We start from the raw sequence: 144179 nt of genomic DNA, 5'->3' as shown, positions 1-144179 counted from the left end.
AAGGTGGCAGGATATAAAATTAATACTCAAAAATCAGAGGCATTTTTATACACCAACAATGAACTGTCAGAAAGAGAAATTAAGAAAAAAAATCCCCTTCACTTTTGCAACAAAAGAAAATAAAGCACCTAGGAGTAAATTTAACCAAGGAGATTAAAGATTTGTTCTCAGAAAATTATAAAACATTGATAAAAGAAATCAAGGAAGATACAAACAAGTGGAAGCATATACCATGTTCATGGATAGGAAGAATAAACATCGTTATAATTCTATATTACCCAAAGCAATTTATAAATTTAATGCAAAACCAATTAAAATACCAAAAACATTCTTCAAAGATATAGAACACATATTCCAAAAATTTATGTGGAAACAAAAAGAACAGAAATAGCCTCAGCAATCTTGAAAAGGAAGAATAAAATGGAAGGTATCAAACTTTCTGATATCAAGTTATACTACAAGGCCATTATACTTAAAATAGCTTGGTACTGGCATAAGAACAGGCATATAGATCAATGGAACAGAACAGAGAACCCAGAAATAACCCCATATCTTTATGGACAACTGATATTTGACAAAGGAGGTAAGAACATACAATGGAGTAAAGACAGCCTCTTCAACAAATGATGCTGGGAAAATTGGACAGCTACTTGCAAAAGAAATAAAACTAGACCACCAATTTACACCATTCACAAAAATAAACTCAAAATGGATAAGAGACTTAAATGTAAGCCATGAAACCATAAGCATCTTAGAAGAAAACATAAGCAGTAAGCTCTCCGACATCTCTGGCAACAATATATTTGCTGATTTATCTCCACGGGCAAGTGAAATAAAAGACAAGATAAACAAATGAGACTATATCAAACTAAAAAGGTTTTGCACAGGTAAAGACAATAAGAACAGAATAAAAAGACAAACTACACAATGGGAGAACATACTCGACAATACATCTGATAAAGGGTTAATAACCAAAATTTATAAAGAACTTGTAAAACTCAACACCAGGAAGACAAACAATCCAATCAAAAAATGGGCAAAAGAAATGAATAGACACTTCTCCAAAGAAGATATACAGATGGCCAATAGGCATATGAAAAAATGCCCAACATCACTAATCACTAGAGAAATGCAAATTAAAACCACAATGAGATATCACCTTACACCAGTCAGAATGGCACTCATCAACAAAACAACACAGAATAAGTGCTGGCGAGGATGTGGAGAAAAGGGAACCCTCCTGCACTGCTGGTGGAAACGTAGACTGTTGCAGCCACTGTGGAAAACAGTATGAAGATTCCTCAAAAAATTAAAAATCGAACTGCCTTTTGACCTAGACATCCCATTTTTAGGAATATACCCCAAGAACACCATATCACTGTTTCAAAAGGAGAAATGCACCCCCATGTTTATGGCAGCATTGTTCATAATAGCAAAGATCTGGAAACAGCCCTTATGTCTGTCAGTGGACTAGTGGGTTAATAAGCTGTGGTACATATATACAATGGAATACTATGGGGCCATAAAAAAGAAGGAAATCGCCTGACTGGCTGGTGGCGCAGCAGATAGAGCATTGGACTGTGATGCGGAAGACCCAGGTTCGAGACCCTGAGGTCACGAGCTTGAGCAAGGGCTCATCTGGTTTGAGCAAAAGCTCACCAGCTTGAGCCCAAGGTTGCTGGCTTGAGCAAGGGGTTACTCGGTCTGCTGAAGGCTGGCGGTCAAGGCACGTATGAGAAAGCAATCAATGAACAATTAAGGTGTTGCAATGCGCAACGAAAAACTAATGATTGATGCTTCTCGTCTCTCCGTTTCTGTCTGTCTGTCCCTGTCTATCCCTCTCTCTGTGGAAAAAAAAATTTAATTAAAAAAAAAAAGAAGGAAATCTTACATTTTGCAGCAACAAGGATGGACCTGGAAACTATTATGTTAAATGAAATAAGCCAGGCAGAGAAAGAAAAATACCATATGACCTCACTCATTTGAGGAATCCAATGAACAATGTGAACTGAGGAACAGAATTGAGACAGAGGAGGGATCCAAGGGACCAGAGGGAAAGAGGACAGAGGGAAAGGGGATGAGAAGAAGGGATAAACCTGAAGGGAAGTGGGGGAGGGTGCTATGAAAAGGGGGGCAAGGGAGATGTTGAGAGAAATATGGGGGAAAGGGGCATGCTTTCAGAGTGACACTAGAATCTATGTAAACACAATAAGTTAAAATTGATTTTATAAAAACACAAGATACCACTACAGTCCTGTTAGAATGGCCAAAATTTAGAACATTGACAACAGTTGGGATGTTGGTTGGGATGTAGAGCAACAAGAACTGTCATAAATTGCAGGGAGGTGGGGGGCGGAATGCAATGAATGAGAACAATTTGGAAAATAATTTGGCAGTTTTGTACAAAACTAAACATACTCTTATAATACAATCCAGAAATTGTGTTTTTTAGTATTCACTCAAAGGACTTAAAAACTTATGTCCACACAGAAACTTACACAAGGATATCTATGACAACTTTATTTATAATTGCCAAAACATGGAAGCAACTAAATTGTCCTTCAGTGGGTGAATGCTTGGATAAACTATGGTAAACATCCAAACAATGGAATATTAGTCAGCCTTTAAAATAAATCAGCTATCCAGCCATGAAGAGACATGGAGGAAACTCCAGTACATTTTATTAAGTGAAAGAAACCAATATGAACAGTCTTACAACTATATGACATTCTGGAAAAAGCAAATCTAAGGGGACAATAAATTGATCAGAGTTTTCTAGGGGTCCAGAGGGAAGGAAAGATAAACAGGCAGAGCACAGAGGATTTTTAGGGCAGGGAAACTATTCTGCATTATACTATAATAATGGATTCGTGTCATTATACATTTGTCAACACCCAGAGAACACACAACCTCAAGAATTAACCCTAATATGAACTATGGACTATGGGTGATAATGACATGTCAGTGTAGGTTCATCCATTGTGACAAGTCTACCAACCTGATGGCGGATGTCGACAGTGGACGAGACTGTGCAAGGTTAAAGGCAGGGTGTATATGGAAACTCTGCACTTTCTGCTCAATTTTCCTGTGAACTTAAAGATTCTTGAAAAAATGAGATCTATTCAAAGGGGAAGAAAGTTTTATATATACTATAATTGCGTTCACTGGAGCTATGTTTGCAATAAAGAAGAACAAAAAAGTACATATGTATGTATGTATAGATATGATCAATAAGTAGTTTGTTAAATATATAATATGTTATGGTAACTCTTTCAAATAATGTGAAAAAAAATGTTTTCCCAAGTTTTCATTCTTCTTTTTCTCTTGTTTGGCCATGAAAGTGTTCATAAGACAAAAGGCAGCTTTAAAGAGCTAATTATAGACTGACACCCGCCTGTCAGGTAAACATTCTGGGCTTCTCCCTGTAGCCACGCCTATCCCCACATCTGCCCTAGTGCCAGCAGCAGCCCAGGATTTGGGGGGAAGTACTTAGAGAATGGAGAGAGCAAAGCACACCTCCTTTTTCTCATAGTAGAGATATTCCCAACAGCTGTATACCAGCAAAAAAAGAAGAAAGTTAACTTTTTATTCAACTTTGACTTCACCGTTAGAAAACTAGAGACTAAAGTGTTAAAATCTGGTCATGGTGAGTAGGGATCTGTAGATGCATGCAGCTTTGAAGGGTTTGGTTTCATGTGCTTCAAAATGTTAGGTTATTCAATAGGTTGCAAATGGAAGGGTGGTGGTCTGAAACAGAAATGCGGAGACACCTGCTCCTTCCCTGTGGGAAGTGACAGGTGAGAGAGAAAATAGCCATTGGTTAAAAAGACTGGTGGGGGGGTGTGAAGAAAGGTCCTGGAAATGGATAGTAGAGGTGATTGCACACCAGTGTGAACATACTTAATGCCACTGAAGTGTATGGTTTAAAGTAATCAAAATGGTAATGTTATGTTTATTTCATCACAATGTTAAAAGACTTTAAAAAGAATGCTGAAGGGGAAGCAGAGGACAGCCAGTTTTCTGTTACAGCCAACAGGAGACTAAAGAGGCTTTCTAAAATGACAATTCAGAAAGGAGATGTGTGATCTTGGGGATTTTCTTGATTGCAGATTTTAAGTTACAGAGGACATAATGGGCAGGTTTGCCAGGAATGATGGGAATTTGGCTCTATGAGAGGGTATAGAGTGGAAAATACATGTGGTAAAAATAACTTGGGAGTTTGGGTTTTATGTGTTAAAAACAAGATGGAATGAGTTCTGATGGACTCCTTTAAAAGAATTTTATTTTTCAATTATAGTTTACATACAATATTATTTTGTTTCAGTTTCAGGTGTACAGATGAGTGGCTAGAATATTATATAATTTACAAAGTGATTGCCCCAATATTTCAAGTACCCACTTGGTACCATACACAGATATTACAATAGTATTGACTATATTAAAAGAAGGTAAATGATCAGTTCCAATTATAACCTCCTACTCGTCACTGGTGTCTTAGATATTTTGTAATGAGTATTAGGAAGAGAGGACATCATTTGCCAACAGTATTCAGAGTGCTGTTAGCCCCATTTCAGTTCTGTCAAGGACAGTGTCAAAGGTGAAAAAGATGTGGTGTTACCTCATCTTTTCGTTATACATGTGTTCAACTGAACATGGACTAATTAAGATGGTTTTAAAGATATATATGTGTGTGAATATAGGTATGAGTCCAGTTCATATGTAATTGGGGATTTCCTTCTTTCCTGTCAATGATAGCAAATCTTGTGACGTCTCCCACAGAGAAATATTTTTTTTACATATGATGATCTAGTAAAAAAAAAAAGAAAAAATCATATTGGAGTTCACAACTTTAAACCAGCAAAGGTTTCTATCCATATGATACAGGCTCTTATACATGTTGAGGGCATTCCAGGCAAAGATGAAAATTTCTCTCAAGGTATATGTTGTTTGCATAAAAGTTGGAGCCCCACTGAGGGCACCTAGAGTTAAGAAAATTCTTTACCTGCAGGTTATTTATGGTTTTGATTTCCTCAGAGAAAGAGAGAGGAATCACAGTTTTCTAAAAATAAAGAGATACATTGATTAAAACAAATTTGCCTTAGTAGAACATTTTGCTCAAATTCACCCATATTTCCAATATCTAATAAAATGACAAGCTAGGTCAAATTAAAATTATTTAAATTCCCCTACAAAAGGAAGTAATAAAAATTATGTTTAAAGCTTATGAAGTTTATAATTTCTTCATAAATAGTAGGAAAAATATTTCTCATACAGACTTTAATTTAGAGAAAAGAAATTACATGAACTGTTTAAGATAAACTGAGGCATATTAAAAAATTTGAAGAGTTTAATTGAGCAAAAATCGATTCAAATTCAGCTGCACCAAACCGGAAGACCGGAAGCAGTTAGGAGCATTTCACTGACAGGCATGAGGGGAGGGACTTTTATCCAGAAAAGGTGGGGGCCAAGCAAGGAAATTCTTGATTGGCTAAAGCTTACTACTTGCCTATTTCTGACTGGTTGTCCTTAAGTTTCATTTTTGTAATCTTGACTGCACAGCTCTGCCTGTTCTGACTCCCGCTGTCCTCCCCTATGGAAGGGAGGAGCTTTGAGACTCTTCTTTAAAAAAGTCACCCTTTCCTCTGGAAGTGAGAATAGATTACATTTATAATTTGTAAAATTGTTATGCTCAAGGCAAAAAAAAAAAATTTTAAATGCCAGGTGAGAATTTACTGATATAAAGAAATCAGTAGTGTCTCAGCTAATTCCAGGATCTTAATGCATTCTGGCTGCTGTAACAAAGCACCACAGACTGTGTGGCTGATAAACAGCAAGGTCACTTTCCACACTTCTGGAGGCTGAGAAGTCCACGGTCAGGAAGGATGCCAGCCTGGTCAGGTTGCGGTGGGCCCTCTCCGGGTTCCAGACTGCCCTCTTCTTCACCTGCTTGTTCTGTCTTCACAGGGGAAAATAAAGAAAAAAAAAGTTCTTCTCAGGTCTCTTTTATAATGGCACTAATCCCATTTATGAGGGCTTCACCCTCATGACCTAATTACTTCCCAAAAGGCTATACCACCTGATACCATACTCCCACCTCCAAATTCACACTCCCAGTATGAACTTGAGGAGACACAAATATTCAGTCCCTGGAGTCGAGGCTTATAAAGATTCTAACAGTTTACCATATTCACAGCACTGTGCTTGAATGTCCCCTATGCCCAAGCAGCTCCAAGTCTAACATGTGTGTAAGTGTGTGTGTGAGCATGAGTATGCATCTGTGTGTATATGCACACACATGTATGTGTGAGTGCACAGAATAGGGGTAGTGTGGGGAAATATTTATACTAATTAAAATATCAGGCAGAATGGCTTGAGAGCTAATATTTTTATTTTTAAAAGGAAACTGTTTTTGAATAAAATCAAAACACTGGGGAACAGTTTTTTTTTCACTTTCTGTTGCATGAGGTTTTAGAACTGTTTCGATATATTTCTACATCGCTGATTCCAACATCGCTGATTCCAAATCTGAAATCTGTTTTTTTGGTGCATGCTCTAGTTTTTATGCAATTTTAATTTCTTTTTGTTACAGTTAATGGCATGCATTGGTTTTTAAATTGGAGGTAAAGGGTAACGACTCTTAGAATAAACATAACCACAAGGCAATTAATGTTTCACAAACATCACTTTTACATAACTGCAGTTGTTTTTAAATGTAAAAAATTATTATCTGGGCTCTGGCCGGTTGGCTCAATGGTAGAGCGTCAGCCTGGCATGCAAGATTCCCGGGTTCGATTCCTGGCCAGGGCACACAGGAAAAGCACCCATCTGCTTCTCCATCCCTCCCCCTCTCCTTCCTCTCTGTCTCTCTCTTCCCCTCCCGCAGCCAAGGCTCCATTGGAGCAAAGTTTCCCCGGGCGCTGAGGATGGCTCTGGGTGCAACAAAGCGATGCCCCAGATAGACAGAGCATCGTCCCCTGGTGGACATGCCGGGTGGATCCCAGTTGGGCGCATGTGGCAGTCTGTCTGACTGCCTCCCCATTTCCAACTTCAGAAAAATACAAAAAAAAAATATATATATATATATATATATATATATATATATATATATATATAATCTGATAAAAACACCCTCTTATTTTGTTTTAAGATTGAATCATGGCTTTTTCGAGTAGGCGTAAATGTAAGAATAGTCCTGACACCTTCTGTTATGTTTGTGGCTGTTACACACTTCCATGTCTAAGGCGCAATATTTCATCATTTGTGACATGTGCATATATTGCCTATTTTCAAGTTCCCCTTGGCGATCATGACAAGAATTGGGCTCCTCATATTGTGTGTCATAATTGTGAGGAAATGCTTCATGACTGGACAAAAAAAAAAACGCAAAGGAATGCCTTTTGGTATTCCCATGGTTTGGTGTGAACCTAAGGACCAAAAGGCAAAGGAATGCCTTTTGGTATTCCCATGGTTTGGTGTGAACCTAAGGACCACAGCAGTGACTGTTATTTCTGTCTGATCCATACAAAGGGCATTGGCAAAAAAAAAAAACGGCATATGATCATATATCCTAATATTCCTTCAGCAGTATGACCTATCCCACACTCTGAGACAGTCCCGGTTCCAGTTTTCAGTGGTTTTATTTCTTCTAAGAATGAAGGAAGTGAACATGGTGATCAAGTGTATTTTGATTACATGCATGAGGAAATGATTGTAGAATCTGAAGGGTCTTCTTCTGATGCCAAGCAGTCATTAACCCCTCAGCAGTTTAGCCAACCCAAATTGAATGACTTAGTAAGAGATTTGGGCCTACCAAAAAAGCAGCTGAGTTATTAGCCTCCAGGCTTCAAGAAAAGAATGTACTTCACAGGTCAGCTAAAGTATCCCATTTCAGGAAGCGTGAACAAATTTTTGTGGACTTTTTTCCCAAAGACAAACACTTTGTTTACTGTCATGATATCAGTAGTCTTCTCAGCCAGCAGGGTGTTACCACTTACAGTCCAACAGAATGGTGGCTATTTCTTGACAGCTCTAAATGGAGTCTGAAATGTGTTCTCCTACACAATGGTAATGTTTATGCAGAGGTTCCAATTGGTTATTCAACTCATCTGCAAGAAGATTATAATGACATAAAGTTTGTCCTCGACTTTCTGAAGTATGAAGAGCATAACTGGAACATTTGTGTGGATCTTAAAATAGAAAATTTCCTGCCTGACCAGGCGGTGGTGCAGTGGATAGAGCATCGGACTGGGATGCAGAAGGACCCAGGTTCGAGACCCCGAGATTGCCAGCTTGAGTGTGGGCTTATCTGGCTTGAGAAAAAAAAAAGCTCACCAGCTTGGACCCAAGGTCACTGGCTCGAGCAAGGGGTTACTTGGTCTGCTGAATATCCATGGTCAAGATACGTATGAGAAAGCAATCAATGAACAACTAAGGTGTCACAATGAAAAACTGATAATTGATGCTTCTCATCTCTCTCTGTTCCTATCTGTCTGTCCCTATCTATCCCTTTCTCTGTCCCTGTAAAAAAAAAAAAAAAAAAAAGGTAAATTTCCTGCTAGGACATCATAGAGGTTTCACAAAGTACCCTTGCTTTCTGTGTTTGTGGAACAGCCGAGCTCAGGAGAAACACTGGACACCAAAGGAGTGGCCAAAACATGAAGCTCTGGAAGTAGGGATGCAAAATATTGTGAATGAACTTGTATTTAATTGAAACAGGATCATTTTACCCCCACTTCACATCAAACTTGGCTTACTGAAGCAGTTTGTTCAGGCTTTGAATAAAGACAGTGAATGCTTTCAACATATTATTTCTGCTTTTCCTGCCTTGTCTTTTGAGAAGCTAGAAGCAGGTGTACTCGATGGACCTCAAATTCGAACCCTCATACGTGATGAAGAATTTGCCAGGAAGATGAATAAGGAGGAGAAAGCAGCATGGCAGTCTTTTGTAGCAGTTACAAAGAATTTCCTTGGCAACAAAAAAGGAGAAAACTATGAACTTCTGGTTCAAAGGATGCTGTTGACTTTCTGCAACATTGGATGTAATATGAGCATTAAGATTCACTTCCTGTCATTTACAACAAAATGGTGGGATCTTGATAACATTATGCAGAGTGAAATAAGTAAATCAGAAAAAAACAAGATCTACATGATTCCATACATTGGTGGGACATAAAAACAAGACTAAGAGACATGGACAAGAGTATGGTGGTTCCTGGGGCGAGGGGAGGAGGGAGAGGGAGGAGCACAAACAAAACTAGATAGAAGGTGACGGAGGACAATCTGACTTTGGGTGATGGGTATGCAACATAATTGAATGACAAGATAACCTGGACATGTTTTCTTTGAATATATGTACCCTGATTCATTGATGTCACCCTATTAACATTAATAAAAATTTATTTATAAAAAAAAAGATTCACTTCCTGAACAGTCACCTTGATAAGTTTCTCGAAAATCTTAGTGATGAACAGACTACTGCTGGAGTATCAAACGAGATTGTCCTCAACAAGTACACAAACGCAAGAGCTACAAACACAAATTTTTGCCTGAATAGAATTTAAATAAGTTTTGTGCAAATTTTATGAGTAAAATAAGTGTTTTAATATGTTCTATTTTGAAATTGTAGACAAATTTTGATGCAATCGTATCTTTTAGTGTATTAGTGTATTTACTGCATTATATAAATTATTATATTTTCACAAAGATGATGCCCAAGAAGACATTCTACTTCATTGTGTTAAACTAAATGTTAAAGATTTTACAATAAAATGAAAACTTAAAATCCTGAATCACAAAAAAACTGTAGCTTACAGAGAAAAACTATTGTCAGATTTGAGATCAGCACACTCGAATTAGGAAAGAACAAATGTTTTCGTGGATGCAACAAAAATTTTGTTCTTCAGTGTAATCATTGCACTAAATACAGAAAAAAATAGAAAGAAAAATTAAAATTCATTGTGTAAAAAGTAATTTTTTTGTGCTGCACATAGGCACATGCAAATATATTAAAATATATTTTCTTTATATGTAAATCCGTTAGTGGCTGTCAAAGCAGAGTCTGCTCCACTAGAGGGCGCATCAGGCAGTCCAGATGCACAGGCTCTGTGATCTCCCAGTACAGCAGCTGCCTAGCATTGGAGAATATTCAGGGTCACTGCATGAGAAGTCCAGAGATATGTTCTGATTTTCACGGAGCCCAGAGAGAAAACGTGAATCTGCCTTGCAGATAGACTTCCAATTTGGAATATCTGTCATGTGAATTCAGACTCTCTGAAAGAGATCAGGCTGGATGAAAATTACTGGAGGGAGATACAATTTTTAAAAAGTGTATTATTCTTACAGGGTTGGAAGATTGAACTCCAACATCCAAAGATTGGTGGGAAGAGGTACTGGTATAAGGTGAGACTGGGCTTAACCATCTCCTGACCTCTCCACGGCAATTCCTTTCTAGAGCCTACATGCTCGGAACAGAAGAGAGCCACTGTGTAAAATAAAGCCCTGTGTTTCCTACTGCTCTGGAGACCCACGGCTCCCCTCATGGAACTGAGAGAAGTAGCAAGCTTTCCAGGATTGTGTTTAGTGGTCTAAAGTAGATTGTGGTAGTCACACAGAAAAGGGCTGGGACAAAACCTTTTAGCAAACTGCGACAATGGGTCACCAAGTAAAAAGCAGGGGACACTTGAGCCGAATAGAAGCAAAGTGCTGATTAAATGAGAATCTCCTCACTTCCTGGACTCGGCAAGGGAAGACTTGGAGAGGGCAATTAAGTCAAGAGGTTGGATTTCCTACTAATCACATAGGAGGGTCTCAGACCACAGCGGTTTCTAGTTTTGCTATACACGCTAAACATTTACCCTCAATGCTGGGTAAAGTCAGCAGCCATGTGCATATCCACACTCACCACACATTTCTTTAGAAAAACACTGTCATGTCACAGATGCCATTTGTTGTTGTTCTTGATTCACATCAGGTGGATGGTAGCTTGTGTGGCTAATCAACTCAGTTACTGAGCCAGAAAGCTATGTTTTCTTAACATTTATAGTAAAGTAGTAAGTGGGAGTAAACTGTGAACTCTAGTATAAGAATAAGACAGTTATATAATAACCTATACACTATAGGGCAGGTGTGGCCAACAGTTTTTGTCCCGGGCCTGATTAGAAAGAAAACTTTTTTCACGGGCAGGAAAAAGTATTAAAATTAAAAAATGTTAAATACAAAAATGATTTGTTGAAGTAAACAAAATTTACTTTATGTAATTTGTTTATGAATAAATGTGAGTGAAAAAAATTTAATATACAATATTATTTTAATAAAAATATATTTTAATAAAAATATAATTACATACTGTATAAATATCCAAACTGTATCGCAATCAATTGAAACAATATTTAATTAAAAGAATGAGCTTGAAGGGGTTATATCGCAAATAAAACAATTATTTTGTTTTACAAACAGCCTGGACATGTTTTCAGTTATCAACTGCAGCTATTGTCTACACTACAATGCCACTTGATTCAGCACACTTGACTACAAAAATGACAAATTGTTTGACCTTGGGTGCGCACTGGCAACTCTGCCTAAAAGAATGTGGGTTTCACATCACCACTAAACGTCAAACAGTTCATATCGGGTACAGATGAGTATAAAAGTTGTAAATCTTTATAATGGAATTTTTTTAAAAAATAAAGAAGTATTGTGAATCCATTCAACCCATTATTGGAAGTTAACCCTAGATTAGTCACATGTGGAATTCTTCTCCATGTATCACTATCTTCTTAAATATCTCGATTTCCAATAATCAAAGACACTTCTGCCTCTGAGTAGCTGAGATTTTAAAGTAGCGGAGAATATTAAAAATTTAATTGCGGGCTGCATAAACTCATTACGTGGGCCAGATCCACCTGTGGGTCATATGTTGGCCATGCCTACTATAGGGAGTAAAACTGGTTCAATAAGGTAGATATACCGGGCATGCCATGTGAGTTCAAAACATGAAGACATACCAATGTGGGTACGAAAATCTGACTAGGCATTGAGCTGGAGGGAATATTCAAGGCTTGATGTGGAAGCAGAATTTGAACAGGCTGAAATTGCAAAGGGATTCCCAATGGACCAGATGGCTACAGGGAAGGGAAGAGGAAGAAAGACAAAGGGCCTGTCCAAATGGTAACAGCATTGCTCTGTGAGGGGCAGGTATGTCAAGATGGAGATGCCTCACAGGCAGGTAGGGATGTTTCTAGAAGTTTAGAATTGGGAATCTTCTGTGTTGAGGGGACAGTTGACACAAAGGAGGAAAATACCTACAGAGATGTGATGAGATTTGAAGATAGAATTTTAAGGATCACTTCTAACTAAAGGAGAGACACTGTCCAATGGCAGAAAGAAAGAACAAAAGTCATGAGAGAACTGGGAGGACAGTCAGTGTACCTATAGACAAGGGGCCACAGCATTGACGGAAAGCGATGAGCTGCGGGAGACGAGAGCCAAGACAAGACAGCTTGCGGAGGTCATGAGAGGCCAATGGCTTTCCGTAGAGCAGCGTCAGAATGCAAAGGGGCTTCTGCGTAAATCAGCTCAGTGAAGGTAGCATTCAGTCTCTGGGCTCCAGTTGAGTTTCTGAGGCTTCCTGATCTCTCTCTCTCTAGAACTTCTTCACCAGACTGGAAGGAGGATTCTTTCTCAAGAAGGGATGCCGGAATGGTACAGGCCTGCCAACTTCAAATACTCAACTGAATTTTAACGAGGCATGGGTCTTGCTATATTTTGAATTCTGAAATCCTAGCAGGGCCCATTTCAGCAGATTTAAGAGGTAGGGGTAATGCTGGCTATTACAGTATTGTATAATTGTAGATGTTTCATAATCTAAAAGTATATTTTAAATGGCACTGCATCTGTTATGAGTATTTTTTAAAGCATCTTATTTTTTTCAAGCAGTTGAAAAACAAGCACTTGCTAATATTTAGTATCCTTTGTTTTTGTCCTTAAAATTAGAAAGATTTATAGGGTACTCAAGAGTAACATAAACTTCAGCTGTCCTCTTTTGTAGGGAAGTCTTTAAAAGAAGAAAAAATAAAACAAAAGCTTCTTAACTTGGGCTCTAAAATGTGGGTTAGATTTTAAAATTTAGATTAATAATAAATGTAAGTCAAGAATATATAAAACAGCTCCACCCCAGCAGCTAGGTTGGTTAGAGCATCGTCTCCTTACACAAAGGTTGCTGGTTCAATTCCTGGTCTGAGCACATACAGAAACAGATGGATCTTTCTCTCTCTCTCTCTCTTTCAAACCCCTCTAAAATCAATAAATATTTTTTTAAAAAGAATATACAAAATAAAGTAGATGCTACTTGATCTATTATCTAATTAATAGGTGCTAATAAAAGCATCACGTTAGTGGATGCAAAAAAGCAAAAGTTCAATGTAAATTAATTAAACAGAGGATTCTCAGAAACAAAGGTGATATGTAAAATCAGCAGAAAGCTCTCCTTTAAAAAGAAAATTCTACCTGAAAATTATGAAAGGACTTATGGTAGAGGGAGCTGCAGCAAAGAGCAGCATATGTTTAAATTTAATTTTCCAATGTCTATATGGACATTTAAAATTAGAATTATCAAGCAAGAAAAAAAAAGACTGTGTTACATAATATCAGACATTCCTGCAACTGGCATCTGGGGAAGCCTTTATTTTGTAAACACCAAGCGTTAACATTGGTTATTAGGTGCTCAGTTTCTTTTCCCAATCTAACCAATCAGCAGTCACTATTCCTCCCCTGCGGAAAGCCAGAGGAGGCGGAGACAAGGTAACTCCACCTTCCGTACTGTTCTGGAAATTCCTTCCCCTCAGAGACAACAAAATCATGGGGGGGGGGGGGGGATAAACTCTCCCATCATCTGTCTGTAGGGTGACCAGACATTCTCCTTTGCTGAGAACAGTCACAACTTCTTAGTAGTGCACCATTTAATGCTCAAACTTGTCCCAATTTGGATAATAAGTTATATGGACTCCTGACATCTTTAGCAATTGCCCTAGGTAGATTCAGGGAACGTATAATACCACATACATACATCTCAAAGACTGTATGTACTTGCAGGGATCATTGCTCTAGCTTGCTAGCAGAGCATCTTTTCTGAATGTGTAGCACACCAGAAGCCACCAGGGGACAGAGGCACAGTGTTCTCTCCTGAACCAGAAGCTAGTTCTCAGTGTTGCTGCTGCAACTGCCCTTTTCATTAGTGACGGACCTTGTCTGGCTTTGAGAGAACAAGAGGGACAGGACACCATCTGAGTCATAAAAAAATTCATAATAGTTCTTACCTAGCCTTCAAAATGGAGAAATATGAAATTTCAAAATGTACAGGGTAGGGCTAAAGTAAGTTTACAGATGTTCATGTGGATAATAACACTATAATTAATAAATAATAATACAAGAATGAACTTTGTTTCTCATACTCATAACTGGAAACCTCCTTTTGCCCACCCCTGTTTATATTATAAATCAAACATACAGTAAGATTGCTGATATTAAGTAGATATAATATATACTTTATTAACATTGTGGCTGAAAAAGGGACCACATACTAAACCTGAAACGTTCAGAAAAGGTAGACGTTGGCCTTACAAACTCAGAGACTGAAAGGAACCACATAGGACAATCTGAATATCAGAATTTCTAACTAAAAGCAGTCATGGTGGGTAGCCCTGTTACCTAAGCCTGTATCTTCCTTGACAAAAGTCAGTCTTTATACTTTATATGAACCTGTCTGTTGTCTCTTTGCCCCTAAGATAACATAGCTTTGAAACGTCAGAGTAATTCTCTTTTCTAGAACCCTCAGGGCACACATGTTGCACCAGAGCACAAGCCCAGAGCCCCTCGTTGTTTTCATGTTCCCCACACACCACCTCTGTGTGCTGGAAATGCTCATTCTTAACTATCCTGTACCCACTAGTGTAAATGAAGTATGTGTCTCTCCACTTTAGTCTTTATTCGGTCCCAGAGATTTTCTCCACTTTGCTTTCTCTCTAATCTACAACCAGTACATTTCTTGTGACCCCCCCTTACATCTCCTCTTTTGACTATAACATATAAAATAAGCTGTAAAACTGCATGGTGTGGGGCCTGACCTGTGGTGGCACAGTGGGATAAAGCATTGACCTGGAACACTGAGGTCACCGGTTCGAAACCTTGGGCTTGCCTGGTCAAGGCACATATGGGAGTTGATGCTTCCTGCTCCTCCCCTTCTCTCTCTCTCTCTCTCTTCTCTCTCTCTAAAAATCAATAAATAAAATATTTTAAAAAACTGCATGGTGTGGAGCATTTTCTCATTTCATTGAGATTTGCTTCCTGGCAATTGTCAGTTTGGCTGAAATAAACCCATAAAAATTCTCTACAGATTCCAACGTTTCTTACAGCAACTTTATTCTTTACCTATGAGAGTTCATTTAAACTCCTCTGAAATAGGAGTAAGTTTTTATCTTAAAATTTAACTGTAGACTTGTTAATCACCTTCAATAACCTAGTTTATACTTTTTTTCCTTTTCCTCCCCATTAGGGAAAAAGCTTTCTATAATCTTTTACTCAAGCTAGCCAATACACTAAAATATTTCATCTATGTTTGAAAAAATATTGAAGTCCATAGATAGAAAATTCCTTTTCTAGATTTATAATTTCCAACACTATGCTCACCCCACTCAATTCTACTTAAATTGAGAAAAAACAAGAGGTTTTAAATTTTTTAGTAGATATCATAGAATTATTTCAAGTACCTCAGTATGGAAACTAGAAATGAATAAGAAATAATATGAATAAATGCCTCAGTTCATCTTATCCTCATTGGCCAATAGGGTTAAGGAAGTGTGTGTTGAGTAAAGGAATATTAGTGAAGCCCATTGTTCAAGGAATTTACAATCTAGTAACTGAAATAAGGTTAAATATTATTATTGCATAATTATATTTCAAAATAACATCAAGATTCAAAATGGATGAATATTACACTAGAAAGAGTGGAAAATACAGAGAAGTACTTGCATTTTAATTAGTTCATAGCAGATAATAGACATATTTGACTTACAAGTAGCAAAAGAAAAGAAAGCTCTGTTTTTACTTTATAATAAATTTGTATACCAAAAAATGTATTCAGAAAAAATTCGCTTTAAAATTGAAGTCAGAGAAAAACCTAGTTGAAAATGTAAGACATTCATTTGTAGCAAAATCTGTCTTATAAAAAGAATGAAAACCATGGAGTCAAAGTAAATACATGAAAAATGATTCACAAAAAATGTTAACAGAGGGATTCATAATTGCCTTTGAAATATTTTAAATCCTAGAAAAATGAGCCTGCTGATAAAAGAGTTGGGAATTGAAAATATTCATTAAAAAGAAGCTATAAAAAAGAATTTTTCCCCCCTGTATTGCCTTTTAACAAGAAAATGGAAGAAAAAGTGCAATGGAAAAATAATGTCTTTACATAAGGCTGTGAGGGAAGACAGGACAGAACACGGAATGTGGATCACTCAGATGGAAAAAGCATCACTTTAAATGATATAAGGCATGGGTACCTCTTCCAGAGTCTCAGAGGGTGAGAAGGAGGGCAGAGTACCTCTCCACTCCCTGGGTTCCTCTCATTTAAAGAACACCCCGTTCTAGGTCAGAGCAAACACCCAGAGAGATGGATTCCCTTCAGTCTCACTTTCTTACTCCCTTCTTCTCCTAACTCCTCTTAGTTCAAAAAGGAGTGTGTGTCACTCCCCCCAACCCAGAGAGCCTGTCACAGCTAGAAGGGATGACAATTCTCCATCACTGAAGAACTGCTTAGCTGAGTCCTGCCGAGCTTACAACAGTCCTTATTACATTACAGTGTGTTGAATAACAGAAGTTGGCAAATTTGAACATGAAGACAAATACTCAAACCTACTGTTAAATTCCTTCAGAAGTTGGTGTCTCTAGGAAATGTAAGGGAGTAGCGCCACCTGCTGGGTGAGAATGAAAGGAAACTGTGAAGAATTGTTTCTTAAGAAATGTGGAATGGTAGGCATTTTTAAAAATTATTATTGTCGTAGATATGATCAAGTTTCCAAACAAAAGGTTTTGGAGAGCTTGGGAATGGATATCTGAGACATGAAAACCTTCTCAGAAAACAGACAAATAGTGTATGACTTTTCACATTACCATTGCGGACTGATGGCTGTTCACGTGAAACCCAGGTCAGTTAAAGCGACCTTTGGTAAAGATGAGAGGGCTGTTTACAACCTGAAACTATTATCATCAAAGAACTGACTGTCTTGGTAATTTGAGGAAGTTTACACATGCAAGGCCAAAGCTCTGATAGGCCTCCAATTCAATTGTACTTATTAGGAATCGGCCAGCAGGGGGCATTTCTACACACCTATTTATTGGCCAGTGTTGGCAAAACCTAAGAAACATCCAAACGTAGAGGTTTATGAGTTTATTTGAGCCAAACTGACAACGTATGTTGGGAAGCACAATCTCAACAGATTTTTTTAAGAACATTTTATTGATTGATTTAAAGAGAGAAGAGAGAGAGAAGGGGAGGAGGAGTAGGAAGCATCAATCACGGTTGCTTCCCATATGTCCTTTGACCAGGCAAGCCAGGGGTTTCGAACCTGTGACCTCAGCCTTCCAGATCGACTCTTTATCCACTGCATCACCACAGGTCAGGCTCAGAAGATTTTGAAAATGCTCCAGAGAATGGCAGTTTTACAGCTTATTTTACATGAAAATCAAAGGAGACTAAAGTAAGGTTGCATGTAATCCTTTGATGGTAGGTAATGGAGCCTGGAGAAAGCTTAACAGAAAAACCTCTGGGATTGGATAAAAGGCAGAATGGAGAAACACATACCTCTGCTACACTGGTGGGTACAGGGTGGTTAATAATTAACATTTAGGACACGCAGAGATGGTATACGAGGAACAAGATAACAATGAGGGTTCTGTGCTCTGGTGTACCTAATTGTGCCTTCGAGGGGTTGGAAAAACAGTACTTTGACATTTCAAAGCCATGTTATTCTAGATACATAGTAACAACAAACAGGGTTCATTTAAGGTAAAGACTGACCTTTTACTAAGAAAGGTTTAGCCGGAGACATTATTACCCACCATGGCCAACCCTATTAGGAATTCAATTGGACATCCCGTGTGGTCACTATTGGTCTGTGAGTTTCTCAAGCCTTGCCATGTGGCTCCCTGAGCTTGTCAGATTAGTCACATAGCCTCCTTTTCTTTCACACCAGTATCACAAATTAATGGCGAGATGTTTTGACAAAGGCAAGGAAAAGTGAAAGTTTTCTGCTTTTCAGCTTCCAAGTGTATGGGCCCTCTTCACTTAACTGACATGTTCTCAGAATCTGATCGCTTCCCTGAGGAATTAAGTCTGTAGTTCTCTTGGGTTGCTTTTGAAAGGTTAACTTGATGAAACGAAATATCCTACCCTGACATTTTTATCCCGGCTTTCCCTGTGATGGGCGGTAACCATGAGAGAATGACAGACCTAGAAGTTACAAGAACAGTCAAAGCAAGTAGATGCAAAAACCTCTCCCCACATGCTACCCACCCATTCATCACTGAGCCTCCTGCGGACAGGTTTCCCTAAGGGATTCTTTTCCCCTGACTTTTTTCCCTCTGGGTATCAAAACCATATATATTTTATATTGTTCTAGTCAGTAGGCTTTTGCAATCGAGAAAGATAACTTAGCCCAAGATTTGAGAGGCCAGACTTTGGAATCTGATTACTTGATTTTTTCTTTTTTTGAGACTCCATTACCTTCGAGTTATCTCCCCCTCCCTGCCATTCCCCATTCCTCTCAGCTTAAGCAACCGCTGTAGAAACCATTGTAAAAATGTTAGCTCGGCATAAAGATAAAATGTGTTTTATAGTCAACTGTGTAACAAACACATCAGATTGTTTTTAAGAAAAGAGGACCAAAAAATTATATTTACTGAGAGCTCATTGTGTGGCAGACACTAGTTACTTTAAGAAAGATTTTGGACCCGGTCAAGGCTGGAGCAGGACTTGGTGTCCTCTGTGTGCCCCGGAGAGCACAGCTTCCTGTTGCAGAATGTTCCACGGGCTTTGGAACTCTCACAGAATGCTCCGAAAGACCGCGGCAGACAGCAGACACATACCTTGTTTTGCATGAGCCCAGGAGAGCTATAGAAGAAACATGAGACCTAGTCCACATATTGGATTCAAGCATCCACAACTCATCTAGGCACTGAGAGCCCCTGAAGGAGGCTAGTTTGTAAAGGCACCTGAGGACCTATGAGAAGATGTGGAAGGTCAGGCCTGAGCTGGTTATTGATTATTGATGATTGGTTATTGCCTGCGTATTAGAGAGAGCAGTGGCAGCAGAAGGCTACACTTGAACTTCCCTGACATTGTCCCCTGCCCCCTAAGCTTGAGTGCTATGCAGGAGAGCACAGTGAGACCTAGTGGCAGATCTGTTTCTAGGGGCCTAACCAGTGATGGGATTCAGCCAGTTGACACTAGTTCAGCAGAACTGATACCTAATTTTTTGTTGAGTTCGGTGAACCAGTTGTTAAAATGGCACTTGTGATCAGGGTTCTCTCTAAGGTAGATGCCTGGGCAGCCGCCCAATGTGGAAATCACAAATTTACATTCCTGACTCTTTTTTAACGTTCATCTGTGCAACAGTGTATTCTAAGCGCCCCAGTCATGTTCATTTTGTCCATAGGTGAAAAAAATGCAAATGAGGACGCCAATCAAGAAGCAATATGGAAATACCTTAAATAACAGGGGGTTTTTTTTTGTCAGGTATTACTTAATATTTTTTTCATTACTATTTTAAAACTTTCTTATAACATAATCTAGTTTTGTCTACCTCTTTTATTGTTCTTATTTAAGTATTAACTGCATGAAATAATAAACTACCTTTCAGTATATCATTTTTTATACTTAAAATAGTCATTTGGGCAGAGAACCAGTTGTTACATTATTTGAATCCCATCACTGGGTGTATACCAGGGGTCGGAAACCTTTTTAGCTGAGAGAGTCATAAACACCACATATTTTAAAATGTAATTCTGTGAGAGCCATACAACCACCTGTGTATGTTAGGCATTATCCAATAAAAATTTGGTGTTGTCCCAGAGGACAGCTGTGATTGGCTCCAGCCACCCACAACCATGAACATGAGCAGTAGGAAATGAATGGATTGTAATACATGAGAATGTTTTATATTTTTAATGTTATTATTTTTTATTAAAGATTTGTCTGCGAGCCAGATGTAGCCATCAAAAGAGTCACACCTGGCTCACGAGCCATAGGTTCCCAACCCCTGGTGTATACACACACACACACACACACACACATCCTATTGGTTCTGGTTCAGTAGGCTGTTAAATATTAACCATAGGGAAGGGAGTGAACAGAACCAGATATCTGACTAAGCCTGATTAAGTTTACAGTTGCCCCAGGGAATTCACCGGACTAACAAGTAGAAGGAGAAAATGGTGCATGCACAGTAGAAGCCAAGATGGCTGGAGGATAACAGCATGCAGAGCAGAAGCAATTGAGAAGCAGAACCAGGAGGCATGCCCAGTGAAAGCCAAATAGGCAACATCAAGGGGGGAAGGACTAGCCTGGGAAAATCTGAGGACAATCAGATAAGACAAGAGCACAAACCCCCAGAAAATCCAGGAAAGAGATTGGATAGGAGAAGGGCACCAGTACAGGCTCAGAAAAAGCCAAGTCTTTCTCCAGACTGAGGAAACATTTAGCAGTTAAATAAAGGTCCATCTCTGGGAGCCAGGGTACCAGAGCAGAGTTCCAGTTGTGGCCTGGGCACCACGGATGGGGAAATGAGGCACAGAAGAGTTCAGTAACTTCCCCAAGGTCACACAGCTAAGAATTCTATTCCTGCTGGGAGCAGAGACTGAACTGGACTATGGGAGCCTCATGTGCCTGGGGTGATGACACTGCAGCTGTGAGCCCTGGGCCTCCTGGCGTGGTGGGCACAGCGCAGGCCCGCAGTGAGAAGGAGCTGAACCTCCTGCTTGTGAATGAGGTGTCGGGCACGGCGCACTCGAGGACAGTGAACACGCTGTACCAGCTGAAAACCAGGGAAGCACCTCGTTGGCGCGCAGCCTCTTCAAGGGCACCTGTGCCCTGCACACCCACCTTGGAGCACGCCCATGCATTTTTCTTGGGTCATACTTTTGCTTTTTTTCCTCTTAAACTCTAAGGGTCCCCATGAGATTGGAACCAGGGGAGCAGTTAGCTTTAAGGACTCCCCCTTTGCCTCTCTGGCTTCTTTCCTGAGTCTAGGCAGCCAGGCTCACTTTTGCTCTTGTTGCTGTGATCTGGCTTCTTTCTATCCTAAGCCCTTCCTTTGCATTCGCTCCAATAAATCTTACCACTGTCGCCTAAAATCCTGTGTGTGTCCCTGAAATTCCTTTCCTGCGACACAGCAAGAACCTATTTCCAGACCGCGCTGGGGAAGACCTGCCTCATCCAGGTCCTCGGGCAGCAGGTCTCTGTCTGTTGAAAAGTCTAAGACAATCGCTCTCTCTTGGGCGATAAAATATATTATGCTCACTTTCTTAAAGATGGCGCTGCCCACGTGGAAGCCTTTCACCCAGGTGATTGCTTGGGATGGGTGTGATTATGTTAATATGTGTTGGGGGAGGGCTTTCGAGCCAAAAGGTTCTAAAAGGAAGAGAGATCACGTTGTTCCAGGAGAAAGAGTGATTACATTCTAAGAGGAGCCCATGCTAGAGCAGAGCAGAGTAAGGCCACGTGGAGGAGAGGAGAGGCAGCCAAGATGGCAGAGTGCTGAGGGAGAAGCCAATTAATGCAGACTTTGAGCAGAGAGAAGGAGATGGGGAACAGAGGTGAATAAGGCTGGTGAGCTAGAAACTTTGATTCTAGGAAACTCGGATAAATCAGTAGCTCTGTGAATGCCGAATGAGTGGGTTTTGGAACCCAATGTGTGTTTTTACTTGCCTGCCGGGTGCAAGCTTGGATTAAAGATAATGGCCCACCAGTTTTGGGCTCCATTGTTTCTTTACCGACTGTCCGAATCAAATGTGAACCTGCATGGGCCAGGCGGCTATGATAGTGGCCGTGGCTACTGGCCCTACACTCTCCTGAATGGAGTACTGACTTTGACAAGAAAATGTGGAAAGCAATCAGAAGAACTTTAGAAAGTATAATTTACTCTCGCTTGACTAGACAGTGGCACAGTGAATAGAGTGTTGGACTGGGACGTGAAGGACCCAGTTTCGAAACCTCAAGATCACCCACTTGAGCGCGGGCTCATCTGGCTTGAGCATGGGCTCACCAGCTTGAGAGCCAGTCGTTGGTTTGAGCATGGGATCGTAGACATGACCTCATGGTCGCTGGCTTGAGGCCAAAGGTTGCTGACTTGAAGCCTAAGGTTGCTGGCTTGAGACCAAGGTTGCTGGCTTAAGCAAGGGGTCACTCGCTCTGTTTGAGGCCCCTGGTCAAAGAACATAGCAATCAATGAACAACAAAGGAAACTAAGGACACTAAGGAGCTTCAAGGAAGAATTGATGCTTCTCATGTCCCTCCTTTCTTCTCTCTCAGTTACAAAAAAAAAAAAAAAAGTATAATTTATTCTCAATGTATTTTCTGGTGGTCGTCTTTCTTTTAACAGGAAATTTCCTTGACTCGCCAGCTCCCTCACTTCTTCAGCTGAATGCTCTAAAACTGTTTTACACTTTCCTTCATAGAACTCATAATTTAAAAATACATGAGTATTTGTGTGACATTGAACAATTTTTGAATATTTATTAAGGAGCAAATAACAGAGCATGTTTTATAATAACATCTTCCATTATTCCAATGAAATATGCACACAATATATCCGAATAGGAGGTACAATAATAAAACAAAGTATGTTTGCTGCTCTTTGGGATCGCTGATCTGCCCTGTGTGGCCTGCGGGTGTGTCTTAGCTCAGGGCATTCCTTGTATTTGGAATGACTTCCCTCCCGGTCATTTTTTTCCCAGTGGGATGTGGCCCACTCACCATAGCCAAGCTTAATGACCCTTCTCAGCTGAAATGCCCGTTTCCTCCAGCTCGATGTGGTCACCACTTCTTTCAGCCCCGTTGCTCTCATGGTATTCATCAATTTCTGTCCTGAATTGCAGCTATGTGTCTGCTTTTGTTGTTTCCACCTCTAGAAATAACAATCTTCTTCAGGGTCGCAGTTACTGATAAATTACTGTTTTCATCAGAGCCTGTTTTATCTCCTTACCTACAATGACTTGATAAATCCATGGTGAATAAATAAACCCCTGTGGGTCATTTTGGTCCCTGGAATGTAAACTCTTCTTTCTAATTTGTGCTACAACAAGTGTTATCATAATTTTTATCAGAGTGACTGTATGTAATCTTTTATGTATGATAATGGCTTGCTGGTGAATATTTATTAGGTAGTGAAGCAATGATAACTAGCGGCATGAGGCTTTAGCTGCGAGCTCAAAAAATTGGCTCGAAATGACATTTTAAATGAGGGGATTTTAGGAACTGCGCCCCCATCAAATATTTCATTTTCAAAGATGTTCCTGTGCTCTCAGTGAACAGTGTGTGCTTTTCATCTAAATTCAGAACACTTCGCAATTCCACATTATGTGAACATACCCAGTAACACAAAGAGAGGATGACTTTCCAGGGGTAAACAGTGGAGCTGAAACCTATTTTAGATCCCAGAATTTTAAAATTCCCATTCAGCATGTTTGACAGTCAATATTTCTTGTACCTCTGGGGGGAAAATTCATCAAAATGGTATAGTTGGAGAACAGAGGTTTGTTGTTGAGATCTATTCAACTAATTTTACATTTTAGTGACTCCAAAAGTTCCCCAAACCAGAATTATTTTATAAGACAAGAATAATAATCTACAAAACACTTACTTAGTTCATTGAGTCAATATTTGTTGATTGAGAAGATCCATGAAGAAACCGTAGCTTCTACCTTCAAGAAGACCATTGTCTTTTTGAAAGGGGTGGACATAAGCACCAAGCCAACTGATAAATCTTGTCATATCATGTTAGTTTTAGGTTGCTCTGGTATCAATTCATCATAGTAAAATAAATAATCATCTTGCCTATCTTGCATGTAGAAAAGTTAGATCTAATCTCTCTTTAGATTGCAATTGTCGCCTGACCTATGGTGGCACAGTGGGATAAAGCATAGATTGCAATTGTCCTCCACACACACATACTCAATAAGCTCAGATAGCACCCTGCCAAAAGAGAGCAATCTGTTTGGGATTCAGCACACTGAGGAAGATTATACTGGATTACCTGGAAAGGAAATGGATAGAGGTTATCGTTTGGAATTGAAAAAGAGGGTAGCTGGGCCCTGGAGATGATTTCTTGATGTGGGTAGGAACTTGGGTCTATTCCAACTCAGATTCCCAGTAGGTGTCAGAACTTCTGATGAGGAATGCAGATAGGTGGCTGGTGGCTCAATCGCTATTGCTGTGCTTATGAGCCTTGGTCCAGGTCCCTGGAGCTGAGCTGAGCATGGAGGAAGGGTATGACACAATCAACTGGGTGGCCTACCTTTAAATAAGCCACATGGGCTCAAGCAATAGCTACAACAACTAGGCAACCAGATTCCAGTCAAGAATCCTCTCTTTCATGATATTATAGGATGAACTGTCTAATGTTCCCTGGGATTCATGAGCAACCCCAAGGAAAGGCTCTGCAGTAATCAGTACTCAACAGGTTGACAAAGGAGTTCAGAGTGAGGTTTATTTTGATTTTTTAAAAATAAGATACTAATGACTTTTGTTTCACCCAAGTCTCATGGGGCAAATTCATATCTTTTACTAGAGAATGTACCCATGTGTTCGAGATCCTAACAGGAGAAAGCAACTACCACATTTCCTATATTTTAAAACTTGCTTGAATACTTCAGTGTGTATCTATTGGAACATATCTTAAAATGAATGCATGTCTTTAAGATTCTATTTGATTTTCAAAAACAAAAGTAAATATCTTAAAATCAAGAAAATATGATAGTTCCCTGTAGAAAAGGAAAATGTCTCACAGAAGTCAACTTTTTAAATTAACTCAAAAGATATGTAGTAAACAATGTGGAGGAAAGGCACAATGTGTGTAGATGGACCTATGTTTAAAAAGCATAATAACATCAGAAAACTTGAGTGTCACCAGTGGCTCAGTAGATGGAGTGTTGGACTGGGATGCGGAGAACCCAGGTTTGAAACCCTGAGATCGCCGGCTTGAGCGCGGGCTCATCTGGTTTGAGCAAGGCTCACCAGCTTGAGCCCAAGGTCACTGGCTTGAGTAAGGGGTCAGTTGCTCTGCTGTAGCCCCCTGGGTCAAGGCACATATGAGAAAGCAATCAATGAACAACTAAGGAGCCACAACAAAGAATTGATGCTTCTTATTTCTCCCTTCCTGTCTGTCTGTCCCTATTCTGTCCCTTTCTCTGTCTCTCTCTCTCTGTCTTTGTCACACACAAGAAAAAGAAAGAAAACCTGACCATCATTGGTAGGCAAATAATTTGACACCTCTTTTAACCAGTATATACAAACTACTTGTCAAGCATTATGGAAAATTATATTAATAAAAAATTTTACATAGCAACAAATTTCTTTACTGATCTACCTCTACTGGTCAAATCATAGTCAATGTTCTGGGGCAGGGGGAAGGAAACCACTTTGTTGGACATATATTCACAGGTTAAAAATTTAAGTAAAAAAAGATAGATCATGTCCCCATTAAGCAGCATTGTGACCTGAATTTTGGACCTGGAGTTTGAGCTATTTGTAATTGTTTGTTTGCAAGAAAGCTCCATGTAGATAAGCTAATTCTATCAAGGAAAGTTTTTATTTTGTATTTTATTTCAGCTCGAGGGCTTGTTCCTTTTGGCAGAATTGACACTAAAAATGTATATTTTGCCAAGGACAACAGGTCAAAGCCTGCATTATCTGGTGTGGGGGAGTGGTGGGGAAGGGTGAGAAAACTTCCTCTATCCTTGTAGATTCTTTTGGCTGGTCTAATATCAAATAGACATAAGACGGATTAACAAGAGAAAATGACCAAATTTATTCACGTATATATGTACAGGAACCCCACATATACAAGAGAGTCAGAGACCTCACATCTGTGAGGGGTGCAGAGACAGAAAGCAAAGATGAGATGTCTACGGCGTTCTGAGCAATGCAGAGACAGGTGTCCTGGGGTTTGAAGGGGAGAAAGGTCATTCACAGGCGATCAGGACAGCAGCTGTTTAGTAATTGGATGGTTGCCCTGCCCGATAAGTGGATCATACAGAGATATTTATGGTGATAACTCTTATTATGGACAAGACCCAGTCTGCATTCTTTAAGGGAGAAGGAAAACTCTCTTGTGAACCCGTAGAGTCCTACTTGCCTTCAGCTCAAAATAATCCATATGCCAAAGTGGCACATCATGGGAAGTCCTCTTCTGAACCCCTTCATTGACACCATATTTTCAGTGCAATTTAGGGCTGTTCAGCACTTTCACAGGTCAGCACCTAGTTGGGGCTGTTCGTGTGGCTCACATCCTAATCTAGCTCTGAGTTCAAGGACCTTTGAGAAGGAAAACTGTGTTCGTGGGAGGGATGCGAAAGGAGGCAGTACAACAAAGGACTGTTTTAATGCAACATTTCAGCAGTTATGATGTTGGGCAGATAAAATGTATTATGCTCACTTTGTTGAGGATGGCGGTGCCCACGTGAGGCCGTCGCCAAGGTGATATTAATGTGTGTTGAGAATCCTTGTAGGCTGGGGCTTGGTTTTGGGATTAAGCCTTTCCCACCCTTTTTGATGTGGGGTGGTACAATCCAATCATGCCTCGGAGAAGTGACTTTGTATTGGAGACTTCCCTATTTTGTATATTGGATTAGAGGTTGTGAAGCTACAATATAAAACGGGGGCGGAATGAGAGTTTGCTCTCTTGGTTCCTGGGATTAGTGTTAGAGAGCAGAGCAGAGAAAGGCCACGTGGAGGAGGCCAGGGGAAGAAGCCAAGATGGCGGAGTGTTGAGTGAAAGGCCAGTTTGTGCAGAGTTTGTATCTGGGATAAGGAAGGAGATGGGGAACTGAGGAGAATAAGGCTGGTGAGCTAGAAACCTTTGATTCTAGGAAACTCGGATAAGTCAGTGGCTTTGTGAGCACTGAATGTGATTGGGTTTTGGAGCCCAGTGTGTGTTCTTAGTTGCCCACCGGGTGCAAGCTAGAATTAAAGACTATGGCCCACCAGTTTGTGGCTCCATTGTTTCTTTACCGACTGTCCGAATCCAATGCGAACCTGCATGAGCCAGGCGGCTGCCGTGATGATGGCCCTGGCCGTGGCTACTGGCTCTACATATGATCTCTCTGGATTCCCTCCTCATATGAAAGGTGTCATCACCCCCATATTAAAGATGACAGAAATGATGCGGGCATTTCGGGGTCCAGGGACCTGGCGGTTTGTGACCCACTGTGGAAAGCACTTGAATACATGCCAGCACAGAGTTTAAAGTGAAAGTGAATTTACTGGTTGTAAAGCCAGAAGGCAGGGCCAGGGCCACCATCACAGCCGTCTGGCCTATGCAGGTTCGCATTGGATTCAGACAGTCGGTAAAGAAACAACGGAGCCAAAAACTGGTGGGCCGCCATCTTTAATTCTAGCTTGCACCCGGCGGGCAAGTAAAAATACACACTGGGCTCCAAAACCCACTCACATTCAGTGCTCACAAAGCCACTGACTTATCCGAGTTTCCTAGAATCAAAGGTTTCTAGCTCACCAGCCTTATTCTCCTCAGTTCCCCATCTCCTTCCTTATCCCAGATACAAACTCTACACAAACTGGCATCTCACTCAGCACTCCGCCATCTTGGCTGCTTCTCCTGGCCTCCTCCACATGGCCTCCTTCTGCTGTCTGCTCTGCTCTCTTCTCTAATGATAATCTCAGGAGCCAAGAGTGCAAGCTCCCGCTCCGTCCCCATTTTATAGTGTAGAAATCCAAACTCTTAATCCAATATACAAAATAAGGAAGTCTCTAATACAAAGTCACTTCTCTGAGGCATGATTGGATTGTACCGCCCCACATCAAAAGGGTGGGAAAGGCTTAATCCCAAAACCAAGCCCCAGGCTACAATGATCCTGCCTGCCCCCAGCACACATTAATATCACCTGGGCAACGGCCTCACGTGAGCAACATTATCTTTTACAAAGTGAGCATAATACATTTTGTCTGCCCAACACTGGTGAAGCAGCAAGACACAGAGTTCACTACCTCTTGACAGAGCAGTCTCTTCTAGTGGGCTTTACTTCTTTCATTGAAGCTCATTTGATAGACAGGGAGGGCACTCAATTATGAGAAGGAATATTGAAGATTTTTCAGGCAAAGGGGTGAAGATTTCTCTGAAGAGCCCTGTTAGTCATTTTGTGTCCTTAGATGGGCTTCCCTTCTCCATCAATACAGTGCAGGGTGTGTCGTTTAGTATGCTAACATATTACAATGAGCTTATAATGAGGCTAGAGCTTACCATGAGGTGAAATTATTCACCATGTTGAATTGAGCTGGTTTCTGCCAGTTCTAAGCCATAAATCTTTTGGAAGGTGGTTGTAAAGCCAGTAGGGCCAGTAGCCACGGCCACCATCACAGCCGCCTGGCCCATGCAGGTTCGCATTGGATTTGGACAGTCGGTAAAGAAACAACGAAGCCAAGTAACCCAGCGGGCAAGTAAAAACACACACTGGGCTCCAAAACCCACTCATTCAGTGTTCACAAAGCTACTGACTTATCCGAGTTTCCTAGAATCAAAGGTTTCTATCTCACCAGCCTTATTCACCTCTGTTTTCCATCTCCTTCCTTCTCCCTGCACAAACTCTGCACAAACTGGCTTCTCCTTTAGCATTCCACCATCTTGGCTGCTTCTCCTGGCCTCCTCCACATGGCCTTTCTCTGCTCTCCAACCTGCTCTCTGCTCTAATGCTAATCTCAGGAACCGAGAACACAAGCTCCCGGTCTGCCCCACTTTATAGTGTAGATTCAAAACCTTTTAATCCAATATATGATACAAAATAGGGGAAGTCTCTAATACAAAGTCACTTATCTGGGGCATGATGGGATTGCACCACCCCACATCAAAAAGGGTGGGAAAGGCTTAGTCCTAAAACCAAGCCCCAGGCTACAAGGATCCTGCTTGCCCACAGCCTGCCCCCAACACACATTAATACAATCACGCACATCCCCAAGCAATCACCTGAGGAACAGGCTTCCACGTGGGCAGTGCCATCTTTAACAAAGTGAGCATAATATATTTTATCTGCCCAACAATGGTCTAACTACCTCCTTGACAGTCCTTGTGGCCTTTATTGGTTACAATCATTTTGCCACATACTCTCTATCTGTTGGGCAGATAAAATATATTATGCTCACTTTGTTAAATATGGTGCTGCCCATGTGGAAGCCCGTCGTGCAGGTGATAATACTATTTGCCCTTCTTGCTTGGGATGGGCATGATTATGTTAATATGTGTTGGGGGAGGGCTCTTGCGCCAAAAGGTTTTAAAAGGAAGAGAGACCATGTTGTTCCGGGGAAGAGTGATTATGTTCTAGGAGGAGCCCATGCTGGAGGAGAGCAGAGAAAGGCCACGTGGAGGAGAGGAGAGGCAGCTAAGATGGTGGAGTCCTGAGGGAGAAGGCAGTTTGTGTAGAGTTTGTGCAGAGAAAAGGAGATGGGGAACAGAGGTGAATAAGGCTGATGAGCTAGAAACCTTTGATTCTAGGAAACTCGGATGAGTCAGTGGCTTTGGAAGCCCTGAATGGAAAGGGAAGTGTTTTCCCACTGTGTGTATTTCTTGCCCGCCAGTGCAAGCTAGGATTAAAGCTAATGGCCCACCAGATCTTGGCTCCTTTGTTTCATTACCGTCTGTCCAAATCAAATGCAAACCTGCATGGGCCGGGTGGCTATGTTGGTGGCCGTGGCTACTGGCTTTACACTGTCTCAAAACTGAGACTGAGGAAATTAACCTATCTGTGACAAGGCTAATTAAATAGTAAATAAGTAGAAAATAGAGCGTATCTCAACATGTGGACTGCCTGCTACCCTTCCCCCATTAACAGGTACTGTGACTCTCTAAATCAAGTTAGAGATTCTTTTGTCTCTTCAAAGAAATTAATATATGTTGGGCAAATAAGTTTGTAAAATGTGATTTTTATGTTTGCTCACTTTTATTGTTAAATATGGCCATTGCCCAGATATGTGATCTGGGAAACTGCTAATTACCTTCCTGCTTGGGGAGGGGCTTTGTTATGCTCATGTGTGCTGAGAAGAGGTTTTGCACCAAAAAGATTTAAGAAGAGGAAAGAAGGAGAAGAGGAAAACAAGCCAAGATGGAGGGAAAAGAGAGAGATGCCAGTCTGTGCAGAGAATAAGAAGCCATGTTGGCAGATGGGGAACCAGAGGTGACTTAGACTGGTGGTGGGCCTCTGATTCTAGGAAAACCCAGATGTGTCAGTAGCTTTGTGAGCGCTGAATGAGTGGGTTTTGGAGCCCTGTGTGTTTGTACTTGCCCGCCAAGTGCAAGGCTAGAATAAAGGAATGGCCCATCAGTTTTTGGCTCCACAATTCCTTTACCATTTATCCGAATTCAATGGGAACCTGCATGTGAATGGTGGCATTGGCCACAACTACTGACCATATATTACAATATATTTAATTTTTCAGTAATTGTTTATGCCACAAATATTAAAGCAAGTGAAAGAATGAAAGTAAATTATCCAATTGGTTTAGTTAGAAGAACACCACTTCTCCTCCCCCCTTTTTTTCACGCTCAATATGAGCGCTCCTACACACTGAACAAGCTCCTAGATGCTAATGGCGGCCATAGCTCATATCTGACCTCTTCTAAAAATATAAACTTTAACAAAAGGAACAACCACATAATTGGACCCTGTGACTGCCAGGGCCCCTCCCACACCCTGGAAGGCTTCTGGTTTTTAATTGAGTTAGTAGCTGTTGTGAAAACTGGCTCATTCAAATCCAAGCAGTTGTGGTTTGTAAAGCTCTTTACAGAGTTAAGGTAAGCACATTTATTTGTAGCAAAGCCTATGTAATGTAAGTCCTCTGGGATAAACATTTCTAAATAAAGTTGCTGAAACACGGTGGATTTTAAACCACAAAGTAATTCCTTGGTAATCAGTTGTGAATGCTGACAAGATTGTTTTCTTCCTCATTTCTTATTTCTGAGCTCTTCAATTCCCTTCTTTAGCAACAGTAAGAATATTCCAAAATAATTCTTTCCAAAGACTCTGTCAGCAGCTGTGAAACCTCTAAACTTCTGTTTTTATTTGGCTTGTTACGAAGTGAGGTCAGTACTTATGTCACTCTTTCTAGTTGAATTAAGCAGTTTCTCAACTGGTAAAAACTGTAATATTGTCATTGACCAGCATGCCAAGAGTTATGATATTGCTGTTATGCAGTACTCAAAAATTCTGTGCTAAATTTCTAATACATCAGTTATAGTTTGAACTCATTCACTTGACAGGTTGTTTTTTTCTAATGTGTGTTTTTCTTTTAGTTTTTCCTTGCTGTCTTATGTTAATAACTAGACTGACATGAAAGAATTTGAAAAAAAAAAAAAAGAAAGCTAGACATACTTTAAAATACCAAGATAATTATTTATTACACAGATGGGAACCTAAATAATTTTCAGACCACAAAATTAAATCCTTTTACAAATATACCTTTGCTGTTACATGGCCCCAGACACACACACACACACACACACACACACACACACACACACAGTAGCCAGATATCCTCCAGCAAGGTCATAATCACTGTTTATAACAATTATTTTATTAAAAGGGAGTGATGAAATGCTATGCGCACAGTGGTGACTCAACATATTTTATTTCCTTATTATTTCTTAATAGAGTCTTAACATGCCTATGAAAGTTTCCCTTTAGGATCTTAAACACAAGGCTGCCCAATACTGAAGTGCACTCGCCCATGTCATAAAGTCATAGTAGCGAAAATCATGGGTAATATCTTCAAGATCTTTAAATAGCATTTAAAGAGGCTTCATACTTGGTTCCAAATTATTTGTTTAAACTTACATTTGTCCTGCGTTATCCTAACCCACACCCAGCAGCATAAAACATGGACTTCTCTGGCACTGTTTCCCTGTTCAAACAATTCTTTCTGCTTAAAACTATTGATATTTCTACCCTTTTGAGTCTATCAACATCTTAATTTTCTCTACTCACACAGCACCTCCTCAGTGAAATCTTTTTCACTGACCTTGGGGACAACTGAGCAGTTATCCTCTCTGTTTTAATACCACCGTGTTTCTACTTGTGTGACAGCACTTAACACAATCACCTGAGATTAGTTTCACCAACATTTACAGAATGTTGGAAATGTGACAAGAACTAGATATACAATGATAAGAAAACAACCAATCAACTAAAAATGAGGAAAAAGTCTCTGTATAAAAGAGGCAAACCAATCCATATACAGTGTGTCCATAAAGTCATGGTGCACTTTTGACCAGTCACAGGAAAGCAACAAAAGATGATAGAAATGTGAAATCTGCACCAAATAAAAGGAAAACTCTCCCAGTTTCATACCTATTCAGTGCAGTTTGATGTGGGCTCAAGCACAGATTTTTTAGGGCTCCTTAGTTAGCTATTCCTCTACAGACTCATCACTGACTGATGGCCTACCAGAACGGGGTTTCTCCACCAAACTGCCTGTTTCCTTCAACTGCTTATCCCACTGAGTAATGTTATTTCTCTGTGGTGGCGCTTCGTTATAAATGTGCCGATATTCACCTTGCACTTTGGTCACAGATTCGAATTTAGTGAGCCACAGAAAACACCAAACTTTCCTCTGTACCATCCACATCTCAACTGGCATGGCCGTGGGCTGCTCCTCTGTATACACGGTGTGATGTCATCATCTATCTGTGCAGGCACACATGCTGCCACATCATCCTACAGAAACTGGGAGGGTTTTTTTTTTATTTGGTGCAGACTTCACATTTCTATCGTCTTTTCTTGCTTTCCTGTGACCAGTCAAAAGTGCACCATGACTTTACGGACGCGCTGTATTTAAATGCAACTTAACCCTTTGAGTAGTGCGAACGTTCACGTACATCCTCATGCCTCCTGACCATCCAGCAAGCATGAAAAAAACTCAATACTCAAAGGATTAAGGATAAGAATCATGTCTGATTCCTGTTTGAATTATCAGTACTAGGTCAGGATTTAATGTATAAGAAGCACGCATGAATATTTACTGAAATTACCTGAATTGAATCAGAATCTCTCAGAGCTGAAACTCAGATTTCTGACTATGATTTCATATATTATTAGGTCATGATTCTAAGAAAACTTTACTACTTGCTGAATAAAAATAAATGATGGAAATAATAGTAGCTGGCATTTCTTATTTTCCTATGTGCTAGCCACTATATCAAGCATTTTATATACAATATTCTGATGTCATCCTTGTGCCTGTGAGACCGTTACTACTTAGATCCCTGTTTTATAAAAGAGAAAACAAAGACAGAGAAATTAAACAATTTGGCCACAGCAGTTAGCTCATAAAACAGGACAATGTAATGCAATGCATAAGAGCAAGGGTGCTGATTAGGGCTCTTGTTTCAAATTCCGGTTCCACTCCTTAAGAAATATGATTTGAGTCAGGTTAATTACTATAATTACTTATAGGATTGTTATAAGGATTCAATAAATATACTTAACTAAGGATTTAGTCCAAAACCTGTCACAAAGCTCAATAAATCTTGGCTTTGTTAGTATGTATATTATTCTGTTATTGTTAATGTTAGTATAAGAATTATAAAGCAGTAGGGCCAGGAATCAAACTAGAGTCTATCTGATTTCAGGGCCTACACAACTAATGAGAATGACACAATGTGCGTTCAAGCAACACTGCTCATTCAAAAATAATACCATCACTTAGTGTGACAGTTTTTGATGTGTACTCATCATGCTTTTACCTTTTTTAGACTTCCCTAAGATGTTTCAAAAGGTCAAAGAAATAGATAATGAGTATTCCTGGTGCCAAAACTGGCTGAAGTATTATCAGTTTGAACTCTTGGCTAAGAAAAATTATACATTAGAAGAAATGATAATTAATGTGTTTCAGATAATTATGATAAATCAGACAATTAGGCTTGATTCTCTCCTAAATCCAACCATTAAAAGTTCACATACAGATAAATTTTTCTGTGTGACAGAGAGAAAGAGATAGACAGAGAGAGAGAGACAGACAGACAGGAAGGGAGATAGATGAGAAACATCAATTCTTTGTTGTGGCTCCTTAGTCTCCTTAGCTGTTCATTGATTGCTTTCTCATATGTGCCTTGACTCGGGGAGCTGCAGCAGAACAAGTGACTCCTTGCTCAAGCCAGTAACCTTGGGCTCAAACTGGTGAGCCCACGCTCAATTGGGTAAGCCCACACTCAAGCCAGCAACCTCGGGGTTTCAAACCTGGGTCCTCCACATCCCAATCTAATACTCTATCCACTGCGCCACTGCCTGGTTAGGCTACAGATAGATTTTTTTTTTTTAAATGTTTACTTTGAAAATCTTTAAACATAAGGAACTCAAGATTTTATAATGAGCCCACACATACCAATTATGCAGCTTCAACAAGTAACAACATAGTTAATTTCATCTATACCCTCACCACCATTAGCTCCATTGTATTATTTTAAAACACATTTCAGGCATGATATTATTTTACTTCTAAACAGTATATTATATACATCTAAAAGACAAGAACTTTCAGTGGAAAAATCTCGAGCCTATACTGAAAATATTTTTGTCCAAAAGATAGACTTAATCTCAGAATCCCACTTGCAATTCCTCCTCATTGCCACTGTTCTTAGATATTTCTAGAATATATAATACTGATATCAGCATTTCATTTGGTCATGTGCAGTGGTTCTCAAGCTTTTTGTTCTCAAGTCCCCTCCACACACTCAAACTTATTGAGGATCTCATTGAACTTTGATTTATGGGAGTTATACCTATTTGATGTTTACACTATTAGAAATAAATACTGAGAGATTCTTTAAAATATTAATTTATTTTAAAATAACAATAGAGTTTAGTCAAAAGTGGAATTGTAAACGTATAACACATTAATGTAAATAATATATTTGTACGAGAATAGCTTTATTTTCCAAAACAAAAATTAACTAGTGAAAGGATTGACATTGTTTTACATTTTTGCCAATAAAATTCACCTGGACTTTTATATCTATTTCTGCATTTAATCTGTTGCAATATATTGTTTTGATTGAAGAATATGAAGCATAATTAATTCAGGTAAGAAACATCAATATAGGCTAAAGATATGGGTGAAAGTTTGAAGAGGAATAGGATGTTTAAATAGTCTAAGTATCTCCCTTTTAATTATTTATGCATTAATATTTATATGAAATTGTGAATTTTTTTTTACAATAGCAATTGTAATTTTATAGTGTAACAACCCAGTGGACACCACCTTTAACAAATTGACATCACCCAGAAGGAAAACTGAGCTCATGTTCTCTTGACCTGAGGCTGGAGAAGATCAGAACATCGTTTCTGTTGTAGTACTCCTGTCAAAAGATAACCCTGCACCTAATCTCTGGAAAACTCACATCAAAAAGCATGGTATTGAAAAAAAAAAAAGAAAGACGCCGCATTGGGAAAAAAAAAAAAAAGGCACAGTATAAAACAATTGGCCCAGCCTCTTAAAAATCTCACTGTCTTGAAAGGGGAACTTTTCTGAATTAAAAGCAACTAAAAAAGACATGGCAATTAAATGCATTGCATGCTCCTGACATAGGCCTTGCATTTGAGGAGAAATAACATAAAGACAACTGGAAAAATTTAATTTTTTTAAATAGTTGGTTTTTTTTTTTAATTTATTCATTTTAGAGAGGAGAGAGAAAGGGAGAGAGGGAGAGAGAGAGGTGAGAGAGACAGAGAGAGAACGTGGGGAGGAGCTGGAAGCATCAACTCCCATATGTGCCTTGACCAGGCAAGCCCAGGGTTTCGAACCAGCGACCTCAGCATTTCCAGGTCGACGCTTTATCCACTGTGCCACCACAGGTCAGGCAAGACAACTGGAAAAATTTAAATATGTGTTTTGTAATAAATAATTCATGTTAAATTTCATGAATTGGATCATTGTACAGTACTATGATTTTATAAGAGAATGTCCTTGTTCTTAGGAAATACTAACTGGAGTATTATGAGGTAAAGAAGTATAATGTATGCAACTATTAAATAGTTCATGAAAAAAATAATGATATGGATAGGTTGATAATAGAAATAGACTAACAAAGCAAGAGTGGCCAAATGAAAACAATTGATAAATCTGATTGAAGGGAATATAGGAGTCTCTTGTCCTATTCTTTTAAGTCTTCTGTAGAAAATTATTTCAAAATAAGTAGTTAAAATAGAAATAATTTGGAATTTCAGAAATTTAGCTAATATTTTTCCCAATTATACTAAATTATTAAAGACCTGTGAAAATAAACATATACAAACATGAAGAAAATTGCTCTAATACCATTATTAAATTGCTCATTTCAGAAATATAAAGCAAGAATTTGGAAAAATGATCTCATGATGAAATTAAAATAATTCTGTTCTTTATTAGCACATTTTCCAAACTGAATATTTTTATAATAATACAAAATTCTGTTTATAATCAAAATGTAATTATCCAGAATTAATCTAAAAGTGGCTCACAGTTTTATGGAAATAAATGTGCTTTTTTTAAAAAATTAATTCAAGTCAATAAACATGTAATGAACTCTACCCTATCACATGCTATGAGTGCTTTAAGAGTTAAAAAAATAAAAAATAGAAACATAAAAGCTATCCTCAAGGAATTTATAATTTTATCAGGCTAAAATTTTTTTGCATGCATGATTTATAAAGTACAAGAAGTATCATATGACTTAGTGCCCATGTGTTAATTATCAGCCAGCCCTTTCCAATGGAAATATCCAAGTTACAGATGTCATTTGTAATTTTCTATTAAACACATCTTTTTATTTTTTGTATTTTTCTGAAGTGAGAAGCAGGGAAGGCAACAGGCAGACAGACAAACTCTACCACATGCACCCAACCGGGATCCACCCGGCATGCCCACCAGGGGGCGATGCTTGGCCCCTCTGGGGCATTGCTCCGCTGCAATAGAAGCCATTCTAGCACCTGAGATGGAGTCCATGGAGCCATCTCAGTGCCGTGGCCAACTTTGCTCCCATGGAGCCTTGGCTGCAGGAGGAGAAGAAAGTAATAGAGAGAAAGGAGAGGGGGAGGGGTGAAGAAGCAGATGGGCCTTTCTCCTGTGTGCCCTGGCTCGGAATCAAACCTGAGACTTTCACATTCTGGGCCAATGCTCTACCACTGAGCCAACCAGCCAGGGCCTCTAGTAGCCACATTTTAAAAAGACGAAACATGTGAAGTTAATTTTAGCAATATGTTTATTTTTACCCAATATATCCAAAATATTATTTCAACATATAATCAATATAAAAAAGACACTTTACATTAAATTCTGATGTGTAATTTACATTTATGAAATTTTCAACTCAGGTCAGCTACAGGTCAAGTATTTAACAAACACATAAGGCCAGTGGCTACCGTTTTGCACAAAACAGGTATCGATACTGATGGGAGAATTTCTGTTATAAAAATAGCACAATATTAGTGTATGGTTTGGAACTTGCATCCACATAAACCTTTTGTAAACTGAATATAAGTTTCTCTTGCTTTCATCATTCTGGGGATACAAAGAGTTTCATTAATAACAATTACTCAAATTGTCTTATTCCAGATATGATTGAGGATAAACAATGAAGTCACTGGTTATTTTCTACTTTTGCTCCTAGAATGGAGCATAAGACATGGCTCCTCATGGCATTTTTTAAAAGATTTATAATTATTTCCTTAAAATATTTGATGAGCCATCTTCTTGTTCATTCATTCATTCAACGAGTACTTCCTCAGCATCTAAAATGTAGCAAATACTCAGTTTCCAGGTACACAAATGGAAAAGACATTTTACTGTCTTTTATAAGGACGAGAAGAGACCTAAAAACAAGAAGATGGGGATATAAAGGTCAAAAAGACAAGAAGAGAAGAAATTTTAATACTGTCTATGGTAAAGGCGCACATAGAAGGATACCTAACCCAAAGAAAACTACCTAGAAGGAGCGATACCGAAGCCAAGACAATATACAGGTTGGAATCAGCCAGAAAATGGGCGGTGAAGGAGGTAGCGAGAAAAAGAATGTGAAGGCGAAGAGTCAGAATGGAAAGTCCATTAGAAGACTCAGAGGTAAATGAGCACATGTTCAACTTACTAAAGAATTTCAGGTAGAGGGTGCCAAGATCTGAGGCAGGGAAGATATACATGAACCATGTCAGGAAAAGCCTTAAAGAATGTTAATGGTCTGGACTTCATTGTGAAGGGAATGGAAGCTATTGAAGGAGTGTTGAGTAGTTTGTAAAAGGATGTGATTTGCATTTCAGGAAGATCCTATGACTGCAGAGATGAAGATGAATCAGAGGATGAGAGAAAGGCATTTTTAGAAATAGACGTTCTCTTTAGCCCACTCTTCCTAAGGGAGAATATTTCAATTCATGATGTCTGCAAATGAATTAAATCTTTTTTTCCAAAATTTATCTTTTCCTCGTGCTCTTTTCCTATTAGTGAACAACCACTATTTTTTCTCTTCCTTTATCTTACATTCCTTTACTCTAAATCGTTACATTCAATATATTGCCAACTCCTATTGATTCCTTTCTTACTGTATTAACAACAACCAACTCTTCCTTCAGATTCTCAATGCCTAATTTCTAATCCGTGTCTTCCTTTTATCTTTCACAGGCTACAAAAATAGATTTATAGCAAGACACAGAATCTCCACTATATAATCCATTTTAAGCACATTTTATGAATAAAACCTATTTGCTAATAAATTTTCTTAAAGCACAATTTTGATCATGTAAATTCCTCACTCAAAACCATTCATAGTTCCCCATGGTCTACTCATCAGACCCCAGCGTACTCCAGTGTCATTGCTCAACACTCTTCTCCCTGACTAACATCCTTCCTAAGCAGGATTACAGCACTTCCTTATGTGATTATGCCCTACTTTTTGCAATCTTCATACTTTTGGCTACATTGTTCACTCAACCTGAAACTTTGTCCCTGACTCATATGCTACCCAGCTCTCCAGAACTGTCCAGCTTCAATGTTACCTTTTCTACAGTCTTCCCTGGTATCTATCTTACTGGGAACTTCCATAGTACATTTTGTTTGTTTCTTTGTTTCTTTGTTTTTTTCTCACTTAAGGTATGATTCCCAAATGCCAGTCCACAAATTTATCTTCTGCTCATGATGAAATTAGATCAATAAGAACAATGTAGCAAATTTTTATAAAGATAATTTATTTTGTTTAAACCGTTGACTTTTGTTGTGATACTATATCTATCCTAACTTTTAGTATTAGAAAACTTTGTTCTTTTTCCTTAAGTCCTTCTTGGTAAAAATAAAAGCTGGTAAACTTATGTTTTGTCATCTCAATTTTTAAGGGAAATTTCATTGTTCTATGAAATCTAAAAGTCTACATATCACATTTGAGCTTATATGACCAAGTTCTTTTTTCTACAAACCCTTTTCCCTTATAGACACAAGTCAGCGATTATTACTCCATGAGATTCTTTGCCAAAGGACTATATAAAAATATATATAAAGTAGATAGATATTTGCATCTCATAATCTCTTACACTGGATGCTTAACTGCGGTGGATATAGCAAGGTCCTCCTTCCAGAAGGACTTGTTACCCCAGCTGCTGGGAGGGCTGTTGACAGATAACTTGCGGCTTCCCCTCTTCAAGGATTGCTCTTACTATAGAGAACCGCCTCCCCTAAGGTTATGTCCCTTAATTGAGGGTTCATACCAAGGACTAATTGATGTCATCTCAGGAATACTCAAATAGGCCATTTAGCTCCAGAGGTTTTCCTGGGCTGAGCCAAAACTATTGTTGGGTCTGAGTCACAATTCAACTTCTTCCGCCTGCTGCTGCTTTCCTTCCCCTCTTCAATAGGTATAGACCGCCTGGCTATTCCTATAATCTAAACAGTAAACTCCATCTCAGGGTTGTTGTCTCTAACTAACCTGTTTCCTTAACTCTTTGAAATCCAAAACTATGCTACTAATATTTGTGTCCTTCTCAGAGCCTTACACTGTATCTTGAACATACCAGAGAGTTGAAGCAACAAGGGAGGTTAACTAAGGTAGAAACTTTTGATTGAACCCATAATTCTTTGTAGTGGGGGGGGGGATGACATAGACATTAAGGTAATAAGCTAGTCATTTGTGTTTCTTTTACTATGACGAACAGGAATTTAATTTCAGCGTTATTTTTATATCAGTTAATTTTGTAAACTGATATGAGACCTGTATATAACAGGTTAAAATTATATGACATCCACTTAGAACACTTCATAGATATCTAAAAGTGAAATAGACTTTAGCACACAAGAAAGAAATTATTAAAAGAATGAGGAAGCTGATAGGAGCTACACAAGACAGAAACGAGGGCAACAGGAAAAAATGGCCAATCTCCTCAGCAATGAATTTTCTCAGAATGAATCAGCTCCTGTTTTGCTTATGCAGTAACTCCTCTTGGAAGTCAAATTTCAGGAAAGAATTGTTTGATGGCCTGGCTTAGGTTATATGCCCACTTATTCAAAGGTGGCAGGAACTTAGGTTTCCCATCCTAACAAGACTACCTACAACAGGAAAAGATGTAGTTCTTCAAATGACAACTGAAGAGATATCAATAAAATAAGGGTGGTAACCAATGATGAGTCTGCTAGCCTTACACAAGCCAGTAAGTTGACATAAGCAAAAACCAGTCTCGGGATGAATCAAAGAAATATTGTAGCAGCCATTGCTCAATAACTATAAACAAAATTGCACTATAGTTTCATGTATGTAGGTGTGCTAAATAAGTAGAAATATATTAACAAGATAGGTCTTTACCTTAAACAAACTAGAAAATGGAAAATGTAGATACTTAAATGACATCAATCAAATCTATGAAAATAAAATGAAGGCAAATTGCTTGAGTTAGCAAAAGCAGTATTCAATTTTTTTCTTTTTGATAGTGGAAATTTGATCAAAATATGCTTTTTTATGATCGTGATGTATATACAGTACTTATGATATTGGGTGGGTTAAGTGGCTAATAGAAGATTATTTATATTCTATTCCTCTTTAATTGTACATGCTTTATTCTTTTTCTGTTGAATTAATTTGTTTGTTTTTTTATATGCAAAAGACAGACAGGGATGAGAAACATCAAGTCTTCATTGTGGCACTTTAGTTATTCATTGATTGCTTTCTCATATGTGCCTTGGCTTGAGGGCTCCAGCTGAGCCAGTGACGCTTTGCTCAAGCCAGTGACCTTGGGCTTCAAGCCAGCAACCTTTGGGCTCAAGCCAGCAATCACAGCATCATGTTTATGATCCCACACTCAAGCTGGTGACCCTGCACTCAAGCTGGTAAGCCTGCACTCAAGCCGGCGACTTCGGTTTCAAACCTGGGTCCTCAGTATCCTGAGCCAATGCTCTATCCACAATGCTACTGGTCAGGCTCTATTGATTTTATTTATATACCTTTGTGGAAGAGTTGCCAGGTAAATTACATAATGCCCAGTTACACCTAAATTTCATATAAACAACAAATTCTTTTTTAGTACAACCAGTTTCAAATATTGCATGTGATGTACTTAATACTAAAAATTACTCATTGTTTAGATGAAATTCAAATTTAACTGATGTCTTGCCTTTTTTCTCTTTAAATCTGGCAACCCTACTTACAGTGTACACCTGCTATTGTTTCCTATCTGGCACTCAGTTTCCTTACCACCTGTGTCTCAGTCAGTTCAAGGCTATAAAAAAATACCATGGAGTGAGAGGTTTGTAAGCAATAGCAATTCATTTCTCACACTCGGGAGACTGACATTGGAGACAGATGCCCACATGGTTGAGTTGCGGAAGGGCCCTCTTTTGGGTAGCAGAGTGCTGACTTCTCATTTTATTCTCATGTGGCAGAAAAATGGCAAGAGAGCTCCCTGAGGTCCCTTGTATATAAGGGCACTAGTTTCATTTCTGACCCCAGGGTCGTTGGCTTGAGTTCAAAGGTCACTGGTTTGAGCAAGGGGTCACTGGCTTGCCTGGAGCCCTCTGGTCAAAACACGTATGAGAAAGCAATCTATAAACAACCAAGATGCTGCAACGAAGAATTGATGTTTCTCATCTCTCCTTCCCTGTCTGTCTGTCCCTATCTATCACTCTTTCTGTCTCACTCTGTCTCTCTTTCTGTCCCTATCTCATAAAAAAAAAAAAATAGCTCAGTTAGTTAAAGCACAGAGGTTGCTGTTTTGATCCCTGGTCAAAGCACATATAGGAGCAGCTCAACGTTCCTGCCTCTCTCTCCCTCTCTCTCTATCTCAAAAAAAGGGGGAAAAAGGAAATAAAAGAAAAGAAAAATGTCTCTTTTAGCAAAAAATATTCTGAGGCACAAAAGGCATATACAATAAAATTATTAAATAGAAAATCTGAACTAAATCTAGGGGAGCATTATAAGCCAACCCTGAAGGTTAACATAGTTCAATGTTTTTCAGTGTGTGAAACATAAACCACTAATAACAGATGAGACTAATATTTATTTTCATGTTAATTATACAGATAGCTAGCACATCAAACCTGTCTGTTCTTTAAAAAATAAATTTGTTAAGGTAAATAATGATTTGATTAAAATTAGAATATAATCTGGAGACATGAGGAAATGACAAATATCATGAAGGTATAATGCCAATGTCTGAAATTTTGAAAGCATTGACATAGTTGATACTTTTGATCACCAGAGTTTGCTCTGAGTATATTAGCAGCCTGAGGTGCGGCAGGCGAAGCAAGTGGAGGCATTGGGCAGAGAAATGCATTATTTTACCACTCTGATGAGAAAAGAGAAATTACACTAATGCTTCTGAGAACCTAGTCTGCAACTAGATCCCAAAAGAAATTTCTCATTTAGCACTTCTAGTAGAAAAACTATCAACTTATATTACTTAAGAAAAATAACCTGAACAATAGTTTTATAATCAATATAATAATGAATTCATAATATATTTTTTCTTATTCTTCTATTAAAGTCAAGAAGTTTTAAAGTCTAACAGTGCATTTGATTCTACAAGAGGCTTAAGTTAATAAGTACAACCATGCAGCCTTCCAGGGATCTAATTTAATGCGAAAAGAAAAGTGAGGTTACCTAGGGGTGTCAGCGGAGAGCATTTCCATTGAAAAGCTGTCTAAATCCCACACCCCTTACTGGGTTTTGAGAGTAGCTGAATAGCAAAAAATTATGGTTCATGCTGTCTGAGTGGTTTTGGAGAACTGGTGTTCTACTATTTTTAATTGAGAACGGACTCAGATGCTTTGAAAATCAAGGGAACAAAAGGCAACTATTATTGATGACCTAAAAAGGATTTCTGTAATTCAAAGAGTTTTACAGCAACTACTGTTAGGAACTTTCTCATAATAAGTAAGGTAGCAACATAATGTCCTTCGGAACAAAATATAAGTTATTAAAATCCAAATTTAGTTGGCTTTTCCAATTAGGAACTATAGGAATAGAAATTGGAGTGTGAAAAATAAGAACCTATTTGTTGAAGAAAGAATAAGTAGTATACTGGAAGAAACAATAAGTATGTAGTATAAGCTACAAGCAAATGAGAGGAACATCGGGATTTGGCTTTGGGAAGCATAGCTTTGAAAGGAAATTCAAATAGTTTAAGGAAGAGTGAAGTGGTAAAAAAAATAAAACCTGACTTAACAGGAGAGAATGTAGAACATATCCAGAAAATAAACTTCTTTGGGACAAGGTTTTATTATACTAAAGAAACAGGAAAAGTATAGTGTGTGCTATTTTTAGGTATGAAATACTTTCAGTCATAGCCTTTTAAATAAATATAACGACCAACATTAAAAATTTGCACCATTTGGGCAGTGAGTGAGTTGGAGAAATGCTGACTACAGACAGATGAACTTCAAAAGCTGTTGCTCCTTTAAGCATTAGCTTCTGATCATTTAACATTTAAAAGTTGTTTTTTTCTTTTACTTGCATAAATATTTCCCATCTAATGCATTAATTTTGAAAAGACAAACTATTTCATTAGCGAATATCACTTCTGAAACAAATTATGAGAAGAAGGGAATGAAGAGGTGAAATACTAGAGTGAGACCAGAAGCCCCTTTCTCACCACATTTCACATAGAATGAACAGATACCCAGTGCTCTTGATGTGCAGACATCCCTAACACATTGTATCCGTGACAACTATACACTGTCAATGTCTCACTCTCTGTATACTGACATGGTCCCTGTTCTCCACCCCTGCCCCACCTCGCTTAGACAACAAGATTGCTCTATAAAGGCAATATTACCTCTTAGTTAACATCTTTCTTCACAATTTATTTTATTTATTTATCAATGGTAGCTTTGTTATTTCAAAAGAAATGAAATGCAATAACTTCCAGAAAAAAAATAATTTTTTTCTGAGAAACTGAAAAGAGATTTTTGGATTAATATGTATTTTGAAGGGTAAATAAAATATCAAAAAGTTTCACTAAGTTTCTCCTAAGTTTTTAATGTTGCTTTTTGCAAAATAAGGTGGGACAAAAGTAGGTTTACAGTTGTGAGTATGCAAAACAGAGTTTATTCTTGTATTGCTAATTATTGCATCATTCTCCATATGAATAACTGTAAACCTACTTTTGCCCCACCCTGAATTTCCAAGCACACTGTTTAAATATATCATTCTTAGGCAATCCAGTACCATTATTGAATGTATTTCTATCATTCAATTCATTGCTACTTTTAAAAGAACATTTTTTCTTTGCTTATGATATTATTATATATCAGGAGTGTCAATGAAAAAAGAGAGTAAGATTGGGGAGGAAGCTAGTACGTGCAAAAGGTCTTCCAATAAAGGTAGAATTTTCAAGGAACTTACCTGGCCAGAGAGGGTGGCTATAGCATTTATATCCACATGAGTGAGAAAAGCCTCAGTCATAATTCAAATATTTAACATTGGGAGAGCCAAGATTATTTAGAACAGTGGTAGTCAACCTGGTCCCTACCACCCACTAGTGGGCGTCCCAGCTTTCATGGTGGGTGGTCGTGGAGCAACCAAAGTATAAATAAAAAGATAGATTTAACTATAATAAGTTGTTTTATAAAGATTTATTCTGACAAACAGCGAAAATCTAACATAAAGTACTTGGTAAATAATTATTATTATATGCTTTAACTTGCTGTAACTCTGCTTTATAAATTTTATAAAGTAAAGTTACTTCCCTACTTTATAAATCACCATCACTGTGGAACCAGTGGGCAGTTAGAAAATTTTACTACTAACAGAGATACAAAAGTGGGCGGTAGGTATAAAAAGGTTGACTACCCCTGATTTAGAAGAAAAGAAGACAGAGAAGTTCGAGGAATCTCAAGCAGTTTCTTAGAACTCTGAACAATCCTTTTTCCTTTCCCCTTCCCTCTTTTCTTCCTTCTCTTCCTTTTTTATGTTTCTTCAATCATTAGTCAATAAATATTTATTGAGAATCTGTGCTAGGCAGTGGGGGACCATGTCGATGAAAAATACAGGATCTATCCTTTATAGTCAAATGAGGAAACAAACACTAAGTTTAATTCATTGTAAGTGGAGTGGAATTGCATGCAAATTGTGACATGGTCACAGAGGAGCAAGAAGCACCTCACCCAGGAAATTCAGAAAAGTCTTCCCAAAGCATAAATACTTGGCCTGATTGTTGAAAATAAGCTTGCCACACAGACACCCTTGGGGAATCCAAGGGAGGGCATTTCAAGCAGAGCGAATAAGGTGAGACATGTGTCCTCTGTAAGGCAACTACAAGTCTTGATTATGGAGCATAAAGTGGGAGGGGTTTGGGTAGGAGAGGGGTACCAGGGCAAGAAGATGACTAGGTTAGGACAGATATCAGAGGGCCTTATACACCAGAGTAAGGAACTTAAATCTGATCAAGTAAGCAATGAAAACCCCAGGAAGAATTTTTAGTGGGGAAATAATGTGCAGGATGAATGGAGGCAAGGCAGTGAGATGGAGAGGCAGCCAGCTGTGGCCTGATGTGGGGTGCAGGCAGAACAGATGAGCAGGACGTGCTGGACAGAGTAACAAGAAGGAAAAATTGACAGGATATGGTGACTGGATAGAACAGGATGGTTTTGTGGTTTCTGGTTGAAAGAGTGATGGCCTTGTTATTCGCTAAGAGAACAAAGATCATGAGTTCAGATTTATGCATGACGACTTTGAGGAGCTTATCAGTTTGGAGCTGCAGATCTCAGCCTCAGGAAAGAAGCCTGGAGAGATATTTGTGAATCACAAAGGTGACATTAAAGCCTGGGACAGAATGGTGTGATTGTTAACGGGCTAGGCTCTCTGTCAAAAGACCCAGGTTGGATTTGTTTCTCTCACCCAATCTGAAAAGTGGTGTTAATCATGCCTCACATAGACAAGGAGTTAAATTAAATGAGAATGGATCTAAAAAGCACACAGTGAGGTGTCCAGTATGGAATAAGTGCTCAGTGAGTATATATTTATATATATTCTGATGAGCAAGATTAAAAATTAGAATTAATCTAGTCACTAAATCTTGTTAGGACTCCTACTATATTCAATGCCAAAGAAAAGAGGCAAAGTGATAAAACTGTGGGTAGATCAATATTTAAGATGCGGAGCCCATAGACAAAATAGAGTGAAGGATCACATAAGTAGGGGGACAGCATCTTGACTGATGACAGAGAGACTTTAAAGAGAAAACATGCCTGAACAGTGCCATGCGCTCCAGTGAGTGTAGACGTACCAGTCTAATGGGTACTTGCGTGACCTTCGTTGTCACCTGAAGAAGAGAACTTCGGTTGTCTATTTGGTCAAAAAAAAAAGTAACATCCTAAATTCAATGATTATTATAAGTAATTGACACTAAAAATATCAGTGCATTTCTTTATTATCAGTGATTTTAGTGGTCACCCCTTACCTCGTTACAAAGTATTTAAGATACTCTAATCTATAAATCATTAATTCAGCAATTTTGGATAAAATTATGAGCTTCAATTTTAGCTATCTCTGTCCAACAACTATCCAAGATAGTTGTTTGTTTGTTTTTATTGTTCTTGTTTTGTGTTTTGGGGTTTTTTTTTTTTAATTATCACAGAATGTTCCTGAGTATCAGGCCATGCACTGAGACAGGAATTCATAGACTAGAGTTTGTCATTCTTTCTGGTTAATTTATGCAATGTTATCTAACAGTTCTTGAATTATTCGTATCTTTACTTGATAACAAAAAAATATGCAGTTACTTGGAACAAGGGTCAGCAAACTTCCTCTCTGAAGGACACAGTAGTAAATATTTGAGGCTTTTTGGGTCACACGGTTTCTGCTGCAACTATTCAGCTCTGCTGTTGTAGCATGAAAACAGTCAGAGACAATACTTAAAAGAATGAACATGGCAGTGTTCCAATAAAAACCTTATTTACCAATATGGGTAACAGGCCAGACTGAGCCTTAGCCATAGTTTGCTGACCTCTGTCCTAAAGCATTCTCTAATCTCAGTAGAGGCTAGATTTTTATTTTGTTGGTTTTTTTTCAGTTACAATTTACATACACCATTATACTGATTTCAGGTATACAATATAATGGTTTGACATTTATACAACTTACAAAGTGATGACCCTAGCAAGTCCAGTACTCATCCGACACCATACGTAGCTATTACAATATTGTTAACTATATTTCTTATTCTGTACTTTACATCCCCATGACTATTTTCATAACCAGAAATTGGTACTTCATCTCTTTACATTTTCTACCCATCCCTCCAGACCCCTTCCATCTGGCAAATGTCAATTTGTTCTTTGTATCTATTAGTTTTTTATGTTTTGTTTGTTCATTTATTTTGTATTTTAGGTTCCACATGTAAGTGAAGTCATGTTCTTTTCTCTGTCTTATTTCACTTGGCATAATGCCCTGTAGATCCATTTATGTTGTTGCAATGCCGAGAATTCACTCTTTTTATGGCTGAATAATATTCATATATATCTTCTTTATCCATTAGTCTAAGTAGACTGTGGATGTTAATAACCAGAGGCAAAAATGGAATGCTATTTCACTGCTATTGCCATCTTGAATATGAATGGAAGTTTTATTATATCTTGCCTCATCATAGTTAGATAATCAATTTCAAATAATTCAGTTTCCCTGAAAATCTTTGCTTGCAAACACCTTCAATACACAAATTTCAGACTCACCTACTATTTCTAGTCCCAAACAACAGAAACTGACCCTGGATAACTAAAGCAAAAGGAAACTTACTGGGAGGACATTGTGGGGCTCTCAGGTTGGCTTATTTCTCAAGGATAAGACAATTTTCCTAAACCATCTTCCCGTTCTACTTGCTACCATGCTAGTTCAGGGCACAAAATAATACTACACTAAAATGACCTGAAATTAGGAAGGTGCAAGTATTCTAGGTGCCTTGGTCAGCTCAATGAATTGGGGGAGATAAATATTAAATACAAGACCCTGATACTCCAGGGATGCTTTGGGGGACATATAAAAATAACTCCTTCAGCATGACCAGGCGGTGGCGCAGTGGATAGAGCGTCGGACTGGGATGCAGAGGACCTGGGTTCAAGACCCCGAGGTCGCTAGCTTGAGTGCGGGCTCATCTGGTTTGAGCAAACAGCTCACCAGCTTGGACCCAAGGTCGCTGGCTTGAGCAAGGGGTTACTCGGTCTGCTGAAGGCCCACAGTCAAGGCATATATGAGAAAGCAATCAATGAACAACTAAGAAGTCACAACGAAAAACTGATGATTCTCATCTCTCCATTCCTGTCTTTCTGTCCCTGCCTATCCCTCTCTCTGACTCACTGTCTCTGTAAAAAATAAATTAAAAAAAAAAACCTCCTTCAAAAGAAAGGACATGTTGCCCTACCTTTTGTGTCTTTCTAGCAACAATAAGGTATGGTAGACCTCTTAGGATCCTTATGGCAGTAGATATGAGTGCCTTGTTCAATCTATTAATCCAATGATCTCAAAACTAGAGTAGTAAAGTGAAAGAGATTTCCCTAGTAAGTATGGGCTGAGGTGAAGTGGTCTGTCAAATATCCTGAATGACATAGTAAATCCAGTGACACGTGGAAAGCCTGAGGAAGACCTGAACTGTGTGGATCTGCAGTAAAACAGGAAACTGTGACAGGATGACACATTCTCCTTATTGAGTCAGTACATTAACATGTGTATACACATAGATTCCATCATTATGTCAGAACAGAATCAACATGCCAAGTTCGTTTTAATGCTTATTCGAGTTCTCCTCTTTCACTGATTCAAAGTCCCAGTCTAAGCGAACATACTTTAAACATACAATAGCTTCAGTATGAAGAGTGTCCAGGTGAAAAGTACCAACATGCCACTTTTTATATCTTCATGACTATCTTAATGAAGGAAAAATGAAAATGTGAGAAAGCAAACATGTAACTTACTTTTTAAGCCACATACTCAAATTAGTTTAACATGCTAATTTAATCAATGCCCTTTCTGTTGCAGGTAATAGAAATTCCCTCGGATAAGCCAAGAAAAAGGAACTTATATAGTATAATAGAACCATTTCTCAGAATCTAAGAACAGGAAATGAAACTTGCCCCCCCAAAGACAGAAACTAGTAATAGACAGAAGCTAGTAGGATGCAGGCTACTGTTCCTATGTTTCTCTCTAGGGGAAAGAGGGTCACATGTTTTCCCATCTATGCCTTTTTCTGTAAGTCTGCTTCTTTCTGATTTCTCTCTGCGAAGTGTTTCATCTTCTACCGTGCAAACAGCAGAAAATGGCCATGCAACATCCCTTGTGTTTATATATTTGTGGTTCATGCAATTAGTATACACTAATATCTAGAACATAAGACTCTCTGATCTGAGGAAACAAATTTGATGGGGCTAGCAGACTCTCAGTATTTACTCTTAGCCCAATCTTCTATGGCCAGAGGGCAAGGTCACAAAATATAATGAAGCTGGCACTACTCAGGGGCATGGACATCTGTTTTTGAAGAAGAGTAGGTATCTATTATAGAAAAATATAGAAGAGTAAAGATGAAATGTGAAATCTGGTTATAGGTAAATGATTTGAAGGCTAGTACTAAGCAGAAACTCTGGCTGGAAAAGTACAGTCAAGAGAAAAAGCATTTGGAAATACACATATACTGATATCTCTGAAGGAGATACACAGGGAACATGGATGGCCAAATAAAATCTTTCAAAGTTTTAGCAAATACTGCATATATCTTTGAGAATTTGTTATCAAACCAATTTCTCTCCTTTCCTCTGCTCTGTCACATATTGTGGTGGGTGGGGAATGACCCCTACAATGTGAAACTCCCAGCTTTTCAAATTAGCTGACTTCCAGCTGGGTTCAGCCAATGAGAGGCACTAGCAGAACTGGGGGACTGGAGAGAGAAGTTAGAAAACTTTCTCCTCTTTCCTGAGAGGGCCTCTCTGACAGTGGATTTGGTCCTCTGTGGTCCAGTGTCCACTGAAAAGGCCAGCTGTGGTCCCAGCTATTGCTTAGTTACTCTGGTTCCTTCTCCCCTTGTGCCTCCAGCCTCAAAGTTGTAGTGACTTTCTACTGTAGCTCATCTGTTACTACAGTCTCCTAGTTTTTCAGCATTCCTATTACTTGTGAGAATAATTCTGTTTTAAAATCTTAAAATAATTTATGATTTCCTGGTTAGACCATCACCTATACAAGTAACTTTGAAGTTTTTTTGATTGCCAAAGTGTCTCTGAAGTCTCCGAGCACTGGAAACATACTTTTGCCTACCCCCATATATTAAAATGACATATTACAATTTTCTTTAATAGATTAGCTAAACAGCTATTCATAGTGAATGACATAAAAGTATATGAGCTTATAGTGCCAATCCATTCAACCATTCTGATTTTCAATATAAAATTCTATACCCTGTTAAACTATCAGTCAAGGATAATATTAAAATAAGACATGACCTGGTATACAAAATCCCCCAAATTTTATTTTTTATACATTTTTCTGCTGGGGAAAAAGAAATACACTTTCAAACAATATATATAACCAAACCAAGATAGTTAACATAGAATTCAAGAAATAAAGTGCACAACACAGAATACAGATTAAGCAAAATTCCAGAAACAGCCATGTAGCCAAGACAGCAATTCTAAATTAATACAGCATGATGGAGGGCCTAGGAAGATCTCTGATTAAACAAACAAAAACATAAGTAGATCCAACAGATTCCTGATACATTTTATTATGTAGAAAATATATAGGGTGAGAATTTATAGTTGTTAAAGAATATGAAAAAATTAAACATAAAATTTGAGGATATCATTGAGTAGGAAAAAAACAACAAAATTAAAGCAGTACAAAAATGTGAGTATAATCATAGTGCAATACTATGTTATTAGATAATACATTGTTCTGTGTGATAATGATTTAAACACAGATTGTGATATAACTACATTGGGGGAGGGGGTAGTTTAACAGAGAGAAATTCTCTGCATGTATAATAGGAAGTTACTAGACAATGCTTTACACAGAATTATCAATACACAGCATCTTAGCATATTATTTAGAAATACACATGTAGATCTACTGCAGAAGAACCTGTGCAGTAGATGTGTCTGGGAAGAGTGAATGGGGATAGAGAAGGAAGCATGGAGCTCCTGTGTTTTGTTGTTGCTTTAAGTTTTCTTTGTACTATTTTACTTCTAATGTTATGTGCATGTATCACTTTTATAAAACTAAAATTCAATTTTAAAAAAGTTAATGGTAGAGACCATATTCTTTACCCCAATACTTTGAGTGAGGTAATAGGATCAGATGGTATCTTCAAATCATCACAAGTATTCACACTGCTTACTCCTCTGTAATGTAAATTGTCCTTGAGCACATTATAATAAAGGAGCTAATGTTTCCCCCCCTCTCATCTGGAATAATTAAACTGAGAGCCATTTAATATTCATTAAAGTTAAGGAGCAGAGGCAAGAAAACTAGTAAGCAGCATCCTGGGAACTACAACATACTTAATAACATACTTAGATCTTCAAATCACTTTTTAAAATGTATTGACTTTCAGACAGAGAGAGGAAGGAAAAAAAGAAAGAAGTGTCAATTTGTTGCTCCATTACCTTACGCCAGGGGTCCCCAAAACGGCCCGCAGGCCGCATGCGGCCCCCTGAAGCCATTTATCCGGCCCCCACCGCACTTCCAGAAGGGGCACTTCTTTCATTGGTGGTCGGTGAGAGGAGCATAGTTCCCATTGAAATATTGGTCAGTTTGTTGATTTAAATTTACTTGTTTTGTTCTTTATTTTAAATATTGTATTTGTTCTCATTTTGTTTTTTTTACTTTAAAATAAGATATGTGCAGTGTGCATAGGGATTTGTTCATAGTTTTTTTTTATAGTCTGGCCCTCCAATGGTCTGAGGAACAGTGAACTGGCCCCCTGTGTAAAAAGTTTGGGGACCCCTGCCTTAAGCATTCATTGGTATACACAAGAGTATGTGCCCTGACCGGATGAAAACTACAACTTTGGTGTATTGGGACCTTATTCTAGCCAACTGAACTACCTGGCCAGGGCTCAAATAATTTCTTGAATGAATGTACTTATTAGGTATCTGGAAACTAGGCAATATAGTAGTAGTAACTATCACTGGTAACTCACCAGCGTGAGTGAAAATTCTGTTTTCCACTAACATTATTAAGAAAACAGAATGGTTTCTAAATAAGCTATGTATTCCTAAAAAAGAAAGTCCCAAAGAGGCTTTGTGAAATGAACTTAAAAAAGAGAGATAAAAGTCTAACCAGTGGTGGCACAGTGGATAGAGCGTAGACCTGGGAAGCTGAGGACCCAGGTTCTAAACTCTGAGGTCACTGGCTTGATCGTGGGCTCATCCATATGATCCCTTGGTTGCTGGCCTGAATCCAAAAGTCGCTGTCTTGAAGCCCAAGGTCGCTGGCTTGAGCAAGCGGGTCACTGGCTCGGCTGGAGCCCTTTGGTCAAGGCACCTATTAGAAGCAATCAATGAACAACTAAAGTGCCGTAACTATGAGTGGTGCTTCTCATCTCTCCCCCTAACCTCATCACTAAACAAAACAAAACAGAAAGGAAGAAAAAGTTTGATAGCTTACTTTTTGAGATTTTAGTTAATGAAAAATAAAACATTGAAAATTTAACTTGGGAAAACAGCATGCACTGGGACAAATTCTCTCAAATACTGCTAGATGCAACACTTAGTAAAAATGTGCAGAGATATTTTACAACACAAACTTTTTAAACCAACATGACACATGGAGTTTGCATGGGAGAAGTGACATTCATCCCCTGCCATAGCCAGGATTGCTGTTGTTGTCTCTATAGCTCAGCTCTGCCATAGCCATGCAGTAATAGTCAAGTTGGTACTGGTAATTATGGCTACAAAGGTTGCTGAATGGCACAAATCTCTGGGTGCAGCTGCCTCTGTATTACCCTACAATGAAAGGTGTCCCTACACTCTAATTAACATTAGCAAGCAGAACAGGGTGTTACAGAGGACTTGTAACAGTACATAAATAATGATATCTGTAAAGAAGAAAAGTGGGTTAGCAAAGGATTGGGACAGAAGAAATCTGTAAGGTATAATAATGATAACAGTAGGAAATGCATCTAAAATTTGCCCTCATTTCTAGAAATAAGCTACCCTAATGTTTTCTGTTAAAATGAGGACTTTACCTTAAAGGATCATAGCAAAGAAAGGAGAAAATAAAAGTACTAGAATAGATTCTAACTGAGTGAAGTAAAGTCATCTGGAAGACATTAAACTTAAGAATTGCCTTATTCTTTGTTATATTCATAATATAGTATATGCATTTTATATTTATATAAAGATAAAAATCCCTACAGTCTTCTTAACCTACTGTAGAAACTTCAAGATACTTAGTTGAAGGGAAATAGAACCCTTCTTATTTCCTGGATCAAGTCCAATCTCTCAAACAGGGTAAAAGGAATCTGAGATAAGAAAATAACTTGCCAAAGAAAACAAGAGAGAAAGATGTCTTGTGTTCTGCCAAAGAGAGGATATGCTATCAAGAATGAAAGGAAGACAGGACTTGCTAAAACTTTTGAAACAGATACAGACAGCACTGTTAGGTCTCTCTAGAAGAACATGGAAAAACCCCAAATAGTGCCTTTTCACATGTTCCAAAGAGGAATAAAACCATACTTCCAATGTAGTGTTCACGCTTACATTTTCCACATCTTAAGAATAAGCTGATGGAAAAAGCACAGAGAAATGCAAAAATGACAGCGAAGGCGTAGAAAATAAGAACTTCGATAACAATTTTGTTCACAAAATATAAATACCAGAGAATTTTGTGGAAAAGTTAAAGAAATAGTTTGGGCTTGAGGAAAAAAAAATCTATGGTGGTTTTAATTGTCCATCTTCGTTCATTTCTAAAGAAAAACGAACTAAGGCAAAAAGAAAATTTCACTTGGAAATAGGTAAGACATTTAAAGTTTCCTGAAAGAAATAAAAAAGCAATTAAAGTAAATAGTGTCAGCTAGCAAAGGTTGTGAAATGATGGAATCCCAATAGTTCTCAGTGTGAGATTGATTCTTCAACTCATAACTACCATCTTCCCAGTTTTTTTCCCCATAATCCTCTTCCACATCTTTCCATGGACTACAAGTTTTAAAGCTGGCATTCTAGCATGAACTTTGCTCTTTCAGTTTTTATTAATTAGAAACTAATATGATTCTGTCTCTAGATTCCTAGTTTTAAAAGATTTTGTAATTTTGGCATACTGGGACATACAGCCTATTGACATATCTATATCTATATCTATATCTATCTATATCTATATCTATCTATATATCTATATATATATATATGGCCTAATTAGAAATTCTGCTAGCAAAGGAATTATAGCCCAAATTCATCGCTACTGTATATATTTGGAGAGTTACATAGAATTCTAAATATGAAGAACAACTTTCAAAGTATCAGGCTTAGATAGAGCAAAAGTTTCAAAAAAAAACCCCCTCATTTCAACATAACTCTTGATCCTTTAGTTAAGTCTGATACTTTGAGTAACCATGTGTCAGGTACTGAACATATGTCATCTTGGTAAATTTTACAGCTTTGAAGTATGTTTAATAATCTCTTTATACTATACTTTTATTAAATAAAAGTTGTTTTCTATTTTCTGGATGAGGAAATGAGACTCAGAGAAGCACTTGTCCCAAGTCCTAAGGTGTAAGTGGCAAAACAAGAACTATAATTTAAACCCATCTGAAGCCTATACTTTTTACTATTCTGGTTCACAGGTTTAAAAATCCTAGGAATCTAACTTCTACTATTTCTCAAGAATTTGTAATATTTAATTTGGAAATATCCATATTTTATGCGGACTCTAGGGACTATACATGATCTCATTTTCCTTTGTAGAGTTATTCCCACTTGACTAATTTCATTACAGGCAGCTCGAATTTTAAATTTTTATATTTTCAAAGTGCAGTGATAATGGTTTAACAATACTTTTAGTACTTCTGAGATTTGTACTGGAAGCTGTCAGAGATGTTAACATTAGTTTTACCAAATTTTATTTGGCATAGGATGGATAACTTAAGTTTAATATATGCTCATTTTTTTAATTGAAATGGAATAATTAGCAAACATGATGGTTAAAGTTTATGCAATAAATGCTGATTTAAAGTGCAGAAGTCAAACATTTTGTCTATAATTCACTGCTGTAATATATTTCCATACTCCAAAACTTCGTTTTACAACAGCTGTTTCGTATTTCATTTACTGAACAAAGGGGTTCATCTTAGGTAACTTCTAATATTCTAAGACACGCATTTTTTTTTTTATTCCTACGTTTTACTTCTAAGGACTAAACCAGATGTTATTTTCCTGTGTGACATTCCAAAATGGGCATGATAAAAAAAACAACAAGGTCTTTGGAGTGTAAAAGAAACAAAAAGATGAAAAGAGAAAAATTCCCCCCAATTCACGTCAGGGGGGAAAACGTGTTGAGGACCCTTAAAACTAAAGAGCTTGAGTTTAATGTTACAAATGCATCTCCCCTACGTGAGTCGTGGTAGAAATCTTTGCTAAGTGCGTCTGCTTGTTGTAACATCCAGCAGCACGATCTTCCTCTCAAAATCCTGGGTGAGGCCGGCTCGCCCCTCCACTCCCAGGTCAGAAGTCTGGACAAAGTTGACGAGCCGCCGGGCACCTGCGGCTCCGCCCGAGACCCGCCGCAGCACCGGGGCGGCGCCGCCCCTCCCTGGAGATCCGTCTCCGCATTCCAGACTTCTTTGCTTTGAGGTGTCAACGTTCGCTTCCGTGCCTAGAAATAAGTGCCACTCCTAGAAAGGGCCTGGGGTCCGCACCGGCGCTTCGCAAAGGTGCACGTGGGTGAAAGAGAAGCCGGCGGCTCCGCGGTGGGGACGAGGATCCTCTTCCCTCCAGGCAGCAGCGCGGAACCTGAGCATTCCTTGAAAGAGGAGGTACCCGCAGCGGGACCCGCAGCCCCCACCCACCGACCCGCCGCGCAGCCACGCCCCCGCCGGAAGGGGGCGGAGCCTCACCCGGCGCGGCGACACCGGCGGCGCACGGGGTGGTTCCTCGGGACGGGCGTGCGGCCGCGCGTTTCCGGTGCGCTCCCCCGCGCTCTGCGTGCTGTGGTCTCGTCCACCGCTGCCATGTTGGATTGTGCGGCCGCCGCCGCCGCCGCCGCCGAAGGAGGGCTGGAGGAGGAGTTGGGAGTTTAGCGCAGTCGCCGGAGTGCGAGGACAACGGCCATCCGGCCAGAGCGAGCCGGGCGGGCGCGGGGAGCATCCCTTTCTCGGCGCGGCCCGCCGTCCGCTCCTCCTGCCGTGGCCTCCTCCTCCCCCAGCGCCGGAGGAGCTGCGAGATGCTGAGCCTGTGACCCCCTCCTGTCACCGAGAGGGGCACCGATCGGAGGAGACGGCCCTGGACTCCCAGCCCCGCCGGCGAGACCATGAGTTCCGGCCAGCAGCAGCAGCAGCCGCCGCCGCGGAGGGTCACCAACGTGGGGTCCCTGCTGCTCACCCCTCAGGAGAATGAGTCCCTCTTCACCTTCCTCGGCAAGAAATGTGTGGTCAGTGGCTGAGTCCCGCGTCGCCACCGCCGATGTTAGCTCGCGGGCCCAGGCTTGAGGGCCGGGAAGTGGGAGTGGGGAAGGAGGCGGGCGCGGCGCGGGGAGGGTCCGGCCGCCGGCCAGGCCGCCCCCCGGCCCGGCCCCGCTCACCAGGTTCGGGCCGCGGGCCTCCGGAGCTGCCGGGAGTCGAGGAAGTGTAGCCCCGCAGGCCTGTCCAGGAGCCCCGCTGGGCCGGGTCCGCACCCCTGCTGCTTGTTCAAACTTGACTCTCAGGCCCCAGCGCGGTTTTCTTCTTGCAGGATCTGCTGGCTCTTAGTGCCCGGGCCCCTTGCCCTGGCCCGGGCTTCACCTCTTACGCTTGATCTGAGGGTTCCTGACTTCACAAAGCCAAGGTTTCAGGGGTGGGTAGGTCGGGAAATGAAGCTCAGATATGAATGAAACAGACCGTAAAGTGGTCTTTAACCGCCCCTTTCGAAATTCAAGAGGGAATGAATTTCGGTTCAGAACGAGGGCAGGAAATGCTGCTACCCCCCATAGCAGAGAAACAGGGTTTATTTCTCCAGGAATCTCGCCCAGGCCTGGTTTCTACTCTCCTCCCCACTCTTTTTTTTTTCTTTCTTTCTTTCTTTTTAAAAAAATTGCATTGGTGGGGGAAAGTGCTGCACTCCCCACACCATGCACAGGGGAACAGCAATCCGGAGTAGTTCTCGGCCTTTTGGGGCCTGCGAATGACTCTTAGGTTGGTGTTGTGCGGCCTGTTCCGACCCCAGATGGCGGGTTGGGAGCGAGCCGCTCTGCTGTGGGAAGGGTAATGCGTGTTGTTGACGGAAGCATTCATTACATTGGCTGCGGGCACTTCTGGGGGTGGGGAGGTTCGGCCCCGGGCTGTAGGCCTTGTCAAGCTGCATCGCGCTGCGGTGGCCTGGTTGAACTGTGGCTGGTTGGTTGGCTGGTTGAAATGATGTTTGTTGCCCTTCCTCCCCTTGCTGCTCCGTAGGTCCTACAGAGTCTGTGCTCAGGACTCTAAGAAACACTTAGAGAAATGTCAACAGAGCAGTTTTACAACTTTTCATCGTAGTGTTAAATATGTCAAAACAGGCTACACCTGTTTAAGAAGTTAGGCTTAGACAATTTCTGGAAAGTTACCGAATTAATTGTTAACTTTATAGGAATCTACCCTTTGTATCCTGTCCCATCCAGTTGGAGGTCGAATCCGCACCTTCAATTCAGATGTGTGCCGAAATTCAGAAGTTAGATCTTAAAGAACATACGTTAAGTTTACTGATTAGAAGAATGAAATAAGAGGGGTGCTTAAAATCAGAATTTTTGAAACAACTTTAAAGATAATGAAGCCCCTCCCCACCCCAGCTTTTTAAACAAATGAGAAAACTGAGCCAGTGAGCCCTAAGTCACACAGCCATTTAGTAATGTAACCAGAACTAGACAACTAGGTCTCCTGATGCCCAGTCCGTTGTACTTTCCACTACATCATGTTGTTTTAGAAGGGTTTTTTCTTCCTTGTTATGGATTTATTTCTAAAAGTGGTGTTAATAGAATAATTGATTTTGTTTAACCCAAAATTGATATAACTAAAGTGGAAGATTCTTAAAGGAGCACTAATTTCTGCATATTTTCAATTTAAGAAAATCTCCAGCACTTTAACTGTTAAATTATCTGCAAGTGAAAAATAATTAATATATTGCTGGTTTATTACATTTGCTGCCAGAAAGGAAGTAATTGTATGACCTGTGTTTTACATACCAGACACATTAACTTTAGGCAGGAAGGACATTACAAGTATACTGACTAATTGCTCTGTGCTTACCTGTAAGGTTTACTGGTTCCAATAAATGCCAGATGTAGAAGAATACTGTGATAAAGATAGTGTCATTTACTGGTTAGTGTAAGTAGATTGCCAAATAAACTATATTCTTTACGTCATCTATTATTAATCAACTTTACCTTTTGAATTTCTGTCATTTAAAACCACACTGTTATAGTTACCTGCTCTTCTGGTCTGAAATTATTGTAAAGATTAACTTTAATATTTGATGTCTCCAGTTATTACAGAGTAGTGTTTAAGAGTGATATTTTAATGTTCAGAACAATCTTTTTTCCTTTTGCTGACAGTGCATAATACTGAAATACATTGTTTCATTTAAAAAAAAAATCAGCAATAAGATTTACAGGTCAGACCAAATTTGTTAAGCTGTGTAGTCAGAGGAGTAGTTACATAGAATTATAGAGTAATTAAGCATTGAGGTAAAAAACCAGAGTTCATCGCTTCTCGGCCTTTTGGCTAAGATCAAGTGTAAAAACCAGAATTCGTGCCTACCCTCAGGGAGCTTTCTGTGTATGAAAGGAAACAAATGTGTAAACTGATGAGTAAGTCAATACTTCAGAGTAATGTGTTAGAGGCCCCATGTCACAATGGAAAATGTCTTTGTAGTCAGTAGACCAGGGTTTAAACTCATATAGTCACTTGGGACAAGTTTTTTAAGCTCTCTGTCCTAGGATTGTTTGAATTGTTTTTCTCATCTCTGAAATAGGGGTAATAACTTATGGGGAGTGTGGATTAGAAGGACTGTATATAAATATATGGAGGCTACTATTTTTATAAAGACATAGGAGACCAACCTGACCTGTGGTAGCACAGTGGGTAAAATGTCGACCTGGAGCGCCAAGGTCACAGGTTTGAAACCCTAGGCTTGCCTAGTCAGGGCACATATGGGAGTAGATGCTTCCTGCTCTTTCCCCCCTTTCCTCTCTCTCTTCTCTCTCTAAAAATGAATAAATAAAATTAAAAAATAAAAATTTATAAAAAGATATAGAAGACCAAAAGAGAGGATGAATAAAAGCTTTTTAGAATGGTCTATACCTGAATATTTAGGGTTAGTAGGTACTCGCCCAGATTGATGAATGGTATGAAACAGCTTGAAAAGTCAGGGGACCTACTAATAGTATGTTATGGAGCAAGGATTCCTACTTGGGTTCTCAAATTTAGGTATACATTGGAATAATGTGGAGAGTATATTACAAATGCATGTGGCTAGGCTGAATTCCTAGATAATATTCAAATACATTGGATCCACTATGAAACTTGGGCATTTCTGTTTTTAGCAGGCTTCACAGAAGACTAGCACGTATCACAGTTTGAGAACCACTGCTGATGTCCGGTTTTCTGATAGGGTAATCCTGAAGCACATTGGAAACGTTAACAGGTTTTACCTCAATCATTGGTCTATATTTTGTGAGTTATGGTTAAATTAAGTTAAAACAAGTTGTTTTAGTACAGCATCTCTCTAACTCCTTAAGATATCAATGTGTATTTCATACGTGTAAAAGAGATACAGTTCAAGTATTGCACTAGTTAGAGTGAACCACAAGATTAGATTTGACTTTCAGAAAGTTTAGGGAGAAAGGTAGAGGCACAATAGTAGGTGTACTGAGGATTGTGAGGGTGAAGACAGTAGAGGTCAGATAAGTGTTTATAGTATTCTATGTGAAATGTGATGAGGGCTTGAACTGAGGCAATGCAGGTGGGAATTCAAGAATTAAAAAGGCTCCCATATATAAAGGCAAGTATAACCACAGCAGAGGATGTATACAGAACTCTCACTAGATGAAAATGTGCCTACATGTTAATTGAGACTGTATTGGTGATTGGTTTCATGGAGGAGGTGAATCTTCAGTATATCTAAAAAAATTTTTAAATCTTTGTTTTTTCAAAGTTTTTAAAAATAGAGTTTATGAAAGTTGAGATTTCATTTAAGGTTATATAAACCCATATGTGTTGTGTACTTTTACATAAAGTGAAGAGTTCATTAGCTGGTAGCATTTTAGAACAATTAAGAAGGGTTAAAAAACAAGATTATCAGGCTCTGGCTGGGTCACTCAGTTGGTTAGAACATCATCCCTATACACCAAGATTGCGGGTTTGATCCCGGTCAGGGCACATATAGGAAATAACCAATGAATGCATTAAAAAATGAAATAACAAATTTCTCTCTGTCCCTTTCTCCTTTCCTTTCGCTTTAAAATCAATCAATAAATTTTTTAAAAACCAATATTATTAGGTCTTGTTTTGTAGGTTTGTTGCCTTTCATGTAGTATGATTTAGCTTATTTTCTATGAAGAGTATGTGCTGTCTTGCCATATAGTACTGAATAAGAAATTAAATAAGAATTGAGGAAAAAACACCTTACGCTAGCCCTCTGCAACCATCTCTGGTCCGAAAAGATTAGGGTGTAGTATTGTTGACAGTTACCTTTCCCTGCCATATTCACCTGGTTTGTTTGTTCCAAGATTGAGTAATACCATTTTTATTAACCAACTTCAATCTTTAATTTCTTTAATTCCTCAGCACTTGTTTTAACTTGCTTATATTCTTTGAGTGTTTGTTTTCTTACCCTGTATATAATTCTGGGAGGTTAGACCTTATGCCTATGCAGTTTTCTGTATAATTTTTATAACATCTAGCTACAGATCACTGAATGCTTACTGAGTTCTAATTGCTAACTTGTTTATTACTTAGGAACTCATTCAGCATTTCTCATTGCTTGATCAGGTTGTTAAAACCCTTCTATTTCTAATGCAGATGATATCTGGACTTAAGTCTTCATTTATTAGGAGAACAAAGTAGTTTAATACTACTGCTCATATAGGTGGTATCAGTAACTGTCCAATAGTTCTGTTCTAAATCCTTAAATAGTTCTAGAGTGAAGGGTGCTTGGGGGATCATTATTCATGAAGGCATGAATTAAGGCAGTTAGGGCTAGGAATGTATTTCACCTTGATTAATATGATAAAATTTCATGGGCTTTGGAACATACAATGATGAGAAAGCAGTCTTGCCTACTGTGGAGGGAAAAGGTGACTACAAAAGTGTCATACAGGATGGGCTATAACATAAGCTCAGGAGATTCAGAAGAACCCAGTGATCTGGGATATAAATCCCATTTCTTGTTTTTCTGAGCTCTATAACAGCAATTTTCAATCTTTTTCATCTTAAGCACATATAGACTAAAGACTCAAATCCTGCAGCGCACCGAAAAGTGTATTTTCTGCCTATCTGACAAAAAAAGATAGGTATGATTTTGATTCATTCACTCCAAATGGTTATTGCGTTGCTGTTTTTTTATTTGACAACCTGAGGGAAAAGAGGTCAGTGCCCCTGATGAAATAGTCAGATATTGCATGTTTCAAATGTTCTTGCAGCACTGGTTGAAAATTGCTGCTTTGTTAAATAGGAAAATTTCTTAACCAGTGTGAACCTTAGTGTCTGGATTTGTAAAATGGGTATAGCCAGGGATTTAGAAAATACAGTGTGTCTGTAAAGTCATGGTGCACTTTTGACCCGTCACAGGAAAGCAAGAAAAGACAATAGAAATGTGAAATCTGCACCAAATAAAAGGAAAACCCTCCCAGTTTCTGTAGGATGATGTGGCAGCATGTGTGCCTGCGCAGATGATGACATACACCGTGTATACAGCGGAGCAGCCCACGGCCATGCCAGTCGAGATGTGGACGGTACAGAGGAAAGTTCAGTGTGTTCTGTGGCTTGCTAAATTTGAATCCGTGACCAAAGTGCAACGTGAATATTGGCGCGTTTATAACGAAGCGCCACCACATAGGAATAGCATTATTCGGTGGGATAAGCAGTTGAAGGAAACTGGCAGTTTGGTGGAGAAACCCCGTTGTGGTAGGCCATCAGTCAGTGATGAGTCTGTAGAGGCTATACGGGATAGCTACCTAAGAAGCCCTAAAAAATATGTGCATGAGCCCACATTGAACTGCACTGAATAGGTATGAAACTGGGAGAATTTTCCTTTTATTTGGTGCAGATTTCACATTTCTATCGTCTTTTGTTGCTTTCCTGTGACGGGTCAAAAGTGCACCATGACTTTACGGACACACTGTAGTGCAAAATGTGTGTAAAGCACTTAGTATGCCTGACACGAAGTGTTCTGGGAGTTTAGAAAAACATATGAGAGAATGTCATCATTAGTAGCATTCCTGTATTCCTGTTACTGGCAGGAAGGTTTTTTTATGTTTGTTTTATTTTGAGAGAGAGAGAGAGAGAAAAAAGCATCAACTAACGGGCGCCCTTGAGATTGAGCCTGAGACCTCCGCGCTGCACTCTGGGGTGATGATCTATCTATCCACCGTGCTGCTGGCTAGGGCACTGGCAGACAGGTTTTAAAGTAAAATTTTGCACTCTATGTTTTATATGTTTTGATTTAGTCAATTTTAACAATTTTATTTAAAGTCAGTTAATTAGAGTACAGTATATAATTCAGAGTTAGGAAGTAGCTGCAACAAAATGCTGAGGAGTTCTGGGTAGCCACAGCCCCCCAGCTGCTGACGGAAAAGGAAAAAAGATATACTGGTGCAAGAGTTCAGAGTGCCTGGATTTTAGTCTGTGTTCTGCCACTAGTTCATTGGGAATGTGAACAAGAAGAATCTCTACCTTCCTGAACCTCATTTTCCTAATCTGAAAATGAGGGCTCGGACAAGAATGCGCTGTTTTCTTGCTGTAGTGGTCTACCGTGCTTACTCTTCTAGGTGCCAGGGGCTCCTGAGTGGGGAGAGAATAGCCTTCTGTTAATTTTGACGCACGTGCTTTGTACAATGGAGATAAAAATAGTATATATCTAAGTGAAAGGTAATTTCAAATCATTTCATTGCAAATTGCCATTTCTAACTCATCTTTTTCTAAGCATCACAGTTTAATAAGCATATTATTTGAAAAGGCAGGTGAACATTATTAAAAGACATTAGTCTTTTAGATAATCTTAACTAATTTTGAATTATTAATTATTCAAGGAATTTTTTGGCTTATTAAAAGTGTGGTGCCTTTGAATTAAGATGGAGTGGTTTTTAAGAGTTTCTCTTTTGTTGACCATTTCTATCTAAATAGAACCTTATTTCTTACATGAAATTGTGTTAGTGATAAGATATTTAAGTGTTATGTTTTATTGCTTATTTAAGGTAAAAAGGTTTAAAGTTTTTAGTTTTGTTAGACTCAATAGTTATAGTGAACAGACTTGGTCATTTTAGAGACTGATTCAAAGTTAAAGTTTAAAAGAGCAGATAAAGTACTTGAGTTTCATATGTATTATGCTGTCTAGGAACCATATTTTTGATCCATTAGGTAAGACCCCAGCATTATAGGCCCTGGCTTAGTTGATAGGTAGGTAGCTATAGGTAGCTTAGTTGATTAGAGCGTTGTCCTGATACTCCAGAGTTGTGGGTTCTATCCCTGGTCAGGGTACATACAAGAACCAACCAATGAATGCATCAATAAATGGAATAAATTCACATTTCTTTCTCCCTTTTTCTATCTGTGTCTCCCTTCCTCTCTAAAATCAATTAAAATATTTTTTAAAAAAGAACCCAACATTATTAATAGAATTCACTTTTACTGTAAAGGTTCTGGAAGCAAAACAAGTTCAACGATTCTTGTCCACAGTAAGATATTGATGTATTGTTAACTGTAAATATATTATTTGTTGGTATATGAGTGGAATAGTCTAGTATTTTTAAGTGTTAAGTATTGTTTAGTAATTAGAAGATTTTGTCATATTTAACTATATTTAAAAATTCTTTATAAAAAAAGTATATCCTGCTTTTATTTACTATCTCCATATCAGTATTCTTAGTAGTAGTAGAGGATAGCACCACTATAATTTCAATATAGGAGAATAAAATTAATTAGGAAACATAAGTTTGATTTTGGAGTCAGTGTGTTATAGAGGAATTGTGACCCTTTTTAAAAAGAGAACAAATAATTGGGTGTAATGTTGAAAAGGCAAATCTAGAAAAGTCCCCTTTAGAAAATAGAATCAGATGAAAGATTTATAGTAACTTTTTATTTAAATTACTATGATTATGTGTTAGTTCACTTTAATTGTTCCTCAATATCCTTGGCCCCTTGATTACTCTGCCATAGTGATTTTTTAAAACTTAGTTACCATAGAAATCTGTTCCTGTAAAAGGAGTACTCATTAGATATTGGGTACTTTGAAACAAAAGGGGAATAAGAAAGGTATCCAGGAATATAACACAGTGTTAAAAATGATATGAGGAGATAGAAATTATTATGAGCCAAATTATACAGTAAGTTTAGGACAATGAAATGTTTTCCAAGTTTTATTTTATTATTATTTTTTATTTATTATTATTATTTTTTTTGTATTTTTCTGAAGCTGGAAACAGGGAGAGATAGACTCCCGCATGTGCCCCACCGGGATCCACCCGGCAAGCCCACCAGGGGCGATGCTCTGCCCCTCCAGGGCGTCGCTCTGCCGCGACCAGAGCCACTCTAGCACCTGGGGCAGAGGCCAAGGAGCCATCCCCAGCGCCGGGGCCATCTTTGCTCCAATGGAGCCTTGGCTGCAGGAGGGGAAGAGAGAGACAGAGAGGAAGGGGGGGGTGGAGAAGCAAATGGGTGCTTCTACTATGTGCCCTGGCCGGGAATCGAACCCGGGTCCCCCACACGCCAGGCCGATGCTCTACCGCTGAGCCAACTGGCCAGGGCCCAATTTTATTTTAAAGTTAAACTTTTATATTAGGTTTGGAGAAGTTAAAGCTATCTAGTAATTTTTTTTCTCTGTATTTTTCTAAATGAGAAACGTGGAGGCAGAGACAGACTCCCGCATGCGCTGGACTGGGATCCACCTGGCATGCCCACCAGGGGGTGATGCTCTGCGCATCTGGAGCATTGCTCCATTGCAACGAGAGCCATTCTAGCCCCTGAGGCGGAGGCGGTGGAGCCATTCTCAGAGCACTGGTCCTTTACTCCAATGCAGCCTTGGCTGTGGGAGAGGAAGAGAGAGATAGAGATAGAGAGAAAGAGGGGGAGGGGTGGAGAAGCAGATGGCGTTTCTCCTCTGTGCCCTGGCCAGGAATCAAACCCGGAACTTCCACATGCCAGGCCAACACTCTACCACTGAGCCAACCAGCCAGGGCCAATTATCTAGTATTTTTACATATTAAAATAGAAGTGAAGTAGTTTAACATACTTCTGTTCCCAAAATTAAAAAATTTAAGTGAAATGCTCTCTCCAGTATGGTGAACATTTTTGTTGCCATAAAAAATACTGTATTTAGAGGACAGCACCTGACCAGGTGTGGCACAGTGGATAGAGTGTCGACCTGGGATGCTGAAGTCCCAGGGTTGAACTCAAAGGTAGCCGGCTTGAGCATGGGGTCCCTGGCTTGAGCACAGGATCATCAACATGACCCCAGGATCTCTGACTTGAAGCCCAAGGTCGCTGACATGCCTAAGGTGGATGGCTTGAGCAAGGTGTCAGTGGCTCAGCTGGAGGTCAAAGCATGTATGATAGACAATCAATAAACAACTAAAATGCTGCAATGAAGAATCGATGCTTTTCATCCCCCCCCCCCGTCTTTCTCTCAAAAAAAAAATTAAAGGATATCTATATATCTAATAAGAAATGTTCTTAATAATGGAGCTGATTGATTTATAAGTAACGCATAAAGCTAGTCAGAACTCAAATGATTTTTGAAACTTTTTGTTAATAATCATCACAATCAAGTATTGAGGATTTACTGAGTATGTAACAACCTCCCTAGTATCTTAAAATACAATACATAGAAGAGATAAGGAAGGTACAGTCTTACTCCTCAGTTGTTTATTGTGTAGCTGAGGAACATGAAAATCTTACACAAAACTGTGTTTTACAAGCTAGTCTATAATAAAAACCTGAATATAGAGAAAGGAGATATATCACTGTGAGGTTTGTTAGGTCATTGTGGAGTTTGAGCATAAGGACCTTAAGTAAGACTTACAGAATTTATGTCATAAGCAAAGAAGCCGCTCAGTTAAAGTACAGGGGAAATGTGGGAGCAAGTTTGGAATAAAAAATCTGCATGAAGTATTTGGAAGTATTAAATAGAATGACTTGGCTAGACTTGAAAATGGTATTTGCTTGAAGAGATAGTGAACAGTAAGGAAGGGTAAAATGAGTCCAGATTTTGGAAGATCTTGACCTTCAGTCTTAGAGGCTGAACTTTAGTCCAAGTAGTAAAGGATCACAAAGATTTTTAATTCACAAAGTATCAAGAAAAGAAAGAACTAGAGATGGATAAAACTGGAAATTATTATTCATAATGGAATGCTTTAAAAGGCTTACTAAACGTTTTTGTATTTATTATCTCGGCAGACCTGACCTGGCTAAGGAGCCTGGATTATAGCAGCATCTGGAACATAAACAGGGTAATGAGGGATATATTAAGTATATCCTGTCCTTGGTCTTTGTGCGGAAGGCCAACAGCATCTGGCCCTCACAGCAGTTTTTCCTGCTGTGTACAGGTGTGGTCCTTGAATACTCAGTGTATGCCTTCAGGCAGCCACTGCCAATCAGTCTGGGTTCATAGTAGATGAAATCTAGTACCCATTTCAAAGCTATATTCTAGAAAACATTGTGAAGGAAAATATTAGTTGGCTTCTTGAATTCCAGATGGCAACAGAGCCTCCCAGTGGAACTGGCTAGATTGTAAAAATTGCAGGACTAGAGCTTTTGGAATCCTTTGCAGAGTGTTGTTATTGAGGCTTTGGGAGTGGAATTAGATCTGCGATGGGGTCATGCAGGTCAGGATTACAGAGGGAGCAGTCTAGTTCCTATTTGACTTGGCCAGCATTTGAGAAGGATAGATTTCAGTGAGGAGTTGAAGGGGAAGAAAGATATTCTCTTTAATTTACCAGAAAAATGGTATTATACATATTCTGTAATTCAAACTTTTCCACTTATATTAACATGGCTTTCATATTATATCCACATCCAAATTTATCTGTTTTATATGATACTATTTACTACTGCATCCTGTATTTATGCATTTCTTGTAACTTCTTAGCTTCTATTGATGGGTGTTTTAGTTTCCTAGGGCTGCCTAATAAAGTATCACAAACTGGGTGGCTTAAAGCACAAGTGTATTCTCACATTTCTGGAGACTAGAAGTCAATAATCAAGGTGTCATGAGGCTGTTCCTTCTGGAGGCACTGAGAGAGAATCTGTCCCATGCCCCTCTTGTAGCTTCTGGCATTTGCTGGCAATCCTTGATGTTCCTTGGCTTACAGATTCATGATTTATCTCTACCCATCTAATCAAATGGTGTTCTCTACTTGTCTGTCACTGTGTCTTCTCTTCTCATAGGACACTAATCGTTGGATTAGTGTCATCCCTGATGACCTCACTTTAACTTGGTTCATCTGCAAAAACTCTTTCAAATTAAGTTACATTCACAAATACAGGGGTTACGACTTCCACTTATCTTTTTAGAGAGACATAATTTAACTTGTAACAATGGGTATGTTTACTTTCCAAATGTTTTGCCTTTAGAGACAATGCTATAATGAACATTCAGATACATATTTCTATGTATCTTTACCAGGTATTTCTATAGAATAAATGCTAAGAATTGAAGTTAGAGGGCATGAACATTAAAATACTAATAGATATGGCTGAATTGTCTTCCGAAATAGTTGTTACCAAACGATATATTCTCTCTTTCCTTTTTTATTCAGTGAGAGGGGAGGCAAAGAGGCTCCCGCATGTACCCTGATGGGGACCCACCCAGCAGGCCCACTGAGGGGCAATGCTTTGCCCATCTGGGGTGTTGCTTCATTGCTCAGCAATGGAGCTCTTAGTGCCTGAGGTGGAGATCATGGAGCATCCTCAGTGCCTCAGGGCCAACTCGTTCCTATCGAACCATGGCTGCAGGAAGGGAAGAGAGAGAGAAAAGTGAGAGGGGGAGGGGTAGAAACACAGATGGGTGCTTCTCCTGTGTGCCCTGATTGGGAATCAAACCTGGGACATTCACATGCTAGAAGACTGACGCTCTATCAACCTGCCCGGGCCTTATGTATTCTCATCAACACTAGGATTTAAATTTTTTTTGCTTTTTACAGTTTACTAATCAAAAAATTCTCATTGTTTGATTTGTAGTTAATTATCTTCTTATGTCTGCTGGTCATTTATATTTCTTATGTGAATTGCTTGTTCTTGTCTTTAGACCATTTTTCTACTGGGTTTTTTCTTAGTGAATTTTTAGAGATAGCAATTACATTATAAAATACAGTACTTTTGGCAGTTTGTTGTTTATCTTTGACAGAACTATTTTTGATGATTTTAGTCATTGTATAGGTTTTAAATTTTTGTATAGTTCAGTGTAATAATCATTTTTATTTAATACTGTCCTAGCTCAGAATTGCAAAAGTTTTTACCCACATTCTCCTAGTACTCTTATGTTTTTATTGTGAACATAATATCTTTCATTTTCTGGAAGTGACTTTGTAAAATGAGTATAATAGAAATCCAGCTTCATGTTTTTACAAATGGCTAGTTTTTCCAATACCACTTATTTTTTTCCACCTATTTGAAATGCTACCGTTATAATTTACTAAATTACCAGATGTATTTAGATTGGTTTCTGCTGTCTCTTCATTTTATTGACCGTTATACAGAATTTTAAATTAGTGCAGCTTTATAATGATAATATAGGTTGATTAGCCTTAAATCCCTCATTACTCTTTTTTTCAATATTTCCTGGCTGTTTTTATGTGCCTAGGCTTAGTATTTTTTCAAGACCTTACTTCCCCTATTCCTCACCAAAAAATATTTTGCTTAAATATGAAATAACATTGGATTTGTAGATTAATTATATGCATTTAAGGTCTCTGCATTTCATTTTGTGGCTTGATAGCTTGTTTATTTTTATCACTGAGTAGTATTTCATTTTAAGAATGTACCACAGTTTGCTTATCCATTCACCCATTGAAGGAAATCTTAATAGCTTCCAATTTTTGGCAGTTATTAAAGCTGCTATAAACATTCATGTGCTCGGTTTTGCGTGGATATAAATTTTCAACTCATTTTGGTAAATGCCTAGGAGCATGATTGCTGCACCATATGGTAAGCCTGTGCTTACTTTTGTAAGAAACTGCCCAGTTGTCTTCTACAGTGGCTGTAACGCTTTGCATTCCCACCAGCAAAACGAAAGTTCCTGTTGTTGCCCATTCTCACCAGTATTTGGTATTACCAATGTTTTGGATTGTAATCATTCTAATAGGTTTATAGTCATATCTGATTGTTTAAAGTTGCAATTCCTAATGTCATACATGTTAAGTATCTTTTCTTATGCTTATTTGCCATCTGTATATCTTCTTTGATGAGGTGTCTGTTCAGGTACTAAAAAGTCATGAAACCCAAGGTTACCTACATTTCCCATATGTTATCTTTTAGAAATGTTACCGCTTTGCATATGACATTTAGATCTGTGATCAATTTTGATTTAATTTTTATGAAAGTTTTCTAGATTGAATTTTTTTCCTGGATATGGATATGTAAGTTTTCACCATTTATCAAAAAAAATTCTTTTCTCTATTGGATTGTCATTGCTCCTTTGTCAATGATCCATTGACTATGTTGGTTTTCTTCTGAGCTGTCTGTTGTCTTCCAGTCTTCCACTGATCTGTTAGTCTCTCTTGTAATTATTACACTGCCTTAAGTGCTGTAGCTTTATAGCAAGTCTTGAAGTCAGCGTTGTATTGGCTAGTCTGGGTCTTTTGCCTTACCATATAAACTTGAGAATCGGTTAGTTGATATCCACAAAATAACTTTGAGATTCTCTTGAATCTATATATCTTTTTGGGAAAAACTGACATCTTAACAATACTTAGTTCTCCTATCCATAAATATGAAATACCTCTATTTACATTTTCTTTGCTTTCTTTCATCAGCATTTTATAATTATATAGCTCTTATATATATTTTGTTAGATATTACTTAAATATTTTTATGTGAATTGTTAAATAATAAATGTACACATGTGCTACTCTCAGCAAACACACCTCCGTAAGCACAGACATTAATTTCTTATTGACATTTTTTCATGTCAGTAAAGTATACCATTTTCAGTGGGTACCTCTGGATTTACCAATTTCCCAGGAATGGACAGCATCACTCCTCTCGCACCTGGAGCCATTATTAAGTAAAGTAAGGGTTACAAGCACAGTGATACTGTGGCAGTTGATCTGATAACCAAGATCGCTACTTAGTGACTAATGGGTGGTTAGAGCATGGATATGCTGGGCAAAGGGATGATTCATATCCTGGTGTGATGAAGGTAAGATGAAAAATATGGTGTGTTTGGGCATCTGCAGGCTGTTTGGTTGCTGTCTCTTAACACATACTGAGTTAATAGCAGGAGATGAGGGTGAAAGTTATTGATTGCCTCAGGTGAAGAAAGAGCTTGAATCCTTGCCAAAGAGTTTGGACCTTATTCTTATCAAATAGGAACCTATTGTTAACCTAATTGTATAAGGCCTTTCAAAGTGAGATGCAACAAGCATTTATTTGAGATCAATAAGCATAATTATTTAGCAAAGTACTGATTCAGGCAGTGGGTATTTATGAGAAAGGGGAAGAGAACAAGTATATCAGTAGAGGGAAGGCATTTCTATTGGTGCAGAGAATATAAAATAGCGATATTAATTCTAAACATTGTTTTTAATTTTCAGTCAAGTCTGCAGTCCAATATTATAACTGCTTTCTTGTTATCATTGCAGGTATGTAGTTCTTTGGTATACAGTGTTGCTTTAGGCCCATTCCAGAGGTTCTTTCAGCATTTTAACATTCCAAAGATTTGAGGCATAAGACCTGCAAGGCAGGTCTGCTGGAGGAGCAGCCCAAGTTCCAGTTTAAAGTGGCTCTATTTATTATTGTTTACATTATTATGCTTTTAAGCATGAATCTATATATTAAAATTGAAAAGGAGAATTTATAGAGAATAAAATAGAGGCAGAATGTCTTGTGCTGTTGCAATACTTCAGACCAAAGGAAAGTAAATTTCAGATCTCATTTATACAGTTGTATATAGTAGCATATAGTGGAAAAACATACTCTTTTTCACTGATATTTATTGATCTCTCACAGGTATTAGAATATGCATAATATAAACATAATTTAATATTGGGGTGGGCCAAAGTAGGTTGTGAGAGTACAGTTGTGAGAATGCAAAAGACAGTTTATTCTTGTATTATGACTATATTAATTATTGTATTATATATTTGTATTACAACTGTAAGCTTACTTTTGCCCAGCCCTGTATTTACTTTAAGAAGTGTATTGTTGGGGTTTTTCTTTTTCTCTTCTTCTGGAGAGGGCATAAATAACAGAAGCTAGTTCTGGCTGGCTTACGCAAAAAGAGTAGTGACTACCAGACAATCCATGGAATCCAAAATAGAATTGAACAGCGACTCTTCAAGACCAGCCTGAGGCTGGGCAGCCTGAGAACAGCCCCAGGAATCAGTGGAACGTCCCTCAACCCCAGTTATCTCTTCAGCAAACCACTCGGTCCTCTGAATAAGTTTGGAATTCTAGATTTCATGGGAGAGAAAAACTTTAGAACAGAAGCTTGTTCTTGGACAGCAGGTCTCTAACAGAAGTAATGGGGAGAGGGAGAAATATTGGAGGTGGGAGACAGGTGAGTGAAAATCCTGTTAAGATAAAGTACGTCAGTGGTCCCCAACCCCCAGGCCGCGGACCGATACCAGTCCACAGAGAAAGAATAAATAACTTACATTATTTCCGTTTTATTTATATTTAAGTCTGAACGATGTTTTATTTTTTAAAAATGACCAGATTCTCTTGTTACATCCATCTAAGACTCACTCTTGACACTTGTCTTGGTCACGTGATACATTTATCCGTCCCACCCTAAAGGCCGGTCCATGAAAATATTTTCTGACATTAAACCGGTCCGTGGCCCAGAAAAGGTTGGGGACCACTACAGTATGTGATTATTTATTTGGTCTTTCACTGACCTAAACCTTCTTTAGATGCTGTTGTTAGAAATATTACTACTGTGCTGATGACGGGCTTCTTTAGTTAAAATTCCAGTGTCAGATGTGCAGGCAGTGAAGGTGTAATGGTGTCTTTGTGTTTTTGGAAACTTGTAGTTTTCTTTCTTGGGTCTCTGTTTTAATTGACCAGCTTGCTGAAAACAGGAATTCCTGGTCCTCCTATTCCAGCTGGCCCTCCATACTCGCAGGTTCTGTTTCCAGGCTTACAGAGGGCGACCTCAGGGACTTGCACGTCGGAGGGTTGTTATCTGTGTGGGGTCCTGGAACCAGTCCTCCATGGGTAGAGAGTGATATCTATACTAGTTTCTGTAATCTGATTGGGATATAACAACTGATTAATCTGATAATACAAATATCATAATTAACATTTAGTATATAAAGTACCACGCAATTTTCAGAGCATTTTATATGTATTAACTAATTTAATCTCAATAATAGCCCAAAATAAAATAAGTAACATCATCCACATTTTACAGATGGAGAAATTGATAGGGTTGTTCAGTAATCACCTAAACTCATATAAATAGTAGGTGGGAGAATGTGTCCCAAAGTCAGTGCTCTGAGTCCCCACACTGTTCTTCCCAGGGTTGTCCCTGGTTCCCTGCCCTCACCTGTCCCCGGTCCACATTCAGGTTCCTGCTCACGCTTCCCAGAGCACTTTAGTTCTGCTTTCATTTTGGTAATTGTGGCATACTTTGTTATAGCTATTTTAAAATATGTATTTTATAGCTCCCTTTTAAATACATTTTTATTAGCTTCTTAAATTACTTAATTTACCTATTTTTATTATGAATAATATTCCTTTGTCTCATGCTCCCAACTCTGTCCTACTACTGACTTTATACATACACATCTTGTTCTGAGAAGGTATTTTCTCTTCCATGGACTTTGCAGAGCAGTACTGTCTGATACAGCTTTTCATGAGAATGGACATACTCTACGTCCGTGCAGTCTAATGTAGCAGTCACCTTTGGCTGTTGAGTATCTGCAGTGTGGCTACTGTGGCTGAGGAATTGAATTTCCAGCTTCTAATTTGAATACCTATGTGGCTAGTGACTGCCTTATTAGATGGCGTAGCTCCAGAGAGCCGAAGGAAGAGGAGTCCAGAACTTCACAGGACCCTCCCAGCTGCCCCGGGCTGCCCAGATATGGGTTTACCTGGAAAGAAGGACAGTAAGTAACATTGTAAAAGATACATGTACTTCACCCAAAGTGAATTAGTTCCCAAATAATGTACACATTCAAAAAATATAAAACATTCAAATTATAAATGTATGTAAATACATAGGATCTAAGAGTTACCCTTTCCATTTAAAGAGAATATCATTGGCTTATTTTTGTCATACAGTGCATAATGTAATTTTATAGAATTAGTATTATTATATAAAATTCTCACATTCCCTCCTCACCCTCAAGTTCATGATTTATTGATGGTAATGATCTTTTAAAAGAATGATCTACCTTTTATTTTAACATGGTTAGCTTCCTACTCCTTGTGAGGTTGCAGTTAAAATCTGATTATGCATGTTCATTTGGTTTTAGTAATAATAACCAGAGTTAGAAATGCTCTCATGCATTTTAAATAAAAATTGCTTTCTCAAACTAACCACATTGAGCTTTCTGAGGAAATATATAAAACCTGATTTATTGAATAAAAAATATATTTTTCAAATTATTGACTAGATAATTATTAATGTTTTATACTACAATTTTAAGCCTGCAATTGTGAATAAAGTACCAATCTTAAAAACAACTTCATTAAGGTTCTTGCCTTTTTTCCCAATTCTTATTTATAATGTATGGGAAAGCCTCAAATATTGTACTTAATGTCTTCAGTTAGATTGTACATTGAATTTAAATTTATCTACTCTCAGATTAGCCTTATCTTTGCATGTCCTTCCCCCCACCTTGATTGTACATATTAAAGTCAAGCAAATTAAATGTGTTTATATATATAGTACGCACACACATTCCTGTGACTGTCTTTAAAAGCTTGGGCATTATGAATTGCTACATATAGAGTAACAAGTATGGAAGACAAAATCAATTGCATTTTAAACTTGCTTATTTTGATTAATCATGTTTAAGAGTTCAAAAGACTCAAAGGGATAGTTTGTGAAAGAAATAATACACTTTGGCCTTTATTACAGGCATAGGCTGTAGTTGCCAAAGTTTGCCTTTTTATTACTTTATGCCTTTAGACATATGGCATAAAGTATGCTATTTTCTACAATGTTCCCTCTTAATTTTTAAAGGGAAACTTAAAAGCTACTAGAAATTCTTTCTGGGTTACAGTATCTAGATCAGAAAGTCTTTTTTTTTTTTTTTCTACCAGACTTATACTACACTGTGACTCTCTTTCTTTTGTTTTTTGTTTTTGTTTTGTATTTTTCCAAAGTTAGAGGCGGAGAGGTCCCGCATGCCCGGAGCCATTCTAGTGCCTGAGGCAGTGGCCATAGAGCCATCCTCAGCGCCTGGGCCAATTTTGGCTCCACTGGAGCTTTGGCTGCAAGAGAGGAAGAGAGAGACAGAGAGCTGAAGGAGAGGGGGAGAGGTGGAGAAGCAGGTGGGCGCTTCTCCTGTGTGCCCTGGCTGGGAATCGAACCCAGGACTTCCACACGCTGGGCCAATGCTCTACCACTGAGCCAACTGGCCAAGGCCTCTTTCTTTCTTTTCTATGTAATTTTCAAATCAGTATTTACTCTTTTGAAAAGCTAAAATATTCACCTGGTTGAAAATCAAAAGATACATAAAGCAATTGAAAAGTTTGTCTTCCATCATGTGCTGCCTTTGCCCACACCTCCCTTCCCTGTCAAAGCACATGCGCACACACAGCCCCTACAGCTAGCAGCTGTTACTAGTTTTCTGTTAGCCTTTCTAAACAGTTTTAGGCATACTTAGGCCTGATTCTTGTTCCTGATTTTGTCCACAAATATTAACATCCGTACCCTTCATTTAAATCTTGCTTTTTTCTCGTATAATGAAGTATCTTGAGGATTTTTAATCATTTAAAAAACCTCTTTATTCTCTCTCTCTTTTTGTAGCTGTATAGTATTCTGTTGCATCGCTGAACTATGGTTTGATTACTTGTCTTGATCTAGAAAATTCCACTTGCCTGAATAATTTTGGATAATTTTCAGGTTCTAAAGCTTTGAATTAATAAATGCCAGATTTGAAATATTTTAATGGTTGTGATACCTCTTTACCCTGGTTTAGTTAAACACATTAATTACTAAACTTATTTTAATTCACCTATGATAAATGAGGTCATCTATGTGAACAGTTTGGTTACCATATATTTTATTATGCTATATTTCCTCCAAAGTTCATTGTCGCTGTAGGATGCAAATTGCATTATCATGCTGTGTCTTGTGAATTTATTCATTTTGATTCTGGTGAGATTTAACCTTTAGGCCTATTGCCAGCCAGTTATAGCTCCTTCACACTGTATAATATATTATCTTGATTATATAATATGTTTCATCCCTGCTAATTATAAAAAACTTATACCTCAGTGTTTTGTAGATTTGTTAGTACTATACCACATAGGGCAAGGTGGTTTTAGCAATGCTTGTGTATATTTTTTGAGCTCATGGGCTAGAGTGTGGAGAACTTACGGCTTCTATCAGGAGAGTTATGAGTATGTATGAGTCCTAATGGGAGACCAGAGATCATAGCTTTTCCTGTTCTAAGCTTTTTGTTTTTATAGAGGAATTTTAAATTTCTCAGCAGGTTTGTTTCTTGCAACTTTGTGATTGTGTATTTCATTTTATTCTTTAGCAATTCCTATTCATTAAAAAAAAAAGTTTACTGCAATCTGGTGTGTAGAGTGGGAGGACCTGAATAGCTGACCAGTCCACTGATGTTTTTGAAGGAATTTCTTGGTGAGGTTAGTGGAAAGAGGCACTTCTGCTCCCTCCCGATTCTGATGGCTGGAGCTGACCAAAGTGTCTTGTTAGGCAAGCTCCTAACAAAGTGTCTTGTTAGGCTTATCCTCATAACTAGTAGGTATAACAGTAGGTTAAGTGTTAACACCTTTTTGGGGAGGCCAGCTAAGGGATCCCGTAGGTGACAACTGAGGTTTGAAAGGTGAGCAGTGTCAGCCAGGTAAGAGACCAGAGAGAAGGAACGTGGAAGTGACAAGGAGGAGGAGGGTCTGAGAGAGGTAATGCCTTAGAGCAGGGGTCCCCAAACTACGGCCCGGGCCGCATGCGGCCCCCTGAGGCCATTTATCCGGCCCCTGCCGCACTTCTGGAAGGGGCACCTCTTTCATTGGTGGTCAGTGAGAGGAGCATAGTTCCCATTGAAATACTGGTCATTTTGTTGATTTAAATTTACTTGTTCTTTATTTTAAATATTGTATTTGTTCCCGTTTTGTTTTTTTACTTTAAAATAAGATATGTGCAGTGTGTATAGGGATTTGTTCATAGTTTTTTTTATAGTCCAGCCCTCCAACGGTTTGAGGGACAGTGAACTGGCCCCCTGTGTAAAAAGTTTGGGGACCCCTGCCTTAGAGAGAGACTGTCCGGATGTCTCAGAATTTAATGAGACAAATGAGATCAGGCTGCACTTGTGTTTCTTTGTAGCTAGGAACAAATTATTTCCCCCCTCATTTTGCTAATATTGTGCACTGATGCATGCAAAGTATCATCTGCTTCACTTTACCAAGGATGACCAGACTGATAAGGAATTCACAAATCAGGTCAGATGAAGGAAGATCAAAGTAAATATCAACTGAAAGAGAGGGTTGTGGGATACAGCTCTACGGAAGTAAAAATACTGCCACTGCACAGAAATAAGTATGCTGTAATTAGTGGGATAGTATATATCTCCAGTTTAGTGTTATTGTAGCTACAGAACCTAGCACTGTGTTTATTACGTAGCAAATGCTCAACAGATATTTAAACCAATGATTAAAGAATAAAATACATGTTTGTGGAAATGACCAGGAAAACAGGTATAGATTCAGTATTAAGAATTTTCTAGGCCCTGGCCAGTTGGCTCAGTGGTAGAGCATCGGCCTGGCGTGTAGAAGTCCCGGGTTCGATTCCCGACCAGGGCACACAGGAGAAGCGCCCATCTGCTTCTCCACCCCTCCCCCTCTCCTTCCTCTCTGTCTCTCTCTTCCCCTCCCGCAGCGAGGCTCCATTGGAGCAAAGATGGCCCGGGCGCTGGGGATGGCTCCTTGGCCTCTGCCCCAGGCGCTAGAGTGGCTCTGGTCGCAACAGAGCGACGCCCCGGAGGGGCAGAGCGTCGCCCCCTGGTGGGCGTGCCGGGTGAATCCCGGTCGGGCGCATGCGGGAGTCTGTCTATCTCTCCCCGTTTCCAGCTTCAGAAAAATATATTTAAAAAAAAATTTTTTTTTCTAACTCAGCTGCTCAACAATAAGATAGTTTTCCCCCCTCAAGTTGTGAGCTTCTTATTACAGCAAGCATTCAGGCAGATGCTATGCAATCATTTGTTAAGATGTTAAATGAGTGGCTCTTACATCGGATAAAACATTGCCTGTAAAAGAACTTCCCATACCCACATACGTGTTGTTGAGCCACGATTTCCTTAAGTGGGTAAGGTCATTGTATGGGAAAAAGTTTCCATGTTACATTTGGTTTGGCCAAAGGAATATATTGGTTTAGATAGCTCATTTTCTTTAGATAGAAAATTCTGTTGCTATAGTTGATAGATTATCTTCCCACCCCAAGTAAGCCTGACCCAGATTTTATGGCCTGGAGCTTATACAATTTGGAGGGGCTCTGTTTAAAAATAAATCCAAAATTAAGTATAAAAATGAATGTTTATTTACTATAAAAAAGATCACACGAAATAAATATAATTGAACATCACAAAACACCAAAAATAGCTTATTACTTATAACTTACTACTCTTACTATTAATTGACTGACATACCTCCTCCATGCTTTTTTCCTACCTATTTTGGCCACATACTCATCGATCGCCTCTTTACATGACAACGATTTTATATTTTCTATAGAGAGCCTTTCCTCTTGCCCAGGGCTTGACATACTCTGGCCGGTAGACCACATCCAGCCTGGCACATCTGTGATCCCCTTCCCTTTGCTGAGAGGATGCCTCTCACCTGGGGAAAACTCAGCTCTCTGACCACAGTTGTCTGGAACACTGCCCCGCCCAGGTGTCTCCATGAGGTTTAGTCATGGCCTGCCACCCTAGCAGAGAGATTGGCAGCACTTATTCAGATCCTTTACTTTGAGATTAAAGGTTGGGTCTAGATGTATCATGTGGTCTAAGAGAGGACAGGTTAGTGCTGAGGCTGGGCAGATGCAGAGGGGCAGTGCATCCATGATTTGATGGACATCTCAGTATCACCCTCAGGGATAGCTAGAGAGGAGAGGCTAGGCATGCGCCTGGTGTTGCTGCTACCTCATGTGTACCCAAAGGAGAACAAGCCAAGCCCTGTAAGGTGCTCTTCCAAGGAAAGGGCCCTGAAATGTACATTTAATTAAAGTCTACCTCTGTCCCCCGGCACTGTCACTCCTCTCTTCCACCAGTACCACTGCCAGCTTGCCTCTTCCCTCCCCCAAAACAGGTAAGAAACTTAAACCAAATGGGATCAGTAGAGGAATAAAATTATATCCAGGACATATAGATAAGATAGGGCAATCTTATGACAAATTAGGAACTGGGATGAATCAGTCAGTAATGTATGGTAAATATAAAATGGACAACGGATTGGGACATTCATCCAGAGCTGACCAATATGTGACCTTTTGCAAATAATTAGACCTCATCTGTAAAGTGAAGGGATAGGATTACGTGCTTAATAAATTTATGGTGAAATAGTATCAGATGGTATTTGGCTCTAGGATTCAGGAATACCCAAATTCTGTCAGTGACCAAAGTACCTACTTTTCCGCACTCTGATTCCAAACAGTTATTTTGCGCAGGTAATTGATAGAAGAATGTAATTTGTGTGTGTGTGTAGTTGTTGCTGCTGTTGTTATTGTTCTCAGGGCTTGGATCTCAGCTGGTAATTTTAAACTTTGGTGAGCTGAGGTGGGAATTCTAGGGGAGCTCCTTACCACCTTCTTCCCTGAAAACACAAACTCACATGGCTGAGGACCCAGGTTCGAAACCCCAAGGTTGTGGGCTTTAACACGGGCTCACCAGCCTGGGTGCGGGGTTGGCTTGAGCATGGGATCATAGACATGACCCCATGGTCTCTGGCTTGAGCCCAAGGGTCGCTGGCTTGAGCAAGGGGTCACTGGCTTGGCTGGAGCCCCTGGTCAAGGCACATATGAGAAAGAAATCAATGAACAACTAAAGTGATGCAACAAAGAACTGATTCTTCTCATCTCTCTCCTGTCTGTCGATCCCTGTCTGTCTCTCGCTAAAAAAAAATACCATATGTAGTTTTAGCATCTATAAATTTGATTCTTTGCAGATCTGTGCCACATAATTAAAACTTTGTAAATGTATGGATTTAACTCACAGCACTACACAAGATTGATATATGGCTCTGAGTGGTTTAGTGAGTGAACTTACTCTGTTGCCCAACACATGCCTGTCAGTGAGGCTTTCGGATATGAAGTGATTTTTAAAATAGTTCCAAAAAAGAAATTGTACTGGTAAGGAGAGTGTACTCTAAAACTTTTATAATTTCTGATTTAAAAGTTTTGGTAACTTTACTGATATTTTTTAACATACGTCCAATGTAAATTGAATGGAGGAAGAAGCTAGAACCATCTATTATATTATATATAGTTCATTGTTTTTTAGTCTATTTAAGCAAACCTGTACATCTGTTAATTCCTACAAACAAACCACCTCAAAACTTTGACTTAGGCCCTGGCCGGTTGGCTCAGCGGTAGAGCGTCGGCCTGGTGTGCGGGGGACCCGGGTTTGATTCCCGGCCAGGGCACATAGGAGAGGCGCCCATTTGCTTCTCCACCCCCCCCCCCCTTCCTCTCTGTTTCTCTCTTCCCCTCACACAGCAGAGCGACGCCCCGGAGGAGCAGAGCATCGCCCCCTGGTGGGCAGAGCATCGCCCCTGGTGGGCGTGCTGGGTGGATCCCAGTCGGGCGCATGCGGGAGTCTGTCTGACTGTCTCTCCCCGTTTCCAGCTTAAAAAAAAAAAAACAAAAGCAAAAACTTTGACTTAAAGGAAGATCAATTTATCAGAATTCTGGTTTGGCTGGGTGGTTAGTCTGTTTCTGTCACCTTGGTTCACTCCAGCAGTAGCCTTCAGCTGGCATGTCTGATGGGAACTGGGCTCAACAAGGACAGGTAGGATGCCTGGGCTCTGTTGTGGTCTTTCACTCCAGGTTCTAAGGCAGCCCTTCCAAGAGGGCAAGCTACATTGTGCAAGGATTTTTCGAGCTTTTGCTTGCATTTCCTGAGGTCCTGCGGGTTAAAGAACATCATCTGGACAAACTCAGGGTCAGTGGAGCAGCACAGTACAAGAACTGGGTTACAGAGAGGCATCAAGGTTGTTATGGGAATGTTATACATACCACTGTACTTCATCTCCAGGCAAGGGTTCCAAACTGTAGGATTGTTTCTCTTTCTAAACCAGAGCTGAGCCGTGTTTGATGTGACTTGAAGTCTGTAACTTCATTCCATGCCACTTCTCTCTTGTACTCAACCCCACAGCTCCCAAAACTCCCCTAGCACTTTCCTGTGGTTGAGTCTTGATTGACGTGTCTATCTAGAATGCTGTCTTCTCTGCACTTTGCTCACCAGACTCGTCCCTTTTCATCCTTTTCATGTATGTTTTCACTTTAGAGAAGCCTTTCCGTGCTAGGTAGGCCTTACATTTTCCTTGTATACTGGATTTTTCCATTATAACTTTAGTATTAGGTATTTATTATTGTCTGCTCATTAGAATACATGTTTTATGGGGACTGAATCTATTTCATTTTTGTATTCGACCCCACCTCACCTTCATTTATTACAGTCCTGTGTACATAGTGGCTACTCAATAAACATTTGTTGAAAAATATGCCTGGGCCCTGGCCGGTTGGCTCAGCGGTAGAGCGTCGGCCTGGCGTGCGGGGGGGACCCGGGTTCGATTCCTGGCCAGGGCACATAGGAGAAGCGCCCATTTGCTTCTCCAACTCCCCCCCCCCCTTCCTCTCTGTCTCTCTCTTCCCCTCCCGCAGCCAAGGCTCCATTGAAGCAAAGATGGCCTGGGCGCTGGGGATGGCTCCTTGGCCTCTGCCCCAGGTGCTAGAGTGGCTCTGGTTGCGGCAGTGCATCACCCCTGGTGGGCGTGCTGGGTGGATCCCGGTCGGGCGCATGCGGGAGTCTGTCTGGCTGTCTCTCCCCGTTTCCAGCTTCGGAAAAATACAAAAAGAAAAAAGAAAAAAAAAAAGAAAAATATGCCTGGCAGATGAGTTTTCTTAAATAACAACTGCAACCTGAAAGGACTACTAATATGCTTGTTTCCTGAGACAGCAACTGTTTCTCCTCACTCTGTTTCCCTTCTCTGCTGGGACTGTGTGTTCCTTATGGTTTTTGTCCTCCTCTTCCAACCCTCCAGCTTTGCTCTTTAAAAATAAACTATTTTTCGTGGATTCTTGTGTTTTTGATGTATTCTTTTTTTGAAATCTCTACCTTTTTCTTTTTTTCCTTTCCTTTTCTGGTTGTTCTCATTATGGAAATGACCAGGTGGTGCCCACCCTCCTCTCCAGAGTAACTGCGTGTGTTTTCTTGTCCTGGATAACTTTCAGGGCACACACCACTCCAGACTGTTGTTTCTATACTTAAAACTGCTGGTTTCTTTCATGTTGTTTTTAAGTTGCCATGCAACTGAGGTGTTACATTTTATTTAAGAAGTTGCTCCTTGAGATCACTGCATAATTAAGTAATTATAAGAATTCAGCCAATTTTGTTTTTTTATTTTTAGTGTTATAATTTCTTTTATAATGTCTTATATCAAAACTTCATATTCAGGATAATAATGGGACATTTCGTGTGAATACTTCATGAGAGCCTCTAGGAACGTATCGAAAAGTTAGCTTTTATATACTGAGAAAACTTAACATGGATGTTCCCAGGATAGATTTTAGAAATTTGGGGACATACACACAGACACAGATACACAAAAGCTGGAGTGTTTTAACCATTAATTTAACCTTTGTAATCAATCATAGGAAAGACTTATGTATTCATTCAGCTGATTTTTATTTCCACGTTTAGTAATTTTGGATATTCATTGAAATTCTAGCATTAAAAATTATTTCCTTTAACAACTTTGAATCTTTGTTGCTGTATTAAAATAGTAATTGTTGCAGACAATTATTTAGTTATTATTTTAGGAATTGTTGACAATTGGTTGTCAAACAAGGATCTACCAATCCTGGTATTTTCCAGTCTTTATTCCCCTGTCATTAGCTGATTCTATAATAAAAGAAACCTCTATTTTCCTAATCAAATTCTTACACTGACCTGTTATTTAGTATGGTTGTTTGGAAAATATGGAAGGAATTGAGATTGTATACGTGGAGGATGTTTGTGATCTTATTCAGAATGAAGTTCTTTTTAGTAAAGTGGAAGTTTGTGTAGAGGGAATTGGAGGAGGTGGCAGTTTTCTCAGTTTCGGGTCCTGGTGGCCCATGGGTAATTCGTGTGGAGCTGGCAGTGGCTCTGAGAGAGCTGCCTGCCCAAGACTGTCATGACTGTGGAAAGACACTCTCACATTTTACGTGCTTTAAAATTTTTTATTTCAAAATAATTTCATACTTACAGAAAAATTTCAAATAAAGTACAAAGAATTCCTGTATATCCTTAATATACATTAGTCAAATGTTTATTGGTTCTCCCTCTCCATATATATATACATATTACTTTTTTCTGAGTCACTTGAGAGTAAGTTGCTGATATGATACCTCTTTATAATACTTGAGGGTGTGTATCTAAAATCAAAGTCATTCTTTTATTCATTATTATAATCAGAATCAGAAAATGCAGTTTTTAATTTAACAAATATTTGCTTACCTGGGGCAAAGGTGAAATGAAAGCATAGGCTTGCAAAACTTATAGATGCTTAAGGGAATTGCAGTGTATTTAATAGATAACAAGTTATTACATAAAATTATTCTGTTTTAGAATAAGATGTGATGTAACAAGATTTATAGAAACACAAAAAGGAACCTTAGAAACATGAACGAAAAGCATACAGTAATTTCAGCTTAGGGAGTCAGGGAAATACTTCTTGACTGGTGCAGTGTCAACCAGGAGAGATGAATGTGCCTTGCCGAAGGACAGCAAGACAGACTCACATCCCAGAACTCATCCTCCATCTTATTTCTGCCCTTGACAGTGACAGTTCTGAGGACGAGTGTACTATTGCAGTAATTCAGTACTGTAATATCAGCATGTGTAAGATAGGCTCTGTTTCTACAAAGGTTGACATGGTGCTGTTTTTCCTTTCAGTTAACAAATTTTAACCCTAACATTATTGAGCTAATAAGAAATAATTTTCTTCCCTAAGCACTTGTCCTCTGATTGTTTTTCAATAATACCTCTTGATTACGAAGGATAAAAAGTAATGGAGTTGATTAGCTGTAATTACTAAGGAATGGAAGGAATGTTTTTTTAAGAACTTAATTAAGCCACTGTCAATCTAGAGCTTAAGAGATAGTCACTGTTTTTATTTCTAGCATTTATATATTAAATTTTATATGTGTGAGCTATTCTTGAATTCATTATAATTATTCTGGATTAATCAGAAAAAAGGCACTAAAAGGTACATGGTATATAATTTTCAGACTTGTCCAGTTTAGATAAGAAGAAATGAAATAGACATACTTAGACTGACAAAAAGTTGTAGCAGACTTTTGAAAATCCAGTTATTGAAAATTGCATGCGATTAGTTGGGTTTTTAATATTAAAATTTTATAAAAATTTGTGTGTGTGTGTGTGTGTGTGTGTGTGTGTTTGGCAGAGACAGAGAGTCAGAGAGAGGGACAGACAGACAGGAAGAGAGATGAGGAACATCAATTCTTGGTTGCGACTCCTTAGTTGTTCATTGATTGATTTCTCATATGTGCCTTGACGGGGGGGGGGGGGGGGCGGGCGGGGGGCAGCTACAGCAGACCGAGTGACCCCTTGGAACCTGGGTCCTCCACATCCCAGTCCGATTCTCCATCCACTGCGCCACCGTCTGGTCAGGCTAAAATGTTTTAGAATAAGGTTATAATACTACCCATGTTTGTGTGGAAAATTATAAAACTGTGTCATGGGTCTCTGTTTCTTAAGCAAATATTTAAGAATTTGTTTTAAATTTATATCAATATTTAAATGTGGGATTTTAGTTTGGGGACTTTTTATTTAAAGTTTACATATTCATCTAGACAATGTTAATATTTGGTCCTTGGCAAGGGAATTTCCATAATGGAAGTACAGACTCTATTTAATAACACAACTGTTTTTCCTCTTATAAGCTGTTACTTTTTGTTTTCTGGTTAAAAAGTAAAGTAAGAGGATTTTTAGATCTCTTTAATATGACATTTGGCTTCCTAATTGCTTTTTCTTTAGAAATGAATGCATTTTGACAGCACCATACTAAAAGGGCTGTAATTTATAGGAATTTTTTTTAGCAGGCAAATTTCCTCATCTGCTTTTTGAATTCTTCAGCCTCGTCTCCTACACCATGGGATACTAGATGCAAAATCTACTTTTCCAGAGTTTTCAGTATGGGGTTAGGGTCGGAGCCTGTGAGCTTCCACACTGAGGCTGCATCCTTGCGGAAGGAAGAACAGTGTGTTTTGAGTGAAGCAGAGCCATACCCTCGTTCTTCGGTCTCCTTTTTAAACCCAATGTGCTAGCTTCTAAGCTATCTTCACAATGTTTTAATGGCCTGGGTGGACATTTTCCTGCTACTTTGTGTCCTGTTCATGACTGTGAAATTCAGAGATGAGTTTGGTCTGCGGAAGTTAGAACAGAACATGAAACACTGATAGCTGGGAAATTCTTTATGAAATTTTGATTCCCCAATAGGATACTGATCTTACATTTTTGCCTATATTATTATTATTATACAAGACCGTTGTATATAATAGTTCTTTGGAATCCTCTTATCAAAGGAGGGCATTCCCCAGGCATAGTTAACCCAAAAATATTATGTCCAAATCTTAATGTAGTCTATTTTTTATCACAATGCCTAATATTCATTGACTTGATGTACCATAACTATCTAATCATCTTATTTTTGAATATTTAAAGTCCTTCTATTAAAAATTAATATATATTTATATAAATATTTTATATTCATATTAAAATACATTTTTGGTTATATTTTTTATTTTCTTAATTTCTAGTTTAGGATTGAAATTACTAGATCAGAAAACATTATTTTAGAGGATTTGTAAGTGCTGTACTAATATATAAATATATGTGTATCAGTCTTACAGAAACTAAAATCAAATAGTTATATTCTAGATTATAATATAAAATAACTTCATTTAGAATTAAATGAAAGTTTTCATTGTTTCGAGATACAGTCAATAAGGAGATAGCAACATGGTGTCCTGGAATATCTGAGTGCTCTAAGGTGTTCATTGCATGCAATGAATTACTTCTGTCCTGTGCATCTAAAAGGGTACTAGTTAGGTATACCTTTGAAAAAATTGAGACAAGTCACTGAAATAACTTTTTTTTTCAGTATACCTTTCAAGCTGTGTGGCAACGTGCAAGTCACTTAAAATCTTTCTTCCCTGCAGTTTTACATTCTCTTAAAAAGATTAGAATCTTTATTGAAGGATGATATATTCAAAGTATCTAGCACTATAATTAGTAATCACATAGCTTGCTTTCAAGTTTAGTTTAGTACTTATACTAAAGCAGTTAACTGCTATATACAAGTAAGCCTTTACTAATTCTACTACTTAATTGCTTGACTGTTTATTGGAAAATAGTTTATTACGGGGAGTAAGAATATAGGATTTAAACTCACAAAATTATCTGCATTAGAATTTCAACTCTGCCACTTAGGTTAGTGGTCTTGGGCAAATTATCCTCTTTAACCTTGGGTTTCTCAAGCATAAAATGAGGATTATAATAGTGATAAAAATTAAACAGTTATATTTGAAAAGTGCTTATTTAGCACATTTCCTAACATTTTAAGCATTAATAAATGTTAGGTTTCAATAATCACTTTTAGTATAGCTATTGTATAGTTATTTAGTAATGCATAAAAAATTGCTTCAAAAGTAGTGGTTTAAAATAACAACAACTACTACCTCCTTTCTGTGTGTCAGGAATTCAAGAGTAACTAAGCTGGGTGGTTCTGGTGCGGTGTCTGTCTTGAGGTTACAGTCCAAGTGTCAACAGGGGCTGTATAGTCAATTGAGTGTTATTTTGAACCTGATGGCTGTACATTTATCATATTGCAGACTATGTCTTCAGCAGTGGTACAGTTATATGCAGCGGATCGGAATTGTATGTGGTCGAAGAAGTGCAGTGGAGTTGCTTGTCTTGTTAAGGACAATCCACAGAGATCTTATTTTTTAAGAATATTTGATATCAAGGTAAGTTTTGTTTTGCTTCTGCTTAAACTATAGGTGATTAGGTTTCCTATCTCATAATTTAGTATAGATTTGTTGATCCCATATATAGTATTTAAATTATACTTGAATTAGTATTACGGGGGTGAAGCCTGGTTTTAGATATGGAAGCATGGGCATTGCGACCAAATGAGAACATGTCCTCAGCCACAACATGAGTAATTCCCTATTTTATCTTTGTACTACCTACCTTTGTTTGTTTGTTTTTTTGTTTGTTTGTTTGTTTGATGCCTTTGTGTCTTAGGCTTTCTCCACATTCTCTTCTTTTCTAATAATACTCTTTTATTCCATCCTGGCCATTACAGTCTAGCAAAGGTATTACTTTCAGGGAGCTACATGAAGTATATTTTAGCTTGGTATGTACTGTCACTTACTTCAGCTCAGGTTTAAAGCATTATATAATACCTATAATCATGTATTTGCACCCTGGTTTTTTTTTTATGTTGTTAACATAGGCCTGTGCAGATTTTCACAGCTTTGTGTCCCTCCCTGTGAACCACACATCCACATTGTCCTAGACTGGATGTCCTTTATCAGTATTCATCCCTCATGGTTATTGTCAAAGTAAATCTCTTGTTGCTAAGATAAAGTGTCCAGTTACCTTTTCAAACCTTTTCTATAAGAAAGCTTCTTTAGCCTGACCAGGCGGTGGCGCAGTGGAAAGAGTGACGGACTGGGATGCAGAGGACCCAGGTTCGAGACCCCAAGGTTGCCAGCTTGAGCATGGGCTCATCTGGCTTGAGCAAAGCTCACCTGCTTGGACCCAAAGTCACTGGCTTGAGCAAGGGGTTACTCGGTCTGCTGAAGGCCTGCAGTCAAGGCACATATGAGAAAGCGATCAATGAACAGTTAAGGTGTTGCAACGAAAATCTAATGATTGATGCTTCTCATCTCTCTCCATTTCTGTCTGTCTGTCCCTATCTATCCCTCTCTCTGACTCTCTGTCTCTGTAAAAAAGAGAAAAAGAAAAGAAAGCCTCTTTAATATTTGTATGTGGCAATAAATATAATGAGATTATAATTACGAAAAACTAAAACAGACTTTGAACTCCTGGGTGATACCTACGGTAAGACAGATTGCAGTCAAACTGTTTTACTTCTCTGGACCTCAGCTCATTTTATTTGTAAAAGAGGATAACCATCTGGGTCTGTTTTAAATATTTCCCTGAGATTAAATGAGATTTATGTTACTGTACTTTGTAAATTAGTGCCTCTTAACACCCACATCCTATATCCTAAGACAGCTGAGAGGTGTGGCATCCTCCTATACTAATAGTGCTCATTGTGGCAGTGATTCTTGGGGAGGGGGACACACGCATAGTTTGACAGATGTTCCTAAGTCCTTTGACATACATATTTCTCACCATCATTGAGAAATACAGTTTAGAAATGAAACATACATGTCACTTCACTGAGAAGAAAGGAATTCCCTTAGAGTGGACGTAATGTGTGTACATTATAAATATTTTCAAATTGTGGTGTAGGTATAGAACCTTGCATTTCAACATAAGGCAGCGATTATATTTCCCTAACCACTTATTTTCAATTGTAGATAACCATTGCTGAATACTTGTAATTAACCACCTTTGGTATTAAGGTTAATTATATTTCTTATACAGTACTAGGGCCATAGATATGACAGTCATCCATGGCTTTCTTAACCATAGTTTAACCGTGGTGCACCCTAATCATTGGTTGCTTTCTGCACATGATTGATACTACTTATGCCAGTGTTTTACTTAGGAGACCATTCTGTCAAAGTTAGACATTCAAAGATGGTTGATGAGCAGTACAGAGAAGGTACATTTGGCCCTCCCAGCATCTACAGAATTGGGAAAAAGAGCATGAAGTCTTCCTGTAGTATTTGATAGCACACAGTCTATAAATATTGTTGATGAAACTATGCATTGATAATTAGTATATGTACTAAAGTATGTTACTCCTCTCTAACATTGATGATCTAGTAATTGTTCTAGTTACATAATTGAACAAGTATAACTATGTTTGAGAATGCTTGGATGAGGTTATGCTGAATTAAGTTCACTTCGTATGTAGTTTTTATAAAGGAAACATTATACAGTGTTTACTGTTTTCTTAAGAATTACTGATGTGGCCTGACCAGGTGGTGGCGCAGTGGATAGAGTGTCGGACTGGGATGCGGAAGGACCCAGGTTTGAGACCCCGAGGTCGCCTTGAGCGTGGGCTCATCTGGCTTGAGCAAAGAGCTCACCAGCTTGGACCCAAGGTCGCTGACTCCAGCAGGGGGTTACTCGGTCTGCTGAAGGCCCGTGGTCAAGGCACATGTGAGAAAGCAATCAATGAACAACTAAGAAGTCGCAACGCGCAATGAGAAACTGATGATTGATGCTTCTCATCTCTCTCCGTTCCTGTCTGTCCCTGTCTATCTCTGCCTCTGTAAAAAAAAAAAAAAATTACTGATGTGTTACTTACGTATTATATATGTTATATGTGTGTATGTAAAAGCTACTGCTAATATAAATTCCTTAATACTAGTTATTTGCTTTGGAAATTTTTTTGACTTTTTTTTAAACCTTTTTTTTTTTTTTTGTGACAGAGAGAGTCAGATAGGACAGACAGGAAGGGAGAGAGATGAGAAGTGTCAATTCTTCATTGCAGCTCCTTGGTTGTTCAATGATTGCTTTCTCATATGTTCTTTGACCAGGGGGCTCCAGCAGACCGAGTGACCCCTTGCTTGAGCCAGCGACCTTGGGCTCAAGTTGGTGAGCCTTGCTCAAAGCAGATGAGCCTGCACTCAAGCTGGCGACCTCGGAGTCTTGAACCTGGGTCCTCTGCGTCCCAATCCGACTCTCTATCCACTGTGCCACCGCCTGGTCAGGCTAGTTATTTGCTTTGTTTTATTCCTAGAGATTATCTTTTTGGTAACTTTTTAACTTTTACTTTTTTCTAGGATGGGAAACTGTTGTGGGAACAAGAACTATACAATAACTTTGTATATAATAGTCCTAGAGGATATTTTCATACCTTCGCTGGAGATGTAAGTTGTAGTTTTCTTTATTGCCTTGTTTAATTTAATTGCTTTTACATTTGTAGATGGAAAGCATTTATGAGTAAACATTGTATAAAAAATAATTGTACTTTTAAAAACTTTATTAGTATTATGACTGAGTTGGAAGAAATGGGTAAGATTTTAAGGGCAAAAAAAAAAGATTTTAAAGAGTACTGTAAATGTAATTTGCTATGTTGAAAAGAAATTTGATATTTTTTTTCCTCTGTCTTTGGGCAGATAGTTAAATCTCTCTGTGTGACTTGGGGCAAATAGATTAACCTCTATAGACTTTAGTTTTCTTATGTATAAAAATGAAGTCTCAATTATTCACTAATTCATGGTAATTTTTAAGTATTGATTATTCTATTTCCATTCAGATTACTTTCTGAAAGAATAGTTCATGACCTAGAACAGTGGTCCCCAACCCCTGGGCCGTGGACTGGTACTGGTCCGTGGGCCATTTGGTGCCGGTCCGCAGAGAAAGAATAAATAATTTACATTATTTCCGTTTTATTTATATTTAAGTCTGAACGATGTTTTGTTTTTTAAAAATGACCAGATTTTCTCTGTTACATCCGTCTAAGACTCACTCTTGACGCTTGTCTCGGTCACGTGATATATTTATCTGTCCTACCCTAAAGGCCGGTCCATGAAAATATTTTCTGACATTAAACTGGTCCGTGGACCACTGACCTAGAAGAGTGCTAAAATATAATAAATGAGGGGAGGGAGGCTGTTTTGTAATTGTATTGCATATACTTGGGGGAAATGTTAGGAGGATTTTTATACCATATGCTCACAGGGATTATGACAGTATTTTTTCTCTAGCTGTGTTTCCTATTTCTCTTGGTAAGGTGTGTGTGTGTGTGTGTGTGTGTATGTATATATATATATATATATATATATAAAAGTACACATTAATTGCCATATAATAAATAATGTTAGTATGTTTCCATATTTTTGATAATTTACCTGAATTAAGGTTATAATTTAAATAGTGCCTATAGGCCCTGGCTGGGTGGTTCAGTGGATAGAGCATGTCCCCCACACCGAGGTCACAGGTTGGATCCTGGTCAGGGCACATACGAGAAGCAACCAATGAGTGCATAACTATGGACAACTAAGTGAAACACAAGCTGATGCTTTTCTTTCTTTCTCCCTTTCCCTCCCCTGCCCAAATCAACAGAAAAAACAAAAAATTTCAGTGCCTATTTAAATGCTGTAAAATAAAAACATAAACTTGTAAAGATAGAGTTAACTTGCATTTTATCAACTTTTCCAGTGTTTTCCTTTTATAATCGAAATTATGTACAGAGCTCTATTGAAGGATCAAATTCAGTTTGCTACTTGTTTTTTTTGTTGAAGGTATTCAGTTGAAAATTTGAGTGTCTGCTGTGATAGGTACCTTTTCTAATAGTAGTCTTTTATTTTACCCTTTTATTTTTTGTCTTCTTAAGTTATTCAGGTCATAAAATGAGTTCTTATCTGATAATAAAGTTAAGGTTTCCTCTTTTAGAAATGTACTTTTGGTTGGTTGTCAACTTTTCTGTTATTTAAAACTAAATGTGTGTTTGTTGTTTTTTACCTTTTTTGATGAAAATATTTTAGACTTGTCAAGTTGCTCTTAACTTCGCTAATGAGGAAGAAGCAAAAAAATTCCGAAAAGCAGTTACGGACTTGTTGGGCCGGCGCCAAAGGAAATCTGGTAAACATTTTTATTTCTCATTCCTTTAAACAGGAGTTGGCAAATTGTGGCTTATAGGACAAATCTGGCCGCTGCCGATTTTTGTAAATAGTGTTTTCTGAAACACAGCTCTACTCATTGGGTTACATATTGTCTGTGACATCTTTTTGCCACAACATGGTTGAGTAGTCACTACAGACTAAATGACACCAAAAAATGGAAATGTTTATTATCTGGCCCTTTACAAAAAATGGTTATTGATTCTTACCTTAAAAGAAATAATACTTTTATTGCGAACTGATTTTTTTTCAGATTTACTGAGGACCAACTGCAATAACCTTTTTTTGTAAGCATTCCATATATACTGACTTTTAAATTTGCATTTTTATGGCACTAACGTACATTTTAAAAGTATTTTGTACTTTGTGAACAGATACTTTAGGGCAGTGGTAGTCAACCTGGTCCCTACTGCCCACTCGTGGGCATTCCAGCTTTCATGGTGGGCAGTAGAGGAGCAACCAAAGTATAAATAAAAAGATAGATTTAACTATAGTAAGTTGTTTTATAAAGATTTATTCTGCCAAACTTAGCGGAAATCCAACATAAAGTACTTGGTATGTAATTATTATTATATGCTTTAACTTGCTGTAACTCTGCTTTATACATTTTATAAAATAAAGTTACTTCCCTACTTTATAAATCACCATTACTATGGAACCGGTGGGTAGTTAGAAAATTTTACTACTAACAAGAGATACAAAAGTGGGCGGTAGGTATAAAAAGGTTGACTACCCCTGCTTTAGGGTACCTTTGAAGCAAATAATATTGCAAACAAAATCTGTAAACATTGCCTTGTCTTCATTTTGTCACTGATATTGTAAATTATGAAGCCATAAAGAACTTTGTTTAATGCATATGACTAATACATAGACAACAATTAGAATGATGCATTATGGTACAGAGCTTTAATTCATTGGTATAGAACTATCTGACAGCAGTGTGCCAGGACTTTCTGTTGTCGAGTAGAAGTGCTTAAGAAAGCTGAGCCTCTCCAGAATCATCTTAAGCAGATCAATTGTGGAAGAAATAGCACGTGGGAGTTAGGAGGAGCAGATAGATACATCCCCTTTAAATTAGCCATTCCCTTACTTCCCTCAGAAAGCCTTTATGTACATCCTGGGGGGCATGGAACCCAGTTTGAAGAGCACTGTATTCAAATTCAAGATGGTACTATACCATAAGAGGACCTAAGTCATAAAAATGGAGGAAACTGCATCTGGAAAACAGGAATGTAGAAGCATAATTCCAGTTACTACATCCAGTTCTTTCCATGGGTTTCCAAGTGGGAGGTGAGGTAAAAATGAAAATAAGATGTGCTAAGTTGTTGCCTCACTTATTTTATCTTATCCCATTTATAATGAGTGAATAGGAGAATGGCTGGGGGCCTGTTATTTTTGCTACTTCTTTGGGAGGCTTTCCCCACGTGATTCCATGTCAGAAAAGGGTTCAGTGCTTAGAACTGCCCAGTGCCTGGTTCAGTGGCAGGCTGTGCGGCTAGGCCGGGGCTCCCTGTGATTCCCATTAGTCAAAGCATGTGACAGTTCCAATGTACAAAAAGGTGGAAAATACTTCTTAAAATATAGAATAGTGACTTTGAAATTGGTAGGTCACTTAGTCTTTCACCTGGTACAAGCATTCTGTTTTATATAGTTGGTAAGCTTTTATAGACTGGGTGCACTGTGCTCTGAATGTACTGTAGGGTATTGTGTCTTCTTGATTTGAACATCACACTCCAAAAGTAGTCTGGCTAGTATGAAAATGTCCCTTGATTGGATTAAGCACTGCCCTGCTGATGTTTCTAGCAAATATCTCACACCATTAGCTCCACGCTTTGTTCAACCAAATCTCTCCTTTTTAACATGAATGTCTCTCAAGCCAGTAGAGTGTTGTGTAGCTAAGTAATTACTTTTTAGAATTTCTGCTCTCAACTTCACATTTATCTCAATATATGTACATATCTGTGTCATCACCAGTTTTAGAAGGATTTGTCTCTGGATGCAGATCTAACATTGTCTTAGAAATTGGAAATTGATGTTCACTGACATGGATAGGACTTACTCACTTTACTGTTTCAGCAAGTTACTTCATCAGACCACCAGATGGAGTAATATATTTATATTTACCCTTGCCAGGACTTTTTAATTTTAGTTTATGACTTTATAATATAATTAATTATTTTATCATTAATGTGTATGTCTCATAATTTGGAGAATTCTGTATTAGAAAATCTTTGGAAATTACATTTGTTTAAAATTCTTCAAGTAGTTTTGAACTTTCCAAAGCCAAAATTGTGTCAAACATGGTATGTGAGAGAATGAATACAAAGGGTTGATAGGAACTCTTTTTGCTTTTGTTAGTCTGCCTAGTGCTCAGACATCTCTGGGCATTCTTACCCTGTGTTTCCATTTAGCCTGTATCTTTGAGTGCTACCCATATGCTGAGGACTCCCCTGACCTTCAGATTTGTCTGCTTTAATTGAATGTCAGGATAGCCTTTACACTTAACATATCTGAGCAGAACACTGGATCCATGTTCCCCAGTCCCAGTCAGACCTGTTCCTTCTCCTGGTCTTGTCTTCCCCATCTTGTAAGAGGCATTGGCTCCTCCTTTTCATGCTGGCTCACTATGGTCATAAATCCTTCAGTGAGTCACATTGGCTCCACCCTCAAAAACATGTCCTGGGTCTATTTCTCACCACCTCTGCTGCTACCACCTTGATTAGACACCATCATCTGTCATCTGGATAACTTGAACTCCCTGACTAGTCCCCTGCTGCCAGTCTATGCCTCCAACTGTCTTTTTTGTACATAGTAGCCAGAGTAAACTTTGAAAAACATAGATTAGATCGTGTCACTTGCCCTGTTCAACACCCTGTAAGGGCTTCCTATTCTACATCGAATGCGGTCTGTATCCCTTACCCATGGCCTGTGGGACCCTACGTTATCCAGTCCCTGGTTCTCCTTCTAACTTACCTCTTTCCATGTTTTCTTTCTCTCTGCCCAGTCTTCATGATGCTCCTTGCTCAAGGTGCTCCGTGCTCAGGGTGCTTCTTGCTCAGGGTACTCCGTGCTCAGGGTTCTCCGTGCTCAGGGTGCTCCTTGCTCAGGGTGCTCCGTGCTCAGGGTGCTCCGTGCTCAGGGTTCTCCGTGCTCAGGGTGCTCCGTGCTCAGGGTTCTCCGTGCTCAGGGTGCTCCTTGCTCAGGGTGCTCCTTGCTCAGGGTTCTTCGTGCTCAGGGTGCTCCGTGCTCAGGGTTCTTCATGCTCAGGGTGCTCCGTGCTCAGGGTGCTCCTTGCTCAGGGTGCTCCTTGCTCAGGGTTCTTCGTGCTCAGGGTTCTCCGTGCTCAGGGTGCTCCTTGCTCAGGGTGCTCCTTGCTCAGGGTTCTTCGTGCTCAGGGTTCTCCGTGCTCAGGGTTCTCCGTGCTCAGGGTGCTCTGTGCTCAGGGTGCTCCGTGCTCAGGGTACTCCGTGCACATGATGCTCTGTGCTCATGCTCCATGCTGTTTCCTTCTCAGGGCTTTGAATGTGGTGTTCTCGCTCTCACTTTGTTCAGATGTCCACTCACACATCAGTTCCTCAGAGAAACGTCCTTTACCCACCTATACACCAGCTTAGGGATAAGACAGTGTAGGTAAAGTTGATTTTTTATGTTGATGTTTGTATTATATGTATCTGATAATATTCTTTTAATTTATTTTCTAACAGAGAAAAGACGAGACCCTCCAAATGGTAAGCTCTTGGATAACTATTGATCAAAAAAATCTTAGATTTCAGTTTAATCCTTATAAAAACAATATCATACATTAATACCTAATATTTAATATTTGATATAATACTATAATATATTATATTCTTATTTTAAAATAACAAATGATAAGAAGAGGCTTAGAAATGTACTATTTGGCTTTTTTCTAGAATGAAGGAATACTACATAGGGTGAAGATCACTATTTTTATACCTTAATTCTGTATTTACAGTTAACTGTAAATAGAAACTGTACAATTTAGTTTTAATATTTTCCTTAAAGGCACTAAATTTTGCCTAGCATTTTTGTTTATTTCTTACTTTACATTAATCTCTTTGTCTTATTTTAAAATATATATTATTGCACACTGGTAATATGAAACTAGCCCCTTTCAGAATGAGTACTTGTGATAGAATGTTTAGAACTAATAGTGTTTGCACATAACCTTCCTTAATTTGATAATAAACACTTGAAGTATTACAGATTCATTTATTTTAAAAAATATTGTATACTGAAAGTAATTCCAAGGTGTAAATGACTAAGTCCCAGACCGGTAGAGCAGAGATTCTCACTGGACTCCATAAATCCTCCCTGAAATAGTGAATTGTATGCTATTTTATAAGTGTATGTGGTTTTTTTCTGGGGAAAGAGAATCCATGACTTGCATCACATTTAAATGGGATCCCTGACCCTATGAAGGTAAATAGCTATCGCCCAGGAGCCTTCATTGTAATGGGGAATATAGCTGCTGTTCTTTTTAAGCACATGAAATTCTGTCATCAGAATTTAGAATAATTATTCAGGGAAACACTTAACATAATACAGAGTTCTAATATATGACAACTGTTAATGATTATGGGAGTTTGTTTCTTTTAAATAGATATATTGCTTTCTGATTTTGCCCTTATATTAGTTTTCCAGTATAAAAACATAAAGCAAATATTGTTGTATTGTATTTTGAATTATTCACCTTACCAGGTTTTCTTTTTAAATGTCTGGCTACCTTTAATAGTAGTTACCATGTGCCAAGTATTGTATACTTTGACTTTCTCTTTTAAATGGAAATTTCAATACTGAGTTTTTAGGGCTGCTGTGGAGATTAAATGAAGGACTAAAGTGCTTGGCATAGTGCTTAATAAATATTAGTTATCATGATGACAATAACAATGATAATAATAGCAGCCACTATTGAATAATCACTGACTGACTACCTGCCAGGTACTGTTTAGCAGCCATAGGAAATAGCTCCTAATAATCCCCATTTTAAAGATGAGCAGTCTGGGGCGCATATGGGTAACATGTTCAAGGTCACCTAACTAGGAAGTGGTGGAGCCAGATTCGTTCTCCAGGGATCGGACTCCAGAGGCTGGTCCCTTCATCACTCTGCTGTGTCAGGATGATTTTAAGGAGAAATTGAGAGCTAGAAAGGGGGAATCACATGGCTCAGTTCCCGCAGGGAGTCTGTGGCAGAGGCGAGTGAGCAGGCCATCTGAGAACGCCACTCGCCTGCAACCCTTCAAAGCAGCACTGTGATTCTTTTTCTGTGCTGTGTGTTCAATATTTTAATCTCTTTTTCCATTTATTGAATGTTTTGCATTCTGAGAGAATATGTCGAGGACCAGTGGGGATGGCTCCAATGGTGACCTCTTTGGAAAAAAAATAACCTGAAAATTTAAAGGGTAGATATTGTACAAATAGTATAATGAAAAGATGGAAATACTGTATGGTTTTTTTTTTAAAATGTAGTCTTTTCAATGAGATAAAATATTTCTGAAGAGGTAGTTAGTCCATCAGTAGATAGAAGGTGGATATTCTTCTTTATGCAACGGTGGTGTGGGTGTCCCACATTTTTATTTACTCTGCCAAGAGAGATGTGCCTAATTAAAGTAGTTTCTTTCTCTGCAATGGATGTTAGTTTTATTTATGTATTTATTTATTTAATTTATTAAATTGCAGGGGGTGGGTAGACATCCATTTGTTGTTCCACTTATATTTGCACTCATTGGTTGACTCTTGTACGTGCCCTGACTGGGGAGTCAAACTGCAACCTTGGTGTTTCGGGATGATGCTCCCACTGAGCTACCCAGCCAGGGCTGATCTTGGTTTTACAGATTTAGATCTGTAGCTCTGACCCTTCAGTGCAGTTGTCCTAAACTATTTTTCATTAAATAAATAGGGAGTTAAAAATAGAATTGTTAAAAGGCAAAAATACACAGCATATATTGACAGTATTTATATATTTCTTTATAAAATATACATATGATATGATATTAATATATTACATTATAATAAATAAATAGTTAATAGAAATTTTAACTTTCTTTCCGGCTGTGTAGTGGGTTGTCCTGTTCTCCCTTCTGTGGAAGCCCCTGTTCTGGAGGCCGCTGGTTATTGTCTGCATTTGGTGCAACACCACTAGGTGGCAGTGGACACTTCAGCCGCCTTGCAGTGCCTGTGCTTTGTCTCAGACCCTCATTTAGATGATCAGAGGAGCAGGTCTTTTCAAATTGTAACTATTAAAAAGACACTTTAGGTAAAAGTAACATATGTTCCTGAAATGCAATTCAGTTTCTTCCTCACTAACTTCTAATCCATGCATCTTTCTATTTTCATTACTGGTCAATCTTTCCCGTCAGCCTAGACATTTTGCAATAAAATTTGTTCTCAACTTCATGCCTGCTGGACCTCAGAGGCCTCTGGGCCACCTGTTTCTCGACTGTGTTACCTTGATGAGAGTTCCTGTTTTTATGTAATGAGAGGGGAGATACTAGTTTATTCTTTTAGTTTCAAAACTAACTCAAAATGCTGTTCAATGAGAATATTAAGAAGGCATTTCTGTGACAGTTCTCCTTAATCAGAAGAGGGTAATTTGTTGTTTGACTGTGTTTTGGTGTTTTTTTGTTGTTTTAAAAAAAAAATGAAGGGAAATAATCCCTTCCATTATATATTTACTTAGTACATGTTCTTAGAGTGTGCATATTTTTGTAAACAGAATAATTAAATTAAACTTCATTAGAAATGACTCAAGAGTATCTCTGTTGCTAGATCTCCCATAATTTTTCTTTATTAAAAAATGATTCTTACCGGTTATCACTTTCTTTACTGTGTCACTTTTGAAACAAATATTTAATTGGGTTTTAGAATGCCACTTTAAACTAATTTCCTGACACCTTTAAGCTCTACCGTAGCCTGACCAGGCGGTGGTGCAGTGAATAGAGCGTCAGACTGGGACACAGAGAACCCAGGTTCATAACCCCGAGGTCGCCAGCTTGAGCGCGGGCTCATTTGGTTTGAGCACAGCTCACCAGCTTGAGCCCAAGGTCACTGGCTCGAGCAAGGGGTCACTCGCTCTACTGTAGCCCTCTAGTCAAGGCACATGTGAGAAAGTAGTTAGTGAACAACTAAGGTGCTGCAATGAAGAATTGATGCTTCTCATCTCTCTCCCTTCCTGTCTGTCCCTCTCTGTCTCTGTCTCTGTCACACACACACAAAAAAGCTCTACTGTAAATGACTTGTCAACCAAAACAACCAACAACCTCATCTCTTCTTGATTATGTAGAAAACATTTTTTTCTAAATGGTGAAGTTATTAGTAAATATTTATTGAATAGTGCACTATTGGACTACAAACTGAGAGAACTGATAAAAAGATAATAACATTTGTAATATTAGCATTATTCATCACTTCATGGTTTGAAGTTTGTGTAGAAAGTATAAGAGTTAATAGAAACGTTAGTGGTCTAGTTCACCTTTGCTTTTGTGTGACTTTAGACAGGTCACCTGATACTTCTTACCCTTAGTTTTCCTGTATAAAATGAAACATTTAGGAAAAAACTTGAGTTCCCCAGCTAATCGTAATTTTCTATCCATGTCTTGATTTGGATAGATTATCTAAAGCAGGAGTCTCAAACTCAACTCAGCATGTGGACCTCAGAGCAAAATCACAGCCGTTCGGCGGGCCGCACTAGGTCTACAAAAGGCAACTGTAACGCAACACTTTTCTCACTGCAGTTGAAAACAAAAAAAAAATCAGTACAACAAGCACAATCGTACATGCAGTTTACTCAGTGTCACAAAACGACCAGAAACTGTAGTTCGCATCACAACTGCTGTTAACTAAGCTAATATCTAGCTAGGATGCTAGAGAAATGAAAAATACAAGTAGGCCCCTAGGCTTACTTAATTTTATCCAAAATATTTTGAACTTCGTGGATTAGTCTGCGGGCCGCACAAAATTGTTCGGCGGGCCGAGTTTGAGACCCCTGATCTAAAGAGTACTAATGTAATTTATATGTAGTAACACTAAATAGCTAATGCCAGAGCTTTATAATGGTGTGGTAAATGTGTCACAACATCCATACCTGATTTTTTGGGTAGAAGGAGAAGGGGAAACACAGTGTGAGGTAAACTTTGTTATTCAGTCCACATACCAGTTATATTTTTTTCTGTCTTCTTCCTTGAACTTTTTTCAGAGGTGGCTGAGTTATTTTCTCTAATGAAATATGAATTTGGCTTGAAAGAATCTTTATTATTTCCCAGAACAGAATTTAATAGCTTGGATAATTGAAACTGTTAAACTTAACTCTTACCATTTAGAACATCCATAGTATAATAGATTATTTTCTGTAAGCTAAAGCAGCATAAAATATTTTTATCTGCTTTTTTTGTAAAAGCTAATTACAGTTGACCCTTGAACAACATGGTTTGAACTGCTCAGATTCATTTATATGAGGATTTTTTTCAATAAATATGTACAGTACTATAAATGGAATTTTTCTTATGGTTTTCTCGTTTTTTTTGTATTTTTTTTTTCTGAAGCTGGAAACGGGGAGGCAGTCAGACAGACTCCCGCATGCGCCCGACCAGGATCCACCTGGCATGCCCACCAGGGGGCGATGCTCTGTTGCAACCAGAGGCATTCTAGCGCCTGAGGCAGAGGCCATGGAGCCATCCTCAGCGCCTGGGCCAACTTTGCTCCAATGGAGCCTTGGCTGTAGGAGGGGAAGAGAGAGACAGAGAGGAAGGAGAGGGGGAGGGGTGGAGAAGCAGATGGGCGCTTCTCCTGTGTGCCCTGGCCGGGAATCGAATCCGGAACCTCCGCACGCCAGGCCGACGCTCTACCACTGAGCCAACCGGCCAGGGCCTCTTATGGTTTTCTTAATAATATTTTCTATAGCTCACTTGATTTTAAGAATACAGTATATAATGCACATAACATACAAAATACATGTTAGTTGACTTTATGTTCTTGGTAAGCCTCTGGTCAACAATAAGCTATCAGTAAGGGGATCAAAAGTTGTGCACACATGTTTGACTGCAGAGTCGGCACCCCAACCACCCATGTCTTTCAAGAGTCAACTACATAGTTTTTAACTTTGTTTAGTTTTGTTTTAATAGTGAATCTGGTTGCTTTTCTGTACAGAGTGGGGCAAGAGTAGGTTTGCAGTTATTTGTTTGGAAAATAATAAGTAATACAAGGGTATATTCTGTGTTTTGTATACTCATTTGTAAACTGACTTTTGCTGCACCCTGTTGCTATATCCACACCTGTTCAGGAGGGTGGTATGTATAAAGAGAGTGCCTAACTCTGATACTCCTAAATGTGTCTTAAGTCACTGCTTAAATCCTAGTCTGTTTCAACTGTTGAGCATCAGGTTAAGAGAATAAAGGATAATGTACGGCATCTTACGGTGGACAATGTTGCTGATACTGGCAAAGATAAATTATAAGAAGAAGGGGTAAATGAGAAGTAAAATCAGATCACTAAATAAGTATTTGAAGGTATGGGTATGACCCCAATTTAACACTCTTAACATGAATTTTCAGTATTCTCAATAAGTCCCCCTACTTTGTGAAACTACAGCAAACACAGAAATCTGTTACCTGAACTTTGAAAATCCAAGTCTTTATCTACTCTTTTAATAAGCCTTCTGTATTGCTTAACTATCTGTAATTCTTTTTCTTTTTTTAATCAAATGTATTGGGGTTGCATACATTTCCTACATAGCTATATATAAAAGTATATAGGTTTCAAGTATACATTCTGTAATATATCATCTCTATATTACACTATGTGTTTACCACTCAAAGTCACATCTCATTTTGTCACTATATATTTGGCCCCTTTTTTACCCTTTCTACCTCTCCCTGGGGCCCCTTTCCCTCTGGTAACCATACTGTTATCTGTGTCTATGAGTTTTTGTTTGTGTTGTTTTTTCATTTGTGGTTTTCAGGTTTATATCCCACATTTGAGTGAAATCATATGGTTCTTGACTTTTTCTGTCTTATTTCACTGAGCATGATATTCTCAAGCGCTAGCCATGTTGTCACAAATGGCAATATTTCAATTTTTTTTTCCAGAGGTACACTGTAATAGCTTTTAATGCTTTTATTCATATTATTCACTAACTTCCCTATTTTTCCAAGAAAAATCTCTTTATTTCTTGCCAACATGAGCAACTCCTATGGCTTTTGTATGAAATTATAAATAGAATGTTTAGATATTTGCGTTCTATACTTACATGTAAGTATATTTTGAATAATGAGGGAAAATAGCTTAATTTTGGTGATATTAAACATACATATTTTCCTAATTGTAGGCTTATTCAGTAAGGTAGCAGATGGCTTTCATAATTTTATTATAGCTCTGTTTCATCTTTAATAGCAGAGAGAAAAATGGTTATATATAATTTATCCTTTTAGGTAAATATTTTTCTTTCAGATAACTTTAATAGGATACCTTTGAGGTTTCCAGCACAATTGAATTGCAGTCAAATTGGCATTTACTGATCACTTATGTAGTAGCCTATAATTTCTTGAGATTTCTGTTTGCCATTTGGTGATCGTGTTCAGGTCCCCAAGACCACATCCACAGTTGGTGATCTGCTAGAAGGACTCACAGGACCTAGCATATCGTGGTGCTCCTGGCAAATGTTTATTACAGTGAAAGGAGATATAATAAAATCAGCAATGGGAAAGACACATAGGGTTAACTCTGGGGTGAGCGACACAAGAGTATTCTGTCATCGGAGTCACAGCAGACGTGCCTCATTTCCCCAGTAATGAATTGGACAACATGTGGAAGGTTGTCCAAAGAAGCAGCTTGTAAGGGCCTCAGTGCACTGTTTGGAGCCCAGTGTTTCTTGGTGGCTAGTTACATAGGTTGCTAATTGTTGTTAGTATTCAGGGTTTCATGAAGAGGAGCTGCAAAGAAATGAGACAGCAACAGTACTGCAAGTGGAGGACCCAATCTCTCCTGGACTGAGGTGCCTTGGAGAGATCAGCTATCCAATTTATTAAGCAGAATTACAGCATGTGTGAGAAACTTAACAAGCAGAATACAGTGTCCAATTTTATTATTTAGTTTTGCAAAACTGATTAGATTGCTCTTGCCCTTTCTGAGACATAGCACCACACCATCTACTGTCTGATTCCTGACCTGCAGAAAGCTCTAGCAGGGCCAAGCCTCGTGTCCTTGAAGACGCACAACTGCCTTCAATGATGTATGCTTGGTCTCAACCTTCACTTTCTCAGGATGGGAATAGAAAGTCACTGGGCGCTTTGGCTTTCCTCCAACAGCTAATCACTTAGTATGTGCCAAGATTCAAAACTCCCGGAAGGAAAGCATCTATTTGCATAAACCACATTGTTCCCACAAACAGTTTAGAAACAGTGAGCCACTCTTATCAGGGAATAATGAGAGCCCTCTTGAAATCCAGGTTCCCAGATACTTGCTAAAGGCCAGCCTTGCAAGCCAGCCTTCCAAAGGACAGCAGGGTCAGGCCTGCTCTGCTTATGTTCTTCTGCACAGCGGGGATCATATTTTATACAGCATTTTGAAAGTTGTCATTAATGGAATCATCTCAGAGGAATTTGGTCTATTAGGGTTTTTATTTATTTTTATTTATTTTTATTTTATTTATTCATTTTTAGAGAGGAGAGAGAGAGGGAGAGAGAGAGAGAAGGGGGGAGGAGCTGGAAGCATCAACTCCTATATGTGCCTTGACCAGGCAAGCCCAGGGTTTCGAACCGGCGACCTCATTTCCAGGTCAACGCTTTATCCACTGCGCCACCACAGGTCAGGCTAGGAGGGGTTTTTTAGAGTTGTGTTTTAAAATGGGACCTCTAAGGAACATATGTTGCCCTTCAAGTAACTTTATAAGGAACTTTTAAATTGAATACATTTTGTTCAGACTCTTATGCTTTTAAGACCAAGAATATTTTTGTAAATCATAAAACAGGTTCTGTGCTACATTTAGTGTAACTCCTAACAGTGCTATTAATAACATCTGAAGGTACCTGAGATGTTTTTACTGTTGATTATTTAAGAAAATGAGTGTTTTGAGAATCTTTTTCATCTTAAATTTTGAGCTCTTTATTTCACACACATACACACACACACACACACACACACACACATACAAACTGATGTGGAAAATATTACTGGACTTAAATATGGCAGTTTGGGGGAAAATAGCAATAATTTGCATAAGTACTTTTTTACTCATGGGCTACTAAAATTGAAACAGAGCTAAGACTAGATTTCTTTGTTAGATTTAAACATAGTTGGCTTTTTTTACTTTTCCTACTCTTAAGTTATATGTACCACTTAAGTGACTAATGTGTTGGATAAGAGACTGTCATATTCAAAATTTAAGGAACCAGACCAAATAGATGTAAATTCTTGTTGAAAAGTTATATTCCTCCAGAGACTTAATGTTATAAAAATGTTTGTTTTGAAATAATGCATCTGTAATAATGTTTTTAAGTACTTATTACAGGTTGTTTAAATTTAGGCAGCACTTTTTTCATTATTTATAAAAATTAGCCCACAAGTTTAAAATTTAAATACTTTATAATAATGAAGTCCTACCTCAGAAAAAAATGATGTTTAAATTATATATTATGATTGTAATAATTGTTATCTTAAATTATATCCTTTTAATATTATTTTGACTTTATTTGCAGGTCCTAATCTACCTATGGCAACAGTTGACATAAAAAATCCAGAAATCACAACCAATAGATTTTGTGGTCCACAAGTCAACAACATTTCCCATACCAAAGAAAAGAAAAAAGGAAAAGCTAAAAAGAAGAGATTAACCAAGGCAGATATTGGAACACCAAGCAATTTCCAGTAAGACAGTTCTTTTGTTTTTATCTTTATTTTTTACTTATTCATTATAGCTCTTGATTTTACTTGTTAGAAAATTTTATTTTCTTTTTGTTAGGTCCCTTACATTTATCACTTATATACCTTTTAGTTATAGATTGTGTTCTAACTTTTAAAAAAAGCTATTGCTGCCTGACCAGGCAGTGACGCAGTGAATAGAGCGTAGGACTGGGATGCCGAGGACCAAAGTTTGAGACTCCGAGGTCACCAGCTTGAGTGCGGGCTCATCTGGTTTGAGCAAAAGCTCACCGGCTTGGACCCAAGGTCACTTACTGGCTTGAGCAAGGGGTTACTCGGTCTGCTGAAGGCCCGCGGTTAAGGCACATATGAGAAAGCGATCAATGAACAACTAAGGTGTAGCAATGCACAACAAGAAACTAATGATTGTCCCTTTCTCTGACTCTCTCTCTGTCTCTGTAGGAAAAAAAAAAAGCTGTTGCTCAGCAGTCTTTCTGTGAGCCTTATTTTACTTTTTCACTCATTAGAAAAAAATTAGATAAAGTTTCTTTACATAATTGTTGGACATAAAAATGATTTCTTACCTTGCTCTATAACAAATGGTATTTGGCAATTGCTTAAGGTAATGTCCTAGTCTGTTTGGGCAGCGGTTACAGAATCCCATAGGCTGAATGCTTTGAACAACAGAAATTTATTTCTTACAGTTTTGGAGGCTGGGAAGTTCAAAATCAAAGAAGGATCAATATTTGGTGTCTGGTGAGGTCCTGCTTCCTGGTTCATAGTCAGCTATTTCCTTGCTGTGTCTTCATACACTGGAAGAAAGCAAGGGGGCTCTCTGGGGTCTCTCTTTTTTTTTTTTGGTATTTTTCTGAAGTTGGAAATACGGAAGCAGTCCGACTCCCACATGCGCCTGACCGGGATCCACGCCGCATGCCCACCAGGGGGCGATGCTTTGCCCATCTGGGCCATTGCTGGGGTCTCTTTTTTTAAGGGGACTAATCCCATTCATGACTGATCCACCCTCATGACATAATCACCTCCTAAATTCTCATCTCTAAATAAATCAGAAATTAGGTTTTAACAGGAATTTTAGGGAGACACAAACTGTCTATAGCGAGCCTTATTTTATTAGCTCATTACAAAATTCTTTTGCTCTCATATCTGTAATGCTTATATTCTTATGCTACTTTGACAGTTAAGGAAATGACTGCTCAGAGACATTATGGAAAATTGTTGAGGCTCAGTTAGCAGCAGAGCCTGGGCTAGAATCTTGATCTCCTGACCACTTGTACAGTTTTTCTTGTTAATGGTTATGTCTATGAAAACTATTAGTTAAGGCCAACAGTTTGGTGGGTGGATTGAATTTAATATACATCATGTTTTTTTTTGTTGTTTTTTTTTTCCATTTTTCTGAAGCTGGAAACAGGGAGAGACAGCCAGACAGACTCCCGCATGCGCCCGACCGGGATCCACCCAGCACGCCCACCAGGGGCGACGCTCTGCCCACCAGGGGACGATGCTCTGCCCATCCTGGGCGTCGCCATGTTGCAACCAGAGCCACTCTAGCGCCTGGGGCAGAGACCACAGAGCCATCCCCAGCACCCGGGCCATCTTTGCTCCAACGGAGCCTTCGCTGCAGGAGGGGAAGAGAGAGACAGAGAGGGAAAGCGCGGCGGAGGGGTGGAGAAGCAAATGGGCGCTTCTCCTGTGTGCCCTGGCCGGAATCGAACCCGGGTCCTCCGCACGCTAGGCCGACGCTCTACCGCTGAGCCATACATCATGTTTTAATGCCTCTTTTTTTGCTATCTTTTACTTTAGGCACATTGGACATGTTGGTTGGGATCCGAATACTGGCTTCGATGTAAGTGTCTTTTCAAGCCATAAACATTACTCTAAATATGTGGCAATGTTATGGTATATTTTTAGATTTTTGTTTTTATTATTTTTTTGTGAATTTCAGCATTTATTTGGATGTGCTTGTGTTTATGTACATATGCCACTGAGGTTTGAAACCATAGTATTGTTCTCATTCATGGCTAAGTCTATAGAGAGAAAGTTTTGTGGGCCTTAGCTTTACATACTGTATAAGTAAACCCCTGTGTTTTGAAAGCAAACAGAAGGAAATGATTTCTGCTCAATAATTATTTCAGGGAAATAAATTAACACCAAATTATTGGAAAGTACATCCCGCACACCGGGCCAACACTATCCACTGAGCCAACAGGCCAGGGCTCATTCTAGTCTTTTTGGCAATTTCACCATTCACTAATTTATAGCACTGTGAGCAATATGGTTGAAACTTTGGGCAAAAAAAAAAAAAAGTAGTTTAATGTTTTATCTCTATTTTGGGTACCTAATTATTATGTATTTCACATTTGACAGATAGAATTTGGAAAAATTATTTTGAAAAGAAATATTTGGGCCTGACCTGTAGTGGTGCAGGGGATAAAGCGTTAATCTGGAATGCTGAGGTTGCTGGTTCAAAACCCCAGGCTTGCCTGGTTAAGGCACATATGGGAGTTGATGCTTTCTGCTCCTCCCCCCTTTCTCTCTCTCTCTCTCTTTCTCTCCCCTCTAAAATGAATAAAATCTTAAAGAAAAAGAAATGTTTGCGATTGAGGATAAAAATGTTTTGCTTATTATTTTTAGTATAACTACAATGTTAACTCCACAAGCATTTGAGTGCCTCTTTGTGTTGGGCATTGTATAGTATACTTGGGGTTATAAGGAGGTCGTGCCCTCAGATTTTCACATTTATTTTCTTTTTTTTTTAAATATAACTAAATCTTACTTGGGGTAATCTTACTAGGTGGGCATTAAGTATGTCTGGGTCACATGGAATGAGATGTCCTATTTTTAAAGGTAAGGAACAAGAAAGAGATGAGATAAAGTATGAAATCAATTCTTTTTTTTTGATAAACTATAGTTAGCATATAAATAATATAACCATATTAAAAGTTTATAAACTTAAACTAATTTTATAAAGAGCACAGATAATTAAATTTTATTATGCTTTTTAAAAATTGGGATAGAGTTTACAGTTAACAGTTATTTTATCTGTTGTAGCTGAATAATTTGGATCCAGAGCTGAAGAATCTCTTTGACATGTGTGGAATCTCAGAGGCCCAACTTAAAGACAGAGAAACATCAAAAGTTATATATGATTTCATTGAAAAAACTGGAGGTGTTGAAGCTGTTAAAAATGAACTACGAAGGCAAGGTAACTTTTATTTTCATTCAGGAATCCTATCTATTTTTTCTTTTGAATCTTGAGGTCATTTTCATGGAAGGGAACTACAAATATTATTATGATGAACCTTCCTTACACAAATGTTGCAGTGTGTGCATAACTAGTTTGGCCCAGTGTTTTATGTTTTTACTTTACTTTGGTGTAACTAAAACACATGACAGAGTTTTGCTTATTATTAAAATGTTTTACAGAATCTTCTAGCTATTCTGTTTTTGAATAAAAAAGTACAGTTGCCTAATATTTTACTTAATGAATCTGGATGCCATAAAAGTTTTTATTAATTCAGAAGTAGTAATTCAAATATAATCATCACCTACTCAGTAAAATGTAAGGATTTTCAGAAATAAATAATGAAAATATTGCTATTTATTTTGAAATACATTTTTTTCTTAAAGCATAAAATTTATCCTTTAGTGCCTGAGAGCACAAATAATTTGCAAACTTTTAAGGTCACAGCACATTGTGTTTTAGTTGTATCCTAATGATTATCACAGTAAAATGTGAATACAGTAACTAAATTTTCTAATATAACAATCATTTCTTTGCCACCTTATTTATTTGTTTCTGCTTTTCTTCTTTGTTTTTGCATATTTATAATGAACAGTTTAGCAAAGCAGAAGCTCTAGTTAATCAAAACACCGTTCTAAAGAATTTACCTGTCATTTTAACTTAGGTGTTTGACTGACTTGAATCTATTTCACTGCTGATGTTCCTTTAATATTTGATTGATTCATTTATTCATTCATATATTCAATAAATATTACTATGCCAGCACTAGTCTCTATTCAGGATATTACAATATAAAGATATGGTTTCTGCCCTCAGAAACTGTGTAGTCCAGTGTGGAAACATGTAAACAGGTATTCAGTCATAATTACTATTGTGGAAGCACAAGGCTGGTTCCACTGAAACCAGAGTGATGCTAATTTATCTTATTCTGTGAAAAAATTATATTTCCAGATTCTGTAGATTTTTAATAAGAATATCTTGAGCACTGTATCATTGTTGTTATGAATGCTCACAGAATAAGCCACAGTTGCTATCAACGTACACATGGTGGGAGACCCTCAGGTGCATGTTCCTGACTTTCTCTACTGCTACCATTCTCCCTCACCTTGTACCACCAGCTGATGCTCAAGGTCTTTCTGAACTCTCTGAATTTATAAGTATAAATTATTGTTGACATTTATTAGACCATCCATACTACAACCCTTTCACTTGAATACCTGTAACTAAGAGTTGACTAAATTAACTTGATTGGTTTTTTAAAACTGTTATCACTGCTCATCATTTTAACTAATTTTAAAATATCAAAATCTTCAAGGCCTTTCCTTAATTAAATTACCTAAAACAAACAAAAAAGGAGATGAGCATTAAATAAACAGCTTTGGGAACAAAGTAAATTGTTATAATAGTCAAGAACCTACCTCCTAATGCGGAACCTTTTAGACACCAGTTTTTATGAAAGATACATTTTTTTTTTAATAGAGAAAGGAAAGTAAAAAGATATTTCCTTTTATTAAGGAAATATTTTCTAGGCAGAGCTTACAATGTTTTTAGAAGTATGAAAAAAATCAGAGAGGGAGAAGTTTAAGAAGTTGTGTGTAATAGCTATTGAAGCAAATCTCTTAATACTTAATTTTTTTAAATTGAGGTCATCAAGTTTATAAAAAGTACTAGGCTTGAGATTTCCACTGTATCTTTTTTCATGTTATGTGTGATTATCTGAAGTCTGTTAACTCACAATAATCTGCCTGCAGGTCCTCCACAATGGAGTGGTATGTATATGGGATGTTACTTGACCCTGTGCACTAAATTATGCATGCTATGATGTGTTCATTTTCAAAGAAGCTAGAGTTCATTTATCCTGCCACCAAATTTAACATCTAGTGAGGTTTTCTGCCCTCTACTCAAACTAATGTTTTGGGCATATAGATGCTTAAAAGAAAAAAGAAAAAAAATTTTCTGTATGAGTCACAGATCATATTTTGTCTAATTTAGATAACTTTATTGAAATTCTGTGGATTTTTAAAGACTGCCATTATCCACAGTACTGCCATTGTTTTTATTACTTATTATACTTACCTGTAGTGATTGCTTTTCACCCTTGGCGTTATTTAATGTCCTATGCAAAATATACTTACATTTGTACATTTGGTGGGGGGGGGGGCAGGACTAAACATAAACTCACACTTAGTCCTGTAAATGCCTATTCAGAGTTGTCAGCATTCCTGTAAGGTTTTTCATTTGTGTTGAATAACATTTTCCTGTTTGCTTTATCTTGATACGAGTGCATGAGAGCAGTTCTTTAATGTTTCCTGAATTTCCTCTTTGGTGTCATTGCATTATTGCTATCCACTAATATATATTGCAGTTTGTATCAATAAACATGAATACCGTTATGGATTCTAGGACCTGTCTACTTCTAAATATAGTTAATTTTTTCATTCAATTTTGTAAAATGGAGAAATAATGAAGTTCACTATTATATTAATATGTATATATTGGTAAAATCATGCATCTAGAAATAAAAATTTGTACTTTGAACTGGTTATATTTTCACTTAAGTGTAATAAGATTTAAAATATTATTACTCTGAGAATAATGTTTTATTAATAACTTAAATTTTGTAGCATGTAGAAATTCTCAAGTAAACTTAATAGTTCTTGTCTACTGATTAAGTAGTTGACCATTTCAGCTGAGCAAGTGGTCTTACCCAAATGCACAGCACTAGAATTACTGACCATCTTGTAGAAATATTAGTCATTATATGTTATATATTAATATAGCACATTGTATTATGTATCATTTTTATACTATATACAATATATTTATGTAATATATGTATTGTTATACAGTCTATGTAGGGAGAAAATATAGGATATAAAGTACAAATGTAGATTAGGTGACAAAGGGTGACATTTTAAAAGAAAAATATAGTATTTGTGTTTAACTCAGATTACTTTGAATAAGTTCTAGTAGGTTGTGCTACATTAGCTACTTAATTCTGAATGCAAATTAATTTTACAGAACAACTAAATATAGTTTGTTTTTTAAAGAGGAAAGGTATCCATTAATTTTTATTAAAATGTAAAGTAATGCTTATTGACAGAAATATTTAATTTCATTATTTTTGTTATATAAAAAAGTTTTTTGCCCTACTTTCAGAAGTGGTGCTGATTACTAAAACTAAATTTTACTGTTTAAGCTCACATTTTTTCAAGAAACAGGAAAGTGGTCGTTAAGCTGAATATTCCTATATGGAATTGTAAGTTAACATCTGTGGTCGGATACCTTTAAAAAATAAAATACAAAGATGAAGACTTTTTATGTCTTTATATACATGTTGAAGTGAGTTACTTTTTCAGTCTGATGTTTATGGGGGAAAAACATGCTTTTTTCTTTTTCGCTTTTATTTCAGCACCACCACCTCCACCACCATCGAGGGGAGGGCCTCCCCCACCCCCTCCACCGCCACATAGCTCAGGCCCCCCGCCCCCTCCCGCCAGAGGAAGGGGTGCTCCTCCCCCACCACCTTCAAGAGCTCCTACCGCTGCACCCCCACCCCCACCTCCGTCCAGGCCAGGTGTGGGAGTCCCTCCACCGCCCCCAAATAGGATGTACCCTCCTCCACCTCCAGCTCTTCCCTCCTCCGCACCTTCGGGGCCTCCACCACCTCCTCCGCCTCTGTCGGTGCCAGGGGGAGGGGCAGGGACTCCACCTCCACCGCCACCACCTCCACCGCCACCTGGGCCACCGCCTCCCCCTGGCCTCCCTTCTGATGGTGACCATCAAGTTCCACCTCCTGCGGGAAACAAAGCAGCTCTTTTAGATCAAATTAGAGAGGGTGCTCAACTAAAAAAAGTGGAACAGAACAGTCGACCGGTGTCCTGCTCTGGGAGAGATGCACTTTTAGACCAGATCCGACAGGGTATTCAGCTGAAATCTGTAAGTGATCTGTTCTTTTCATTTTAGACTGTTGGGAACTTTTAAAGTAATTTATAAGACATCTTTGAAAGCTTTTGTTTTGTTTTTTTACTTTTTCTCATGGTATTTATTTTTTAACCTATGAATTGCTGATATTTCGATATCCTGTAAAATGTACAAATTTATACCCATAATTCTGTATTGAAATAATCACCCCAGCAAGTTCCCTCATGCCTCTTCCCAGTTAGTCCTCCTCCCCAGGAGAATCACTGACCTGGCTTCTAGCAACATAGAGTACTTTTTCCTATTCTAGAACTTCATATAAATGGCATTTTACAGTATGTTTATAATTTATTTTTCTATACTTCACTTTTGAATAAAAGGTCTTTAGAGAAAAATCTTGATTAAGCTATGGGGAAAACTAGCCCTACTTGAAACCAACTTTGATTCCCTAGGTAAATTCAAATCAGTAACTTCATGAAACCATCCTCTCAATTCGGTGTTTGTAAATTTAGAGAATAGTGCATCAGATTCCACAGAAAATTGAAAGCATTCTAATAGAATTTCTGACGGTGATGGCTGATCATTTTGGATTCTCTGAAATGAATGAAGCGATTATTCACTTTCTGGCACAGAGATTTGGCAGACTTTTTCCTTGAAAGAACCACATAGTGAGTATCTTAGGCTGGTTGGACATGCGGTCTCTGTCATGACTACCTCACTCTGCTGCTGTTCCAGACACACATACGCTCTACAGAAGGGGCATGTAAAGAGCGGGCATGAGGGATTGTGTTCTCTACAGCTTACAGACACTGAAATTTGAGCTTGATATAATTTTCAAATGCTACAAACACTCTTCTTTTTATTTTCTTTCAGCCATTTAAAAACGTAAATATTATTCTTAGCTTTAAGGTTATACAAAAGCAGGGGACAGGCTAGATTTGGCCCATGAGCAGGAGTTTGCTGACCCTTGTCCTAGAGCCCAAACTGACTACATTCACAACTTCCTTCTAGGTCTATATATGTAATGTCTCAGTTCCAGGAGGAATGTTTGCTCTGCAGGGCTTCAGACAAAATTGACGGTAGATTTTTCTCTGGAGTAAGCAGTGGTGATAGAAGGGGATTTTAATTGAAAATTATTTGGAGATGTAGAGAATTATAACTTTCTCAAAAGGAATGATGGATAGGGAGGGAACACACTGACTGAATGAAAACATTTAAACATTAGCATAGCACAGATTCAAGAAATTTAGGAGTTTTAAAATATATATGGGTCTTTTGCTGACGTGTTCAGGCTGATACCTCCATCCACTTGTGAGCTGATATCCTACCCTCTCTTCCCATTTGTGCAAATTAGTGCATCCTCAGCAGATGAGGAGCTTTGAATAGTTTTGAGTGGGGAGAATTAGCGTCAAGGTGACCACAGCCCTGGTGAATCACACGTTTTAATAGGGTCATTTACTTTCAGCTTTGACCTTGTAATACAGGTAGTTTCTTTGTCACTCTCATTCCCATCACCCACTTCTAACCTACCCTTTTGTTTCTCTTTTCTGTTTCCTCTCTTCTTTACATCCAACTTTTGCTTTTTTCTCTCCTTTACTGAAAATAAGGTGTTTGTTTATTTATTTATTTATTTCTGAAGTTGGAAATGGGGAGGCAGTCAGACAGACTCCCGCATGCGCCCAACTGGGATCCACCTGGCACGCCCACCAGGGGGTGATGCTCTGCTCATCTGGGGCGTTGCTCTGTTGCGACCAGAGCCATTCTAGCACCTGAGGCAGAGGCCATGGAACCATCCTCAGTGCCCAGGCCAACTTTGCTCCAATGGAGCCTTGGCTGCAGGAGGGGAAGAGAGAGACAGAGAGGAAGGAGAGGGGGGGGGGGTGGAGAAGCAGATGAGCGCTTCTCCTGTGTGCCCTGACTGGGAATCGAACCCAGGAGTCCTGCACGCCAGGCAGATGCTCTACCACTGAGCCAACCAGCCGGGGCAAGGTGTTTATTTTTAACGAATATAATTGTGTTCTCTTTATTTAAACAGCTGGTGAATTCTATATATATATAATTCTTTTTTCCTTAAGTGAGATGTGGGGAGGCAGGCACAGACTCCTGCATGCGCCCCAGGGGAGAGCTACCTGGCAAGCTTCTACTGGGCATGCTCTGCCCATTTGGGGCCATTACTTGGCAACCAAGCTATTTTAGCACCTGAGGTGAGGCGATAGAGCCATCCTCAGTGCCCTGGCCAACTTATTCCAACTGAGCCATGACTGTGGGAGGCAGAGAGAGAGTGAGAGAGAGGAAGAGAGAGAGAGAAGGGAGAGGGGTGGAGAAATGGCCATTTCTCCTGTGTGACCTAACTGGTAATCAAACCCAGGACATCCACATGCCAGCAGACACTCTAACTCTACCGCTGAGCCAACCAGCCTGGGCTGAATTATATTTTCTAATTACTCTCCCCATCTCCTTTGCTCATCCCACCCCCACTACAAATAAATAAATAAATACCCTATAAATTGTTCTTCAAATTTTTTTTACAGAAAAAAATGTTTTTTATTCTAATTGTAGTACAATAGGCCATTTTTATCCTAAATGATCACTTTCCTTTTGATTGCATTTGAAGTGCATAATCAATGAAGTATTTACATGTTAAACATGTAATCTTTTTTCTTTTTTTTAAAATATTTTATTTATTGATTTTTAGAGAGAGGGGAGAGAGAGAGAAGGGGGAGGAGCTGGAAGCATCAACTCCCATATGTGCCTTGACCAGGCAAGCCCAAGGTCTCGAACCAGCAACCTCAGTGTTCCAGGTCGACGCTCTATCCCACTGTGCTACCACAGGTCAGGCTAAACATGTAATCTGAGCCCACAATTTTACTTCATTTTTTAACAAAATTGATCTGTGATTGGAATTTCTCTGGCTCTGTTTTTTTTAAATATTCTATATGAATTATTAAGTTAGTTCATCTATATGACTAACATAAAACCACAGATATACCTTAAAAGGCTGGCAGGAAGTATTAAGCATTTACCTCCCTATACTTTGAACTCCATGTCCATAGTCCCCCAGAGAGCACGGTGTCCAGGAACATGCTTCAGCAACTGCCTGTGACAGTGGCGGGCCCTGCCGCGCTGTGCCATGCTGTGCCTTGCTGTGCTCCGGCTTGGCCTCTGGCTTCGTTTTACCAGCGGGAGGGAGGCAGAATGATTCTCCCTGCCACTGTCACCTTCCTTTCAGCACCTGTACTGCCATTCTAAGTTCCAAAACTGCTTCTGTGACCTTTTTCATTTGTGGCATTTCTCTAAAGTAATAGTTAATATACAGTCTCTAAAAACCTAAATGCTACTGAATGAGTGAGTCTTATGGGGAACTAATTTGAATATTTTAAAAGTAAAAGATATTGAAGTCCAGAAAGATGGTGAGTATTAAGAATTGTAAAGACTAGCCCTGGTGGTTGGCTCAGTGGTAGAGTGTCGGCCTGGCGTGCAGGAGTTCCGGGTTCAATTTCCTGCCAGGGCACATAGGAGAAGCGCCCATCTACTTCTCCACCCCTCCCCCTCTCCTTCCTCTCTGTCTCTCTCTTCCCCTCCCACAGCCAAGGCTCCATTGGAGCAAAGTTGGCCTGGGCACTGGGGGTGGCTCTATGGCCTCTGCCTCAGGCACTAGAATGGCTCTGGGTGCAACAGAGCAATGCCCCGGATGGGCAGAGCTTCGCCCCCTGGTGGGCATGCTGGGTGGATCCCAGTTGGGCTCATGCGGGAGTCTGTCTGCCTCCCTATTTCCAACTTAAGAAAAAATACAAAAAAAAAAAGAATTGTAAAGACTAAAGTGTAAAGTTTGTTCTAATAAAGTAATTTTTCTTTGGGAAATGATTTAGAATTTTAAATTATATTTATCTATTTATATTAAAATGTGCATAGTACAACTGTGCTGTTTCATTTTTACTTACACTAATATTGATACCTTTACATACAGAAGTCCAGAGACAAAATTAACATGACTATTTTATGTAAATAGGTGCTCATTTTAGTTACAGTGCACTTGAGCAGTACTTTCTAAATTGTATTTCTTCCTGAATCTATAGACTTTGGTATCTTTTCTTTTTTAATATGAGCATTGGAATTAAGGCTAATTTTTTTGTAGAAATTAGATTTTTAAAGAGAGTCTGTGATATTGGCTTTCTCCCCCCAAATGTACTTTGTAGCAGAGAAAAGTACTGTAGTTACCATATTTTTCGCTCCATAAGATGCACCTAAGGTTGAGGAAAATAAGAAAAAAAATATTTTGAACCAAGTGTTGTGTTAAAATATTTAGTAAAATACGGTAGTTGCCTTGTGCAATGGGAACATTTTGAAAGCTACCCAGCTTGTCTTGAAGAGAAGTTACATGCTATGAGAAGGAGGTTCGTTTTAAATTACTTGTGAAGCTGCATTTTTCTAGGAGGACGTCAGTCTTTTCGTTGCTCTTAGCTTTCTTCAGTGTACTCCTCACCTAACCACCCTAGGAATCAAAGTCTTAGTTTATGAAATGGTGTTCCCGTTAGGTCCATCGGCTAAGGCTCTGTCCACTGAAATGGACAGAAGTCACTAACCTGCTGCAAGGGCTCTGTTCACCAAGAAAGGACTTGACTGTTATTCTAAACTTGGAAATATATTGATGGCTTATATATTAAGAAGTAGAAATACATCTTGAGTAATTCTTTTAAGGTAGTAGCTTATTTCTTCCTAGTTTAGTTAATCCTGTCCTGGGCTTCCTTGGTGTTTTTGTATATTTTGTTTTGTTTGTTTTATTTGTTTGTTTCCTTTAAAATAAGAGCTGGTGCCAAGAAAGTAAGACTTCTGAAGACAAAATTTTTTGCAAAAGATTTGTTACTGAATTTTGCTAACTTTCTTTTCCAAGGTGTCTGATGGCCAGGAGTCCACAGCACCGACACCTGCCCCCACTTCTGGCATTGTGGGCGCACTGATGGAGGTGATGCAGAAAAGGAGCAAAGCCATTCATTCTTCAGGTAATTTGCATGTTGTGTGTGTAGTTAATATATTTGGGTGCTTGAGTTCTATTTTGTTTTCTGGCTCAGTCTTTGCTGGCTCTTCCCTGCTATTGTCTAACTTATTGATGCAGATTGTAGCCACTGTGACTAGTCTATCTGAAGCATCAGGCCATCACAGCCGTAACGATAATTTGAAAGAACAGCCTTGGAAAGTGGCAGTTTTGTTTTCTGTGCTGGGCACACTGACCGAATGCTGGCAGACAGCTCTGAGCAGGCCTGAGGTTCCTGCATGCATTCCTCACATTCCTGTGACATAGAGTGAGGACATTCCTGGATTTGTGACAGTTTGGCTCAGAAATTAAATTAGATCATTTATACTGTTCCTGCAGTTTGCTTAAAAATCCTAGTTTTTTGTTCTCTTTTTTTTTTTTGGTCATTTTTCTTAAAAGGTTTATTTGGATAAACTACTAAATCCTGAGGCTTTTATTAAGCATGCACATACCACATATAAATAAATACACCTTTTTTAAAAAGTGGGGACATGGGTTTTGCTGAATGTTGGTCAAATAAGTTTGTAAATATGAGATATATGTTTGCTCGCTTGTGACTTATATTGGGTGTGGGGGACAGGCTATAAGCAGGCCAGGTCGTTGTAGCCTAGGGTTTGGTTTTGGGACTGAGCTTTTCCCCACACCCTTGACTGATTGTATGATCTGGGTGGTGCACTCTCATGAGGAATCCAGTTATGCCTTGGATAAGTGACTTTGTGTCAGGGACTTCCTTGTTTGTATATTGGGTTAAGGGATTTTGGTTTTCTACACTATAAAGTGGGACAGACCAGGAGCTTGCTCACTCAGTTCCTGCTATCAGGATTGCAGGGGCTTCCCTGATCCCTTGCCCTTCATGGGAAAATCTGGTTTTCTGCTTTTCCTTTGTCTTCTTTTGTGGTTTGCCTGTCTTGGTGAGACACCAATAAATAGGATGGTCCACTATCCTCCGACTCCGCCGTTTCTTTACCATCTGCCCGAATCCAATGGGAACCTGCATGGGCCAGGCGGCTGCTTTGATAGTGACAGCCATGGCTCCTGGCCTTACAACTGGCATAGTTTGCGGCAGGATTCAGAGATTGATATGGGGCCGCCACCCTTGATGGGTGGGGTAGAGTACTGGTTGCTGCTCTGGTTCCCCATGGCTGTCCTTTTAGGGGCCATGGGCTACATGTTTTTTACTCAAGAGGAAACCAGGAGTTTTGTGCGAGAAGCTGCCCGAAGTCAAAAGCTTCAGTGTGAATTGCAAATAGAACGGCAGAAAAGGCTGGAATTAGAGCAAGCACTGGAGAAGGAATTACGGGTTCGCGAGTTGCAGTTTACCCTGGAAGCTGAACGTCTTCACCGGCAGTTATTGGAGAAACAACTGCGGATTCAAGAGCTCGAGTCTCAGCTTCCCGCCAAAAGCCAGCAGCCATAGGAGCCTAAACGGTCACCAAAGGAGCAGCAGCATCCGTGCCGGTGGAGTGGCTTTGAGTCAGCGGGAGCAGGCGCTTGCAACTCCTCTTCTGAGGATGAGAATGCTCAGGCTGAAGCTGCCATACGCACACTGAGAGCCCGACCGGTGGTCGCCAAGAAGGTAAAAACCCAGCAGCAAAGAGTCCCTCAGGGGCAGCCCCAGCCTCCTGCCCAGGTAATGGAATACTCTGTGGTCCGGCCCTATACCCAGGCAGAGCTGATGGAGTTGGGGGCACAATTTAGGCAGAAACCTACTGAATCCCTGGTAACCTGGTTACTACGATTATGGGATATAGGGGTGGATGGCATCATGCTCTCCGGAACAGAGATGGAGAAATTGGCCACCATTACCACACACTTTTCCTTGAGGCAGCGTCTTCAGAACTGCCATGGCAACCCAGGAGACCATACCCTATTAGAATGGGTGATGGCTGCCATTCGTATGGTCTGGCAGAATGCTGGAGAACTGCCGGGGGCAATGAGTCAGTGGCAGTGCTACAGTGAGTTAGTAAAGGTCCTTCGGGAACTAGGTATGAAGAATGCTGTTTTCAACCCTGTGTCCCGTGGGCCAGACGAGGAAGTGTTTACGGCAAAAATGAGGGAATTTGTCCTTGCTAGCGCCCCGTCAGCCCTTTTTGGGTCACTTGTGGCTATATTGGGCCTCTATGTGGGGCAGCCCATCAATGCAGTCACACAGATGGTAGCAGATTTGGGAGAGCTGGAGGCCACTCGGGATCATAAAGCAGTGAGGGCTGCTGCCTATGTTGCCCCCCCAACTAGCAAGGGAAACGGGCCTGTAAAGGTTACCCGAACGCAGATGTGGGTAGATTTGATTGCGGCTGGAGCAGATAAGGGGAAATTGGATGGCCAGTCTAATAAAATTCTTTTGGAGCTTTGGCGGCAGCTTAAACCAGAACAGAAGTTCCAGCCACTGAGACGAAAGGCCCCAGCAGCTACCAATAAAACGTTTGGTGCGCGCACAGCTCGGTTACAAGATTATATGATAGAGACGGCCAAGGGAGAGGAGAACTCCCAAGACCCATTGTACCAGTTTGAATAGGAAAAAGGCCGAGGGACCCGTCTAACAGGGATGGGCCGGGACTGGAGGCCACATGTGGAACTGGCTATCCACTGGTCCCCTTCCAATGTACAACGGGTGTTGGCCTTGGTGGATACAGGTGCAGAATGTTCCCTCCTCTATGGGAACCCAGAGCGGTTTGCTGGGACCCCAGTGGCCATTGACGGTTACGGGGGACAAACTGTTCAAGTAAAGCCAATAACTATTCCATTGGGGATAGGAAGATTGCCTCCTAAGTCATATAAGGTGTATGTATCTCCTATTCCTGAATATATTTTGGGGGTAGATGTCTTGCAAGGACTGTGGTTGGAAACTACAGCTGGGGAGTTTCGGCTGCTGATCAGGGTCGTGAAGGCCGTATTGCGGGGACACGCATCACATTCCCCTTTGCTATTACCCATCCCTTGGCGTGTGACTAACACCAAGCAGTACCGCCTGCCAGGTGGTTATGAAGAAGTCACAGGGACAATCCTCGAATTAGAAAAGGTGGGGATCATCCGGCCAGCACACAGTCCTTACAACTCCCCGGTATGGCCTGTGCGCAAAGCAGATGGAACCTGGAGAATGACAGTAGATTACAGGGAACTTAATAAAGTTGTTCCCCCTTTGCACGCTGCTCTTCCCTCAATAGCTAACATGATGGATCGGCTAAGCCATGAGTTGGGGACATACCACTTTGTGGCAGACTTGGCCAATGCTTTTTTCTCTATTGATATAGCTGCAGAGAGTCAAGACCAATTTGCCTTCAGTTGGGAAGGGAGACAATGGACCTTCGCAGTGTTACCCCAGGGCTATTTGCATAGCCCCACCTTGTGCCATGGGCTGGTGGCTGCTGACCTGGCTAAATGGAAACAGCCAGAGGTAGTTCGCATGTACCATTATATTGATGATATTATGCTAACTAGTGATTCTCTTCCAGAATTGGAGCAAGCAGTCCCTACCCTGCTATCCCATTTGAAAGCATGTGGCTGGGCAGTCAACGAGAACAGATTACAAGGACCTGGGTTATCTGTTAAATTCTTGGGAGTTGTCTGGTCGGGTAGGACAAAAGTTATCCCTGATGCAGTTATGGTTAAGATTCAAGCATACCCCGTGCCCACTACAGTAAAACAGTTACAGGAATTCTTAGGTTTGTTGGGGTATTGGCGAACATTTATACCGCATTTGGCTCAGTTACTACGCCCCCTGTACAACTTTATTTGAAAGGGGGTTTGTTGGGTTCATTTGCAGCAGCTAAGAGAGCTGTCAGGGTGGCACAGGCCTTGAATGTGTTTGATCCTGCCAGGCCTTGTGAGCTGGATGTTCATGTAACCTCAGAGGGGTTTGGATGGGGCTTGTGGCAGCGGACAGAGCGCCTACGGCAACCTATTGGGTTTTGGTCCCAATTGTGGAAAGGTGCTGAAGTTCATTACTCATTAGTGGAGAAGCAGCTGGCAGCTGTGTATGCTGCCCTCCTGGCAACAGAGTATTACAGCCACAACACCAGTTACAGTCAAGACAACATACCCTATTGCTGGATGGGTGAGATATTGGGCAACTAAACCACGCAGTGGTATGGCCTAAATGTCCACCCTGGCCAAGTGGGGTGCCTACCTGCAGCAACGCTGTGCTCTTAGCACCAGCCCATTGAGGGCAGAACTGCAGGAAGTCTTGGGTCCAGTCACCTATGCGACCTTAGAGTCAGGTGCAGCTGGGGCTCAGGAGGCAGAACCTGAAGTCAGTCCCTACCAGGAGGGGCGGGGGCCAACCTGCCAAATGGACAGCTATCGCCTTCCATCCGGCCACTGAGACTATTTGGATGGACACGGGTACAGGCCAAAGCAGCCAATGGGCAGAATTAAGAGCTGTTTGGCTAGTTGCCCATAATGAACCTTCACCTCTGGTAATCTGTACTGACAGCTGGGCCGTCTATCATGGACTTACCCTTTGGATTGCTACTTGGCACATTAACCAGTGGATAGCAATGCACCGTCCACTATGGGGTCAGGCTATGTGGCAGGACTTATGGGAAATAGGACACCAGAAGCAGGTGACAGTATATCATGTCACAGGGCATACCCCTCTAGCCCATCCTGGGAATGATGAGGCAGATACGTTGGCAAGGGTGCGATGGTTGGAGACTGCACCTGTAGTTGATGTGGCACAGTGGCTCCACTGGCGCCTGCTCCATGCAGGACAGAAAACTATGTGGGCTACGGTTAAGGCTTGGAACTTGCCTGTGTCCTATGCAGAGGTACTTGCAGCCTGTGAGCAATGTGCAGTATGTTCCAAGGAGCACCCTCGGAGACCACTGGTGTCACCTGGACAGATCCAGACGGGTCATGTTCCACTGACACGATGGCAGATAGACATTATTGGACCCTTACCAAAGTCAGAAGGGTACCAGTATGCAGTCACTTGTGTAGATACTGCCACTGGGCTGCTTGCTGCTTACCCTGCTCATAACCCTGACCAGAGGGCAGTCATACAGGCTCTGGACCACCTGAGTGCTGCATATGGGCGAACGCTGGTTTTTGAAAGTGACAATGGTACCCACTTCACTGGTTCAATGGTGAGGCAATGGGCTCAAAAGCTGGGGGTGGACTGGAAGTACCATGTTCCCTACCACCCCCAGGCTGCTGGTATCATTGAGCGTTATAATGGACTCTTAAAGCAGGGACTGCGACAGGAGGAGGGCACCGGCTCTCTTACTGGATGGACACGCTGCTTATGGACAGTACTTCGGATTTTGAATGAGCGACCTCGACAGGGAAGCCCAGCTCCAGTAGAGGCCCTCCTGCATCGGACAGCTGCCCCCATTCAGTTGCAGATACAGACCAAGGACATTTTACTCAAGCCAGGTTTCGGACAGCAGGGCAACGTGCTCTTACCTGCTCCAACAGCCCTTCTTAAAGGACAACGGCTTCAATGGACTTGGCCCTGGACTGTACAGGCCCCCCCCCATCTGAGATGGGTGGCCTTGTTGGCACCATGGGGAAAGGGGCTAGAGGTGGACTTCCAGTTAACTCCTTGGGCAACCAGCACCTGGCCACCTAAGGTAGAAGTGTATTATCCCTTGAGTGCTCAAGGGAACAGCATTTTGAAGGGCACCTTTGTAATTTCTTTATGGCCAATAATGAGTTCCCCTATTTTACTACACATAGAACCAGCAGATGCTGGTGTATTGGCCAATAAGGTTTGGTATGCCCGCTCAGGGTGGCCTCTGGTGCCAGCTACAGTGCTGTCTGCAGACAAAACTCTGGCCTGTATTCTGCCAGAGGGAAAGGATTTGCCTCTCTTGGTGCCACTGACAGCTCTCTCATTTTGCCCATAGTTTTTGATCTGTTAATCCTATTGCTGTAGTTGGTACTATTTCTGTTTATGCAGTGTATCCTACTCCTTGCACAGTGACCATCATGGAAGATGCCTGTGGTTTAGATTGTAAAGTGAGCAGAAAGGGTGGAATGTTGGTCAAATAAGTTTGTAAATATGAGATATATGTTTGCTCGCTTGTGACTTATATTGGGTGTGGGGGACAGGCTATAAGCAGGCCAGGTTGTTGTAGCCTAGGGTTTGGTTTTGGGACTGAGCTTTTCCCCACACCCTTGACTGATTGTATGATCTGGGTGGTGCACTCTCATGAGGAATCCAGTTATGCCTTGGATAAGTGACTTTGTATCGGAGACTTCCTTGTTTGTATATTGGATTAAGGGATTTTGGTTTTCTACGCTATAAAGTGGGACAGACCAGGAGCTTGCTCACTCAGTTCCTGCTATCAGGATTGCAGGGGCTTCCCTGATCCCTTGCCCTTCATGGGAAAATCTGATTTTCTGCTTTTCCCTTGTCTTCTTTTGTGGTTTGCCTGTCTTGGTGAGACACCAATAAATAGGATGGCCCCCCATCTTCCGACTCCGCCGTTTCCTTACCATCTGCCCGAATCCAATGGGAACCTGCATGGGCCAGGCGGCTGCTTTGATAGTGACAGCCATGGCTCCTGGCCTTACACTGATATAGGGGCTTCTCCAGTGTGATGTACCGAATCAGATCTTCATTTTTATTAAATCTATCATTTACTCTAGATGGACCTCAGTTTCCTTGTTTGTTACATGGAGAGAATTCATAAATCCTGTGATTTATGTGAAGATTACATAAAGTGATATGTAACTGACCAGCAGCTTGCCTGGCACATAGTGGGTGCTCAGGCAGTGTTGTTTTCTTTGTCTTTGTTTCTCCAAGGATGTAGCAAGTATCTAAGATCTCAGAGCAGCATTGTTTTCCTTAAATTGACATATTTGTCCCCATAATGTTACAAGGAAAGGCTAATTCAGTCCACAAATATTTATTGTGGTATAATTATAAAATTAACAAATCCCTGTCTTTATAGAATCTGCGTTCCAGTGAGAGAAAGACATACAGTAAACAAAACACATTAAAAATATATATATATATCGAGGCCCTGGCCGGTTGGCTCAGTGGTAGAGCGTCGGCCTGGCGTGTAGAAGTCCTGGATTCAATTCCCGGCCAGGGCACACAGGAGAAGCGCCCATCTGCTTCTCCACCCCTCCCCCTCTCCTCTCTGTCTCTCTCTTCCCCTCCCGCAGCGAGGCTCCATTGGAGCAAAGATGGCCCGGGCGCTGGGGATGGCTCCTTGGCCTCTGCCCCAGGCGCTAGAGTGGCTCTGGTCGCAACAGAGTGACGCCCCGGAGGGGCAGAGCATTGCCCCCTGGTGGGCGTGCCGGGTGGATCCCGGTTGGGCGCATGCAGGAGTCTATCTGACTGTCTCTCTCCGTTTCCAGCTTCAGAAAAATACAAAAAATCACATGTAAAATGATGGTGTACACTCAGGAGAAAAGGGAGATTCAGGGAGTTATAGGCTTTGGGAAGAAGTTCATTTGGAAACAGGGTGATGGGACCTAGCTAAGATGACAGTTGAAAAGGAATTCAGGGAGGGAGTGAACCATGTAGTAAACTAGCAAAGTGTGCTCACATGTCAGGTGACAGTCACAGCAAGTGCAAATTCCCTGGGGCCAAAAAACCACAAAGAAGTCAGCATGGCTAGAGCAATGGAGGCAGGGAAAGAGTACAGGGAATGAAAAACCAGAGGAAGTAGAGACAGTAGGAAGAGACTGGAGGCCATGAATGTGATAGGAACCACTGGAAGGTTCTTAGCACAGGAGTGACAGTGACCCAAGCAAGAGATAATGGAGGCTCGAATCAGGTTGCGCACCAGTGAGAAGTGGTGGGACCTAGTTATATTTTGAGTGTGGAGATCACTGGGTTTGTGATGGCATGGAAGTGAGGTTTGAAAAACCAGCGTTTTTGACGTGAGCACCTAAAAGGGTAGAATTTTCATTCACAGAGTGAGCAAAGATTTAGGGAGAGCAGCAGCTTTGGACAAAAAGATTAGGAGTTTAGTTTCATACATATTAAATTTGAAATACTTACTAAAAACGCAAATGTAAATGTGAGTAGGCTTGGTTATGAGTCTGAGATTCAGGGGAGAGGTCTGGACTGTTAATACAAATTTGCGATCATATGTCCAGTATTTAAAGTTATACAGTTGGTTGAGGTCAGCAAAGAAGTGGATGTAAGTAGAATTGGTCTGATTGGGACTAGAGCTGGGGCTGGAAGGTGATATATTAGAAGCCAGAAGAAATTTTTGAAAAAGGATAAGGTAATTATCTGGGTCAAATATGTTAAGAGAACTAGAACAGGCACTGAAGCTTTAGCAGCAGTAGGTCCTTGTCGACCCGGCGGAGCAAGAAAAGAACGCGGTGAGAAAGAGAGTGGGTTTGTGGACAGCCCACTCTTCTTTTTATAGCTCAGTGTCAGTGAGGTCCCTGCTGGTCTTACAACTATATAACTTATAACACTTGAACTTATAACTATATAACTTATAACACTGGAATTATAACTAGAATTGGTAGCTTAATAGTATGCCAGTTGTATTTTTACAACCTTGCCTTTAAAGCTAATGATGAAAGGGGCCTTTGTTTCCCTAGACTTGTTTACTTCTCTGAATATATATTTAGAAAACATTCATATGCTAGTTTACATTCTTCTAATCAACAGATGACCAAATTTTTCTCTTGAAAAAATATGACATTCTGACCTGTTTGGTGCTGAAAAGTTAGCTGAACTGTTCTTTCAAGACATAAAAATTTTTAGTGACATTGCTATAAAAAATACAATTTCTCTAATTTTTGTTAGTGTTTTCTCACTGCCTTTACAACCTATTTGGGTGTCAGGTAATATCCAGATGTAATTTGAACATCTGTAGTAGGTCTCAGTTTATCCTCTTATACATCTCTCTCCACACCACTGAGGGTACTGAAGGGTTCTGCCTAAAATTACTCTAGAGTAAGTTTTCTTGAAGCAATGAATAGCCATTATATAATAGCCATGCTGATAGGAGTATATAACATGGTTTTTACTTGTTTTTGGAACCATTTCTATTAACTGTCATTGCTCCTTGCTCCTGTGGTGTAGTACCTGAGAGTGATTAGCTGCTTCTTCCTCGTCACCGTGTGTACTAAAAGTGCCTGTATTTGTCATTGCAAGTGCATGCACGGGTGGTGGACGTGGTGCCTTCATTTGGAAACAGGGTGATGGGACCTAGCTAAGATGACAGTTGAAAATATATATTCAACTGGGTGCCTTCCCCAGGGGAACTCTGGGAAGCATATCTAGTGAAAGCTTTTGGTGGCAAATTGTTTCTCTCATTAGTAAAGTAAACACAGAGTTTATCTCACATGGAGTTGATTGAACTCCTTTGCGAATACTGTAACAATTTAGAGCTGACCATCAGACTTAATTTAATTAAAATTATTATTGTTATTATTATTAAAGTAAAAACTTAGTTTGGGGCCCAAGGAAAGATATGCTTTATTTAGCTTCTGTTAATTTCCAAGTTCTAATAGTAGAGCTCAAGTATTTCTTTGTAGAAGCCTTCAAACAATCTATAGGAGAAAAAGGTTATTCTGTCTCTGTACCCCTACCTCACGTATGTGTCACGTATTCCCCTCCTATTGGCATTTTACTCAAGCATTGTCAAGTACATTGACTCAGCCACTATCTCACAAACTTGACCTCCATGGGTTTTCTGAGGTAGTTTTTAAAAGGTCATTGATTGTAGAATGTTGGTATGTAATTAGAAGGTTGCTCATAGAATTTGATGACATCTTACTATTCATTCACTCAAGTATTGATTGAGCAGCTGCTGTGAACCACTATGAATTGAGTGACGAGCAAGAAGCAAGTCCCTGCTGTGGTGGAGCTTATAGTCTAGTGTGAAGACAGATATATAAACAAAATGTAGGAATTCCAGGTAGCGGTGCATGTCATGAGGAAAATAAAATGGGAGGGTGACTGATACTTTACATAGGATGGTTGGGAAAGGCCTCTGAGGAAGTGTTTTGTTTTGTTTTCATTTTCCCATTGACAGGAAGGGGGGAGAGAGCGAGAGAAGCATCAACTCCTTGTTTTACTTAGTTCCATTTAGTTTTGTATTCAGTTACTGCTTTTTGTTTGTGCCCTGACCAGGGATCAGACCTGTGACCTCAGTATGCCAGAACAATGTTTTATCCACTAAACCACATGGTCAGGGCTGAAAGTGTTTTTTAAGTGAATTTAAATGATGAGAAGACTCAGCCAGATAGAGGAATAGCTACTACAAGAAGAAACTTGGCTTGTTTTGAGGGACAAAAAGGAGGGGGCAGCAGTAACTGGGCAAATCATGTAGGGTCTTGTAGAGTGAGCTGACAACCAATTTTTTAAAATTCATTGATTGATTTTTAAATAGAAACATTCATTTGTTGTTTCTCTTATTTATACAATCATTGGTTGTTTCCCATATGCGCCCTGACTGGGGATTGAACTCACAACCTTGGTATTTGGGGATGACTGAGCTAGCCAGCCAGGGCCTCAAATTTTATTCAGTTAACAGTGGTCAGCCACCGGAGGGTATAAACATGATTATTTTAAAACTTAGCATTTAAATTTCACTCCATTTGCTTTAAAGTAAATAAATGGACTGTAGAGCTGCAGTATCCAAGCAAAATATGATGGTGCTGGGGAGTGGCAGGGGATATGGAGGAGGGGACAGACTTGGAGGACTGGCTGGATTGGGTTCTAGGTTTTAGGCCTAAACACCTGGCAGAATGGCTGTCGTCAGGGGGCAGGCTAGGGTGGCGAGGGAAAAGCAAGTTGGAGGAGAAAAATGTGAGAAGTTTTGAGTTTAGAATCCATGTGAAGAATACAAAAAGGCATTTGGATTTACGATATGTGAGTCTGCCATTCAGAGAGGCCAGCCTAACTGGGACTGTACATGTAAAGAAACACGTAAGTTGAAATTCTGACATACGCACTAAGGAACTAGAACCCAGGTCGCCTTCTGACTCCTGTTCTTACCAACTCACCATCAGACTCTTGAGATGCATTTTAGATTCATTTTAAACTATCTTAGTAACTAGATTTTTCCAGGTATTATATGGTTTGTGTTTCAGAAGTTGAATAATTGGGGACATCACCCAAGAATTTTGTAATACTTTATTTATACATAGGTTTTAATTTTTTGTCTTGATGATTTTCTAACAGATGAAGATGAGGATGAAGATGACGAAGAAGATTTTGAAGACGATGATGAATGGGAAGACTGATCTATATATTATATATATATATTTTTAAGGTGAAATACTAAACACTACTTTCTGTCTATGGATTCTGTAAAATTACATGTAAATGTTTTACCAATTTACTGTATATTTTTGTTGCTTTTTTTGCTTTTTTTTAATCTGTGCAATACCTCATTTAATCTGTAAAGGTTTGTCATAATGCTCTACAAAGCTCCTCCCTGTGACGGTGCGCAAGTTTACACCGGGACGCTCACTTAATTTGTGAATATCTTTCATTCCATCAACAAGGGAGTTGAAACATTCTATGTGAGACTGACAAAAACCTTAAATGTAATTTAGTTATAATGCCAGAAGGAAAACACTATTTTCATACCCTACTTTTTCTGTACCTAAATTTTCTTATTAAAATCTAGTATAGCACTACATTCTTTGTTAAGTGATGCAAACCTTAGTTTATTTAGCCCCTTCGTTTTAACACCATGCTACGTGAATGTCGAAGCTGAGACGTTGCACAGTTCTCTAGACATCACTACACTGATGCGGTTTCTCAAACTTGAGCAGTACGCTCTACGTAAAAGCACTACGAGATGCTAGTTGGGGAAGTGGTGGCGCCCCTCACGGCAGCATGCCTGTCCCTGTGGAGCAGGGGTTTGGAGGCTGGGGTCACAAGGAGCCCTCACACACCTGTATTTGACTGAGTTTTTATGCGATAGCAAATGTGACAGGATCTTTTTGGCAAAAATTTAAAAAATATTTTTGGTATTATTCTGCAACACATGTATTCAAATTATTGGAGTTTGGGGGAGGGTCTTGGGGATAATTTTCACATCAACTGAAGAAAACTACATTGCGGTTACTTCAACTTTTGGTTAAATAGACTATAAAAATCAGAACATTATAAAAATGATACAAGATTGACAATTTTTATTTTGCAGTTTTATATGGATTGAGGTATTCAAAAATAACCATAAAAATCTAATCTAATGTTGAAACTGTTGTGCTATATATTCTCAAGGTTTTTGTCAAATGTCAGGTAAAGGGTTACATTGTTCTTAAAAGATCGGTTATCCCAATGTCAAATTTCTTAGAAAACAACTCAATGAGGGGTTCAAAAAAACACAAAATTTTACAACCTGAACATTTGTATGTATACTAAATGGTATGTTAAAATTAGGGTTTCCTTGCCTCTCTACAATACACTAATCTGCCTAAAGGTGGTTTTCATATTTATAACGCTAATTATCATACCTATCTACTTTAAATTTTAGATAGAAAAGTTATCTGATTTAAATACAGACATTTTTTCTCACATTGAGTCATATGCAGAATGTAGTTCCAAATGTATTTCATACTGTAGTCAGTCACAGTATCTAACTAAAGATTAAGCTCTCTATAATTGTACCGACCAAAATTTAGCATTGGCATTGGCGTGGTCTTGACAGGCTGGACCTGCAAGATGTGGCTTGAATTTTAACCAGTTATCACATACTCTCTAGTGGTCATGCATCTAGTTATCATAAGAAATAATTTAAAAGGTTTTGTTGCTGAAAGCAGTTAAGTAGTGAGGTAAAATAGTTAAGTTATTCAAAGAATGTGACCTGTGCAAGAGTAATTTAAGCACATGGAAAAGACTAGACTTTTTGTTCTTGCAGAAACAGTGCCCTCTGCTGCTGGGAACCTTTTCCTGCTTACTATGGTTTTTATTGTGGCTTGAGCTCAGTTGACTGGTACAGATGAGGCTAGACAACTACTAACCAATAAAATTAGGAATTTGTGCAGATGGTAAAGAGAACATTATACTTTAAGTAATGTTAAACACTTTCCATTTTTTTCTTTTCAACATTATAAAAACCATTTTAAATATCTTAGAACTGTCTTTTAGGTAATGCCAATTTAAGATTTTTCTTAACTTTTGGCCGAGGAATTCAAGCTTTTTCCAGCCGACCTTGGTATGGTACCTATGAGGAGCTCTGAGCAGAGGCCGTCAATTCTTGACTTGGAAACACAATTTTAACATGTTAAGATGGGTATAAAATTTGCCAAAGGTATTGATTATTCTTTATTCTTAAAGGAAAAAAACACACTTTTTGTTGTCGTTGTTGCACAAAGTCTAAATTACTGTTGGTTGAAACACAGCAGCTCCAGTCCGGCATGAAGACTGAATCCACTTCCAATGTGAGTTGCATGTGTCAGTCCTCCACCGCCTTGCACTGTGGGCAGCATTACATGCCTGTGCATTGTCTGGAAGCCTCTATATATACTCCAGCTAAACAATTGTCTGACAGCCTTCGCATTTACCAAACTAGCATGAGGCTTTTATATCTTAATGCTACGTGATAGACAATTCCAGCTAGCCACATAGCGTATATATGAGATTCATAGACTTTCAATCATTTCCATTTATCAACTGAAATTTTGTTTAGTATGTGAATTTTTTTTTTTTGAAATGTATAGTGAATAGGATGTTGCACTGGTGGCAATTCATCATGGAGCATAATAAAATTAATTTGACCCAAATATATAAAATAGTATGTTTTTATTTGTTTATTGTGAAGAGATTAAGATGGGGAAAAGATCTGTGACTAGATAGTGTAAGTAAAGGGTCTGCCGCAGTCAGTAGTGGTCACAGTCTTCAGGAGGCTGCATGCCCAGAGTTAGTGTGCTGTTGAGTAAACCCAGAGAGCAAAAGAATGCAACACCCTGTACTGCTGGAGATGTGACAGCTGCTCACAGCCCTGGGAAGCCACTGCTGGGGGGTGGGGGCTGAGGGGTGGACAGGGCTCTTATGTGGCAAGGTCAACTGAAGAAAACTTCCACATGGCAAAAATGTTCAAGTTTCTAAATTAGAATGATCTTGGAGTTCACTGCTAATTTCAGTAAAAACCAAATATAGTAGTTCACGTGGGATTTAAATAGCTAGCTCTTAATAAATTGTATTAAAGATGGTGCTTGCTTCAAACAGGAAGCTCCGTTTCTGATAAATACAATCTTTTGTTCTGTTGACTCCAGCACAAGTGGGTGTCTGAAGATTAAACTGAATTATGGAATCCAGTGTGTAGGATGCTGCAGAATGCTTCCTAAGAGCTTTAGCCTAATTTAACAAACATTCAAGAATAATATATTCTCTTAAAGAGTTGTTTGTGACATACTAATATGAAAACTTAAGAATGTATTAACCAAACTTTACCAAAAAGCTTTAAAGAGAAAAGTGCCTCAGAATTACTCTTCTCACATTATATTTATCTAATCAACAGAAATTCCTGAAATAACTTACTCCTTTTTTAGGAATGGAGTTCTTGAAAAACAACTGTAGAGATAAGCCAATTCATAGTACAATAGAAAACACTTCATGGAAAAGTTGAGAGAAATTTTACTTTGCGTACTTATTTTATTGAAATCGTCACTTCTAACCGTCAAGTCTTAGCATTCTCTTATAATATCTTAGTCTTTTCTTCATAGATTTTTTTAAACTTTGCTTTGCATGAAGCCTCTGGGAAAATGTAGAATAGATTGGCTATTATGTATATGAAGGGAAACATACTTTGTAGCTAATGATGAGATTGCCTTTACTTCTGTGTGTGAGATATGGTGTCCTCCGTTGCCCTGATGAAGCCTGGTGAAAAATTTGGCCTTACAACAATGGCCAGATACATCAGTGGTCATGCTAACGATTGATACAGTGTTTATCTAAACTGGTCATGTGTATCACCATGAAGATAAACCAAGATATGAATAACACAATTATTTTGAGTAAAATACAGTGTATCCGTAAAGTCATGGTGCACTTTTGACCAGTCACAGGAAAGCAACAAAAGATGATAGAAATGTGAAATCTACACCAAATAAAAGGAAAACTCTCCCAGTTTTATACCTATTCAGTGCAGTTCGATGTGGGCTCACGCACAGATTTTTTAGGGCTCCTTAGGTAGCTATCCCGTATAACCTCTAGAGCAGTGGTTCTCAACCTTTCTAATGCCATGACCCTGCAATACAGTTCCTCATGTTGCGGTGACCCCAAACCAAAAAATAATTTTGGTGGCTACTTCATAACTGTAATTTTGCTACAGTTATGATTCGGAATGTAAATACCTGATATGCATTATGTATTTTTCGATGGCTTTAGGCGACCCTGCCAGGGTCGCGACCCACCGGTTGAGAACCGCTGCTCTAGAGACTCGTCACTGACTGATGGCCTACCGGAACAGGGTTTCTCCACCAAACTGCCGGTTTTCTTCAACTGCTTATCCCACCGAGTAATGTTATTCCTATGTGGTTACGCTTCGTTATAAACGTGCCGATATTCACCTTACACTTTGGTCACAGATTCGAATTTAGTGAGCCACAGAATACACTGAACATTCCTCTGTACTGTCCACATCTCGACTGGCATGGCTGTGGGCTGCTCCACTGTATACACGGTGTTACATCATCATCTGCGCATGCGCACATGCTGCCACATCCTACAGAAACTGGGAGGGTTTTCCTTTTTTAAAAAAATCTTTTTTTTTTTCAATTTTTCTTTTATTAATTTTTTAGAGAGGAGAGAGAGAGAGAGAGAAGGGGGAGAGAGGAGCAGGAAGCATCAACTCCCATATGTGCCTTGACCAGGCAAGCGCAGGGTTTTGAACCGGTGACCTCAGCATTCCAGGTCAATGCTTTATCCATTGCGCCACCACAGGTCAGGCAGGTTTTCCTTTTATTTGGTGCAGATTTCACATTTCTATCATTTATTGCTTTCCTGTGACCGGTCAAAAGTGCACCATGACTTTACGGACACACTGTATAACAGATAGTAGTTTATAGGTGGTTTTTAGTTTAGTTGGTTATTTTTGTATTGGTCAATTTCTAGTAAATTTAAAATGGTCCCTTAATGTTTAAATAACCGCTTTGGGTCTACGGCCATACCACCCTGAACGCGCCCAATCTCATCTAAATAACCAACCTCAGTAAAGATTTTTTTTTTACCTTTCTATTTAAGATTAAGTCCAATTTTAAATATCAAATTGCATTAGAAGTTCTAAGTGTCATATTGACATTATTTTCTGGCTTGAATTGATATATTTTGATCCAAATTCAGTTTTATCTTAGTTATTGCTTGATATGTGAGGATTTTCATCAAGGCTTAAGTATCAGAATTTTTAAAGCAATATCACCATAATTAAACAACTTTATTAAAACAATATCTGATGGTTATTAAAATATGACAGTGGAGACCGTTGAGTTATATCAAGCCTACTCTCATGTCCCAGGTGAGGGTACCCATGTTCAGAGTGGTTGAGGGGCTTATCTGAGGTCAGTTCGAGGGATCTAATATTAGAAGCCACATCTGGCTACTAATTCAGTTGCTCTCTGTCGTATTATAATACTGTTTTTCCCTGTGTTCTCTACTTTTCTTAAATTATGGATAAGTTGCAGATTTGCTCTGTTTCTGAAAGATGTAGGTCTACAGATTTCACCCTCTCTCACATGTCATCTGGATGGTGGTAGGAGCCACTGGCACCTTGTCTTGTGTTTGCTGGGAAACCTGGCCTGCTTTGGGGAGCCCGCCTCCAAGTCTGAAGCATGTGACCATATCTTAGCTCCATGATGGCAGTCCCCCCACATTGTCCAAGCATTTGGTCATCACCAGACACTCCTGGCATTTAGCACTAAGTTGAAATGATACTGAACTTTTTATTCTATATCCAAATTATTTTTGTTAGTTTCTCATAAATGAGCATTGCCTTTATTTAACCATAAGTATTCTTGAAACCCTTAAAATAAATATGGCAGATGGAAAATGAGTTTGAGAATGTATTAAACTTTCTGTATAGCCTGAACAGGTGGTGGTGCAATGGGTAGAGCGTCGGACTGGGATGCAGAGGACCCAGGTTCGAGTCCCCAAGGTCGCCAGCTTGAGCGCGGGTTCATCTGGCTTGAACAAAGCTCACTAGCTTGGACCCAAGGTTGCTGGCTTGAGCAAGGGGTTCCTCTGTCTGCTGTAGCCCCACAGTCAAGGCACATATGAGAAAGAAATCAATGAACAACTAAAGTGCCACAACAGAAAAAAAAATATTGATGCTTCTGTTCTCTCCCTTCCTGTCTGTCTGTCCCTATCTATCCCTCTCTCTGACTCTCTTTCTGTCTCTGTCAAAAAAAAAACACAAAACTTTATACTTTTTAGTCAACAGCTGCACTGTCAATTTTAATGACTGGGAGTTTGTCCAGGGAGCACAAGGACAAACAGAACACTTTAAATCCAACTTCTGCTTTGCTGAACAGTAAGAGAACAGAGATTCTAATTTGGTTGCATGTACTTTACCCTTACTGGAAAACAGGTTGGAAAATAAAACACATCTAGTGTTGGTGGTGTTGAAAGAAACAAATTAAGGGAAAAGAAAAGGCCAGTTAACTCTAGGGTAGGGGTCCCCAAACTTTTTACACAGGGGGCCAGTTCACTGTCCCTCAGACCATTGGAGGGCCGGACTATTAAAAAAAACCTATGAACAAATCCCTATGCACACTGCACATATCTTATTTTAAAGTAAAAAAACTGGAACAAATACAATATTTAAAATAAAGAACAAGTCAATTTAAATCAACAAACTGACCAGTATTTCAGTGGGAACTATGGGCCTGCTTTTGGCTAATAAGATGATGGTGCCCCTTCTGGAAGTGCGGTGGGGCCGGATAAATGGCCTCAGGGGGCCGCATGTGGCCCGCGGGCCATAGTTTGGGGACCCCTGCTCTAGGGAAACAAAATGTCTTGATTCTGTAGTTGGCTGTGACAATGCTAATTAGCCCTTGAACTCAGCTGTAAATTGTGGCTGTAAATTGAAAGTAAGCCCCAGAATAAAACAAATGTCTTAGTCTGTGTACTAATGTATCTGTAAGGTCAGATTAGTAGAGGAAATTCGTGGGACCACATAATGCTAAGACCCACTGAGAAATCAGGCTTGCTCCCTGGCAGCTCCCTGGCAGGTTCTGTAGTTCGTTAAATCATCTTGACACAGGCTAGAAGAGGTATGCTCGTGATTACTATGCAAGAGTGGCAAAAAGGCACGCATTGGTGACAAAATAAAGGGCTAGAAAAACCTTGGCACTAAATGTTAAAGATAATTTGTGTAGGTGCCAGTGGCCAAGGCCGTGTGAGCCAGGTCCACACCTGTCTAAAAACACGAGGTCTGCTCCAGCAGGTCACTGGAGAAGTCTGCTTTGGAGTCACTTAATGTTATTTAAGAAGTTACCTTTGGGCCCTGGCTGGTTGGCTTAGTGGTGGAGCGTCGGCCTGGTGTGCAGGAGTCCCGGGTTCGATTTTCGGCCAGGGCACACAGGAGAGGCACCCATCTGCTTCTCCACCCCTCCCCCTCTCCTTCCTCTCTGTCTCTCTCTTCCGCTCCCGCAGCCAAGGCTCCATTGGAGCAGGGTTGGCCCGGGCTCTGAGGATGGCTCTATGGCCTATGCCTCAGGCACTAAAATGGCTCTGGTTGCAACAGAGCGACGCCCCAGATGGGCAGAGCATCGCCCCCTGGTGGGTGTGCCGGGTGGATCCTGGTCAGGCACATGCGGGAGCCTGTCTGACTGCCTCCCTGTTTCCAACTTCAGAAAAATACTATATATATATATATATATATATATATATATACACACACACACACATACACACACACACACACACACACACACACACACACCTTTGTGTTAATGTGCATGGCCAAGAATATATATGAGAGATATTACACACACACACACACACAGCTCACAAAAATTAGGGAATATTCTATTGCTTCATATTCCTTTTGAAATACCCCCTAATTTTTGTCAGCAATATATAGATGTGTATGTATATGTATATGTATATGTATATGTATATGTATATGTATATGTATATAAAATGTGTTTATGGAACCATCCTGACCTGTGAAAATTAAAAACTTGCCCAGGTACAAGGAGGAAGAAGCCCAACTTCTTCACTGACTCCATTTAGATTGAGAAATAGCATTTTGGCCATAGGTCATGCTTAGGAAGTTTACCTGTCTGTACTCAGCAGCTAAAAGAAAAAATTGAGGTAAAACAAAACAATACGGAAAAGATTGATTGATATTTGTAGTCCTTACCTATAAGGCTGGCAATGGGTTCAGCGGTGGAATGTTGGGCCAGTTTGAAGATCTGTGACTACAAGCTGTTGTATGCAGGACTGTTAACCTCAAGTTGCTGTATAATTTTTCTCTAAATATGGCAGGAGTTTAAGTCACTGATGTAATGTGGGAAACATGTATATCCTTTAAGAGTTTTGTCCATGTTAAGCCAGCATTTCTCCATGGCTTTTGTTCTAATTGGGGGAAAGGACCAACCACGAGGCATGGAATTTTGGACGTGCACCAATCTCAATACCCAACACACTATTGAACGACATGTCGGTGCTGGCAACATTTCAAGGACCTTCTGTTTTTTCTGGAATGAGTGGCCTGCGTACATGTGTGCCTTGACGATGCTATCAATTGACGTCCAGAGCTATTATGGCAAGTGTTCTGGAGGAGCAAAACTTTTCTCCCTGTTGTTTGGTTTCCAGACCTACATTCCCAGCGGCATTTTTCTCATCACATCTCCCTAGAAAATAAGTGCTGCACAGTGCTGAACTGAAACCAGAGGAAGATACAGGTTTCAGAGAATTGTGGGCCTGCCTCCCCGTCTTCAGTTACCTGCTTCCCTCGCAAGCATTGTCCTCTTAAAGCACACTCCAGCTTCACTTTCTTTGAATGATGTAGCCACAAGCTCCATTCGGCACACCTCTTCAAGAATTTTTCCAATACAATTTTTTTGTTTTATGGCTCCTGCTGTCTCCTCCTCCTTCCCTCCCCATCACCAAAACTAACAGTAATCATCAGCTAATTGAGAGAGCTAGGAGTATAAAATGCACAGAATAAAATGCATGCTTGGGTTCTTGAAGCTAATGAGTTCTATTCAACTCTTTCCCCAGAGGGTACAGTCAACATCTGCTCACTTACTTTGCAATTCCTGGTGGAGACTGCACTCTGACTCTCCCAGGGCACTCCCTGGCCTATTTCTTTTTTGCAGAGAGTACTGTAATGTGAGCATGCACCTAGTACTTTTTTAGTTCTTTTTTTTTTTTTTTTTTTTACAGAGACAGAGAGAGGGATAGACAGGGACAGACAGACAGGAATGGAGAGATGAGAAGCATCAATCATTAGTTTTTTGTTGCACATTGCGACACCTTAGTTGTTCATTGATTGCTTTCTCATATGTGCCTTGACCGCGGGCCTTCAGCAGACCGAGTAACCCCTTGCTCGAGCCAGTGACCTTGGGTCCAAGCTGGTGAGCTTTGCTCAAACCAGATGAGCCCGTACTCATGCTGGCGACCTCGGGGTCTCGAACCTGAGTCCTCATCATCCCAGTCCGATGTTCTATGCACTGCGCCACTGCCTGGTCAGGCCACCTAGTACTTTTTGATGAAACTTTCATGATGAAACCATTTAAAGGGGCTTGCAAAAATTCCACAGCCATGCACTCCCAGATGTTTCATTGACATGTTTTTTTCTTTTTGTATTTTTCCGAAGTTGGAAACGGGGAGGCAGTCAGACAGACACCCGCATGTACCCGACCGGGATCCACCCGGCTTGCCCACCCAGGGGCGATGCTCTGCCCATCTGGGGTGTCGCTCTGCTGTAATCAGAGCCATTCTAGCGCCTGAGGCAGAGGCCACAGAGCCATCCTCAGCACTCAGGCCAACCTTGCTCCAATGGAGCCTTGGCTGTGGGAGGGGAAGAGAGAGGAAGGAGAGGAAGGAGAGGGGGAAGGGTGGAGAAGCAGATAGGTGCTTCTTCTGTGTGCCCTGGCCGAGAATCGAACCCAGGACTCCCGCACGCCAGGCCAATGCTCTACCACTGAGCCAACCGGCCAGGGCCAGACATGTTTTTTTCTTCGAGAAAAAGTGTTCGAAAGGATCCATCACAATACTAACCAGTACTTATTGGAGTACTTATTACATGCTGGGCACTGCGTGAAATGTTTTACAAGAGGGAGTGATAATCCCAATTTTTCAGCCAAGGTGAATGAAGCTTAGGTTAAATAATTTGCACAAAGTTCAATAGTAAATGGCAGAGCTAAGTCTGCCACTACAATACAAAGGATGTACCCTTAACCACTGTCATTCCCTGCCTCCCGGATGCATTGGGACACTAGTGATGGTCTCAGTAAAAACTAAAACTATATTGCCTAACCTGTGGTGGCGCAGTGGATAAAGTGTTGACCTGGAAATGCTGAGGTCGCCGGTTCGAAACCCTGGGCTTGCCTGGTCAAGGCACATATGGGAGTTGATGCTTCTAACTCCTCCCCACCTTCTCTCTCTCTCTCTCCCTCTCTGTCTCTCTCTCACCCTTTCTCTCTTCTCTCTAAAATGAATAAATAATAATAAAAAAAAACTAAAACTATTAACTCCAATTATCTTTTCTTCAAATGCAGAAGGCTTGGCATTTTTCTGCTTATGATACAAATGCAAAGACCCAAAGGGAAATTCTGTCATTCTGTTTTCAAAAGGTTTTTTAAAAAAACCTGTGACATGAAGGAAAATATGTTATAATGATGCAGCTAAACCAGCAGGCACTAAAGCAAGTCAAGTTCTGAAATTAATAGATATTTGGAGTATTCAGTAAATAGAATTGTGTCTGCTCATCCCCAACCCCCGTTTCCCCTTCCATCATCATTAAAAATATTTTTTCTATTTGAAAGATTAGGTAACTGACATGGGTGAGTAATCCCAAATGCTTAATAAATGATTACATAAGAATTTATTTGGAATTACCTCAGAATGCTATCTCGAGTAATCTCTGCTAATCTGTCTTCCTTCCTTAAACATTTTCCACTTATTTCATATCTTTATTTATCACTCCAATGGTGACTTAATTTATAAATATCCTATGTGGAAAAGTTGGTTTGTTTTGCCTTTTTTCCTTATGTTAAAAGTTATTTGCATTTCTTTAAAAATAACTGTTATTAGTGACAACCTCTAGGATAAAAGCATAGTTACTAGCCCAACAATTTCTGACAGGTCAAAATTCCTGTTCAGCCTCCTGTGAGTGTTTGCAATAAAGTCACCAAAAATTCTTGAAGGCACTTAGAGAAAAATAAATAGGAGTTTCAGTATGTCCTGACTCCTGAATAGGGCGTTTCCAGCTTTCCGCTGGTCTGGCAACTCCTGCTCAGTGACATGTTGATAAAGCAAGAGCTACAAAGATTAAAGTGTAACTTCTACAAGGACATTCACAAATGGGTTTAATAGCTGTATTTTCCCTCTGACTGTAAATGTCAAAAAGGCTTACTTTTCACAATTCTGCTTCGATGTAAAGGGTTCCTCTGAGCTGCTATTTCCTGGATCGCTTGTGCACATCACACGACTGCACTGGTTTTTAATGAAGGGGGATGAGTGCATGATAAAATCAGGGAGGGTAACTTACAAACTTGAGACTGACTTTAGATCATTTGTTTTTGTGTTTCTGTAACAGGGATTACCCAATGGATCATCTTGAGAATTCACTCAGGAAGAGAGAATTGAGTAGTTTATGTCAGTGACACAATGTTGTTTTTTTTGTTTTTTTTTATAGTGACAGAGAGAGAGTCAGAGAGAGGGATAGATAGGGACAGACAGACAGGAACAAAGAGAGATGAGAAGCATCAATCATTAGTTTTTCGTTGCGACACCTTAGTTGTTCATTGATTGCTTTCTCATATGTGCCTTGACCGTGGGCCTTCAGCAGACCGAGTAACCCCTTGCTTGAGCCAGCGACCTTGGGTCCAAGATGATGAGCTTTTTTCCTCAAGCCAGATGAGCCTGCGCTCAAGCTGGCGACCTCGGGGTCTCGAACCTGGGTCCTCCGCATCCCAATCCGATGCTCTATCCACTGCGCCACCGCCTGGTCAGGCAGTGACACAATGTTTTGGTCAGAGAAAATTGGTATACTTTTCTGTTACATGCTTAAATTTTAAAAATAGCTTAACTTCACAAAAGTTGACTAAGGAACTGTGTAACTTGTAATAAAGACTAGATGGCTAATTACACAATGTTGAAATCTGGGATAAGTGATTATTTGAAAATTAGGGGCCAAAGGACCAATGTACAAGCAGGAAATGTATCAAAGTAAAAACCTCTGCTTTAGAGGAAGAACGGGCCTAATGAATTCAAGAGTTAAGGTTTTAAAGATTATACTCATTCAACTCAGAATGGTTTATTTATGTAGAAAAGGACTCCCCTTGTCCCAGTTGTCGGTCCCTGGCTTGCCCAAAGGTTCTCCCGACTGCATCCTACACAGCCACTCGTGACTACAGCCTGACCACTGCCCCAGACCACACGTGGAAAAGGAGTGGCATCTTGGAGGAAGGAAGGCCAAGGAGAGTAGACGTGGATATTCTTATAATTCTGGCCCTTCACTGTGCACAGAGGGAATGCCCACCAGTGGCTCTTCCTTCGTGACCTCCTTACTCCTTGGAGCCCTTTAGCTCCACCGGTAGGTCCCGTTCAGTCCTAGACCCTGGGACCAATGTTGCCTTTAGAACATCATTCTCAACTATGATTCCTTTTGACCCCATAACTGTTGGCTGTTCTGGGGAGAATGTTGAGAAGATACTGCCATGTTTTCTCTTCATTGCTGTTGAGTAGCTAACTATCTCCAGCGATTCAAATATACAGAGCAAGTGCTGGCTGTTTGTTAGGCACAAAGATAAGATGCAGTGTCTAATTGCCAAGATTTACAATTCAGTATGATCACTGAGAGATGAAGACATGTTTCCAAATAATCTATAATGCAAGGCAACGTATATTGTGAGACACTGGAATATAGAATCGAATGGGAGCAGGCTCCAGAGGAGGAAGACGAGTTCAGTTTTAAATACTGCAACTATGCTCCCTGTCCATCCGAGAACAGTATGTGGATTTATTTTTTATTTTTTACAGAGGCAGAGATAGAGAGGGACAGACAGACAGAAACGGAGAGAGATGAGAAGCATTAATCATTCGTTTTTCGTTGCGCGTTGCGACTTCTTAGTTGTTCATTGATTGCTTTCTCATATGTGCCTTGACTGCGGGCCTTCAGCAGACTGAGTAACCCCTTGCTGGAGCCAGCGACCTTGGGTCCAAGCTGGTGAGCTTTTTTGCTCAAGCCAGATGAGCCTGCGCTCCAGCTGGCGACCTCGGGGTCTCGAACCTGGGTCCTTCCGCATCCCAGTCCGACGCTCTATCCACTGCGCCACCACCTGGTCAGGCCCAGTATGTGGATTTAGAAGAATCCTGAGGGTAGTATTTGTGCTGGAACTAAGAATTTGGGGGTCATGTGGCACGAGTGGTATTTAAAGATAAGACTTTGGATGAGGTCACCCAGGAAAAGTGTGCAGAAGAAAGAGAGGCCTTTTTTGAAGGACGCTCTTTTCCTCATCTCCTTGGGGCAATAATCTAGTTACCTTTCAAGGTCTCCTTTGAAGGATGAGTAGGCAAGTGTAACAAGTAGGAGGGGACTTCCAGACAGGTAGGAGGGTGTGTAAAAAGGTGTGTGTCATGTGTTCAGTGACCTGCAAGGTGCCCGTCTGGCTTAAGCACAGGTACATGCAGACAAGTGATGGAAGAGGAGGCAGGAATATAATCAGCTGTGCTTGCCAGGCCAAGGGATTTGAACTTCATTCTGCAGAATGTGGATTACAGCTGAGGAATTTCAAACAGGTGTCTGATGTGCTTAGAATCACATTTTTGGGGAAAAATGTCACTCTAATATGTTGAAGACAAATGTCAGGAGTTAAAGACAAACGGAACTGGAGGAACCCGTCTGAAACTGATTAGAAACCAGTTCAGCAACAACAGTCCAGATAACAGATTGTGAGTGAGTCAACAGGGTGTTTGTGGTAGTCAGAGAGGACAGACCCTTTGCAGAGGGGAGGCATTCTATTCGCAGCAATAACCCTAGGATGAATCTGTGTTAAGTAAAAGGCCCCTTTGATCTGCACCACACCGCCCAGCCTGGATATGCTAAGACGGACAGGGCTGCTCTTTGGGAGAGGGGCTGGGGCGAGCTGGGTTTGCTGTGTGTAACTGTGAAAAGAAATTCAAATTCCCAAGACTAATTTAGGAGAACAGCAATGAGACAGAATCAGGAGAGAAGAAGGAGAAAAGTGATAAACTAGCAATAAAACAGACTATTCTGTGGGGTAAAGTAGCCAGTGGGAAAAATATCTCTGAGGTTGAGTTAGCCAGAGGAGTTCCGAGAACAGTACTGTCTTGTGTTTGATTATATTGCTGTAACGTCATCCCCACCTTTGTTTCCTAAATTTTCATGCAGTGTTGAGCCTCTGGCGCCCAAGAACAGGGATGATTGCCCCAGGGCACTTGCCACATTAGGTCAGTGTGATTTGTAATTTAGTGGACCAATAGTCCAATTTAGACCACTAAATCATAAGTTTGCAAGATTCATGCTTTTTGTGTATGTGACAGAGACAGAGACAGATAGGGACAGACAGGAAGGGAGAGAAATGAGAAATACCAACTCCTCATTGTGGCGCCTTAATTGTTCTTTAATTGCTTTCTCATATGAACCTTGACGGGGGTGGGGGGTGCTACAGCAGACCGAGTGACCCCTTGTTCAAACCAGCGACCTTGGGTCCAAGCTGGTGAGCTTTGCTCAAACAAGATGAGCCCGCGCTCAAGCTGGTGACCTTGGGGTTTCGAACCTGGGTCCTCCGCATCCCAGCCTGACGCTCTATCCACTGTGCCACCGCCTGGTCAAGCGCAAGAATCATGCTTTGAACATGGATCCAGAGACAACCGTGAGTAGGTAAGGCTCCAGCCCCAACCCTCCATCCTCGGCATCCCCAGAAATCTGGCAGAAGACCTTGGACTGTCACCAAAGTGACCCACCCGTTCATGAAGCCATGCTCTATATACTCTCCACCTTGGGGAGTTATCCCCCTCCACCCCTGCAGTCTGATGTCTGCCTTCACTGCGCCTCTGGACCTGCTCTCCGCGGGGTTGCCTGCTCAAGCTCCAGAACGTGCAGGCATTTTACATCGCCGGCTGCTCCTCCCTTAGTGCAGCTCTGCGTGAGTCTCCTCTGATTGCTGTCCGGTCACGTCTGCCTCTGCTCCGCTCCACACTCTCCAGGAGTGGCCTCATCCAAACCCCCATCTTTGAATGCCACTCAGACCACGTGACTCCCCACATCCTTATCTCCAGCACAAGTCCCACCCCCATGATTCTAGACCCACCCATTCAAATGGACAAGCGCCTCCAAAACAATGTTTAAGACTAAACTCACCTTCTTATTTAAATTCTGCACCTGCTGAATTCCCCAACCCACTTTGTGGCACCACTATCCACCCAAGTGGCCCAGTCAGGACCAAGTGTCACCCTGGATTCCTTGCTTTTGTTGCTGCCCGCCCCGGCATCTAACCAGGAG

General features: G+C 39.6%; 1 protein-coding gene and 1 non-coding gene across 2 annotated transcripts; both read left to right on the top strand.

Moving 5' to 3' along the window:
- The first annotated feature begins 14072 nt into the window (after positions 1 to 14072).
- LOC136327765 (small nucleolar RNA U3) lies at positions 14073 to 14285 on the top strand. The gene has a single exon (XR_010729881.1). It is a non-coding gene; the product is annotated as a small nucleolar RNA U3 (small nucleolar RNA).
- A 41385-nt stretch (positions 14286 to 55670) lies between these two features.
- WASL (WASP like actin nucleation promoting factor) lies at positions 55671 to 131257 on the top strand. The gene is made up of 11 exons (XM_066262209.1): positions 55671 to 57323; positions 87578 to 87712; positions 90677 to 90763; positions 92384 to 92480; positions 96223 to 96246; positions 105229 to 105397; positions 107210 to 107252; positions 108458 to 108611; positions 112063 to 112589; positions 117463 to 117571; positions 128711 to 131257. Exons 1-11 carry the CDS (start codon positions 57204 to 57206, stop codon positions 128770 to 128772), a joined length of 1527 nt encoding a protein of 508 aa, XP_066118306.1. The 5' UTR covers positions 55671 to 57203; the 3' UTR covers positions 128773 to 131257.
- Positions 131258 to 144179: the final 12922 nt, after the last annotated feature.

The sequence above is a fragment of the Saccopteryx bilineata genome, chromosome 2 (assembly GCF_036850765.1).
Source record: "Saccopteryx bilineata isolate mSacBil1 chromosome 2, mSacBil1_pri_phased_curated, whole genome shotgun sequence".
NCBI lineage: Eukaryota > Metazoa > Chordata > Mammalia > Chiroptera > Emballonuridae > Saccopteryx > Saccopteryx bilineata.
Note: the sequence above shows the minus strand (reverse complement) of the source record. Positions and strands in the feature narration are given on the sequence as shown.

Excerpts from the sequence above, each read along its gene's own strand:
- WASL (XM_066262209.1), top strand. The coding sequence starts at position 57,204 with ATGAGTTCCGGCCAGCAGCAGCAGCAGCCGCCGCCGCGGAGGGTCACC. Across the intron at positions 90,764-92,383 it reads TTCATACCTTCGCTGGAGAT|ACTTGTCAAGTTGCTCTTAA; the intron begins GTAAGTTGTAGT and ends AAAATATTTTAG. Across the intron at positions 96,247-105,228 it reads AAGACGAGACCCTCCAAATG|GTCCTAATCTACCTATGGCA; the intron begins GTAAGCTCTTGG and ends CTTTATTTGCAG.